The sequence below is a fragment of the Macrobrachium nipponense genome, chromosome 21 (genome assembly GCF_015104395.2).
Source record: "Macrobrachium nipponense isolate FS-2020 chromosome 21, ASM1510439v2, whole genome shotgun sequence".
Taxonomy (NCBI): Eukaryota; Metazoa; Arthropoda; class Malacostraca; order Decapoda; family Palaemonidae; genus Macrobrachium; species Macrobrachium nipponense.
In genome coordinates, this window is record NC_087212.1 from 28,527,210 (window position 1) to 28,655,962 (window position 128,753).

A 128,753-nucleotide genomic window follows, 5' to 3' on the forward strand; every position below is an offset into this window, starting at 1 on the left:
GTGGTAGAGTCTCCCTGAGGAGGACGTGCAATTGGAACTTCAAAAGTCCAAGCGAAGACGCGATGCGTTACTACCCTAATTCAATTCTCCTTGCATTTTTATAATTGACTAACATTTTTATCTGTCTATTAAACATTTTGGTAATTTATTTTTCCTTTTTAATAGGTGATTTCTTCTTTCTGCATTTCCCTTTACCTTCTGCTACGTCTTTCTAATGAACAGCATACTCTTTGGAAGCTTGAATTTCAAGTCGGTGGCTCCTGTGAGCTTAGTCCATATGAATATGGTTCGTTTCTGAATAATAATAATAATAATAATAATAATAATAATAATAATAATAATAATAATAATAATAATAATAATAATAATTACAGAATTGCATTCCAAGTAGTTACAATAACTAATGGCACATATCACAGCCTCAAAATGTTACACCACCAACTGAACCACACTGGCAAACGGCCTTCGAGCTCTGAGCCAAGGAAATAACTCCTACTTACGGATCCAGCGTCACATACGATGCTCCATGTAGTTGCATTTGAGGTTTTCAAGAGAATGCCGACTGGAAGGGCTCCTTTTTTACCTTCATTCGGCTCTGTCCAGGTGGGGTAGAAAGCTGGAAGGAACCAAGGTGATTTAAATATATTCTTAAGAGTATATTTAAAGGACCTTGGAAGGAACGAGAGCGGATCTTGAACACGAAAGAAAGCAGGCAGACCTTTTAAACGAAGAAGCATTAGTCGTTAGATTTCTTCCGCGTAAATGTGTGCTTAAAATCTGTGTTCTTTATGTCACGCCTTTGGAATAGTTTAAAATTATACTGATGCATGTGTATGGGTATACACACACACACACACACACACACACATATATATATATTATATATATATATATATATATATATATATATATATATATATATATACATATATATACTATATATATGTGTGTATGTATATGAAGTGTTTCGTGTATTGAGGCATATATATATATATATATATATACTAATAAATATATATATATATATATATATACATATATATAGTATATATATATAACAATCATAAATACATACATACACACACACACACACACACACACAATATTTATATATATATATAATATATAATATATTATATATATCTACATATATATACATGGTTGATGTTTGGACTTAAATAGCTAGCTACTGCAATATTTTTACGTAACTTTTCACTTGGTCATATCGTGTATTGTTTAGCTGTAACTTCTTATGAAAATTGAAAGTTTTTGATAACTGTTGCAGCTAGCTGAATGTCTCAGGATTACGTTGCATATGTGTGTTTCTGTGTACTGATATAACGATCCATCTGTTATGTAGTTTTGTCGTTCACAACATCCGTCCACACTAACCAAATACTTTAGGATACACTTCTTTGCACCCAGAAGCGCTCAGCAGTGAATTTCTTCATATCACCAATTAATGCCGGAATAATTCTCTCTCTCTCTCTCTCTCTCTCTCTCTCTCTCTCTCTCTCTCTCTCTCTCTCCAAAGATATGTGGTCTTTTTATTGGCTAAACATGATTTTTTTATTTATTGGCATATACATATATGTAAATAATTAAATATATTTATATATGTGTGTGTATATGTGTATGTATGTATGCTTGTATGTATTTATGCATGTCTGTGTGTGTGTGTTTGAGATGATATGATTTTAGATGTTTCTGAAAACTAAAAGCCCGATTCGACCAATAGCTATGTGACGCATTTCCTTCGAGTTACATCGGAAGAACTAAAAATTCCGGGTACTTCGTAGTCAGTGTTGTTAGATCCAAGTATTATTATTTTTTTTTTTTTAAGTTTGCGATTAAAGGAAGAACAAAAAGCAGCGCTCCTTCGGCCCTTAGCTGCAACCCCTTTCATTTTCCTTTTCCCTGTGCCTCCGTTCATATCTTTCTTCCATCTGACTTTCCACCCTCTCTAACAATAGTTCCGAGGCGCAGCTGAGAAGTTTTCCTCCCGTTACACCTTTCAATCTTTCTTACTGTCAATTTCCCTTTCGGCGCTGAATGACCTTATACGTCTCAGCGCTTGTGCCTTAGTCCTACATTCTATGTACTATTCTATTCTGACTTCAATTGGTATTTCGTTACTCTTTTTCAATTAGTCTTTGATCAGATGTAAATTCAGTGTCATCATTCACCATCTGCATCCTGTCAGAGATAGCTGGCATAAGCAGCAACAATGATTGAGTTAACTGTGCTGTTATGGGCAGATACTTCTTTAAACAGAACCTCCCTTTTGATGCGATTAGATTGGTTGAATCTTGAAAATATTCACCCTAAGAATAAGAATGTATATTGTATGTATGTATGTATGTATGTATGTATGTATGTATGTATGTATGTATGTATATATATATATATATATATATATATATATATATATATATATATATCTTATTCATTTTCGTTAATAAACATAAATTGCAATCCACTCTTACAGTTGAGCTTTTAGAAATTATGTGGTAGAAAAATACAATCAAATACACTACTATCAGTGCTTATAATCACGTAAACTATCGGTGCTTATAATCCCGTAAACTATCGGTGCTTATAACCAAGTAAACTATTGGAGCTTATAACCACGTAAACTATCGGTGCTTATAACCACGTAAACTATCGGTGCTTATAACCACGTAAACTATCGGTGCTTATAACCTCGTTAACTATCGGTGCTTATAACCACGTAAACTATCGGTGCTTATAACCTCGTTAACTATCGGTGCTTATAACCACGTAAACTATCGGTGCTTATAACCACGTAAACTATCGGTGCTTATAACCTCGTTAACTATCGGTGCTTATAACCACGTAAACTATCGGTGCTTATAACCTCGTTAACTATCGGTGCTTATAACCACGTAAACTATCGATGCTTATAACCACGTAAACTATCGGTGCTTATAACCTCGTTAACTATCGGAGCTTATAACCACGTAAACTATCGGTGCTTATAACCACGTAAACTATTGGTGCTTATAACCACGTAAACTATCGGTGCTTATAACCTCGTTAACTATCGGTGCTTATAACCACGTAAACTATCGGTGCTTATAACCACGTAAACTATTGGTGCTTATAACCTTGTTAACTATCGGAGCTTATAACCACGTAAACTATCGGTGCTTATAACCACGTAAACTATCGGTGCTTATAACCACGTAAACTATCGGTGCTTATAACCACGTAAACTATCGGAGCTTATAACCACGTAAACTATCGGTGCTTATAACCACGTTAACTATCGGAGCTTATAACCACGTAAACTATCGGTGCTTATAACCACGTAAACTATCGGTGCTTATAACCACGTAAACTATCGGTGCTTATAACCACGTAAACTATCGGTGCTTATAACCTCGTTAACTATCGGAGCTTATAACCACGTAAACTATCGGTGCTTATAACCACGTAAACTATCGGTGCTTATAACCACGTAAACTATCGGTGCTTATAACCATGTAAACTATCTGTGCTTATAACCACGTAAACTATCGGTGCTTATAACCTCGTTAACTATCGGAGCTTATAACCACGTAAACTATCGGTGCTTATAACCACGTAAACTATCGGTGCTTATAACCACGTAAACTATCGGTGCTTATAACCACATAAACTATCGGTGCTTATAATCACGTAAACTATCGGAGCTTATAACCATGTAAACTATCGGTGCTTATATAATCACGTAAACTATCGGCGCTTATAACCGCGTAAATTATCGGGGCTTATAACCATGTAAACTATCGGTGCTTATAACCACGTTAACTATCAGTGCTTATAACCACGTAAACTATCGGAGCTTATAACCATGTAAGCTATCGGAGCTTATAACCACGTGAATTATCGGTGCTTATAACCACGTTAACTATTGGTGCTTATAACCACGTTAACTATCGGTGCTTATAACCAAGTAAACTATCGGAGCTTATAACCACGTAAACTATCAGAGCTTATAACCAAGTAAACTATCGGAGCTTATAACCACGTAAACTATCGGAGCTTATAACCACGTAAACTATCAGAGCTTATAACCAAGTAAACTATCGGAGCTTATAACCACGTTAACTATCGAAGCTTATAACCACGTGAATTATCGGTGTTTATAACCACGTTAACTATCGGTGCTTATAACCACGTAAACTATCGGAGCTTATAACCAAGTAACCTATCGGTGATTATGACCCACTAAATTCATGGAAATGCAGTGTCTAAGGGCATAAAGATAAGCAAACATGAAGACAATCCCAAAACCTCTCTCTCTCTATCTCTCTCTCCAAGGACTTTCTGACCTGCAGAAGAAAGCACAGTGTAGGCCACACGTGGGACTGAGGAACAGTCTCCCTAAGGAAATCGTGCAATTTGGGCAATACATTACTACCCCAATATTATTATCCTTGCATTTTAATACATTTTTATCTATCTATTCGTCAATTTATTAATTTACTTTCGTTAATAAGAGGCATCTCTTCTTTCTGTATTTCCCTTTACCTCTTCTTATTACTTCCTATTGAACACTATATTCTTTGGAAGCTTGAATTTCAACTCAGTGACCCCTTTGGTGGCTTGTTCTATATGGATAGGTTTCATCTTCTGAAAAATAACGTTGTGTTGTTCACTCCATTGTTAGCAGTTTAGTTTGACAGAATTATTTATCTCATTATATTATATATATATATATATATATATATATATATATATATATATATATATCACCAGACGCCAGGTAATTTACCAAACTTGTCAGTCGTTATATACTATATATATATATATATATATATATATATATATATATATATATATATATATATATATAGAGAGAGAGAGAGAGAGAGAGAGATTATATAATCATGCAAACACAGGATCGCGTGTGGTAATCAAAGCGTCTACGTCAGCAAATGGGTTACATGTTTGTGTGATTTATCATCTTTAATGTATACCGTTTCCTTCAGCTCTTTCGTATACAAGGGCGTCATAATGAATCAAAGTATTGACTCGAAGTGAAACAGGTTTCCTCCCCCACACGTGTCGAGTACACGATCGTCAACAGGTGCCACTTGCCATCAACAGGATGATTGCTTCAATTAGAAGCGCCCTCTACCGCTCGGGGAGTCGCATTGGCTGAGTTAGATGGCGGAACCCACCCACTGATTTCTGGTTCCTGATTTCCGCAAATGCGTCTCCTTCCTGAAGTCAGGTGGTGGCTTCCCAATCCTGGTTTTGTTACGTGAGGTATCAGCTTCCTTTTCGTCCAGGAGTCGAACTTGGGCCCTCTCGCGAGTAGGCGATAATGTCACCGATCACTTTGAAGGTCTGTCCACACCAAGATGTAAGAGGATATCTTTTTACATCTTGTTCCACACTAGGAAACATTGTTTGGAAACAGTTTGCCAACAGCTTGGAAAGTGTTTATAAACAATGTTTCGTGTCCAGACCTCAGTTGCCAGGATGCCTGTTGATGCAGTCGCCTCTGTATTTTACTTGGCAGTTTTAACGAGCTCGGGGAGAGAGAGATAAGGGAAAGAAAAAGAGATGGGTAAAGAAGTTTTGAGGAAAAGGAGCGTGTCACACACACACACACACACGCATACATATGTACACATGTATAAGTACATGTGTTCTTATAAATATATACATATGCACATCTACATATGTAAATATGTCTATGTATATATGTACATGTATATGCGCATACCGGTTTTTATATGTATATGTACATATAAATATGTATAAGTGCCATAGTAAGTGTATATTATATTCATATATATGTATGTATTTATATATGCACATACATATATAAACATATACAAACATTATACATATGTATATATACATATACACACAGAAACACCAATGTTTTCCATTCTGGATTTGAAACAAATATACATTAAAAATTGTTTACAACAGTTTGTAAACTTGGTTTCCAAACAAAGTTTCCTAGTGTGGACAGGCTTTAAGAAGCACACAAACAAACACGCAAAATCATAATCATAATATACATATAATATGTATATATATGCACTTTTTTGTCACACTCAAGAAAATTATAATTCCTTTGTATATAAGTTATTCCCGAGATGTCGTGAATTGGATATTATATAACATTTGTGGCCTACAACTTGTGAGCATAAAAAGTGGCTATACGACATAAATCATAATCAGCGACCTGCTATCATATACATATATATATATATATATATATATATATATATATATATATATATACATATATATATATGATGGTATAAAAATGTTCTTTTACAACAGAATTCCATCTAATAAAAAGAGCCCATAAAAACGCCAAAATATAGAGAGAAAATACTATATTTCAGAGACTGTGTCTCCCACTTTTCTGTAACTTATCTCATTCATCTACCTGAAGAGAGAGACGGCAGTCTCTGAAATATAGTATTTTCTCTATATTTTGGTGTTTTTATGGGCTCCTTTTATTATATATATATTATATATAGTATATATATATATACTATATATATATATATATATATATGAGAAAAGGACTGAAAGGAAAGGAAAATCCGAAATAAGATCATCACTGATAAAACACTCGCGGTGACGTGGCCTGCATTGAATTTTGGCTTGCGTTCGTTGTTCCCAGTTGCCTCTCTCTCTCTTGTTTTTGCTTTGTTTGAAGTCGTTACTTCGCTTACAATTAGCACCAGTGTAGTGCTAAGTTTGAATTCTGGCAGCGATTATAGGCTAACACGCAAGAGGGGTATTTTTTCCTCCCCAAAACTGTAGTTGTTGTTCAGGACCAACATTATTTTTGGCGCCGGTGGCCAGAGCTTGGCGGGTAATGGAGATTACAACGGACAATTTTCATTGCTATTGATTTAGATTTGTAGGACATTTACACACACACACACACACACATACAGAGCGTGTGTTTTAAGAGGTCTATCTTCCTAGAAGATAAATTCAAGATCGTTGGCGCCTGATTGTGGTAATTTAAAATCAGCCAAAACTTGTCACACCTGTTCCCCCTTTCAATTACGTAAGCCATCTCGTCCTTATGTTGTCATCCAGTTTTCGCAAACGTTAAAGCACAAACGAATATCCAACAGAAGAAATCTGTAGCAGATAATAGACGACACAGTTTATTGTAAACGATGCTGTAATTGATTGGTCAAATGCATCATCTGGGTGTTGTTCATTGCTACTGAAAGCAGTTTAAATTCCTCTGAGAACAACGCGGGACTTGTGAATAAATAGCGTTTGCTCTAAATTCCTTGTAAATACCAGCCTCCGTCCGGGATTTTCCCTCGATAACACAAATACAAAGACAGCAAGCAGCATCGGGCTCGGATTTTAAGACACGTGGATGGCAACGCTTGGGGAAGAAAGACTTTAATTGAGAGAGAGAGAGAGAGAGAGAGAGACGGGGATGGGGGTTAGGGGGAAATACCTACTTCTTTTGTGAAGTGGTAAAGCATTCTTTGATTTGTGTACGTTATTCCAAGTGTGAACAAGATTTATATTCCATTCACTATTTTACTTGAGGTTCCTGGTGCTTAAGAGCTTAAGAACTTTGTCAGTACATCCGTCAGTGTTTTGCATCCTACAGTCTTTTGCTTATATCATTCTACGTACTTATTTATGCTTTTTAAATTATTCTATATGTAAAATTCATTTTAAGGGTAAATTTCAATTGTAGTTAAATGTTACCCTTCTTTCAATAAGGCATAGTACTCATTTCAGTGACTTCGCTCTCGTAACATCAACTTCGGAAATGATTCTCTGAAATCATTCCTGGTCTGCGATTATCATCTTAACCCCCTTTGCCCACCAGGGGAGGAAATTCCCTCTAAACACATGTGTTAGATCTAAGCTTGTTTACGCGTTGGCAACTGCCTTATCACGCGTAGTCCCTCAAAGGGCCAAGATGTACCAGACGAGTCGAGTCGAATCCTTCTTCAGAGATTATCGAAGTTAATAAACGCTGGCAGACGCTGCTGCCCCTTCATTCTCAGGTGGGGTCGTCGTGACGATCGTTAGTTTTGATTTGATTGCATCCTGAGGGATTCTCTCTCTCTCTCTCTCTCTCTCTCTCTCTCTCTCTCTCTCTCTCTCTCTCTCTCTCTCTCTCTCACACACACAATGCATTTTTGCTCATGTAAGTCCATCTACGATTTTAGCGTTCTTAGTATTTGCAAGTATATATATATATATATATATATATATATATATATATATATATATATATATATTGTGTGTGTCATAATTACAAATTCAGATAAAACCCATTATCGTTCTGTTAATTTGCGTACTTCTTTTCATCCTCATTTAGCCCAAAATTACACATGATATGGGCTGTGGCGTACAATTCTTTTACACCTTCATGCAACCCTTCGTCTTTGATATCAATTACCGTTGATTAATTTGATGATTTATCAATTTATCTTGAATAAGAGACAATACACAGAGCCTGTGTGGTCACAACATGGAAGGAGCGTCAAGTCACTGCACGAAACGGCAACCTGAATCAAATTCAACTTGGTGTCTAGATGGTAACAGGGAAGTATATATTATGCTTTGGATATCTGGAATTTTGGCTTCTTTTTCACAGGAAGAAGCCTCGGAGAGAAAGTACGATACGAAACTACGTTCATATATATATATATATAATAATTAATATTATATATATATATATATATATATATAGATATATATATATATATTATATAAAGAGATAAAGAGAGAGAGTCATGTTTGAGTTTATTTGTACAAATGACGTCTATGTGAAGCAATATATATATATATATATATATATATATATATATATATATATATATATATATATATATATTCGTGTGTGTAAAAGGGTGTTTGTGTTCGCATGTTGATGCACGCACGTAGATTTGTGTTAACATGAACCAGGAAAGATGTTATGCTGTATATACAGACTCTTAATGGAAAGGTCCTCGGTGGCCGAATGTAGACGAGCAAACATCTCCAGCGATCCTTTACTGCCTCGTTTCTTGAATGCACCGCTATGTTGTCGTGCTCTGTGAGGACTGCATTGCTTAATTTGCCTAAATTGGAAAGCATTGTAGTGGCCTTTGCCTGGAAGGGCTTCTTTTGGATTCGTTTGTTTGTTTGTATGATATTTTTACCAAGGTCTAAAGAATACTCTAAAGAATACGTATTCTAAAGAATATTTTTTAGACCTTGGTTTTTACGTTGCACGGAACCAGTGGTTATTCAGCAACGGGACCAACGGCTTTACGTGACTTCAGAACCACGTCGAGATCGAACTTCTATCACCAGAAATACACATCTCTCACTCCCCAATGAAATGCCCGAGCATCGAACTCGCGGCCACCGAGGTGGCAGGCCAAGACCATACCGACCACACCACTGAGGGGCTTTGGAGCCATGGTGAAGAAGCAAGTGTCGGGGTATAATGGTAGGTTGCAAGGGAAAATGTCTGTTGTCATTTACGAATGGGCATCCCGGCCCGGCATACTGTATGTGAAAAGAAAGCCCCTTATTTATATATGTATATATATATATATATATATATATATATATATATATATATATATATATATATATATGAAGTCAGTGGCATTATTTGCAGAGTATCTTTTTTAATCTAGGCTTTGGGTCAGTCTACTATACTTCTTCTTCTCTTCAGGCAAGCTGCACAGGAAAAAAAGAGATACAGACTGATTCAAAGTCTAGATAAAAGGATAGTCTCTGCAGATGATGCCTTTGACTTCATTAGGAATTGCATATGAGAGAAAATGTGCCCAAGTAGCAAATATATTTAAGTATGTATATATATACATAAATGTAGTTATAAATATACATAAACATTTATTTAATTTAATATATGTACATATATATATATATATATATTATATATAATATATATATATATATATATATATATATATATATGGATATGTATAAAATAAGCTGAACGTATGGAGAGGAAACGATATTTTCAATTACATTTCATCTGCACGTGTTTATATAGAGATTGAAACGGACATAGGGAAGATTTTTTCCTCTGAAACAGACAGGCCACAAGAAAACATCTCTGTCGCCCTCAATAAGAACAGTCAGTCTGATATGAAGAGACGCACAGAACCTAATTTGTTTTCATCCAAAACATCGGAGGAAAAAAATGGAAATAAAAGTTGTCGTCGAAATGTTTTCACGGCGGGAGATTTATGTCTTTGGCAGCGCTTGCGGAAGCCTCAGCTATCTTATTGTTTATTTTTATCTTCATTTTCTCACGGGAAGAGTCATCCGTTGCTTATTCGGTACATTAGTTAGTGTTTGCGTATTCGTCTTTTATTCGGTACCAGAATTTTATGAAGCAGCATATCTGTGGCTGATAAAACGTCTTTATTAAACGTATGATGTGACTACTACCAATACCACTACTTATTACTTTAATTTAGTCCGATGTCACCACAACTAATACTAGTACTTATTACTTCATTTAGTCCATAAGTTTCTTGAGGGGAGGTTAGTACTATTTAACACCACCAGCTGTAAGTGCGTGTTAATAATATAATTTAACAACATATAAACGAAAATAAAGGTGAAAGTAAAACTTCAAATTTTTTGGGCAAGTTTTGCCACCGCAAACCTTTTGCTGTTAACACTTATGCTATAAGAATATAGAAGTCTTGCTCTGAAGAAATTTCTAGGGGACTTTTGTACCATCGAACTTCATTTTTGTGGAAAGACAGTCGATAGCCAGAAATCTATATATTAATTCTGAACGTAACATTACGGATATTAAAGTTGGCTGCCCGGTAGCTTCAAATCTCGTGCATTTTGACTGATGATGTATCGCCCATTCCTTGGTCGCTTTGCGCACGAAAAGACCCTCTGTGAAAATACGTCAGTCCTGGGTCTCATTGTCTGTTACCACACCTGTTACCACTGCAGTCGGTACATCAAGATTGCAAGTGTGCAACACTTCAACGTTTTCTAGGGACGCTTGCAAACATTACGAACAAAAGCCTATCAGAATGCCCCTCCTACCATGGTGTTAATAAGTCAAAATTCTCATATCAGTATTACATAAAATTACATAGAACGGAGCTTCGGATATCTGTGGGACTGGCTAACCAATATCTATGAATTATAGGCCAGAATGTCGTCAACTTTAGTTAATAACACCTTTTTGCTAAACTTGCGAGTTAGGTTCATAATGCCTCGATTGAAATTCATTGTGAAATACATTTTGTTCAGAAGTGTAAAATTTTGTCAAGAAAATACCTTTCCCAACTTCTTGTGGTCAAACTGCATTACAACTAGATCAGATTGTGCCAATCTAATCCTGGAGCTTCAGAACCACCAAACTTCAAATATGTGGAAGACTTGTCACCTCAAGATTCATTTTTGGTATAGAAATTGGATTTCACGTGAAATTTGTTATTGGTCCAATTATTTATATATATTCCCAGGCAGTTACTGAAATGCCGCATTTGCTAGAGCAGAGTCCACCGACTCCAGTGTATCATCCACTTCTGAGCAGTAATGTACTTTGGATAATGTCAGTAATAATGACTTAGTCTTTCATTGTGCTGTCACACAAGTGCCTTGAAAATTTCGAGTCTGTAAGTTGCCATTGCATTGCAATAAGCTAATAACGAAAAATAATTTTTAGAGAAAATCCCGCCATCAATCATCCCTTAGAAATATCTGCGTGCAACTGTTATTTCAAGGTAATAACTTGAGAATCGTGGTTTTAGAGAATTCCATCAATCGCATGTTGGCAAATTAGTGTCTCCGTGTAGCCGTTTTAGAGTGATACCGTGAGCACGGTCTAGGTATATTCGCGAGAACTGACCACTATAGCATTATCACAGGTCCGAAGTCTCTCGTTTGTTTGGAAGAAGTGCAGCACTGCACCTGCAGACCTGTCCGTTTACATTTCTTGCTAGGATGCTAACTTGTAGGCTACCCAGACTCTCGTGCTGAAACTTTACCATTTAATCCGTCAAGACTTGACGGTAAATCCACATGGCCCGACTATCATTACTGTTATCAATTATAGCTATTACTATTATAGTAATGAAAGTATACTCATTCTGATCTTGAAGTTATGATGCCAGATTTATTTCCAGCCATTGGTTTATTCAATCATTCTTGCTTTCGTAGACAGAGGCTTGAGTCATCCTTCTGCTGGCAATATTTCCCGAGTAGTACCATTACTCACTTTGCGGACGAGAATTTTGTTGAAGGACGTAATTTGGTGGTAGTGTTTTTTTCTTCTTCTTTATTTTAAGCACATTCTCAGGAACACTAAATTAAGGGTAAGCAGCGTGAAGACGCAAGGAAATGCATAAGATTTATGAAAGCATTTTAACGGAGAATGTTAAATGTGTATATCCAATACAAGTATGAGATAAATAAAGACTGAGAGAGAGAGAGAGAGGCGAGAGAGAGAGAGAGATAGAGAGAGAGGAGAGAGAGGAGGGAGGAGAGGAGAGAGGAGGAGGAGGGGAGCAGGAGGGGGGGGGGAGAGGGGGAGAGGAGGAGGAGAGAGAGAGAGAGAGAGAGAGGAGAGAAATACCAAGCGAACTGAGAAGTATCAAAGCTTCGCCTCAGTCACTGGCAAGATTGCTGCTACTTTTGAGTCCACATATTATCTCGTTATTAAATGTCACTATGTTGATCTTAAGAGCCATTTCCGATGCAGTCAGTCGTTACGTTTGACAGGAAACGATTCGATCTTTGGGGATGACAAGGTCCAAAAAAAGTTTGTAAGATATATATATATATATTATATATATATATATATATATATATATATATATATATATATATATATATATATATATATAAACTAGATACCTGGCTTACGAAATGTATTGTTGACAACTTCGTAACTATGTAATTGACTGCTTGGTAGTTTCATTTCTGTTTGTAGTATTTATCTTTAAATTGTAATTCTAGGCTGTGGACCATTTGCTTCTTGACTGGGCTGTTTGGTTTTTCCATATTTTACATTTTTTTCGTTGTGATGTTTACCTTTGCTATTTCGAAGTTGTTTTTCATGCTTTTATATTGTACCCTGATGAGGGTACAATATAAAAGCTGCTTTCCATTTTTCCCTGCAGGCTTTTGATATACAATCTTTATGTGTTACTTGTGATCGTGTAAAAATTATATCTATATATATGTGTCTGTGTGCGTGTGTGTATGTGTGTCCACCAAATACCTTTTCTTATAAAAGGGGATCTCTTGAATAAATGAGGGCTGTTTAACCCTCCTGTCCTTAGCAAGCATTTTTGGGAAGTGGTTGCTAGTCCTGTAACTTTTTTTACCTTGGCGACTATCCACCTCTTATTTCTTGATATAGTATTTAGGTCAGCAGGGGCTCAATGGATTTTTCTATAAAAAAAAGAAAAAAAGTTCATGTGTTTGTGTGTGTGTGTGTGTGTGTGTGTGTGTGTAACATGCTCAAAATGTCATAGACTGAATACTCGTCTTGAGTGTACGTGGTACCACTCAGTCTACTAAACTGAATCGCTTATGTACATGCACATTTGACTGTTTCGCTGGTAATATATTTATCCAATTTGCTTTGCAAAAAATCGAATTCCTTTCTTTATACCAGTAAAAGGAAAATTTTGTGTGCGTGGAAAACAGCTTTAACCTCTTGTTTTCATCTCATAAAGTCTTGGCGAAATTTAAAGTTTCTTTCCCGTTATATCACGAATTGTTTTCGACAGTCGTGTTGTTTGGCCCCCAACATTCTTTAGGGGACGCGAGAATTATATAAAGAACCCAGGCTCGCTCTCTCTCTCTCTCTCTCTCTCTCTCTCTCTCTCTCTCTCTCTCTCTCTCTCTCTCTCTCTCTCTTTTCTTTTTCTTCTTTTTAGTTAAAAAATTTTGCGAACCGGATCGTTGCTTTTAGTCGGTTTCACTTCGGGTTGATGTTTACGTCTCGTAAGCTAGACTTATCCTCATCAGTTTGCTTAAAAATCGCTCTTTGGTCAATTTAATTTTTCTTATATAGAGCTGGGCTTTGAGAGGAGAGCCACTATTTAAAAAGACTTAGAATTAATGTAGGCTGGCCATTCGTCGTTAACATTGCTATCAATAATTCACAAACAGAAATTTATATCCCACTTTTTTCCTGTGGTCGTAAGAGCCACAGCAGTATAAACGTATTATTATTATTATTATTATTATTATTATTATTATTATTATTATTATTATTATTATTATTATTATTATTAAGAATACTCAAAGCAGCATAGTTACGTGTACGTACTACATATATTTAAAGATAAATCTATACAGAGAGCTGTTGGAAAGCTGTTCGATTCACCTGTTCAATCTGAGATTGAAAAGTGGAATCGAACAGTTTCTCGAACGCTTTCTGTACAGATTTATATTTAAATATATGCACATATACATAACTGTGGATTTGTTTCTCCATTATTATTATTCACAAGAGAGCAGCATACTACATCCAAGGGAACCTTTTAAGAGAATAGAGTGAGAGAATGTGAAAAGATAAAAACCAATTACAAAAGAAGAGATGTAGAACATTGATGATAATTGGCAATGAAGATAATAAAAATCGACAAATATATAAAAGATAATCAGAACGATTTAGACATAAAACAACCACACTTTCTAAAGAAAGCATGAAAATACGTCTAAATGAGGTATGATTCACTGGCGCTGAAGGTATGGCGTAATTGGGTTAATTAAATGAACGCGCCAATACCTAACGGATGAATAATAACCTCTCTCAGCCGGGAGATTCCTTCAATCTGCCAGTGTTATCGTTTTCCCTGAATGAAGGGTTTCTCCATCTTCTTCTTCTTCTTCTTCTTCTTCTTCTTCAAAGAAAGGTTCCGCGAAACAGGACGAAACACTCGAGGAATGTCGGTTTATAAATGGATAATGAGTCTCTTCTATAGGCACTTCTACTTGTTAACCGACAGCTTGATTTTATTGTGTGTCTCCCTTCATATTCTGTTAGCATTCTCGTTGCCTTCTTGCATTTTTTTTTCATCCAGGCAGCCCTCCATTATTCGCAGTATAAATGTCATTGCAAGTTCTAATTACAATTATTGTTTATTAACACTATATGTATGTATGAGAGAGAGAGAGAGAGAGAGAGAGAGAGAGAGAGAGAGAGAGAGAGAGAGATAGAAAACATACATTGCGCTTGAGTCTCACAGGGTTAATTGATTGTTCATTGTCTGTGCATCGTTCGAGCACAGATCAAACGCATTTTGCATAATCGGATGGTTTACACCTCGGACATTTTTCTTGAGTGGCACTGAAAGAAAATCACGAAAGCTGCAGCCGTTAAAATATATGCCTAATATATATATATATGTATATAATAGATATTCTAATTTAATTTATATATATATATATATAGGCTGGAGAGTAAAGGAATATGAAGGTGACCTAATATATATATATTGTGTGTGTGTGTGTTTGTGTGTGTACAGGTAATCTTCTTAGGCACGAAGATATGTAAATTCAATTGTATTCCACAAAGGAAAATGAAAAAAAAGTTTTCCTCGGAAATGCCCAACAGTTTCGTTCTCTAATGCACCTCTTCTTGGAGCGTTTATTAAGGAAAGACTTTTTTCATTTTCCCATGTGGAATACAATTAAAACATGTGTGTGTGTGTGTGTGTGTGTGTGTGTGTGTAAATCTCCGACTGTAGATTGTTAAGAGCTTGGTCGTTGTTAATTGTAATCCCGAGGTTCAAGACTGGATCATGTCGGGATTAAAACCGCGAAAACTCCATAATAGCTCACATAGGTATTCGCCCACTTATATGAGAAGGTAGCACGACACATTCTTGGATGAATATCACATATTTGTGAGGATGTTCAGTACGCACTCATAAACATAGGCCAAGCACTAATCTTCCGCCCTTATCAGGCCCTTGTTCCTTTATCTGTGAACACAGAAATTCCTTCGACAACTGACTCATCGGAGGCAATGGAGAATACTATTCATCATTGACGATTCATATCTACTTAGGTTTCTGTTTTGAATACGAATCCGTTGTGGGCGAAATATCACAAGACTATATAAATATCCTTTACAGGAGATTCATAAAATACCAGAAGGCTCTAGTGGATTTAGATAGAGCTGATAACAACCATTACTGTCACATTTGATGAACAAAGACTGTTTTTTTCAGTTTGCCCGTAGAAAACGGCAGAGTAAAAGTGAAAAGGGATTTACCGTCAAACGCACCGAGAAAGAGGAATGCACCACCTTCCAGCCTGTTCGCGCCTTAGTCACTGTTCCTAAACGAAGAAGACGAGCATCTTGCGCTTAGTATTGTCCGGGTGTTAGGTGGTGTTCGTGCCCATACCCAGCGCGTGCGGTCGAGTCTTCGTCCCACTCTACCCAATCGCATACTGAAACAGAAAGGGGACTAGAGGGAGTTCGGATCTAACACAGGCCAAGAGGGAAGGGTCGTAGTCACCGTGTGGGGCGCTTTCAAGGTCCGGGCACTTGTTAGGGGGCTGGCGGGACGGGGAGGGGGGGGAAGGCGCTTCTCTGATTCTTAGTGCCAAAATGATCCAATGGTGACCATTCCTCCGCCTTCTTGAATGCCCTGCTTTGCTTGCTCATCCCAGAAAGGAGGAAGGTCAGACTTATTTTTCTCATTATTATTCATAGTTTTATGTAATGTGGGTCTGATGCCATTAAAACTTCGGTGAATGTAACAATGCCTGCGTTGTCTTGTCTTCTTGGTTTGTTTACTTTTGTGGAAGTATCTGGAAAGATCTGGAGGTTTCGTATGTAAATATTTCGTCCGACCTGAAAATTGAACAGCGAAATGCTCTCAAAAGTCATAGGTGCATTCTGTAGACGGTCAATACTAAAGATAAAGTTGCAAGTATTTTCGTTAGTATTCAAAAGTATTTAGAGGTTACTGAACATTGTTTTGATAATAGTCTGTTACGATTTTATTGCGTTGTGAAATCATTTATACAATGTTTGCAGTTTGCATGTTACAAGAGAGAGAGAGAGAGAGAGAGGAATGCGCTTAGTTGAATGGGTGATTTATAAATGAGGTTAAAGGATGTTCATTCATACCTACCTTTATATAGTATATACAATTACGAACACACGCGCTCGCGCACATAATATATATATATATATATATATATATATATATATATATATATATATATATGTGTGTGTGTGTGTGTGTATGTGTGTGTATATATATATATATATATATATAATATATGTGTGTGTGTGTGTGTGTGTATATATATATATATATTTGTGTGTGTGTGTGTGTGTGTGTATGTATGTATGTATGTAGTATGTATGTATGTATGTATGTATGACATTCCCCTATTTCGTAGTACCCAGAGAAAAATCAACACAGTGGTAATTCACGCTAACATCCATACTTTAATTGCTGAACTTCGATTGACCCCTATGCAGAAAGCTTCCACAATTTAAGCCCTGCGCTTCTCTACTGAAACTGAACCCTGGTTTAACCAGGAACTTTGGCAGCCAGTCGCGGAGAACCCTTTCTGCCACACGCGAGCGAGTCACTGGTATCACCCGACTTCCCTGACCTAGGTCATCACCGGGCTTACTGTTGTTGGCACATTTCCATTCACATTCTGTATCATAAGCTGATCAAATCTTGACAATGGACTATTGTGTCCTGAGCATCTTGTGTATGACTTTACCTTTCCTCTGCTGACCTCTTCGAGTGATCAGGTGGACAGCAGGGTTCTCGTCCTCCCCCTTCCCAACAACCACCAGCCACTAATTGGCTATACATTCATTGCCTAATTCCTCTCAGTTGTCCTCCATTCAGTATACAAAACATGGCGCTGGCACTTAATCCCCGATGACCGACGGACTAAATACTGCCATGCTTAATGAAACAAAACCTAGATACGGTGCATTTATTCTGGCTAGCTCTTTCATGAAAGCATTAAAGATATTGTTACAAAACTTGGTTCTTGCACCAAACCCTGGTGACTAACAAAGTAAATATGGTCGAATCTACTGCTAAGAAATAATCATGTGAAAGTTAAAGCATACTACAAGACGCTGTCGGATGGAGTCTCAGACATAAATATAGTAAACCTTGTTGGTGAATGAGCCATCTGTCTGGCTTTGGAGAAGGGAGATATAATTATTCCTGAGAAACAATTTGAGTTCAGCAGAAAAGAAGACCGAGTTCGCGAAGCACTCACAGACTCCTTCTTCTCCCACATTGCATGCGGGCTAGGTGCGCAACGGGAGAAAATCACAAAGAAGTCCTTCAGTGCCTCATCACAGAATTCGCCTTGCTACTGTCTGCTTATACCAGAGGAATCCTTGAGCCCTTGATCTTCTTACACTGCCAGATATTGATGCTGATGGGAGAACCCACAGAAGGTCAACCTCACACGGAAGATTTGCCGCACCATCTAACTAGCATCGACGCTGCTTTTCCCAGCCTCTGTGAGTTAGTAACTACGTTCCAGAGACTGAGGACATATACCTGCAACTATTCAACACTAAGCCTCTGTGAGGTAGTAACTACGTTTCAGAGACTGAGTACATATACCGACAGCTACTCAACACTAAGCCTCTGTGAGTTAGTAACTACGTTCCAGAGACTGAGGACATATACCTTAAACTACTCAACACTAAACCTCTGTGAGTTAGTAACTACGTTTCAGAGACTGAGGACATATACCTTCAACTACTCAACACTAAGCCTCTGTGAGTTAGGAACTACGTTCCAGAGACTGATGGACAATAGCCTTGGAGACCTCCACTTCTGTGTATGCTACACTGATGACATATATTTCTCCTAAACTTAGAACACCAACAATACACAAAAGTAGTATCCATTTAAGACTACAGACTAGTCATGTGTCCCTACACACACACACATATCATCAGAACATCCTTCATTGAGTTACTGAGTCATCTTGTATTAGAAAACAGTGTAGAACCTCTACACTGCAATGTATCAGCTGTCGCAAAATACATGACCCCCACCACCATAAAAGTACTGTAAAAATTATCTAGAATATAAATTACTACACAGATTCCTGCTGAACATTACCCAGATGATGGCACCCCACTATGATGTCATCAGCAAACGCCAAGACATCACCTGCCCATCAGTACACCTTCAAAGCAACCGAGGGAGCCCTTGCCATTCCATGTTGCTGGCATATCTCAACCTCAAAGCCAGACTCAGCATCAACATATTGTGTCAGTCCATCCACAAAGACCTGAGGTTGCAGAATTTCTGAAAGTGAAATTGGGATAAGTTGGGTTGACAGACACTGATTACACATTGTGGCAAGAGAAATGCAGATTGAAAGAAAATATGCGTGGATTCGTTAAGTTGATGAAGCCTTAATGGTAATAATAAGAAAAAATTACATTATGACGAAACACCCATTTTCTATATAATTACATTCATCGGGTTGAGCCATTTAGCATCATTCACAGAAGAATGATGCTAAATATGAAATGCAGATGTTGAATATCCATGAGAAAAAATAGTTGATGCTATCGAGGTGACATGTTTCTGTATTTTATATGGCTTAAGGAGCTAAAGAATGAGAAAATATGGATATAACGTGGCAAAAAAAATGCTAGTCCGGATCCAAATGATTAGAAGTATGGAGAAAATGGAAGACAGTAGTTTAGTAAAAGTGTTGTACAATTCAGAAGTCCTAGGAAGGAAAAGTGGAGGAAGATGGAGGAAGTGCTGGTTACGTTGAAGACCTAATATCCAGAAAATGTACGAGTGCATACAAGATGGCTGTCGTGATGCAGTGTGTATTGGCTGGGTGTTAGGTCAATGCAAGACTTGCGATCCTTTTTTTAAATTATATGATTGAGTAGTTACAAGATGAACGTGGGACCAAATATGGTATTGCTCTTCTCTGAGGCCACCACTGTAATGTAAAATGCCTTATTACATGACGCGGATGTGGTATTCAAGGATTGTAATGGTAAGATTGATTGTAGTAGTAGAACTTAGTTGTAATAGTGAGTGTATTTGGTCTAGAATGGAAACAGATGAGCTTGAAATTGTTTTTGAAAGCGTGAGCTTATGCCTGGCTGGGTTTGAAGAATATTGAAGGATGTACGTCTTAGGCAGTTCAAATGCAAAAGTTGGTAATAAAGAAATACTTGGAATAAATGAGAATGGGAAGAGTCTTCTGGAAATATGTGTGGACAGAGGTCTAATTTTTAGAAAACTTGGTTTCATAAATATATTTGAGAAAGAGGAAATGTCGAGGAAAACAGTATGTGATATTATATGGTGTGAGTGCAGAATAGACTGGAGAACAAGTTTGTTAGGTTAGATGCCAAGGTGAGGAGAGAGGTGCCTGGAGGCATATCTGATCATTATTTGAATAAACCTAAAGTCAAGGTAAAGAGAAGTTCAAGTTGGAAAGAAAGTGGTTTGAAATTTGTCCTTTAAATGTAATTAAGACAAGTGAGATTGATGAGAAGAAAATTAAACGCGCATATATTGAGGAAAAGAATGAAAAAATAGCTCAAGACAAATAGGTGGAAAGAGTAAATGGAGAGCGTGTTTTTTTTATTTTTTATATAAGGGAGTAGGAGGATCATAGACCCCTATTTAAGGGGTCTATGGGGAGGATCAAAGAAGAACAAAAGGCGGTGGGATAAGGAACTGAAAGGTTAATAGAGAAACACTTGAGGTGCAATTACCTGGCAGGAGAGGTAAAGTTCGGGCGTACAGGAAGGCCAATAAAAGAATTTAAAAAAAAATACAAACAAAAATAAGTTCAGTAATGAAAATAGAGGGGGAATATGCCCAAGAACTTTAGGACAAATGAAGAGTTTGTCTATAGAAAGAAAATGAAGTGGGGAATACGGATGGGCAAATAGAACTGAAAATAAAGGATGCAATTGGAGAGATGCTGTCTAAATTGAGCGAAACCTTAGGTCTATGGCGGGAGTATTTTGAAGAGTTGTTGAATATGGAAGATGGGAGAGGCAGAACTCAGTGACGCAAGAGTAGGAGAGGTTAAGTAAGTCGGAGGACACAAATGTGGAAGTGATCCTCAGGAAAATTCTGCCGCCTCCTCACTGATCATTCATTTGAAGAAATTGGTGTGGAAAGTGCATCATTCCTAAATCGGTTGCCTAAAAAAAATTCACAATAATGGTTAAGTAACAAATTTGGAGGAAATGAAGTCTGATAAAATCGACGTTTGGGGATACAAAAAAAAAAAAAAACTATTTAACAAGCACTGCTATCACTCAAGACTTACTGGGAACCAAAAATCTCTGCCCTAATGGCGCCAACCCCTCCAAAAGGGAGGGAAAGAGCATGTATATATATATATATATATATATATATATATATATATATATATATATATATATATATATGTGTGTGTATATATAAATATATATATATATATATATATATATATATATATATATATATATATTTATATATATATATGACTGGTAAAATGTTCTGTTATAACAGAATTCCATCTAATAAAAGGAGCCCTTAAAAACACCAAAATACGGAGAAAAAATTCTAGATTTTAGAGACTACTGTCTCCCTCTTCAGGTAGATGAATGAGAAAAGTTACAGAAAAGGTGGTATTTATACCAAGAGGTCCATCCACAGGTAAGCCAATTTAGGTCACTCCCACTGATAATCTTCCTTTAATCTTCTTGAGAGTCGGTTGAATGAAAACCTGGTCGACGATATTTGAGTCCCATGCTCCCTTTGAGATATTCATTACCTGCCTCTCTTTGATCAGGGCCGATTCCATCATTTGACTCTTGTACCGGCAGTTGCTGCTATAAATTATACGTGACAAATTCCAGCTTATACTATGGTTATGTTAATTTATATGGTTGAAAATGGCTGAGTTCTGTTGTCCATACCTAATTGACCATTTGTGCTGTATTAATCTCTGGGGAAGTGATTTTCCTGTGAATCCGATGTAAGATTGGTCACAGTCCAGGCATGGGATTTCGTAAACGCCTGTGTCCTTGGGGGATGTCTTTTGTTGGACGTTAATCGGGGACTTGGCTAAGGTATTAGGGTAAGTAAATGCAAAAGGGTTAGATTTCCCGATGGTCTGGGTCACCGTCTTAATCCTGTCCAGGTTTGGAATTTTAATTTAAATTTTATTGTTGGGTGTGCCTCTGGTCTTGTAATATAATATTTCTCTCTCTGTATTTTGGTGTTTTTATGGGCTCCTTTTATTATATAGTATATCTATCTCTATATATAGATATATATATAGTTAATATAATAATTATAATATATTCAGATATATATCTATATATATAATTATATATTATATATATTATAGATATGTATACATACATAGATATATACATACACATATATACACGACTGACGAGCATGTGCATGCGTCTGTCTACGAACAGAGTCGCACACAATAGTCGCTGTTGCTGTACAAAGCTCGAGGCCATAAACACAAACAAAGCAATGACATTTGACGCGTCTTCCACGAGTTTCGCGACAAATGCTTTTGAACTATCTGTAGAGACGAAGTATTAGATTAAGAGCAAGTAGAAAATGACGTCTTTCGCGTCCACAAAAACCGAGCAAATGTTTTGGCCCTTGTCCGTCTTCATTCTGCTTCGGTATGGCGAGCAAAAGCATCGGGCATTTCAACAAGAGGTTTGGTGTAGTATTTCTTTTTCGAATAAATCAAGACATGACTTTCATTTCGAATCTTGCGCCTTGTTCCACATCATCTCCCAAGGTGAAAAAATTAAATTTTTTCGCTTAAAGCAAAGTCTCTTCAGCTAAATTATGTAGTACTATACTTGATGTGAAAAAGTAATTGTGTCCTTTGTTAATGTGAAAAAGTAAAAAAGTAATTCTGTCTTTTGTTGATGAGAAGATGTAATTCTGTCTTTTATTAATGTGAAAACGTAATTCTGTCTTTTGTTGATGTGGAAAAGTAGTGCTGTCATTTACGTAAGTGCTCATTTTCAGTTCATGTGAGGCACATTTTAGTTTGTATGGTGTTTTTACGTTGCATGGAACCAGTGGTTGGTTATTCAGCAACGAGACCAACGGTTTTATGTGACTTCCGAACCACGTCGAGAGTGAACTTCTATCACCAGAAATACACATCTCTGACGCCTCAATGGAATGCCAGAGATTCGAACTCGCTGCCATCGAGGTGGCAGGCCAAGAGCAAACCGATAACGCCAAAGAGACGCTGAACAGATTTTAGTCCCCCGCCGTTGAATGCGGTTCATCGTGTTACCTATGTCATGTTCAGACTAGTTCTCAAATGTGATTCGGTCCCATTTGACGCGCTGTGCTGGATAGCATTTAAAAATAGCCTCTTGCATTGTTGTCTGGTATTCAAACGATTTCTTTTGTATGCTGGTTAGTTTTTGAAACGATTTCTTTCATATGGTGTGTTGTTAGAAGCTTCAAAAGAACAGAATATGGCTAACACTGCGTCAATGCATTTTTTTGAAGTTAGGTTTCTCACTTCAATAAAAGTCTTATAAGAGTCTTCCTTTAAACGAGAATTCTTCGGGGATATTCTATACTCTCCTCCTCTGAAGGACAAGAGTGAATGATATTGTCAAGAGTAATATTGTTGATAAGATGTCGTTGTACTATTACACCTCACATTCATAGGAACATGAGAAATGTTGGGGTTTTTACCTATAAAACAAAATGTTAAGGTAAGCAGTAGACTGGACGTAACACTGAGGAGATTTCAGCAGGAAAAAAGATAAATTTATAGTGAGGCGCAGTGAAGTTGCACTCTATCGTTGTGATTTATTGTTTATTAGCTTGTTTTATAAGTTGGAACCCTGACCATAAGACGTATCACAAACTTATCTAAAAGTTAATTAATTTCTAATCAAAGATGTAGAATACAAATGGAGAGAGAGAGAGAGAGAGAGAGAGAGAGAGAGAGAGAGAGAGAGAGAGAGAGAGAGAGATTATTAAATCTCTCTCTAAAAAAAAAAAAAAAAAAAAAAAAACAGATTTTAACTCTACTTCAGTCCGAAGGAATCAGTGTTTTTATCGCAGTTCGCGTGTTTGAAGAGTGCTTTCATTTTGTGAATCATCGAATTTAAGTTGAGCCATTCCTTCATTAATTTTAGAACACATATTTAGTATATAGTATATATATACGTGTATGTATCATATGTGTATATTTAATTAAGGAGATTGTATGAAGAAAAGTAATCAAGACAAGTCGGTTTTGTCATGATGCATTTTTTTTATCATAGATGTCAAATTTTCTTATATACTATTTTTTGGAAGCTTTGAGTAACAGTTTGACAACTTGAAAAGATTCTGCCACTGGTGTTTTTAGCCCAACTCTAACGTTATTGTATGAGGCAACATATGTTGATCTTACCAGTCAATTCTGTACCAACTGAAAAATCTATGAAAAAAATTGAATTTTTAATAATTCTCATGAGTGCCAATCGTCTCATTGAGATCTTAACTTTAAATGTATCCACCCTCCAACAACAGAACTTCTTCCTTGGAAGATGCATAGAACTAGAACGTGTACTCATTCAGATGCGAAACAAAAGACCCACGCTATGTAATATAAGCAGATGGTTCCAGTTCTCTTACTTGGTGCTGGATTTGTTGCAATTCCTCTAGGCTTAGTTCTCCACCTAATATGGCTACTTTTTTTTCTTTTTTTCTTTTTTACAGCAGAGCTACCTGCAATCTTCTTTTCTTTTAACGTCATCAGCGATATGCCTTTGCATAAGTTTGTAACTTTGGTAGTTCTAGATTTGCCACAAAATCACTGAAAAGTGGTTGCCCAAAAGTTCCCTGACTTGGAGATTAACTCTCCTTGCATAAGTTGCATGAATGTTATAAATGTTAAACCATAATAGCTCCTGGATCATGTAAACATTAAAGGAAATTAAAACAGACAAGTCTGCAATAATTTTGAAAACTAAACTTGAAACCCGTTAATTGTGCCATTATGGTTAAAGAAAGTTCACTGTAACGAATGAATGGAATGAAGAATGGATAGTAACAAATTAAAGCAGACTAATGCCATAATTGGATCGTGGAAGTCATCAGTTCAGAGAGAAAGAAGAATGTGGCACGTGTTTAACTCACAGTTATTAAAATGAAAGTCTAATTAGACTGATTAAAATGGTCACCTCGCGGATACCCATATTTCAGTCGACGGCGAATAAGTAATTTTGGACGTAAATGCTTGATAAATTGATAACCTTTAACATTTTCAGTCTATCATTATCGACGTATAATCATAACAAGAATTTGGACTTGTTCTGTAAAAGTCAAGAATTTTAATTCGTCTGGTTCATGAAAAAAAGGCCCGATGAAAGGTGAAAAGTTTAAAATGACTTCCGTAGATTTAAGGGGAAAAAAATTTAACCAAAGCGTGGTGACCGCCGACCGGTAGCTAGGACTATAGGCTGCTCTCGTAACAATAGCACATACCAATGAACATACTGTGTATTTCGTGTGTGTTAATCTATCTCCTTTTATTGTACTCGTATATTTTATCTGTTGGAATGATCATATGCGTAATCTGAATTTTTTCAGATTTACTGGTTAATTGTCAGATAATGTTTATTTTATCTTTTCTACCAGTGAACGTTTCTTCTTCTGGTAATTGATAACGAGCAACTGTGGACTTTTCTGTAGCGAAACATTGAAAAATTATAGGTTTTGTAAATCACACATTCTGATAGTATATCTTTAAGTATGAAGGATATTTTAGTACCGATATTCGGAGGAGAATAGCAAAGTGCGTGCAAGTCAACCCGCCTTAGGTAAGATTTGAATCTGGTGCAATTTTAAGGCACTATCATAAATTATTACAAGTATTGTAAACTGTCGATGACATAATAAAAAACAACATTGCAATACGTTCTAGAGCACTTGCAGTACGTTTGTGCTTTAAATGTTCCAATAATTTGAACGGTTTGTAGCCTTGCGTAACGAACGAAACGGAGAACAAACCCTTTACGTAAATAATATGACGACACATTGGACAAACGTTCAACATTAAAAACCCAATGTCGGTTTTGGGTGAATGAATATGTTAAGTAAATGTTCGATACAGAAGTATGACGCGAATATCTACTAAAGTGCACCCTTTTTCTTTCTGAAGGTAATTATGAATGAGAACATTTTGTTATCCATGAATGACAACAATCTGTAAAGAATCGAACACGACTTGAAATGGAACTGTTTTCGGTTGTCAACGTAAGTTAGCCTCTGAACGCGGAGTTGATCCCATGTGCATACAAGATGGCGACGCAAGCCGCAGCAGCTCTCTTAGATGAGTTAATGGGAAGGTCGCGAAATGTCCTTCCCAACGAAAGAAATTCGAGGTTGCATTGGGACTCTATAGAGGTAATGTATATATTCTCGCTTTGCACAAATTTGTATTGTTAACGTATTACGAGACTCCGTTAGACCGCCAGATCTTCGTTCCTTCATGTTGCGCCGTGTTTGTTTGCCAAGTTTTTGTATTTTGGTTATGATGTATTAAATATTTGATTCATGGTGGGCCTTTTTGATGAAATACATAATAGTCTACATAGATTAGGTTACAGGCCGTGGGCCTACGGTAGGCAAACCTGGTAAAGGCATTGTTTGGCTAAACACTCGGCGCAATGGAAGCAAACCATTCAGGCTAGTTCGGCCTAGGTCTACTAGGTATACTACCTACTACTATTTTGTTGACTACCTACAATCAAGTAGGCTTCATCAAGTGATATTTTAGTGAATCTCGTGCTGTGTAGACTAGGGTTAACCCATACATTAAATTACTTTACACTTTGTTCATAGTCCGTTGGGTCAGAATAGGCTAGGCGAAGTTCAGGCTGCCTTGTAGGACTAGGCTAATCCCTGATGTGGCAGTAGGCCTATTTATAACTACCACCAATCCTAAGCCTATTCAGGTATCGGTACTTAGCCATTTCAAGCCTTTGGAATATATTTGGTTACTAGGGTAAACAACCGACTGGACTGGCCAACCCACTGACTACCGCATTTGTGGCCACCCTCCGAAAAATTACTTTAACACGTCCTGACACTAGAGATGGTCTTCAGTCATGAGGAGTTGGTGGTGAAAGGAACAGCTTGAGAAGAAGAAGAAGAACGATTTGTTTGCAAGCACATGGCTTGAGATAGGATAGTGTTTTAAGAGTGTTTAAGTGTTTCGAAAGTGGTTACAGGGTAGTAGGTAATTTCCAAAAATGGTTAAAGAAAGGATCACTAATAGGCATAAGGATGAGAATCCCAAGGAAGACATTACCTCTGGTTCGGAAGAAGAAACTCTGCCGGACGATTGTGCGATCTGCGAGAAGCAGGTAACAAAGAATCAGTATGGCATCGCTTGTGATTATTGTGACAGCTGGTTTCACAACGGCTGCGTAAAAGTAAGTAAGGAAGAATATAAATTAGTACAGAAAAATAAAAAGCCTCAACTGGTTTTGTGGAAGATGCAATGGAGCTTATAAGAATATGAAAACTGAGAACAGGAAGATGAAGACACTGAGGGATACTTTCGTGCTCAAGATGAGTGCCCTAGAGAGGAGTTATAATGAAACTCAGTGAGGAGCTAAAGGAAGTGAAAAGAGGCTTTAGACAATGAACAGAGAGTAACGAAGTGAGGATTTTAACCCAGTGATTAGAGAAGAGGTGAAGGAATTATGGGAGAAAGAAAAACGTAAAATAATCTTGTTATTTACAACATCAAGGAATGCTTAGAGGGAAATAATGAAACTAGGCTTAGAAATGACACAGAAACCATGTAGCAAGCTGTTCAAAGAGGAACTAGGGCTAAGGGACATTGAAATAGTAGAAGTAAGTAGATTAGGAAGAAATGATAGGATTGCAGGCACCCAATAATGTACTACAGGGAACCAGGATAGAGACAGAGAACCTAGGCCAAGACCTATTTTAGTTAAGATGAAGTGAAAGGGAGAAATGGGCAGTAATAGGGAAAGCCAAGATTCTCAAGGGGAAACAAGAGGTAGGAATACAACAGAATATTCATAGCACCAGACCTAACCTTCAGAGAAAGAGAACAGGATAAGATATTGAGACAGGAACTCAAAGACAAGAAAGAAAGGGGGGAACAGGGATGGTACATCAGAAAGGGTAAACTAATCAGAAATGAAAATTTTCAGAGTCTGGATGGGGCAATAGGAGAAATGTAATAAACGGAGATGAAAATAATACATTAACCAAGGAGCCAAAATCAAAAAAGTTGAAATACAGTTCAAAATATATATGATAAATATACAGTGTTTAACTAGACAAAAGATAGTAGAAATAGAAAGTTTTTTAGACAATGAAAATAAGATATTTTTGTTTAACTGAAACTCACCAGAAACTAGACAAGTTAGCATTAAGTAAAGGTATAAATAAAATAGAAAATATGAGGGAGATGAAAGACAAAAAAGGGGGAGGGTTAATGATGCTATATAGAGACAGTGATAGCACAGAGTTAAACAAGGTGGAGACTATTAGCAAAGACCTACTATATGCTAAATGCAAAATATACAATAATAATAATCCATATTTTATTGTTATACCTATCAGTAGGAAATACAGAGGAGGATAAAAATAGAGATAAAGCAATAAAACTAGAATGCGAAAACATAATGAAAAACATAAACGACCAAGAATCATTACTGATTTTAGGAGGATTTTCAATGGCCATATAGGTTTTCTTAGGCCACCAGAATACAGACAGAAACGGGGAAATAATATTAGAATGGATGAATGAACATAGGCTAATACTACTTATGCAGAAGACAGATGCACTGGGTATACACATGGAGAGAATGCAGATGAAAAGCGTAATAGATTTTGCTTTAGTCAATGAGAAGTTATACAAAAATTTTGAGGAGATGGTAATTGATGAAGACAAAAGGAAATTGATATCTCAGACCATAACCTAATTACCATTCACTTAACATTCAAAGGACAGAACAAGAATCTCAACAAGGGTAAATGGGGGGAAGTAAAATACTTCAAAACAGATGAAGACAACCTAAATGACTTTATAAAAAAATTAGAAGAGACTCCTAATAGATAAAGACATTGACAGAATCACAGATATGGACCTATCAATAAAAGAAGTAGCAGAAGACAAGCTAATGAGAACATACAGGAGAAAGATGCTAGTAGAGGAGAAAGTAGAAGAGCAACCCTGGTTCAGTGAAGAAATAAGAAAAGGTATCAAGGAAAGGAAGGAGAGCTGAATAGGAAGAAAAGGAATGAGAGAGATAATGTCGTAAAAGAAAGTCTAGAGAAGAAATATATGCAAAAGAAAAAAGAAGTGCAGATATTAATAAGAGAAAAGATAACAATATATGAAAAGAAAATAACAGAAGAAATAAAAAGAAACAAAAACAAAGAGCTCTGGGAAAATATTGGTAAGTTAAGAAACAAGCAAAAGCCAAAAAAGAAACTATACACTTATATAATGAACAGGGAAGCAAGCTAAATGAGGCTGAAACAAAGGAAGAATTAGTGAATTATTGAGAACCATTACAGCAAACACGAAAATAATATATGAAATCTGGAACGAAGAGAAAAGGATGGAATATGAAAATGAATTGGCAGCAGAAGATGATATCATAGAATTGGAGACTATAGAGTTCCCAGAAGTACTAGAGACACATGGACCTAGTGATGGAATGCAAAGGAAGATAATCCCAATGCAAGAGCCTGTGATAACCAAGGAAAAAGGTCATAGCTTGTCTAAGTAAGCTCAAAGCTAAAAAAGCTGCAGGCCCAGATGGAATCAAACCAGAGCTTTACAAAGCTTTAAATGAAGAGCAAAACATGTATAGAAGTACTAGTTAGGTGTTACAACAAAGAACTAGAAATCAAAGAAAAGCCTGAATCTTGGAAGAAATCTAGAACAAAAATGATAGAAAAGAAAAGGAAACCAAGGCCTAAGGATTTAAGGCCTATAGCTTACAAATATATCATACAAAGTATTCATGATGCTGATAAAAGACGAATAGAAGCACACCTCAGACTGAATGAACAAGATCCGAATGCCAAGCAGGATTTACAGGAGGGAGTAGGATAGAAGATAACATTCTACACTACAATATGGTGTAGAAGAGAGCTACAGGAATAGAAAACCATTAATAGTAATAGCTATCGATTACAGTAAAGCATTTGACTCGGTAAAACGAGAAGTCATGATTGAAGTTATGAAACAGTTCAAAATACATCCAAAAATCATAGAGGCAGTAGTTAACATATATGAAGGGGATAGCACAATAATAGACCTAGGGGAGGGAGTAGCAGGAAATGGGAATTACAAGTGGGATTAGGCAAGGTTGCACAGGCTCTACTTCACTTTTCAAACTAATGACATATTTAATATTAGAAGAAAAATGGAGGAGGAAGGGAACAGGATTTGAAAATGAACTAGTAAAGATAGGGACACTTTTCTTCGCCGACGATGGATTAGTTCTAGCAAGTAATATAGAAGACGCAAGAAATAAACATAAAGATTTTAATAGATATAGGGAACAAATGTGGGCTAGAAATAAATAGAAAGAAAAGCAGCATCATTATTTTTCAATATGAAAGATAACCAGAAGAGATAGAGAACATAAAGGTAAAGAGGGAGAAACATTACATATTTAGGAATAAAGATAAATGACTCTAGAAATCGTTTAAGCTAACAGAAAAAAGAAATGTTGAATAAAGCACAGAAGTTAGCCAACCTAACCTACTCCGTAATAGAAAAAGCTGCAACAAAGTTCTAATAGGGAAAACATTCTGGAAAAACATAGCTCTACCATCATCTTATACGGAACCAATGTGGTTAATCTAACAGACGCAGAAATAGAAAAATTACAAAGAATAGAGAATGGGGTATATAGGAAAATATTAGGGGCATGTAGAAGTACAGTAGTTAGCCACATTAAGGGGGTAGATAGGAGCTTCTTCAATGAAAAGTAGAATCATGAATGGGAAGATAAGCTATGTAAATAATACTTTAAACGGACGGAAAGAGATACTGAAGAAATTAATTACAGATATGCAAGAAAAGGAAAGAAAATGGTGGAAAACTGTGGAAAAGTACATGCATGAAGTTAAAATAAATTTAAGAAAATTAGAAGGAATGTCCAGAACAGAAATAAAGGACAAAGCCAGAATATGGGACACAGAGAGGTGGAAAGAAGAGTTGGAAAATAAAGTGACTGTGAACATATATAAAACGTGGAAAAGAGAAATAAAAGACGAAGAAATTTATGACAACTCTATGGTTCAGTCCTTCTCTTCAAAGCCAGAACCAACTCTCTTAATTTAAATATAGCAAAAAGGCACCAGAAGGAGAACACCTGTTGTCCTTTTTGCAATGATGCAGTAGAAGACATATTTTCATTTCCTTTTATATTGTGATACTATATAGAGGTTTAACGGGTTAAAGCAATAGGGCTACAACAACCCTATGAAGAGAAGGAAAGTGACGTAGTGGGAAAAATTTCTAGTTTTTTCAGGTAACACGAAATAAGAAAAGAAACCATATACTTGATGTGAAAAAGAGAGAAAAAAGGAAAGAGCTAAACAAATAAACAAACAAAAACAAAAAATACCCAAGACTAAGAGGCGCCGTTGCAAAGGCATTGCCTCGACCCATAACTACTACTACTACTACTACTACCTCTACTCTCCTTTCGAAGTTAGTATTTTCTCCAAAGTTAGAAATTAAGGCCATATTTTAAGATTAAACAGAGGGCAATGAAAAGTGTGACCAAACGCAGTGCACATGATACTTTCGAAATTTTTACTACAGCTAAAAATGTTTTGAAGATTGACGCCATCTCGATGTTTGCGGAGTTGCTTCTGTCAACAAATTTCCCACTTCCTGTGCTAAATCCGCACACCACTTGTACCCATAGACGCTGGGGCACTTTCATCACAACAATCGTAAATACCCACTTTCAACCACTACTTATCCAAGAGAACTATGGCATTCTTTGTGCTCTTCAATTGTTTATCAGTGTTGTCAATTGGTATGTGTTTACTCTCCAAACTGGGCATAAGACTTACACAAAAATTAGAATCATTATTGCATTACTATATCTAGAATTCATGGAAATGGTTTGTAAAGGCATCAGCGTTGGCAAAGATGACTGGGAACCCTAGCACGCATTAAAATTACATTTGATTCAGCCGTACAATTTTTAAAAATTAAAAACAAATTCTTTCATCCATACAATTATAGAATTTTTTTTAAGTCAAAATAGTAATATAGACAAATAAATTAAAAGTGCTAGCAAAAAAGTACAATTTTTGTCATAAACAATTCACTAACCCATTGTCTGCTCGACTCGCGGATTCTGGGTGCCAGACGTACAAAATTATTCCTGCTGTGCCCTTGCTGTAAACAAACTTGCGTATTTTAAGTTGAATTTGGAGTGAATAAAGAATGAAGTGTGTAAAATTAGTCAAATAAGCAGTGTGGTGTTTCAGCTGTGATGGCAGTAAGAATAAAACTTACCGATGACAGGGTAAAAATGCATTTCAGTTCAAAACATGATTGTGGGAATAAGACGTCTCATACTTTCATGGAATGCGGCCACTTCCAGAGAAAGTGCTAGAATTATGCCATTATTTCGTAATTTAGGAGAAAACTTCCTTTGAGAGGAGCATAGAGGTCTTGGTGTGCTGCCTGGATGGGCTACAACTCCTGATTGGTGCTCTGGCAGCAAATTCAAGTATCTTTCAGGAAGGTGGCCGCTATGTTGCTAGTCGGTCATTTACTTTATAGGATAGTATTTTCACTGGAAATAACTTGTCATTTCCCATATAGGAAACTAGATGTTGCTAGTAGCTAACACCAGGATTTTGAGTGAGAAAAATAGAAATTATGATTAAGCCTGTGGCTTGGGAGTTTTTAATGGTAGATCAAAGTACGTAATAGCTCCGCATTGTGGATTTCCTGGGAAATTGACTATGGCATTTTTATTGGTTGCTTATTAAGAATTTACTGTCATTTTTGTTGGTAGAGTGTATTTAACCCTGAGGGCCTAGTACAAAACACTGGTAAATAAATATTACCCCAATCCCTGATGGCTTTCTTATTTGTGGGACCGTTCCTGGCAGGCTGTGTGGAGTTGTTACGTAAAAATACCTTTATCATTGATAGCGCAATTGTACTGACTTGTTAAGCTAGGAATGGGAGTTTGGAGGGTCTGCCTTCCTAATTATTAATAGCCACAACCTGAAACTAGGGTGCTGATTATCTGTGGAATTGTTCCATCTCAAGGACAGTATGTAACTTTGCAGTGCTCTGCCCTTCAGCCTCTGTCACACATGATTTGCCCTTAACCTTTCACGTAACTTGATCTAAGTTGCTGTGCCCAAACTGTCCTGGAAGTGTGCCCCCAACTTGACTGTACCTTGTGCTATAAGTTGTAAAGAATCAAGTGTGGGGATGCTTGCTTTACCTCAGAACTGTACAAATATTCATCCACCTTCACTTCAGACTTCCTCTGGCTCTCCCACCAGGCACCTCCATCTTCATCACTCTCCTTCTACATATGTCTCAGCCTTAATCATCACATGGCCATATACTGTAATTTTCTTTCAAGGGCCATTTTCGATAGTGCTAAGACTTTTATAAGTTTTGTTCCCCATATTCCCTTGACCCTAATAATTTTTGTCACTAAGCATTTTCAACTCTTACCACATCCAATATCTGCTCTTGTGCTTTCTTTAGCAGGCATGTTTCTCCTCCATATATCAATGCTGGTCTCATTACTGTGTTTTACACTACTCATTTAACCTTTTTGTTGATTCTGTTGTGACAAGACACCTGACGTCTTCCATTAATGAACCAAGATACTTGAATTTTTTTATCTACTGATCTTTAATCGTCTGCCTTCCAGTACCTTCCTCCATTGCTCTACTTTTAACTCTACCCATCTGTTGGTGCTGATAACATCCATTTTTTAACTAGACCAATTCACCAACACCCAGGAAAAAGTCAGTGCTGTTAATTAATAAAAACCCAAGACCCTGTAGTAAAGGCTACATATCCCACAGTTGGTGCAGCAGTAGTGTAAAATCTGTCATTCTTTTTTCCCCATGTATATATGTAGCATTATTTCAGAGCAAGTTTTGATCAAGGTCTCTTAACCTGTTAAATTCCGTAATGAATGCAACAGTTGGGTGAAACCAATATACATACTATAAATTGAGGTATACAATTATAATAGTCATATTTTACTTAAGGATATTAATTCTACCACAACTTATGGTGAAGTATGGAAAGGAAAAGAGGGAGTAAACAGAGAGACCTGCAAACAATTGGACACAGACTGGACTGTGAAGCGGGATTTAACAGAGCAGGAAGAAGCTTAAGATTAGATGAAATAGTAAGTTAAGATGAAATAGAGAAGGATACCTTGACTGCAGGTAAATTTAAATGTCCCATTTGTAGATAGAGCAAAAATGTAAGATAGCTTCTTAGAGCTACAGTAAGGAAAGTGGAATTGTTTTTGGCACCAGTAAGGAAAGTGGAATTGTTTTTGGCACCAATAAGGAAAGTGGAATTGTTTTTGAAAAGGTACCACATATGTTAAGATTAATGACAAGGGTGCTGTTGAAAGATCATTTGAATTTAGAATTGTCAGAGAAATTCTAGTGTCTAGAGTATGGATAAAAGATTTGGGGATACAAAGTGAAGATTGTTTGGACACGGAAAATAAGAACTCTTAAGAATGTCTACACTAATGGATGTAGCAGGACGTTAAGTTGTTGGTAGGCCCAAGAAATCTTTGGGAAATGGATAAATCAAGTCCTAGACCTGATGGGAGTTCAGGTAGTAAGGGTGTAAGACAAAAGACTATAAAGAGAATTAATTTCACTAGTATCCCCATGAAGGAATAAGCTGACTTGAAAATATAAGCAAAGATATTTATGTATTAGCTTTATAATAAAAGTAATAAATCATTTATCCTACAGGGCAAAGCTTGTAACAAAATAAAAAATTGCATCATTAAATCTAAGGTAGTACATATATAATTTTAGAACCACATGCCACTGCAGAACCTGCTCTCAGATTTTAACAAAACTCCTTTTTTAACTCTACTATATGGATATCTGTAGGTAATTTTAAGTGGCACCAATTCATTTTGCATTTTCCTTATCCTCTGTAGGGGTAATGTCGTCGGTGCACTGTAGGCATTACGTACTTATGTTATTTGCAGCGTGCCTTCAGCCCTGACTGCAACCCCCTTTGTTCCTTTTACTGTACCTCCTTCATGTTTTCTTTCTTCCATCTTACTTTCCACCCTATCCTAACAGATTCATAGTGCAACCGGGGTTTTTTGTACATGAACTTTCCTGTCAGACATATACTTAGCTTACGTCTCTGACGTCACGACAGAATTCAAAACTCGCGGCTAACGCGACAGGTAGGTCAGGTGATCTACCTTACCCGCCGCTGGGAGGCGGGTGTAAGAACCATCATACCTTTCTTGCCAGATTTTTTCTGTCGTCGGTGTCGACCACACCTGTTGTCGGTACCTCTTGACAGTTGGATTCTTTTCTCGTTTTCGCCCTGGATTGTTTCTACGGACTTTTGGTGAAGTACCCGATCTTTTGGCCTGGCTTTCGCGATTTGTGGACAGTTATTGGACTTTTCTTTGGATTTTTCTTTGGATTTTTCTTGGATTCATGATGTCTGATGTTGATACTAAGAAAACTGCTATGTTTAGAGTTTGTTGTATGACTGAGTGTAAGGTGAGGCTACCGAAAGCTGCGGTAGACCCTCACACGGTATGTTTGAAGTGTAGAGGGAATGAATGCACCTTTAATAACCCTTGTAATGAATGTGAAAAGCTGAATGAGGATGAATAGAAGTCTTTGTCTTCCTACTTGAGGAAGCTTGAAAAGGATAAAGTTAGGAAAGCTTCTTCCAGGAGCAGTAGTAGATCTCGTATTAGCGAGTTGGATGTAAGTAATCCTATTTTAGAAGTAGCTCCTTTGTCAGTTTCAGCTCCTGCTCCCTGCACCGAAGCCGAAGATGCGCCTTCGGAAGTGGCCTCAATGAAAGCCACCATTCGCAGTATGGAGAGGAAATGAACACAAGCACCTAGAAGGTAAAGTTATTCCAATAGTGATTTGTGGCGTGAACCCAGTGCAGTGGAGGGTGCGTCTGATCGGCTCCCTAATGCTTCCAGGCCTAGACCTCTTCCAGACTCCCAGTCCCAGTGGAGGAGGAAAGTCGAAAGCCGCAGGAAGGTTAGGGAGCATCCCCAACGGTCAGGCGTCCCCTCGGTAGCTCCTGTTGATCGTTCCCAGGCTACCTTGGATCGCTCCAAGAGAGAAATTTTGCGCCAGTGCTTCTCGTCGTCGCCTTCGCCTTCTCCTAAAAGAGGATTGGAGCTCTTCGGAAGCCTCGCGCCCTTCGAAGAGAGCCTGGAACGCTCCCTGCGCCCGCCCTTCCAGCCCTGAAGTTTTTTCGGAAGAGCCTGAGGTGGAAGCGAAGAAGCGTAAGAGATCTCAGGAGTATTGTTCCCCGAGCGGAGATCGAGCCTCGTCTCCTGTTCACGAGTTTGTGAATTCTCCTGCAAGGGTGTTGGCTAACCTTCAGGCGCAGATTTCGGCTCTGGCTGGCTCTCTTTGCGTGTCTTCTCGTCGTAGGAAGGACGTCTCGCTTCCTGTAAAGAAGTCCAGGCTCCCCTCTCCTGACTCTCGCTATTCGACGGAAGAGGCGCGCTCACCTGTGCGTTCGGATTCTCGCAGGAGGCTTTCTGCCTCGGACAAGATCACATCTGCGTCTAAGCGACATTCGCCTGACAGACAAGTTTCTCCTTCGGACAAGGAGCAAACTGCGCGTAGGAGATCCTCACCCTACAGACGCTCTTCTCGAGACAGGATCGCTCCCCTTGACAGGCGCCAAGAGCCTAGTAGGCACTACTCACCTCGTAGCCGCTCCTCGTCTCGCCTCCACTCTCCGGTTGACAAGCGCCCTAAATCGGACAGGCGCCCTTCGCTGGACAGGCGTCAAGAGCTTGTTAGGCGCGTTTCGCCTGGCAGGCGCTCTTCTCCCGACTTTTACTCGCCTCGAGTCAGGCGCCGAGAGCCTAGCAGGCGCTTCTCCCCTGGTAGGCGCTCACCTAGTAGGCGCTCGTCGCCAGAGATTCTCTCGCCTCAGTTCAGGCGCCAAGAGCCTGGTAGCGCTTTTCGTATGGCAGGCGCCGTTCGCCTGGTAGCCGCTCTCCTTTGGATAGGCGCCAAGAGCCTGATAGAAGTTCTTCTTCAAACAGGCGCTCTGCACCTGACTGCCGCCTACTCCTATTAGGCTTCAAGGATCTGGGAAACGCACTCCTCCAGACAAGAAGGATGTTGCAAGTAGACACTTGCCTGAAGCATTGTCTCCAAGACGTATACGTCTAACTTCCTCTAGAGACTCCTTTAAGATAGTCGCGCCTCTAAGGATCAGGAGGGCTCTTCAGCTCAGGAGGAACAGGACCCCTCAGAAGAAGAAGGACCAAAAGACGCCTCAGTTTCCTCCTATAAGAAACTAACAGAGTTACTCCTGCAAGAGTTTGGAGATATCCTTTCTCCTGTGGCTCCCCCTTCTCCTCTTTCGTTATTCTCCACTTCGAAGACGTCGAAGGTTTCGTCTTGTTGTAAGGATGAACCTACTGTTTCCATGAAGAAGGCGCTGAGAGGTTTTGGGAATGGCTTCCTTTCATAAGGAAGAAGAGAAAGGGAAGACGGTTTTTTCTTTCCCTCCGTCTAAAACTGACCGGCAGATTGGGATTCTGGTACGAATCGGGAGAACCTTTAGGCCTCGCTCTCCCTTCGTCTGCGGACTCGGACTTCTCTTCATTAGTGGATGCTGCTCGTCGTTCCGCCCTCTTGTCCGCCAAGACTACTGGGGTAATGAACGAACTTGACCACTTACTGAAGGGAATGTTCCGAGTCCTGGAAGTTTTCAACTTCCTTGATTGGTCTTTAGGTGTTCTGGCTAATAAGACCAAGACCCCAGATGCTCTGTCTTCTGAAGATCTTAACTGTGTACTCACTTGCATGGATAAAGCAGTGAGAGACGGATCGAGTGAAGTCTCCTCACTGTTTGGAGCTGGAGTGCTTAAGAAACGGTCGGTCTACTGTTCGTTTCTCACGAAGGCAGTGTCTCATGCACAAAGGGCCTCGCTCTTGTATGCTCAACTCTCTCCTCTTCTGTTCCCCAAGAAAATTATCCAAGATGTCTCGAGTGCCCTTTCAGCTAAGGCTACTCAGGACATGTTAGCCCAGGCGGCCAGGAAACCTCGCTCTGTCTTCCAACCCAAGACCAAGAAAGAGACTCCTCTGAGACAGGAGCCCTTTCGAGGAGGACCCGCTGTCAGAAGTTCTGCAACCAGAGGGACTAGACCTTTTAAGAGAGGTAAAACCTTCTCTAAGTCAGTCAGAGGGAAGAAATAGCGGTCAAGGACTCCAGACATCAGTGGGTGCCAGACTACTGAAATTTGCCGACGTCTGGGCCCACAAAGGGCAGACAATTGGTCCCTATCGATTGTCAGCAAAGGATACCTCATTCCCTTCTCGTCAAGACCACCATTGACGACAACTCCGAGGGAGTTGGTAGCCAAGTACAAGGACCCCATCATGAATCAGCCCTTTCTCTAGCAGTAGATCTCATGCTAGAGAAGGAGGCTATAGAACTAGTGAAAGATCCCCGCTCTGCGGGCTTTTACAACAGACTTTTCCTAGTTCCGAAGAACTCAGGAGGATGGAGACCGGTGTTGGATGTAAGCGCCCTGAACGTCTTTGTGGAAAAGAGGAAGTTCGCCATGGAGACAACTTCCTCAGTGTTAGCGGCTCTTCGTCCAGGGGACTGGATGGTGTGTCTAGACCTTCAGGACGCTTACTTTCATGTGCCGATCCATCCTTCTTCACGGAAGTATCTAACGATTCATGATGGGAGGAAACATCTTCCAATTCAAGGCCTTGTGCTTCGGCCTATCAACTGCACCCCAAGTTTTCACGGGGTTAATGAAAAACGTGGCGCAGTGGCTACATTTGGAGGGAGTGAGGGTGTCGCTTTATCTCGACGACTGGCTAAATCAGAGCAGAGTCTCAAGAAAGATGTCTGGAGGACCTTCAAAAGACCCTTACATTGGCAAGTTTGCTGGGACTTCGGTGAACTTCCAGAAGTCTCAATTAATCCCAGTCAAGAGAGGATCTATCTGGGGATTCGGATAGCTTCTCTGGCTTTTCGGGCCTTTTCCGTCGCCAGAGAGGATAGCTCGTTGCTACGAGAAAATAACGACCTTCCTAGAGAAAGATGCATGCACAGCGAGGGAGTGGATGAGTCTGCTGGGACACTCTCCTCGCTGGAGCAATTCGTTTCTCTTAGGAAGGTTGCATCTCAGGCCTCTACAGTTCTTCCTATACCAGAACTGGAGGCGTCTCTCCCTAGATCTGGAGTTCTCCTTCAAGATCTCAAGGGAAATCAAGAGAGACCTTCGGTGGTGGAACAACCCACTTCGATTTGTGGAAGGAATGTCTCTCTACATGCCGAACCCCAGCCATGTGTTGTTTTCCGACGCATCGGAGGCAGGTTGGGGAGCGACACTCGGGACAAGAGAAGTGTCAGGCACCTGGAAGGGGGATCAGGTGTCCTGGCACATCAACAAGAAAGAGTTGATGGCAGTCTGGATGGCATTGAAAGCCTTCGAACCCCACGTCCGAAATGCAAGTAGTGCAGGTCAATTCGGACAACACAACAGCCTTGGCGTACATCAAAAAACAGGGGGGGACGCACTCCTTCTCCCTGTACGAAACAGCAAGGGATCTTCTGCTGTGGTCTCAAACAAGGAAGATCAGTCTTCTCACCAGATTCGTACAGGGAGAAAGGAACGTCAGGGCCGATCTCCTGAGCAGGAAGAATCAACTCCTGCCTTCCGAGTGGACCCTCCACTCAGAAGTATGCCAAGACCTGTGGAGAAGATGGGGCAGACCTCACATCGATCTCTTTGCAACAGCAAAGAACGCAAGAATCGAACTTTACTGCTCCCCGATCTCAGACCCAGGAGCAGTATCAGTGGATGCGTTTCTCCTAGATTGGACAGGGCTAGACGTCTACGCCTTTCCCCCCTTCAAAGTACTAGGACAAACCCTCAAGAAATTTGCTATCTCGGAGAGGACAAGAATGACGCTAGTAGCTCCGTTCTGGCCCGCCCAAGATTGGTTCACAGAGGTACTGGAATGGTTGGTGGACTTTCCAAGAGCACTTCCACAAAGACAAGATTTGCTCAAACAACCCCACTTCGACAGGTATCACAGAAACCTCCCCGCTCTCAATCTGACTGGCTTTCGACTGTCAAAAGTCTTGTCAGAGCGAAGGGGTTTTCGACAAAAGCTGCTAAGGCTATCGCCTCAGCTAGAAGACCTTCGACCCTTAAAGTCTACCAGTCGAAGTGGGACGTCTTTCGCCGTTGGTGCAGGAACCAGAAGTTTTCCTCTTCCAGTACCTCTGTGACTCAGATAGCAGATTTCCTAGTTTTCCTCAGAGAAAAATGCGGTTTGGCAGTATCTACTATCAAAGGATACCGAAGCATGCTGGCTGCGGTATTCAGACATAGGAATTTAGATCTTTCGAATAACAAAGATCTTCATGATCTATTAAGATCTTTTGAATCTTCCAAGAAAACCTCGAGCGAAGTTCCAAGTTGAATCTGGATGTGGTTCTTCGTTTCCTGAGGTCCGCTAGGTTTGAACCACCACATTTAGCCTCCTTCAAAGATCTCACGAGGAAAGCTCTCTTTCTCATGGCTTTAGCATCAGCCAAAAGGGTTAGTGAGATTCATGCCCTAGAAGGAAGGGTAGGTTTCAAAGGAGATTCCGTGGTTTGTTCCTTCCTTCCTTCGTTTTTGGCAAAAATGAGAACCCCTCAAATCCGTGGCCAAGGAACTTTGAGGTTCGTGGTTTATCTGCCATAGTAGGGGAAGAACCTGAAAGAACTCTTTGCCCTGTTAGGAGTTTAAAATACTACCTTCAGAAGAAGAAAACCCTTAAGGGCATTGAGGATAGACTATGGTGCTCTGTAAAGGACCCCAGCAGACCATTGTCGAAAAATGCGCTGTCTTTCTTCATTAGAAGTGTTGTGAAAGAAGCACATAAAGCTTGTAATGAGGAACCTTTCAAGATCCTAAAGTCAAGGCTCATGAAGTAAGAGCAATTGCCACTTCCTTGGCCTTTAAGAAGAATATGTCTCTTCAGAATCTGATGAAAACTACATTCTGGAGATGTAATTCAGTATTCGCCAACCACTACCTAAAAGACGTCAGTATTACGTATGACGAGTGCTTCGCGTTAGGCCCGTACGTATCGGCGGATTCGGTGCTGGGGCAGGGAGCTGGAACATATCCTTAGTAGTTTTTTCCCTTGTTTTTTTGGTAATTGAGTTCATATGGTTGTATGAAAAATGATGCAGGTAGGCATCTTTTTTCGTTTCGTAATGCTAATAACGTTAGTTTGGTTAGGTGATCGGATTTGGTTTGAAGCTCCCTGCGTTGGTAGTGGACAGGTTCTGTCATAGAAGAGGGCGAACCCCCATTGACATGATCCGACTTGGATTCTACTAAGTAAGCGGATATCAAGTCCCGTTAGTAGACCCAAAGAGTCTTTTCAGCTGTAGGTCACGCCCTCGCTGTAGCTCTTATGGCTATGCAGACTAATAGACAGTATCTATGAAGTCTTCAGCCTAAACAGGTAAGAACCAAGGTTATTTTTATCCTACAACAGGTGTTGTTTACCTTTTCTTTGTTATTTTCTGTCTTGTACCCTCCACCAAGGGTGTCAATCAGCTAAGTATATGTCTGACAGGAAAGTTCATGTACAAAAATGATATTGTTATTTTACAATAAAGTTTTGTACATACTTACCTGGCAGACATATACGATTGATGGCCCGCCCAGCCTCCCCTCAGGAGACAGGTATAAGAGAGAAAAAATCTGGCAAGAAAGGTATGATGGTTCTTACACCCGCCTCCCAGCGGCGGGTAAGGTAGATCACCTGACCTACCTGTCGCGTTAGCCGCGAGTTTTGAATTCTGTCGTGACGTCAGAGACGTAAGCTAAGTATATGTCTGCCAGGTAAGTATGTACAAAACTTTATTGTAAAATAACAATATCATTTTTTCCCCCCCATGTTACACCTTTCAAACCTTTTACTGTTAATTTCCATTTCAGCACTTGATGACCTCATCAGTCTCAGTGCTTGGCCTTTGGCCTAAATTCTATATTCAATTCAATTAATTTTCTTATTATTTAACTGTGTAACCACAATATTTTAGCATGGTATTTAGTTCTTTGTTTTATTCCAGGTCTGCCGTCATTTTTTGGTCAAGTTCTGTCCTCATGACTTATTTACCAACACAAAATCAGACCTTGGGCCATGTGAAAAGGTAGGTGGTGTTTTTGTCATCAGTATATTTGCAAGTAAAGATAGTTTTTTTGTATTCAATTTCCAAGTGAATGTGAATTTATAATTAGTAAGTTTTCTGCATGAAACTTCTCAGTGAATATGGGTTTATAATTAGGAGTGTAGTACTTTTAAAGAGGAACTTCTGGTAAATAGCCGTTAAATTTTGTCAAACATGTTATTGTTATAATACAATTAAGTTTGTTCATACTTACCTGGCAGATATATATATAGCTGTATTCTCTGAAGTCCGACAGAATTTCAAAATTCGCGGCACACGCAGTGGGCGGCCAGGTGGTAGTACCCATTCCCGCCGCTGGGAGGCGGATATCAGGAACCATTCCCATTTTCTATTCATATTTTATCAGTGCCACTGTCTCCTGAGGGGAGGTGGGTGGGCACTTTAATTATATATATCTGCCAGGTAAGTATGAACAAACTTAATTGTATTATAACAATAACATGTTTGACAAAATTTAACGGCTATTTACCAGAAGTTCCTCTTTAAAAGTACTACACTCCTAATTATAAACCCATATTCACTGAGAAGTTTCATGCAGAAAACTTACTAATTATAAATTCACATTCACTTGGAAATTGAATACAAAAAAACTATCTTTACTTGCAAATATACTGATGACAAAAACACCACCTACCTTTTCACATGGCCCAAGGTCTGATTTTGTGTTGGTAAATAAGTCATGAGGACAGAACTTGACCAAAAAATGACGGCAGACCTGGAATAAAACAAAGAACTAAATACCATGCTAAAATATTGTGGTTACACAGTTAAATAATAAGAAAATTAATTGAATTGAATATAGAATTTAGGCCAAAGGCCAAGCACTGAGACTGATGAGGTCATCAAGTGCTGAAATGGAAATTAACAGTAAAAGGTTTGAAAGGTGTAACATGAGGGGGAAAAAATGATATTGTTATTTTACAATAAAGTTTTGTACATACTTACCTGGCAGACATATACGATTGATGGCCCGCCCAGCCTCCCCTCAGGAGACAGGTATAAGAGAGAAAAAATCTGGCAAGAAAGGTATGATGGTTCTTACACCCGCCTCCCAGCGGCGGGTAAGGTAGATCACCTGACCTACCTGTCGCGTTAGCCGCGAGTTTTGAATTCTGTCGTGACGTCAGAGACGTAAGCTAAGTATATGTCTGCCAGGTAAGTATGTACAAAACTTTATTGTAAAATAACAATATCATTTTTTCCCCCCCATGTTACACCTTTCAAACCTTTTACTGTTAATTTCCATTTCAGCACTTGATGACCTCATCAGTCTCAGTGCTTGGCCTTTGGCCTAAATTCTATATTCAATTCAATTAATTTTCTTATTATTTAACTGTGTAACCACAATATTTTAGCATGGTATTTAGTTCTTTGTTTTATTCCAGGTCTGCCGTCATTTTTTGGTCAAGTTCTGTCCTCATGACTTATTTACCAACACAAAATCAGACCTTGGGCCATGTGAAAAGGTAGGTGGTGTTTTTGTCATCAGTATATTTGCAAGTAAAGATAGTTTTTTTGTATTCAATTTCCAAGTGAATGTGAATTTATAATTAGTAAGTTTTCTGCATGAAACTTCTCAGTGAATATGGGTTTATAATTAGGAGTGTAGTACTTTTAAAGAGGAACTTCTGGTAAATAGCCGTTAAATTTTGTCAAACATGTTATTGTTATAATACAATTAAGTTTGTTCATACTTACCTGGCAGATATATATAATTAAAGTGCCCACCCACCTCCCCTCAGGAGACAGTGGCACTGATAAAATATGAATAGAAAATGGGAATGGTTCCTGATATCCGCCTCCCAGCGGCGGGAATGGGTACTACCACCTGGCCGCCCACTGCGTGTGCCGCGAGTTTTGAAATTCTGTCGGACTTCGGAGAATACAGCTATATATATATCTGCCAGGTAAGTATGAACAAACTTAATTGTATTATAACAATAACATTTTGTTCATGAAACTTACCTGACAGATATATATATAGCTGAATCCCACCTTCGGATGGTGGGAAGAGACAGAAAAGGATTTTTAGGAAACTAAATTAAGTAGATGATATACATCTTGGTTCCTCACCTGTTAGCATAGCCGACTTCGTGATTACTGTCACCAAAGTCTGCTTCTGCGTTACTAGAGTTGCCAGCGAGGTAGAGACCTGTAATGCTGGTGCGCTCTAGATGATCTGTCAACGGGGGCGTGACCACAATGTGACTAGACCATATGACCATACTTCTGAGGGCAACGAAGCTAAAACCACCACCTGACCTAACCTATCAAAGTTAGTTCCATAACTTCTAGGCTAAATAAAAGGAACGCGCCTCAAGCGACCAACCCTTCAAAGTTAAAAGCACACCTATCCCTTTTCTATAGGATAGGATTCGTGTTGCTTCCTGCCCCCAATAATATATCTACAGATATGTATGGTCCTAGCGACTTACAGATCTCAAATGTCGTCTTCACATCCCGTCGGGAGTGTGAAGCGAACACAGAGTTGTTTCGCTAAAGCGTGGCACTCAGGATGTTACTGAGTGTCATGCTCTGTTGAAATGCTTCCGAGGCCGCGCCCTCACCTCTTGAGCATTCATGTGAAGAAAAAATCTCAAATCTTTATGCAAACATAATGAATGAGACTTCTTAAAAGAACTCCTTGACTATAATGCCAGGGTGTTCTTGGACATGAACCAGTCTGGTCTTTTTACGGAACACCACAGATTGTCCGTTGACCTCGACTTTCTATAGTTTTATCAAGATAAAACTTGAGAGACCCGACAGGGCACAGGACTCTCTAATGCCCTTGCCCAATAATTTGTGCCATACCCTTGGTCTCCAAGCCTTCGGGTCAAGGGTTAGACAGGTTTTCGTTCTTATCAAGAATGGAAGGCTTAGAGGACAGACCGCATTATGTCCTTTAAAGCCAAAACCTCTGATGATGGCTAAAACCTCACTAACCCTCTTTGCCGTGGCTAGAGTGGTTAGAATGTTAGCCTTTCTGGTCACGTGTATTAAGTTCGCAGAAAGGATAGGTTCGAAATGCTTTTGGCATCAGAAACTCGGACTACGTCTAAGTTCCATGCCGGAACCTTCGATCCACAGAATTTCAAGATCTCCACAGACCTCAAAGATCGTGAAGCTTTGTTGTTTGACAGAACCGAATCTCTGAGCCTAGAGGCCGTCCACAACATATTTGCATATTCTACAATAGTTAGGACTTCTAGCTTATCTCATACTTCAGACGGAAAGATAGAACCATAAAGAAATTCACAGAGGTCGAGGTGGAGGAACAGTCATTTTCCCTTCACTATCTCCAGAAACGGCCCCCTCCGATTGAACACTGAAAATAGGCAGCACTGCTTTGCCTTGGCCAAGAGACTGCCATTAATCTTGAAGATCTTATCGCTTCTCGATAGTCTGAACGCCTTCAGACTCAGAGAGGAGAGATATTAGATACTCCACTAAGTGACGATGTTAGATTACACCGATTCTCTCGGGAAGGGTCTTTGGACAATTCTCTCTGAATTACATGACCTCTGTGAATCCAACCTCTTAAAGGCCAACATGGTGGCGACTAATGCTAATCCTCTAGGATCATGAATATGGGAACAACTTAAGAGGAAGCTCCTTCGTCTTCAATATTACGAAAAACTTAACGAAAGGACGCCCTCAGTCTCTCCTCAACTTTCGACATACTTCTAAGTGAGGATTACTCAGACGTCAGTAGTTGTTGCCTTCGATCGAGAAGACCCGCACGGACGTGCACTAGCTTAACGAACCTCTTGAGGATCGTTACGTTCCGTGCCCAAGCCCATAACCAACTCTCTCTTCTTGAGCTTATGAGAGAGCTGAGAAATTATCCGAGATGATTTGGACTACTCGATCAAAACTCACCCTTCGAGGAACTGGAGAGCCGACCAAATTGGCTTCCAATTCTTTCAGACAATGTGCCAGGACATCTGTTCCTCTGTTCGGATGTCTGGCACCCTCTCGCTATCACCCAAGGTGATCCTCAAGCCGTTGAGAGAAAAATAGAATTATTACTAGATCTTTGATGTTATTCCAATTTCTCCGTGAGGAAAAACTGTAGAGGTCTGAATTGCTGTTTATTCAGGGAAAACAAGCTTCTCCAGCGAGGAATGGTCCCCAGCAAACTCATCCATTCCCTCACTCAGCCTGCTTCCTTCCCTAAATAAGGCTGCGCTTTGCATAAGCAGGAGAGCATTATTATAGTGCTATGCCGCGGTAGACTCGTACAGAATTCTGTTACCGTGCGGTAAAACCGCACCGAACAGGTATAAGAGATATCTTGTTGAAATTTTCTAAGTAAACGGAAGGCATGTTCATTCATGATTACTAGAAATTTCCTCAACCCGAGGCTAAAATCCATGATTGTAGGGCAGAGAGACGGCTTAGTCAGCCATTCCCGCAGGGGAGAGAGACGTAACCAACCGCGCATGTCACAGAGCTAGCCGGTACTGCGTAGATCACAGTAACAGCAGCCTTGTTCATTCATCGTCTCGCACTATCTGCCTGAGTTGCCAGCTACTCCCTTTACGAAGGAATAGGTATGATATTATCGAGCAAAAGGAAACTCTCAAGCAGGCATATTTAAACGAAACAGAATTCGCTAAATACAGAAGCTGAGTTGGTGTTGTCGTAACAAAACTTGAAGAGTTGTTCTTACTACGAAAACTCTTGGAAGGTTGAAGGGAGTGTCAATTAAATACATTAGAACAACAGTTCTTTCGGCTTCTATCCGCAGAGGTAAATACGATATGCGTATATGACTTGACCCATGCGTTAGCAAAATGACGCAAAGATAAACTACGTAAGTATTGTAGTAATTTGAACATCGAATTTTCTACTAAATCTTTCCTCGACGAGGAAGAGAGAAAGAAAGGAAAACGACTGTCCAAGTTCTAATGAATGAGACTTTTTAAAAGAACTCCTTGACTCTTTGCCAAGAGAAGGGAGTAATATTCGAATAGAGATCATCAAGTGAGAACCGAGGATCGAAAAGGACCGTTCAATGTTCTTATGATATTGGACATAAGACTTCCTGGATCTAGTCTACAAGTCTTTTTCTTACTCCTCGGATGAGCCTCTGAAAATGAATAAGAGCTCTTCCGAAATTTGTTAATGAGTTTATCCGCTTAAACGATAAAAACGTTAAAATCTGTCAATGAGAACTACCCCATTTATGAGGGGTCCCCACTTAAATGACAAAACTTTTAGTATCTTGACAATGGGGAAAACGTCCTTACCTGACAAAACAATTGGCAGTTTGCTAATAGGGGAAAACCCTTTAACATGACCGAAAGTCACCCAGGAATCCGAGTATATAATCTTCCCGATTCTCAGAGAAATCGATGAAGAGGCAAGAGGGATCGAAGAAAAAATTCGGGTATGTCTCTCCGCTAACTCCGAATCCTTTTTTAAAAATTTCTGTAAAGGAATGTCCTGTGGAGAGTCCTGAAAAAACCTCTTGACGAGCGTTTAGAAAGCGTCAAGCGTCCTAAGAAACGTCCTGAACAGCAAATAAGACGCCGTCTACAAGTCTTTTCTCTCGCAAAGCGTCCTGCCGAGCTTCCACCGAAGCGTCCTGGCGAATGTCCACAAAAGCGTCCTGCTGAGCGTCCTCAAAAGTGTCCTGCTTAGCGTCCTGGAAAGCGTCCTGCTGAGCGTCCTCAAAAAACGTCCTGCTTAGCTGCAAGCGTGTCTGAGCAGAGAACACCAAGTCTTCTGAACGACATTTCAGAGAGGATCTTGTTGAGCGCCCTGATGCATGCAAGGCCCGCCAAGAGGCGTCCTGGCGAGCGACCTTGCCAACATCTCAATGTTATGACGAACCGCGTTTCTCATAAGCTCAAGAAGAGAGAGTTGGTTATGGGCTTGGGCACGGAACGTAACGATCCTCAAGAGGTTAGTTAAACTAGTGCACGTCCGTGCGGGTCTTCTCGATCGAAGGCAACAACTACTGACGTCTGAGTAATCCTCACTTCGAATATTTTCAAGGGACGTCCTCATGCGAGTCTCCATGGAGAGCCGCACGCTGCTCCTGAAGTGTGTGAACACTAAAGGAAGACGTACGTCTTTCGTCTTCAAGACGGGCCTTAAAGACCTTCATACCTTCTTACAAAGACAGTGGCCGCCTGTGCGACAACTTGCGTCTTAGTAATGCAAAAGAACATCTCCAGAAACGCACTCGGCAAAGGAACGCTGAGCGTCCGAAAGACACTCTCGCAAGGTGCTTGCCGAGCGTCCTGGAGAAGGTTTCTACTAATAGTACGTCGAGCACCTTCAAAAGCTTCTTCACGTCTAAATTGCCCTTCTTATGCCGAACCAGAGACATAAGTTGTTTGACTGTGCAAAGCAGCTTGCCGGACGTCAAACTTATCAGCTTGCTTTTTCGAAGTAAAGTGAACGTTACATAACGTATACGGAGCGCCATGAGGAGAGGAGACGAATACTGAGTTGCTCCTCCAAAAGGTGGAATCAAGAATGTCCTTGATTACCATATTCTTTTGGAATGCTAGCTAGGTTGAAACAGCTCTAACTTCATGAGCGTTCACTCGCAGGAGGCTCAAATCACTCTTCTGGCAAGATGAATGAGCCTCCTTAATATGTCCCTTAGGAAAAGAGGCAGTGCATTCTTCGAAAAGGGTAAATGTGGTCTCTTCCTGAGCACCATAAATTACCCGAAGGACCTCTTGCTTCCTTCGTTTATGTAAATAAAATTTGAGAGCCCTGACAGGGCACAGGACTCTTTCATCCTCTCGTGACGAGAGAGAGGACGTGAAGCGTCCTCTTCTCTAAAGCTTCTTAACCCTCTTAAGCCGAAGCCCTAAAAATCAAAACCTCTCCTGTATGCTGGCGCCGGTTTGGAGTGAGCGCGGAATCGGAAAAAATAATTTTTTCAAAAAATCACAGCGCGCTTAGTTTTGAAGATTAAGAGTTCATTTTTGGCTCATTTTTTTGTCATTGCTTGAAGTTTAGTATGCAATCATCAGAAATGAAAAATAATATTATCATATGTAAATAATGCGATATATGGTAGCGAAAAAAAAAAATTCATAGATAATTGTATTCAAATCACGCTGTGCAAAAAACGGTCAAAGCTAACGAATTAATTTTTTTTTCGTTGTATTTTACACTAAATTGCAATCCTTTTGATATATAATACATAGTAAAACAATAAAAGCAACACCGGAAAAATATTATCACAAAATGATGTACGAATTCGTAACGCGCGGACGTAAAAAAATATTATTTTCAAAAATTCACTGTAATTCTAAATATTGTTCTAGAGACTTCCAATTTTTTTCAAAACTAAGAAAAATGATTGAATATTACGGTACTGTAAGAGTTTTAGATTAGAATTGCAGATTTCGACCATTTCGGACGAGTTAAATTTGACCGAATGTCGAAATTTTTATATATATATATTTTTTTATATGCACATTTCGGAGATGGAAAAAGCTACAACCTTCAATTATTTTTTATGGTATTCTTCATGAATTTGCGCACATTTTGATATATGAAACTCTATAAAAAGGCTAATATGAAAAGGGGCAAATATTAGGATAATGCGATGTACGTATTTCGGAGACTTGCGGCCGCGAATCGGCGCGCGGAGTGAAGGTAAATATATTTTTCAAAAATTCACCATAAATCACAATATTGTTTTAGAGACTTCAAATTTGTTTCAAAATGAAGAAAAATGACGGAATATTACTAGGCCGTAAGAGTTTTAGCTTACAATTGCGTTTTTCAACTATTTCGGTAGAGTCAAATTTGACCGAACGTGGTTTTTTTTCTATTTTTCGTGAATTATATGCAAATATTTCGAAAAAAGAGAAAAGCTACAACCTTCAATCATTTTTAGTTGTATTCTACATGAAATTGCGCACATTTTCATATATAAAACTTTATGTAACAGCTAATTTTAAATGGTGCAAACATTTCGACAATCGCACAAAAAAATTCTGATTTTTTCGGAAGTTACCGCGCGAACGTAAGGAAAATGTTTTTTTTTTTTTTTTTTTCATAAATTCACCATAAATCGAAATATTGTGCTAGAGACTTCCAAGTCGTTGCAAAATGAAGGTAAATGATTGAATATTACTAGAATATAAGAGTTTTAGCTTACAATTGCATTTTTCGACCATTTCGGTAGAGTCAAAGTTGACCGAAAGTTGAAATTTTTGCACAACGTTATTTATATGAAAATATTTCGAAACTGATAAAAGCTACAACCATGGGTTGATTTTTGTTGTATTGTGCATAAAATTGCGCACATTTCCATATATAAAACTTTATGTAACGGCAAATTTAAAAGGGTGCAAACATTAGGACAATCGCACGAAAAAATTTATCGGAAGTTATCGCACGAACGTGAGGAAAAAGTTTTTTCATAAATTAACCATAAATCGAAATATTGTGCTAGAGAAGTCCAATTTGTTTCAAAATGAAGGCAAATGATTGAATATTATTATAATACGTATAAGAATTTTAGCTTACAATTGCGTTTCTCGACCATTTCTGTAGAGTCAAAGTTGACCGAAGGTTGAAATTTTTGCACTTATCGTTATTTATATGAAAATATTTCAAAACTGATAAAAGCTACAATCATGAGTATTTTTCTGTTTTATTTTACATGAAATTGCGCACATTTTCATATATAATACTTCATGTAAAGGATAATTTAAAATGGTGCAAAAATTATGTCAAAGTGACGAAATAATTTCCGAGATGTGTCACTGATACTTTTTAGTGCGATAAGAAAGAAATTCGCGCTTGCGCGCCTGCGTAGCGATTGTAAACAAAACAACGCCTTGATCCGTGAACTCCCAGCATCCCCCAAGGCGCGTGATACAAAAGTTTTCGGCTGGTAGGCCTATAAGTATTTTTCCGCGAATTTTTAAAATAACTTTTTTGAGCCGACGTATGATACGTCCAATCGGCATACGGAAGACATTTTGACACGACGTTTAATACGTCCAATCGGCGTAAGAGGGATAAGGGGGCGCGAGTCCTTCCGAGAGCTCCAACCCCTGTGTGGGGAGGACGCCTCGGAGGACGAGAAGCAATCCTTCAAGATTCGTGCACGTGCTCGATCTTCGGCAGCCTGGGAAGCGACAACAGGACCTGCCGAAAGGAAGCCAGATCAGCGTGAAAAACCCTTAACCCTCCTTCGGCTTTTGACATGCCCTCTCCCTGGTTTCCTGGGAGTCCGACAGAGGTCTAGGCCTAGAGGCGTTATGGGGCCGATCTGACGTTCCCTCCTGACGAGAGTAGGAGGACGTGAAGGCGTCCTCTTCTCTAAAGCTTCTTAGAGGGGCGCGAGTCCTTCCGAGAGCTCCAACCCTTGCGCGGGAGAAGACGCCTCGGAGGACGAGAAGCAATCCTTCAAGATTCGTGCACGTGCACGATCTTTAGCAGCCTGGGAAGCGTCAACAGGTCCTGCCGAAGGGACGCCAGATCGGTGGGGAGCCCCCGTAACCCTCTTGCGGCTTTCGACATGCCCTCTCCCTGAGTCCTGGGAGTCCGACAGAGGTCCAGGCCTAGAGGCATTATGGGGCCGATCTGACGCCCCCTCCACAACACAAGGGGCACTACACTTCACAACACTGATAGGAGAGCGAGCACTTTAGTCTAAGATTACTTGATGTAATCCTCTAGCAGACACTTCTTCTAGGCCCGTAAGCCATACCACAGGGTTAGGCAAAATAAATTCTACAGGAGGTTAGAAGGTTCATTATTTCTAACTTCTGTTTACTGTGGAGGAAAACTCCTGATTCTAACACGCTCTAAAATGCGTACATGAATCCTACTTCTTCCGTAATCAGTCACACATTACACTAATTACATTGATCTTTATGCAAAGAAAACATGTAAACGTCAAATATACTAAGCGAGTGTCTACCGAAAGTTCCGGTAGCCTCACCTTACCCCATGCAGACAACAAAGCCTGAAACTAGGCTAACTAGCTTCAGACATCATATGCAATGAAAAAATTTAACTTATGATAGCGTATGCCTAGCCACAAATCCAAGTCAATAATCGAAAGAATAATTAGGATACTTAAGCGGCTAATGAAGTTTCAAAATCCTAGGCGGAGGTCTGTAAACAGTTGTTTACCGACCGGCGACAGAAAAAATATGAATAGAAAATGGGAATGGTTCCTGATATCCGCCTCCCAGCGGCGGGAATGGGTACTACCACCTGGCCGCCCACTGCGTGTGCCGCGAATTTTGAAATTCTGTCGGACTTCAGAGAATACAGCGATATATATATCTGTCAGGTAAGTTTCATGAACAAAAGAACTTTTTAATAAGCTTAAAAAAAAAGGAGCCATTGCTCGAATCTGTACGTAATCCCTTTTTTTTTTTGTACAATTTAATTTCAAATTAGCGCCGAGGTACTTCAATGGAGAGCGCCATTTATCCAGGATTCAACTATGTTGCCATCTGGCGGATCACTACCGATGACGTAGTGTTGCAGTCACTTCACAATAACAAGCGCAGAAGCACGCGTATTTATTGTATTTGTCCTCGGTATTTTCCTCGTGTTTTAGGTCAATTGTCATTCAAATAGCGTCAATTATGCCAACTTGTATGGCATTTTATTGTGCCAATATTTCTGGCAACTGTCCAAAAGGCATATCATTCCACAGGATTCCATCAAATAGAGAGAAATAAAGTCGCTGGCTGATGGCTTTTTGAAGGGAGGATAACATCATCAAAACCTTTCAACCTACGATGCGAACTGTTGTCTGTTCAGATCATTACTTGCCAACAGATTTAAAAGATGACAGACATTAGGAGCAGGTTATTAGGTATGGCTATGAAATTTATATAAGTTTTGGGAACTTAATTTCCCTCTAAACTGACCACGGTACTGATGAAAGGAGGGTGGCTATCTACCGCTATCTATACTTTGGTGCCTCCATTTCCATGCATTTGTTGGTTCCAGCATTGGTGACTTCATTTTATTCTATAAATATCTAAACTATCGAACTTGGGTACTAGATAATACTTGCAAAAATTAGGTGGGGTTATAATATATACACTTGCCAATCTTACCTTTCTTTATCCAGTGCTTTGATGAAAAGGTTTTGCTGAAGAAGTTTTTCATTGACACTGAATCCCTTAGTAGGAGATAATGGGAAAGGTTGCAGGTTAGGTGAAAATCCTGTGATAAGTGTACAAGGTAGAAAAGGAATGTAAAGAATTAAAATGTACATATAGTACTATACAGTGGGGCATTGCTTAGTCGCAGATCAGCAGTCACGGAATCAGTCATTCATGGTGTTTTTCTTGGACCACTTCTCCTTCTCATGCTATATCGCTGGTATGAATCGCAGCATAGCGGGACAAACGTGTTGCACATGCGATGTTTATCGGTAGGCTTAGTCTCGGCCGCGGTCCGATAATCACCAACATAATGAAAAGACTCGTATGATATAGACTGACAATAAAACCATTCTCTCCTTATATATTATTGGCATATCTTCATAATAAATAGCCCCTATTCAAGGTATATGTAGTGTGATAACCATTAACATACATGAACAGATTCACATTATGATATTAGCGGACAATAAAGGTAATAAAACCATTCTCACCTTATATGTTATAGACATATCGCTGAATTAAGTTCCATTTGGCAACTAAATACAGTGATACTATTGGTAAAACGAAATCAGTTGATTATTTTAAGAATGTAAACTAAACCAGAATGCAAATGGTAGATTGCTATGTTCATATCATAATACTATAATGTGGTAATAATACATGCAATATGATTAGACAGTAAAACAACAGTTTTATTAAAATTATCTTTATTCTCAATACACAACTATTATTCAACTTTTGCTAATGGAAATCTGTCAATGTTACAACCTAATCAGGCAACAGTCTCTCTCTCGAGAAACAGCTGATTGCTGACGTCATCTGCCCTAACTATCGAGCATTTACCGAGTTGTGTTTAAGTTGTCACTGCTGATGTTCAATGGTGACTTCCAAAAGTAAAAATAAAATATATTTTTACACATTCTTCATGTAATGGAGATCTGAAGAAAGAATCCCAGTAAATAGAAGCTGCAGAGTATGGCTGAGTCTGAATAAAATGAATAATGGAGCACATGATGTCTCTTCGGATGGACTAATAAATCTTTGGGACATCGTAATTCTCTCTCTCTCTCTCTCTCTCTCTCTCTCTCTCTCTCTCTCTCTCTCTCTCTCTCTCTCTCTCTCTCTCTCTCTCTCTCTCTCTCTCTAAAAACCATCTTTTACCTTATATAATATCGTCATATCTTCATAATATAAAGGCTATTCATGGAGTAATTTCATATCGGTGAAATCATCTTTTATCATGCAAGGCCAACCAGTCTCTCTCTCTCTCTCTCTCTCTCTCTCTCTCTCTCTCTCTCTCTCTCTCTCTCTCTCTCTCTCTCTCTCTCTCTCAACCATTTTTTATCTTCATAATAAGGCTACTCATGGAGTAATTTCATGTCGGTGAAATCAACTTTTATCATGCGAGGCCTACCAGCTGACAAAATGTACGTACGTATATGAAAATCAAATTATGTTAGCATTCACAGCCAGATTATCTTTTGAAATTTTAATAGTACTAGTCATGGTAGTAGTAATTTGGAATATACGTAAAATTCATTATAGATACAAAATATCGTTGTTATTCTGGTAGTAATTAATATTTTAGAATGATCATATGTACAATGCATTGTTAGGGGTTTGTGGCAGCGATGAAACAAACAAAATAATAATTTTCCTTTTAGGCTACATGTTTAGGAAAAACATGACATGCAACTTCGTTTATTTTGATATTTTTAATGATACAATAACTATCATTTGTACTACTACCACCATCTTCACAACTAATGTACGGTTGCTGAGTCCAGTGTTACTAATGTTGCATTTTTAATGCTAGCTTTCATTTTCTTGAGGTAATTAGCAAGAAAATTTTCAATCTAGCATCTGGCAGGAAAACTTGCATTTGTTTTGAAATACATTTAGCATATGTATTTTGTCATCAAAGCTTTGTAATGTTAAGTGGAATATTTCTTTTATTCTACTATGTTTGATATATCATGTAAGAAAAAAGAACCAAATCTTGCAAAACCATTTTCAGGAATTGAACAGAATATGTTTCGAAAATTATTAGGAATCATGTAACGTAATGTACTAGTACACTGCGTATGTTAGAAAAGTGTTTGAATCGAAAAAGAGAGCAGTCGGTTGAAATTGGCTGGGTGGCATTGTTGTGTATGATGTGAATTTTTTTAGCACTTTATGGAGCAAAATCTAGCAAGAAATTGCCATTCCCATTTGGCAACACTGGCCTAACCAAGTTTTGTTTATGTTGTTATTGAAGTTGTGTTCGCCGCGTTCTTTAAATTGTACCCCTATAAAAGAGTTAATTATTTTGCATCCAAAAGCCCTGATTCTTTTACTCTTATGGGAGAGAAGCCTAAACGTCAGATGAAGGTTATTACGTGAAATATATTTACATGTTGTGAAGAAGGGAAGAGATGTTTTGCTGCATGCTGCTGGAAGCATTATCTTTATTATTCATCCGATTGCACTGCAAAATAGTCACCTTCTATATCAACATAGATCGTTGATTACCCATATGATTTACATAGTTTTGATATTTCTCTTACCTCTCTCCATCTCTTTCCTTATGAAAGGAAAGAGGCCCACGAGTACGTAATAGCACATGCGTATGTAGGTTTCTAGCTGTAATCCATAGGCTAGTAGGCTACATATGTACAGTAGTATGTATACTACATATATTTTAAAGTGAAACTGTCTTGAATTTAGTTTAAGACATATTTGGTGTGTGAACTAAAGTAGGCAGTTATAAACATTGGGTGGGTTAACTATTAAAGTAGGCAGTTTTAAGCAATTTTTGAAAGGGAGGTACCAGGATAACAAGGGTATTTACTTATCACGGTGGGTTCTGGGCCCTATCCCCGCGATTATCGAGGTCCTACTCTAATGTAAAATTGGTAAAAAAACTCTTCGGTGGAAAGAGGATGATATGCAAATACATGGTGCACAACAAAAATTTAATAATTTTTCCCCTCTTCCACAAAGTTTAAAATTACTATTTACAACCCCTTGTAGGGCCTCTTTTACTAGGCAATCATAAATTTAAGAAGTTATACATGTTTTTTCTAATAAATGCATTTATTCTATTTTGTAAAATTATAATTATAGCTCGTACAATATCGAATCATAATTAAAATTAGGGACAAATTCTGAACAAAGATGCAATAACTTTTTTTTATATATATGGTTTTTCTAATATTTCTTTCCACTTTTCTTTGCAAAATTACATTTATACTAACATGCTATCATAAAAGATAAGAACTAATAAACACCAGCAAGCTCTTGGTATATTTATGAGCAAATTTACAAAAAGATGTTGTGTAAAGAGGCACATTCTACCTTGAAGTCAGGATTCCTACAGCCCTGAACTGCTGAGTCTCATATTAGCCAGTCTAAAAGTTGCCATTAGTGAATTTATGAGCTATAGAAGTAATGGCACCTCTCTCTTGCCTGATTTCCCCAAATTGATGGCTAGTAATAGTTACTCACAATGAGTGAATCATCCACTCAAAACCTGTTATTGCCACTCATTTTAGCATATCTGTCCATTAAGAATTATTTGAAAATACATACAGTACGATAGTTTAAATGAAAATAGCACTTTAATTAAGGTTGATGAATTAAAGTTTCTTATTTTGTGTGTGTGTTGTAATGAATTTATACATTTTTTTTTTTTTTCTTCCTTTTATACTAGGTACATGATGAAGACCTCAAGAGGGAATTTGAAGCTGCCAATTCTTACCGCAGAACTGCCTTTGAAGATGAGTTTATACGATATGCTGAATCTATGTTGACGGAAGTAGACAAAAGAATAAAAAAAGGAAAGCAGCGTTTATCTCTCTCTGTTAAAGATGCCTTGGTTAGTATCTAGAAATGTCACTTGAGAGTAAACTAGTAAAAACTGCTATGTTGAGGATATAATTTGATTTATTTGCCTTTTTTTATATATATATTTTTGATTCACATATGTTCGATTGACTTTCAGGCTAGCAGTACTACAGGTGATGGGCGAGTTGATGAACAGTTGGAGCTTCTCTCTGAAAGAATAACAGGTCTAGTCAGTGAAGCAGAACGCTTGGGGAGTGAAGGCAATATAGAAGAAGCGCAAGGGCTTCTCAAACTGTGTGATCAGCTCAGAGAGGAGCGCGATTCCCTTCGACGTAGCAATGAAAATTCTGTTTGGCATCAGGTAATAATGGTTTTCTTGTATGTTATACTACATTACTGATATGTAATTTGCAAATGACATTTTTATACATTCAACTTCCCTGCCAGATATATACTTAGCTATAGACTCCGTCGTCTCCGACAGAATTTCAAATTTCGCGGCACACGCTACCGGTAGGTCAGGTGATCTACCGCCCTGCCCTGGGTGGCAGGACTAGGAACCATTCCCGTTTTCTAATCAGAATTCTTCTGTCGCCCGGGCCATCAACATTGTTGTTGGTTCCTCTCGATTGGTTTTTCTTTTTTCACCGGCAATTGATCTTCTTGACCAACTTTTGGTGACGTATCTGGATTGTTGGATTGGCATACGCTTTTGTGGACTTTTGTGGACTTGATTTTGGATTTTTCTTTAAAAATGTCTGACTCTGGAATGGTTGTGAGACGTTGTGTGAATGTAGGCTGTAAGGTGAGGTTGCCGAAAGCTTTGGTAGACCCTCACACTGTATGCAAGGGTTGCAGGGAGTATGAATGTTCTTTTACTAATACTTGCAAGGAATGTGAGAATTTGAGTGAGAACGAATGGAAGAATCTAACTAATTATTTGAAAAAGTTAGAGAGAGAAAGAGTGAGGAAGGCTTCTTATAGAAGTTTAAGTAGTTCGAGATCTGAACTAATTCCTAGCTTGGGATCTTCCCCAAGGGTAAGTATTGCTACTTCTCCTTCCATTGCAGCCCCTTCTCCTATTGCAGAACCTGTAGATTCAGCGAAAGAACTTGCGGATCTAAAAGCAGCCTTCAAGTTGATGGAAAACAAAATGGCTGCCATACAAGGGAAGGCTAGTGAATTTTCAGTGGACAGTGATATGAGTGTCCCCAGTGTAGTGGAGGGGGCATCTGGTCGGCTCAGCAACGCTCCTAGGTCTAGACCTCTTCCAAGCTCACATGCCCAGAGGAGAAGGAATGTCGAAAACCGAAAGGAGGTTGTGGAGAATCCCCACCGATCAGGTGTCCCTTCGGCGGTTTCTGTGACACCCCAGACTGCCAAGGATCGCTATTGTAAAAGCGTCCTGTGTGAGTGTTTTTCGTCGTCGGGATCTTCATCTCCGAGACGTGATTGGAGGGATTCAGATCGATCTCGACCACTCAAGAGGAGTTGGAAGGCTCCGACGATTGATTCGAGCCCAGAAAACTTCCCTGAGGAGTCTCCTTCGGGAGTGAAGAAGGCAAGAAGAGCCATTCTTTCAACCAGAGTGAGAAGGAGGCAGGAGGTGGAGGCTATGGACTCCTCCCCTCCTCCTTCCCCTCCTCCCAAAGAGGATAAAGAGGAGGTTACGAAGAGGTTCATGATGGGTATGCAAGAGCAGATTTCGTCTTTTGTAGGAGTTCTGTCAAAGGAGCCTCCTAGAAGGAAAGACTCTTCCCTTCCGATCAAAAGATCCTCCAGACGTATGGAGGTATCTGCCGCCAGGATCAATCCTCCTACTCGAGGTGAGGTTTCCTGTACGAACCTGGATGAACCTATCAGACGTCTGGCACCGGCCAGGAGTGAGGAGTCACCCAGGAGGCAGGAGCCAAGAGCCAAGAGCCAGGAGTGAGGAGTCAACCAGGAGGCAGGAGGCAAGAGCCAGGAGTGTGGAGTCATCCAGGCAGGAGGCAGGAGCAGGAGGCAGGAGGCAGGAGCAGGAGGCGGAGGCAGGACCGGAGGCAGGAGCCAGGAGCCAGGAGGCGGAGCCAGGAGGCAGGATCGGAGACTCGTTCCTGGAATTTATGACTCTTCTCCAAATAGGAGCTCCTCTCCTTCAGATCGTAGGAGGTCTTGGACTCTCCCTCCAAACGTGAGCTTTCTCCTTCGTCTGATCGAGGTTTAGACGATTTGCCTGATGACGAACCTCCTGCAAATGAGGGACTCGAGTTATAAGGTCTTAGCCTCATTACTGCTACAAGAGTTTGGAGACTCTCTTAGTCCGGCGGCTCCTCCTTCTCCTCGTTCTCTCTTTTCGAGCTCAGCTACGGCAAAATCTTCGGCCTTTCTGAAAATGAAGCCTGCAATATCTATGAAGAAGGCACTCCATTCTTTAGATTCTTGGATGGACAAGAAGAAAGAGTTGGGAAAGACGGTATTCTTCATGCCTCCTTCCAAACTACATGGAAAGAGAGGTATTTGGTATGGGACAGGAGAGACTATGGGTCTTTCTCTGCCTGCCTCGGCAGATGCGGACTTTTCCAATTTAGTGGAGGCCTCTAGACGTCACTCCTTAGGATCGGTCAGATCGACGTGGAGCACTTCGGAGTTGAACCACTTTCTAAAGGGACTTTTTGTCACTTTAGAGGTGTTCAACTTTCTGGATTGGTCACCCGGAGTTCTGGCCAACAAATCTAAAGATCCGGAGTTTCTTAAAAACCCAGAGATTCTCCATAGCGTCCTGTCTTGCATGGACAAGGCAGTACAGGACGGTTCGGGAGAAGTGGCTTCCCTTTTTGGTGCTGGTCTCCTGAAGAAGAGATCAGTATATGGATCCCTATTATCAAAAGGGGTTTCTCCGAGCCAGAGGACTGCTTTATTGTTCGCCCCTCTGTCGGATCATCTGTTTCCTTCTCAGTTAGTGAAGGATATATCTCGCTCGCTAACTGAGAAGGCGACACAGGACCTACTAACACAAACGTCCAAGAAAGGACGCCCTGTAGTATCGGCGATTAAGAAGGACTCTCGTCCTCCTCAGCAGCCCTTTCGTGGAGGTGCAGCGGCTCGTCCCCCTGCCAGAAAGAAGAGCTCTGACAAGAGAGGAAGGTCTTCCTTTAGGCCTTTCAAGAAAACCAAATGACTTGTTGCTCCTTCAAGCACCAGTGGGCGCCAGACTCCTGAACTTTGCAGGAGTATGGGCAAAAAGGGGAGCCGACCCTTGGTCAGTGTCGGTCCTAAAGAAAGGAGATGCAATCCCCTTCGAGGACAGCCCTCCCCTAACATCTACGCCTCGGGAACTGTCAGCGAGGTACAGAGAACCTGTAATGAGAAAGACTCTCCTTCAAATGGTAGAACAAATGTGGGAAAAGGAGGCCATCGAACTTGTGCAGGATCCACACTCCCCGGGATTTTACAATCGCCTTTTTCTAGTACCAAAGGCATCGGGGGGGTGGAGACCAGTTCTGGACGTAAGCGCTCTGAATCGCTTTGTGCAGAAAAAGAAGTTTCGCATGGAAACGTCCGCTTCAGTAATGTCGGCTCTTCGTCCAGGAGATTGGATGGTCTGGACTTGCAAGATGCGTATTTCCACGTTCCCATTCACCATTTGTCAAAGAAATATCTTCGGTTTGTAATAGGAGACAAGATTTTTCAATTCAGGGCTCTGTGCTTCGGTCTGTCTACAGCTCCGCAAGTATTCACCAACCTGATGGCGAATGTGGCAAGATGGCTTCACCTAGAGGGAATAAACATCTCCCTCTACTTGGACGACTGGCTGATCAGGGCCAAGTCGGAGATTCAGTGCGTGGAGGACTTATCAGTAACAAGGAACATGATAGAATCGCTGGGATTACTCGTGAACCTCGAAGTCGCAGCTGATCCCCAGCCAGAGCTTGGTCTATCTGGGGATTCAGATGGATTCTCGGGGTTTTCGAGTATTTCCTTCGCGAGAAAGAATCACTCGAGGTTTGTCGAAAATCTCGAGTTTCTTAGAGAGAAAGAACAGTTCAGCAAGGGATTATCTGAGCCTTTTAGGGACCCTGTCCTCACTAGAAAAGTTCTTCTCTCTGGGGAGGCTTCACCTTCGCCCTCTTCAGTTTTTCCTGAAAGGGGTGTGGAGTTGGAAGACGGGACAACTCTCGGACATCTTCCCGGTTCCACAAGAGGTAAAAGATCATTTGAAGTGGTGGATCCTTCCTCTTCAAAAGAACGAAGGCGTATCGCTTGCCCTGCAGAACCCAGACCAAGTGTTATATTCCGACGCTTCGGAGTCGGGATGGGGAGCGACGCTAGGAGCAAGGGAGGTGTCAGGCACCTGGACAAAGGAACAGGTGTCCTGGCACATCAATTGCAAGGAACTAGTGGCCATACACCTAGCCTTAAAGTTCTTCGAAGAGATAGTCAGAGGCGGGGTGATACAGATAAACTCGGACAACACCACGGCTCTGGCTTACATACGCAAGCAAGGAGGCACGCACTCTTTCTCCCTCTTTCAGTTAACAAGACACCTGTTAACCTGGACAGAAGAAAGAGGCATAACTCTCCTCACAAGATTTGTTCAAGGGATAAAGAATGTGAGAGCGGACAGACTGAGCAGGAGGAATCGGGTCCTTCCCACAGAATGGACTCTACACGAAGAAGTGTGTCGAAGTCTTTGGTCCCTGTGGGGGAGACCTCACATAGACCTGTTTGCGACGTTCCTCTCCAAAAGAATAGAGATCTTTTGCTCTCTAGTGGAAGATCCGAGAGCCTTCGCAATAGACGCGTTTCTCCTGGATTGGTCGGGTGTGGACGCATACGCCTTTCCCCCGTTCAAGATCCTGGGGGAAGTGCTCAGGAAGTTCGTAGCGTCAAAGAACACGAAGTTGACACTAATAGCCCCATTTTGGCCAGCCCAGGAATGGTTCACGGAGGTACTGGAGTGGATAGTGGACTTCCCCAGATCTCTTCCAAAAAGACCAGATCTACTCAGACAACCCCACTTCGAGAGGTTTCATCACAACCTCCCAGGTCTCGCTCTGACTGCCTTTCGACTATCGAAAGATTTGTCAGAGCGAGGGGGGCTTTTCTCGCAAGGCTGCGGGCTCTATCGCTAGAGCCCGCAGAGCTTCGACGAGAAGAGTATACCAATCGAAGTGGGAAGTCTTTAGGAGGTGGTGTAAGAGTCAGAAGCTGTCCTCCTCCAGTACCTCTATAGTGAATATTGCCGATTTCCTCCTCTTTCTGAGAGAGGAATCACACCTTTCTGTCTCAACAATAAAGGGATACAGAAGCATGCTGTCTTCAGTATTTAGAAATCGAGGGCTAGATATTGCAGACAACAAAGATCTACACGATCTAATTAGATCCTTTGAAACTTCAAAAGCAGCAACTCCTAGAACACCTAGTTGGAATCTAGACGTGGTCCTGAAATTCCTTTCATCGGGTAAATTCGAGCCTTTACATCTGGCTTCCTTCCGCGACGTCACTAGGAAATGCTTATTCCTGTTGTCTCTCGCTACAGCTAAGAGGACGAGCGAATTGCACACTCTAGATTCCACAGTGGGGTTCAAAGGAGATGCTGCCATCTGTTCGTTCCAGACAATGTTTCTGGCGAAGAACGAAAACCCGTCAAAACCTTGGCCCAGAAGCTTTGAAGTAAAAGGTCTATCTAACCTCATAGGCAGAGAGATAGAGAGGTCTCTCTGTCCAGTGAGAGCTCTTAAATTTTATTTAGAGAGGAAGAGACAGATGGGAGCTTGTCAACAAGGTCTTTGGTGTGCGGTGAAGAACCCCAAAAGACTCATGTCCAAGAACGCCTTAGCTTTCTTTGTGAGAAGCGTAATTACGGACGCTCACAAGAACTGCTCGGAGGAATCCTTCGGTCTTCTAAAGGTCAAGACCCATGAGGTGAGAGCAGTAGCAACATCCTTGGCGTTCCAAAAGAATATGTCTCTTAAAAATATCATTGAGACTACGTATTGGAGGTGCAATTCAGTGTTTGCATCTCATTATCTGAAGGATGTGAGAGTGACCTATGAGAAGTGCTTCTCTCTAGGTCCATTTGTATCAGCAGATACAGTGCTGGGTCTTGGAGCAAAGACTGATCCTTAAATATTGTGTTTTTATCGTACATAACCCACTTGTCAGATATGTGCTTGGTTTTCTATTAGCAAGCTCACTGATGTCGCACGGGAGCATAGTGTCATTGCTGGTAGGGGATCAAGGGTATGTATGGCTAGTAGGGGAGTACTAAAATTTTTTTTTGTATATTTTGTAAAAATGAATGTGTAATTATGTTTCGAGTTTTTGGTTGTTTGTAAGGAGTTCGGGGATAACTCCTTGCAATCTTAGAACTAACATGGATGTTAGGATCAGGTGATCGGGATCGGTGTTGTGCTCCTTGAACAAGGTGTATTGTCATGTTAGTGGAATAGCACCCAATGACAAAGGCCTTTAGGCTCTGCCGAGTAAGTGGATAAGACCCCATTGGCAGACCCACAAGAACTCTTAGCCATAGATCAATATCTCGCTGAGGCTCTTGAGGCTAAGCAGACTCCAAGGCAGTAGCCGCGAAGTCTTCAGCCTAATAAGGTAGGAACCAAGGTTTATTAATACCTACAACATATGTTGTTTACCTGTCTATTTCAGTAGTTAGCTGTCTCTTACCCACCACCAATGGGTGCTAATCAGCTAAGTATATATCTGGCAGGGAAGTTGAATGTATAAAAATGATATTGTCATGTTACAATAAAGTTTTATAACATACTTACCTGACAGATATATACGATTAATGGCCCACCCAGCCTCCCCGCAGGAGACAGGTGGAAGAGAAGAATTCTGATTAGAAAACGGGAATGGTTCCTAGTCCTGCCACCCAGGGCAGGGCGGTAGATCACCTGACCTACCGGTAGCGTGTGCCGCGAAATTTGAAATTCTGTCGGAGACGACGGAGTCTATAGCTAAGTATATATCTGTCAGGTAAGTATGTATAAAACTTTATTGTAACATGACAATATCATATTAGTACTCATATATAAATTTGATAATTTACACAACAATAGTATAGACTGCTTATTACTCAAGTCCAATCCTTATCAAAACTTTGTGAAAAACTGATGCACAAAAGGTTAGGAAGAAAGAATGAAAGTTTACACAGTTGCTACAGAAGACATGGTTATGGCAAATTAACTGGAAATTGGATATAAATTTAAGGATTTGCTTTACTTTTGAGGGTTAGTGACTGTTAAAAACCCTTTTTTTTTTATCAGAGCTTACAAAACCTAGTGATTTATGAAGAGAGAGAAGTACATTTGTACCTTGTTTATCAAACTTTTCTCGTGTCAAACATTTCATTTTTCTAACAAAATTTCGTCGAAATTTTGTATTTGTCGAATAAATGCTCATACATATTTCAAACTAACTGATTATCTTGTTTATACTTGTATTTGACGGCCTACTGTGTCCTACAAGAAAAACTATTAACATGTTTTTTCATTCATCATTGGGGTGATGCACAGTTAACTTGAGTGTATAAACATGTTTTTTCATTCTTCATTGGGGTGATGCACAGTTAACTGGAGATAGAGGGAGGGAGCGTTCATATTTTTGAGGAATAATGAATGAATGATTTTAAGTTATCATGCATCGTGACAATGTTGAGGAGAAAAGAAGAGACTAAAATTGATACTCTAATATGTACAGATAAGCAATACCATCACAAAAAAATTAAATGTCATTGTTCATATACGAAACAAACCTTTGGTCTTAACACAGGATTTACTAGTGCTAAGCTGGAAACCGGAGACTATTGGCATCTATACTGTCACGGGGCATGTATTACCCAGAATGCCCTCTGCGTCCGGTGACCCACCAGTTCTCTTTCTACCGCCTTTAAGATAGGATGTGTTTACTATCTGTTTAAAACCGGTTTTAGTTTGCCCGTTTTGATACATTTCACTTTCCTTTTTCTTATTAATTCTCTTTCTCTGAGTGTGCTCAGTGTGGTTGTGAGCTGTAAGAGTGTGTAAGTTGTAAGGTGGAGATTTTTGCGTCACCATCGGGATCATCTTCCGTTTCGAAGACAAGACAAAGAAATCCCCTGGAGTCAGTGGCTTTCCATGTTCAAGATTCCAAACTTTGGTGTCGACGGATCCTCATCCAACGTGTAGTAGGTGCAGAGAAAATGTATGTACAATTACTAATCCTTGTTCTGTTTGTTGCGGTTGGTTGGTGGAACAGTGGAGGAAGTTTTATGAGAAAGGCCAGTACAAAAGAAAGGAGTCGACGCCATCTTTGGATGATCAAGCATTGCCGGCTTCTTTTGTATCTGCAATGCACCAGACTGCTCCATATGTTTCTCCACCTGCCTTTGATTTTTCACATACCCCTTCAGTTTCTCCTAGCGGCTTGTTATCGGAGGCTCCAGGAGGGGCTTTGGGTAATTTTATGCATAATATTTACGCTCCGTTGTTCCCAGCAGGGAGGGGGGAAGCATTGCCATCTTTGTTCCAGGTGCCGGCTCCCGACTCGAACAGGATGGAAGGTATGTGGGCAGTGCTAGGCCTACCAGGCATACCAACCTTGAAAGGTTTGCAGTTGCATTATATAGCGTCACGATTCCAGCGGAGTCCGGGAGCGCTGAATGTTCCTCATCCCCCTGGCGTGCACTTTATGGGAAATAATGCCGCGGCTACGCCAACAACTTCAATGTTTACAGTGATGCAGAACTTTGGAGGTAGTTTTGCTGCAAAGGCAGGGATGCCAGCAGCAGCCGGCCAGTCTCTCCCTACAAGATTGGCGACGTCACAACAGACATCACGCAACGACTTGTCAGACGCGATGACGTCACAGCCTACTTCTTCTCGGTCTACTTCGCTGCCTCCGGACCCAAATACACTTTCTGACTCGGTAGTACACACTGTAATGAAGAAATTACAGGATCTAGAGAAGAAAATCAATAAGAAAGACAAAAAGTATAGGCGTGATTCGTCATAGTCTTCCTCTAGCTCGGCGTCATCGCTAAGTTCGATGACGTCATGGCGTGTACCAGGCAAGCGTTGGAGGATACGGGATTTCATGACTGATCCTCGGGCTAAGAGAAGAGTGAATTCTTCATCTTTGGGCCAGGACTGTCACATCCCAGTCAGCAAGAAAGGCAAGAAGTCAGTGGCTGGTAAGCTCAAAGCTAGCGGATGAAGCTGTTTACTAGAGTCTGAACGAGCGATCGAGTCGACAGTCGCTGGGCTAGCGGCTGATGCGGAGTTGCCAGTAGAGACTACAAAGAGTCAGAAAAGACTACAATGTCGTAGGCGAAATCGACGTGGGGGCGAAAAGTGCAGCAAAGGATAGAGAACAGATACCAGTTTCGCCTGTAAGACCGTTTAAAATACAGAGAAAAGATGAAAAGGCTTCTATTAAAAGAATGAAGAATAGCGAGTTAGCAACCTCGTCTGATACGTTGGTGGAAGGCGTTGTCCGCCTAGATGAAGGCTCAAGGCTGAATTCTCCGACAGTCATTGGAGACAATATCAATCGTCATGGAGAGGAAGTGAGCTCGGTTTCGAGAGAGCCTTCATCTTGGAGGTATAGGCGAGATTCTCGCTTTAGATCCGCAAGCAGAGAAGGAGTGAGGCGTTCTCGTTCTCCTGCCGACTGTTCGGGATCGAGCCTTCAGCGGTCATCAGAGATCAAAGAGGCCGCGGCCTTAGGGGCAGACGGCCACAAAGCACCTGAACATTTGTCAGGATAGGAGTGAGATAGCGTCTCCTGTGGCTGAGCACAGTACTCTAGAACCGGAGGAAGGAGAAAACCAAAGAGTTTCTGGCTTCGTATGCAGAGGTGATTGATTTAATTCATCAATTCAATAACCTTTCGGGGAGAACTGAAACGCCTGCCAGTATGCTTCCTCCGGGGATTGACATGGCGTTTGGAGTGAAAAAGGATACCAAAGTGTCATATGAATTGCCTTGTTCAAGTTATGCGAAGTCCAGTTTTACAGCACGTAAACGCATGGATTGCGGGAAGGGATAATTCCTTAAGAGCAAATAGATCGTTCAAGTTTATCCCTCCTCCAATGATGAAACATAGGAAATATACGACACCGACGGATCCTTTGCTACCTAGACAAATTAACCCAAATGTGGTAAGGTTAAGGCCTGGATTAACTTTAGATCAAGTGAAATTGGAATGCCCTTCGATGACTTACCATGAGGCTGCTACGTTAGAAGCAACAGCTTCTTCTGTCTTTCAGACTGCTGCTTGGCTGTTTCTTTGGTCAACAGCAGTGGCGAAGATTGCATCCTCAGAAGTGATGAGAAAAGTAGTGTATGAATCAGTGTTCATTAGATTATTACAATCAGGTGCCAAAGCAATTGCGTACTTGACAAATTCAAGTGCCAATGTTTCGGCAAATATCCTGTTAATGAAGAGGGATGCAGCTTTGGCTAGGCTAAGCTGCACTGTTGATTTGGATTCCCTGCTAGCAATGAGGAATGGGAATATCTTAGTCGCAATTGCTGTTGCCAGAAGCCATACTAGAAGAGGCTATAGATAGAAGGATGGACACTAACGATAGTTTGGTACAGCAGGCAGTTGGAAAAACATCTAACAGTCAAGCTAACTCTATGGAGGAAAGGTAGCAGCAAATACCTCGATAGAAGCCAGTGAGGCATAACATCCCTAATAGAGCAACAAGACCCTCTTCCCCAAAGAAGTTAGCTCATCAGCCCTTTCACAATAGAAATAACAGAGGAAGGGGGATTAAGGGAAGAGGGAGAGGCTCAAGACGATAGGATGGGCACCTCTCATCACTCGGCCACACCAGTCGGGGGTTGCCTGGCAAATCACTGGAAGGTGTGGCAGGAACTGGGAGCAGAGCAGTGGGTGGTGGATGTTCTCAGGGTAGGGTATTAGATTCCATTCGAAATATCCTCACCCCTGACAGAACAGCCATTGCTTCACCTCGCTTATGCTCAAGAACCTCAAAAGGCTTTTATTCTGCAAGAGGAAGTGAAGAAGATGATGGAAAAGTGGGCTGTGGAACAAGTATTCATTCCGTCAAAGGGGTTTTACAGCAGGATTTTTCTTGTACCCAAAGCCAACTGGGACTGGAGGACAGTAATAGACCTGTCAACATTGAATCTGTTTATAAGAAAAACCAGATTCAAAATGGAAACTCCAAAGACGGTTCTACAAGCAGTCAGGATCAAGGACTTTATGCTGACAATAGACTTGAAGGACGCATACTTTCAGATCCCAGTCCATCAGTCTTCCAGGAAATTTCTCCGCTTCAGTCTTGCAGAGAAAGTTTTAGAGTTCAAAGTTCTGTGCTTCGGATTGACAAAGTCTCCTCAAGTTTTTACAAGTGTTCACTCTCATGTCGACATGGGTCATGCTCAGGTGATCAGGCTAATAAGATATCTAGACGGTTGGATGGTAATAGCAAAGTCCAGAGAGAAATAACTCGGAGACAGGGCGACCCTTCTACAGTTTTGTCACACCTAAAACTGTAGAAGTCGCAGTTGGATCTAAGTCAATGGCAGGTGTATCTGGGAATGGTTATAGACACAATAAAAGCCAAAATATTCCCGACAGACCAGAGATTAGAGAAATGCAAACAAGTGGTGAATGCCTTTCTGGAAAAACAAAGACAGCCAGCAAAACAGTGGCAGGTAGTACTGGGAGTTCTAACTTCCTTGGAGAAGCTAGTACCACAAGGGAGGCTACACCTTCGAACTCTACAATGGAGGATGAAGGAGTTTTGGTCACCAATAGTAGATCACCCATACGAGCAGATTCCCTTGTCAAGTGAGGAAAGACTTGCTGTGGTGGGTGAAGGACAACAATCTGACAGTGGGTGTTCCCCTTCCGTAACCCTCTCCGGATCTCTTGCTGTTCTCGGATGCGTCACTAGAAGGTTGGGGAGCCCATATGGAGGAGCTTATGGTTTCAGCAAAATGGAGTGGCGAGGACAGAGAACTCCATATAAACGTGCTGGAGTTAAAAGCAGCGTTTCTAGCACTACAAGAATTCAGGGAGAGGGTGAAGGGGCAATCAGTGGTATTGATGTCTGACAACACCACAGTAGTAGCTTACATAAACAAACAAGGAGGTCTAGTGTCTCGACAGTTACATGTAATGACAGTTCAACTTCATCAGTGGGCTGTAGAGAACCTAGTTGAGATCAGAGCAAGATATATTCCGGGGAAAAGAAACCTAGTGGCCGACAAGTTGAGCCGTAGGGATCAGATCCTGGGTATGGAGTGGTCCTTGCACCAACAGGTAGTGGACAGGATGCTCATGTTGTGGGAAAGGCCGATCATAGACCTATTCGCAACCAGGTACAACAAAAAGTTGGAAGTGTATTGTTCGGTAGTCCCAGACGTAGAGGCAGTAGCAGAAGATGCGCTACAACACCCATGGGACAATCTGGACGTTTACGCATTTCCTCCATTTTGTCTAATCCGTCAGGTTCTGAACAGGGTGATGCGGTCTCAGAACCTCGGAATGACTGGTAGCTCCTTTATGGCCAAAGGCAGAATGGTGTTTCCGGACCTCTTGGAACTCCAAATAGACGTACCGAGAGTGTTACCCCCATGGAACAACCTACTATGTCAGCTGCACGTGGAGAGGTACCATCGGTTGGTGAAGTCCCTATCACTTCACGAGTGAAGACTGTCAAGTATCTCCTGCGAGTGAGAGGGTTTTCGCAAAAAGCAGCAGCGCAGATGGCAGGAAATATCAGAAAGTCATTGGCAGCAGTATACCAAGGAAAATGGTCAGCATACTGTGATTGGTGTCATAGAGGGAACTTGTCTCCACTCGGTACCACTATTCAGCAATTAGCAGACTTTCTGATATATCTCAGGACAGAAAGGCATATGTCTGTATCTGCAGTGAAGGGGTACAGGGCTGCTCTAGCCTCGGTCTTATGCATGGAAGGTGTGGACATTTCATCTTCATGGGAGTTGGCCATGTTGATGAAGAGCTTTGAGCAGTCATGTTCGCCAAAGGAACTAAAAGCCCCAGATTGGGATTTGACCATGGTACTGAGTAGTCTGACAAAACCCCCCTACAAACCACTAAGGTAGTCCACAGATAGGAGCCTGACCCTGAAGACAGTCTTCTTATTGGCCCTAACTTCAACCAAAAGGGTGAGGGAACTACATGGCCTGTCATATATCGTAAAGCACCACACCAGTGGGGGGTTGCCTGGCAAATCATTGGAGGGTGTGGCAGGAAGTTGGAGCGGAGCAGTGGGTGGAAGTGTATTGTTCAGTAGTCCCGGACACAGAGGCAGTAGCAGAAGATGCGCTACAACACCCATGGGATAATCTGGACGTGTATGTATTTCCTCCATTTTGCTTAATCTGTCAGGTTCTGAACAAGGTGATGCGGTCTCAGTACCTCAAGATGACTGGTAGCCCCATTGTGGCCGAAGGCAGAATGTTTTTTGGACCTGATGGATCTCTTAATAGATGGGCCGAGAGAGTTCCCTCCCTGGAACAACCTACTATGTCAACCACATGTGGAGAGGTACCACCAGTCGGTACAGTCCATATCACTTCACGGGTGGAGACTGTCAAGTATCTCCTTCGAGCGAGAGGCTTTGCAGCAACACAGATGGCAGGAAATATCAGAAGGTCATCGGCTGTCTACCAAAGAAAATGGTCCGCGTATTGTGATTGGTATTATAGAGGGAACTTGTCTCCACTCAGAACCACTTTTCAGCAGTTAGCAAATTCTCTGATATATTACAGAACAGAAAGACATATGTCTGTATCTGCTGTAAAGGGATACAGGGCTGCTCTAGCTTTGGTTCTGCGGATGGAAGGCGTGGACATTTCTTCTTCATGGGAAATGGCTATGTTAATAAAGAGTTTGGAGCAGTCGTGTTCCCCGAAGGAACTAAAAGCCCCAGATTGGGATTTGACCATGGTACTGACCAGCCTTACAAAACCCCCATACAAGCCATTGGGACAGTCCACAGATAGCCTCAACCAAAAGGGTGGGGGAGCTGCATGGTTTGTCATATGTGGTGAAGCATTCGAGAGGTTGGAAGTCTATGGCTTTCGACTTTGTCCCAGAATTCGTTGCCAAAACTCAAAACCCATCAGTATTGGATGGCAGATTCGACTCCTTTTCCATACTTTCTCTGGGAGACTTTGAGGACAATGATCCTGAAGAAATGCTGCTATGCCCTGTCAGAGTACTAAAAGTGTACTTAGGAAGAACACGGCATCTCAGGCTGGGATGCCAAAGGCTTTTTGTGAGTTAAGGACTGAACAAGAAGGAAGTGTTGCGGAACACAATATCGTTTTGGTTGAGAGAAACTATCAGGAATGCATACATGACAGGGGACAGAGGGTCAAATAGCCTGGGGAGAGCTAGAACTCATGACATCAGGGGCTTGAGCGCTTCTTTGGCATTCAAGAAAAATGTGTGTGGAGAGAATTTTGAAAGCTGGCAGGCATTTGGCGACGCCAAACGACTTTCACTTTCTTTATTTAAAAGATGTTGCCCATAGATCCTTGGACAGTGGTGGTGGCTGCCCAGCAAGTGGTATAGTTCATCCAGTACCCCTGGCGGGTCAGTTAGTGTCTAGTCTAAGATGAAGGTATGAAAGTAGAATGAATGAGATGACTGGTCTTCGTTCTGTACTACTTTTCTATTCTAAATCCTCCTTTACCTACGGGCTGTAAGAGGGAGAGTACCATCATGAGCTGGAATGTACTAGATGCAGGTGAGGGGGACAGCCATACTGTAAAGATAATCTAGAGCATAAGATACTTTTCTGTAGCAACACACTCCTCTCAATAATAGGAAGTGAGTGGGGTGATAATAGATCCAGGTACAGGGACAAGACTGGTTTATGAGAAAGGATAGCTCTCCACCTTCCATAGTGCAATAAGCCATGGCATTGTATGAAACACCCAGAGAGGGAAACCAATAGATTCTCACATATCTTTGGTTCAAAGGTTAATAGTCCATTGTCTTAGAACACATCTATTTGGAAATGGGTGAAGGTGGCAAACTCCCAGTCAGTTATAGAGAACTTACCTCCCACCAATAAGTAAATCTATCCTAATGTTAGGACCGAAGGTGTGTGTCAGATATGAACATGTACAATTTTAACCAATTTGTATTTTTCATAAATAATAAACCTGAGGTCATAACAGATAGGCCCACCTCGAACCACCCCTCTAACAGTCTAAACAGAGTTGGAAGAGTAACTGATAAGTCACGGGACACCAAGGGGATTCTGGGAACTACAATACCCTGACCTGCTACAGATGCCAATATTGAGTCCCTGGATCTCACAAGTTTTTTTTTTATTAATTCTAATGGTTTCCAGCTTGCGCAAGTATTATCCTAATGTTAAGCTAAGATTTTGAGAAAATGGCAAAAAAGAAAAAAAAATGCTTATTTTTATATAAGTAACTTGCCAGGTTCACATATTAGCAGAAAATTTGCCTATTCACACTATTGTTCTATGAGAAATATCCAGAAATATCCACAAATTCCTTTTTTTTTTTTATGCACTTTTTGTGATAAAACCATTTTAAAAAGCCAGGTATAAGAATTTTCAGTGGGTTTTTCTTGAGTTTTACCAAACAACACAGGCAGTTTTAAGCATTTTTATAGGGGTATCAACTATTTACGGGGGGACGGGTGGTCTGCTACCTATCCACCGCGAATATGGGGGGGGAACACTGTAATTACATAGCCATAGTTTCTACTTTTGAAAGCAGCTTTGAATTTAAAATTTGCAGTATTGCTCTATAGTTTTTTGGCGTAGGTAAGAGCCCGCCCTATCCAGGGAAGAATAAGTACACTGAAGCTAATGGGCTTTGTTCATTTCTTCCGTTGAACAAATGTGGTTGTTTAGGTAGCTTTGTTTACTGTTAGGCAGGATAGTTCACCAAAATGAAAAAAGGTTTTAATATGAATTTTTATGATGCCAAAAATTTTGTAAAATTTATTTTTGCATGCTGATGTCTGGTCACCTTTGATCCACTGTATGAATTGTGATATTGCTTATGTATCCTGTGAAGGGAAGACAAAATTAATATTGTCTCGTATAGTATTTACAATGAAAAGGCTGCCAAAGTTTCATGTTTTTTTTGCTGGACCGGGCCTCATAAAATCTTGAAAAGTGATTGGTGCTGTAATTATGTAATATCAATTTTTATTATATGGATATTCTCAAATCTTTAGGCTGCTGAAATGGCAGCTTCACAGGAAAAGCAGATGGAAGTGTGTGAAGTTTGTGGTGCATTTCTGATTGTTGGAGATGCTCAGCAAAGAATCGACGACCACCTAACAGGCAAGCAACATGTTGGTTTTGCTAAATTGCGCCAAGCAATCCAGGAGATTAGAGATGTGAGTAACATAAGCATATCAAAAATTATTAAAGTTTCCGATAAGTAAAGTCCTCTCTCTCTCTCCTCTCTCTCGTCTCACTATCTCTCTCTCTCTCTCTCTTCGGAACTCTTTTTCGTCTCTTCTCCCATCTCTCTCTCTCTCTCATCCTCATCTCTTCTCAATCTCTCCTCTCTCTCTCTTGCAGTAGGGGATGTTGGTTTTGCTAAATTGCGCCAAGCAATCCAGGAGATTAGAGATGTGAGTAACATAAGCATATCAAAAATTATTAACGTTTTCCGGGAAAAATTAGTTAAAATTCTCTCTCTCTCTCTCTCTCTTCTCTCTCCCGCGCCTCTCCTCTCTCTCTCTCTCTCTGCAGTAGTGGGATGTTGGTTTTGCTAAATTGCGCCAAGCAATCCAGGAGATTAGAGATGTGAGTAACATAAGCATATCAAAAATTATTAAAGTTTCCGATAAGTAAAGTCTCTCTCTCTCTCTCTCTCTCTCTCTCTCTCTCTCTCTCTCTCCTCTCTCCCCTTCTCTCTCTCTCTCTCTCTAATCTCTGAAGTAGTGGGAGTTTTAGTTTTCTCCCAATGTTTAGTTTTCTCCCATTAACCATAATTTCAATGATAGTTTGCTCAGTTTTTATGAAGTTTTTATGAAACAAGATTTGGGAGAAGCTGCAAGGCAAGGCTAGTCTTGATATTAATGTTTTGTTAAATCTTGGCTTTAAAGTTTGGTTTTATTGAATATTGTATTCAATTTTCTGGTTACAGTACTTAGATCCCACTTTGGTTTTAAGTGAAATAGAAATTTGCCAGATGGAAATTGTTGGTGTAATGGTATGTAAAGAATGTTCTTTACCTTTCCAGAATCGGGAGAAAGCGAGATCAGAACGCGAAGCTATAAGAGAAAAGGATAGAGAAAGTAGACATAGAGCGCTTGTTGAGGAAGAGAAACGCAGGGAGAGGGAGAAAGAAGACAGAAGGAAAGATGATGAGAGGAGGAGGAGAGGGTAAGTTCATCCTTCATAAGAAATTCCTCTGAGATTCATTTAAGTGGTGATAAGAAATTCCTCAAAGAGGTACATTTAAGTGGTGATATGTTAGACTAGACGAGGCATTTCGTGAAATATCAAGTGTTTTAAGTTCTTTAACCCTTAAACACCGAAGCGGTAAAATAAAAATTGTCTCCCGTGTGCCGGAGGTGTTTCGGAGTGAGCGCGGAAGCAGAAAAAAAATATATTTTTTTTAAATCACATCGCGCTTAGTTTTCAAGATTAAGAGTTCAATTTTGGCTCCTTTTTTGTCATTGGCTGAAGTTTAGTATGCAACCATCAGAAATGAAAAAAATTATCATCATATATAAATAATGCGATATATGATAGCGCAAAAACGAAATTTCATATATAGTTGTATTCAAATCGCGCTGTGCGCAAAACGGTTAAAGGTAACAAGTTACTTTTTTTTCGTTGTAATGTACACTTAATTGCAATCATTTTGGTATAAAACACATTGTAAAACGATAAAAGCAACACAGAAAATAGTATCACAAAATAATGCATGAATTCGTAACGCGCGGACGTAAACAAATATTTTTTTCAAATTCACCATAAATCTAAATATTGTCCTAGAGACTTCCAATTTCTTTCAAAATGAAGACAAATGATTGAATATTACTATACTGTAAGAGTATTAGCTTACAATTGCAGTTTTCGACCATATCTGACGAGTTAAAGTTGACCGAATGTAGAATTTTTTTTTTAATTTTTTTTTTATATGCAATTATTTCGGAAATTAGAAAAGCTACAACCTTCAAATATTTTTCGTTCTATTCTACATAAAATTGCGCACATTTTCATATATAAAACTACGAAATGCCTAATATGAAACGGAGCAAATATTCCGAGAATGGGACGTACGCATTTCGGAGATTTGTGGCGGAGAATCCGCGTGCGGAGGGAAGGAAAGTTTTTTTTTAAATTCACCATAAATCTAAATATTGTGCTAAAGACTTCAAATTTGTTTCAAGATGAAGATAAATGACTGAATATTACTAGACTGTAAGATTTTTAGCTTACAATTGCGTTTTTCGACCATTTCGGTTGAGTCAAAGTTGACTGAACGTGGTTTTTTTTCTATTTATCGTGATTTATATGCAAATATTTCAAAAATGAGAAAAGCTACAACCTTCAATTATTTTTTGTTGTATTCTACATGAAATTGCGCACATTTTCATACATAAAACTTTATGTAACGGCTAATTTAAAATGGTGCAAACATTACCACAATCGCACATATGATTTTTTCGGAAGAGTTACTGCGCGGACGTAAAGAAAATGTTATTTTTTTCATAAATTCACCATAAATCAAAATATTGTGCTAGAGACTTCCAATTTGTTGCACAATGAAGGTAAATGATTGAATATTACTAGAATATAAGCGTTTTAGCTTAAAATTGCGTTTTTCGACCATTTCGGTAGAGTCAAAGTTGACCGAAGGTTGAAAATTTGTCACATCATTTTTTATGAAAATATTTCAAAATTTATAAAAGCTACAACCATGGGTTGTTTTTTAGTTGTATTGTGCATGAAATTGCGCACATTTCCATATAAAAAACTTTATGTAACGGCTAATTTTAAAATGGTGCAAACATTACCACAATCTTTTGTATGATTTTTTTCGGAAGAGTTACTGCACGGATGTAAGGAAAGTTTTTTCATAAATTCACCATAAATCGAAATATTGTGCTAGAGACTTCCAATTAGTTGCAAAATGAAGGGAAATGATTGAATATTACTAAAATATATGAGTTTTAGCTTACAATTGCGTTTTTCGACCATTTCGGTAGAGTCAAAGTTGACCAAAGGTTGAAATTTTGGCACTTATCGTTATTTATATGAAAATATCTCAAAACTGATAAAAGCTACAATCATGAGTATTTTTTTGTTGTATTCTAAATAAAAATGCACACATTTTCATATATAATACTCCATGTAACGGCTAATTTAAAATGGTACAAAAATTATGTCAGTGACGAAATAATTTTTGAGATGTGTCACAGATACTTTTTAGTGCGGCAAGAAAGAAATTCGCGCCTGCGTAACGATTGTAAACAAAACAACACCTTGATCCGTGAACTCCCAGCATCCCCCAAGGCGCGTGATTCAAGAGTTTTCGGCTGGTAGGCCTAAAAGTATTTTTCCACGAATTTAAAAAAAAAAACTTGTATGTCGACGTAAAATACGTCCAGTCGGCACCCGAGAGAGAAAAAATGTAGACGTAAAATACGTCCAGTCGGCGTTTAAGGGTTAATTTATTGGTTGAAGAGTTGATTTAAATCCTCACACTAAAGCTCCAGTTTAATTTTTTTGAGGTAACTTAATTTTTTTTGTTATAATTGTTATGATAATGGATTCATGAAAATATTAAATTCAGTTTATTGTGGAATTTTTTCTGTTTTACCTAGTTATTCACAGGATAAACACTAAATAGATTTGTTCACTCATTGTAACCCATGAATAGCCAAGCGATCCAGTCCGTATATGTGCTGCATACACTGTAAAGAAACTTCTAACTCCAAAAAATCTTTGTTCTGACGCCATATACTTACCTCGAACTACTTTCAATAGGAGAACTTGGGATTGTCAATCCCGGTACCGACCAGAAAAATCCGGTTATCCTCCCTCACGCCAGGGGGTCAGCAGCCATGAGACCCAAGGTAGTGGTCGCCAGTGCTTTCCTGGTCACTGACCTGTTAACACGATTCAGCGCTTGTCCCGTGTATGGACGCGATCCTTCGTTGTTTCCCTTGCCCTTCAAGTCTTGGTGTATCCCTCCCTAGTGTGTTTGTGTGCCCTTTGCTCGATGGAGTCCGTTCCTCCTCAACGACGTTGTCCAGGCCCGTCGGAGGCAAAGTCTTGTGGGGCCATCCTTTCCACTCTTTGTGCTCCAAGTGTCGGGGCAGGCCTTGCTCGCCAGATGCCACGTGAGGAATGGGTTTATTGGCCTCCCCTACAGTCGGTTAAGGTGGCCTCCAAGAGAATCGAAGAAGGACAAAGTCTCCTTCAAGCAGTCTCTTTCAGCGGAACCCTTGTCTGCGAGGCTGTCACAGTCACCATCTTCCCTCCCGAAGTCGCTTCCTGCTCCTGCCCCTAGGTGTGTTCGTTGCTGGGTCTGCCCATTGAAGAGCCTGAGGATCAGTTCTTTTCTACTCCTGTACAGGTGATTGTTCCCCTGTGATGACTATTCCTGAAGGCTGTTGGGACTGCTGCTTTCTCCGTGGCTCGCCCCCAGCTGAGGTGCGGGCCATGTGAGAGGCGCGGGTACTCCGCTTGGGCCGCCTGGTGCAGCTCCCTCCACTGTTACGCTATCTCACAACACACACACACACACTGTACCCGACCCGGGCTCAGGGCCGGTAGAGCCGTCCCCCATTCCAGCTGGTTTTCCTCTATGCCCCCCCCCCTCCCCCCCATGTCCCCGGAGGGATACAACGTCCCTCAGAGGCAATGGGAGCCGACGGGTTCCTCATTGTGCCAGACCCAGTCCTGGACTGGCACCACGTTCAGATCACCACTGAAATGCAGCATTAGCGCCGGCTCCTATCCCAACCAAGGCTACTGCCGCGTTTTCCTCTTCTGACAAGGCCCCCGTTCGTGTCCCCGGATGTATACAGCGCCCCTCAGAAGCAGCTGGAGCTGACGGGTTCCATAGAGTGCTAGACCGGTCTTGGACTGGCACCCCTCGCACCCCGTTCTGATCCCCTCTGAGAGAGGAGGAATTTCTGTGTTGGACCGCTTCCCCAAGGTGAGGCGCAGGGCCAGGCCCTCACTGTTTCCTCCCCAGGCTGGGCCCAGCAAGAAGAGTAAGAAGGCCTCTTCCTCCAGGGGGTTCTCTTCTTCAGGCTCCTCTCCCTCGGATGAAGACTCGTAGGAGGGGTGCTGCATGGGGTCGAGCGGGTTCAGCCCCCTCCTCCCCATGCCGTGCTCCGCTCTCCCCATCATAGCCTAGACTGGAGGGCCACACCGTCACGGACGCCCCCCCTCCCTGGTCAGACAGTCTGCGCCACACTAACTTGTGCTCGTGGTTCCCATGACGGTCCCACGAAAGTGTGCGCCGCTCCCCTGCCGACCTTTTCCCCGCACGCTCCGCGGAGGAACCCGAGCCGTTCGCCCCCCCTCCTTTCAGGCTTGTAGACCAGGCCCTAGCCAGTGGGACTCCCATGACGGCTCCACTGGTACGGCCTGTGACTCCACTTCAAGGGAAGCTCCTGGAGTGAGCTGTCCACCCTTCCCGGAGCACACCCCACCTCCCATGGTGGTGCCTGCTCGGCCCTTGAAGAGAAGCAAGGACGAGTCACTTGTCCAGAACGGCCTTCAACGCCTTGAAAGGGCAAGGCACGACCAATGAGGGCTTACAGACAGGTCCTAGCGTAGCCCTCTTTTGGAGAAGGAACCATCTAGTAGACCCTATCCCTCCCTCTGACACCTCAAGATCCTCCTCGGTAGATTTCCTAATGGGGGCCCCCAAAGGAAGCCAAGCCTTCTTGGGACCTTCCCCCAACGAGGAGCAAGGCTCGGGCCCTTGCCCACGTGGACCAGGTAACATCAGGGTCTAAGAATACCCTGCGGCCCCATGGCTCCCTCAAGCTCCTCCCAGTAGCTAAGGTCAAGCAGAGGAGGTTCTACACCCCAGAGGGCTTCTCCTTCTACCCCTAAGTCCTTGGAGGATAACATCTCCCCCCTTGCCCGGCCTTTTTAGGGAAGACTCTTGGCGGGTTCGGTCTCCATTTCAGCAGCAGGGGACTATGTGATGGAGACCATGTGATGGGCAGCGGTCCAGGCAGCCGCCTGGCTCAACCTACTGGCTGGTGCGGTGGCCAGATTTACCGCCAACCAACTTGAAGGACGAGGCCGAGTTGGCCCAACTCAAGGAGCTGGTCCTGTTCTAGAGGACTTCCAGACAGGGGAGCTAACCTCCTGAGGACGTTGTGGAGGAGGCCCTGGAGCATTGACAATAGCCAGCCAAGACTCCTTCATTTACAGGACCTCCTCCTTCAGGCACCCATCACAGCATAGGGCGCCGGATGCTCCCCAGCCTAGGCAACAGCAGAGGGTACGGGACGCAGAGGGCGTCCGCCAACCGCGAACCAGTCTCCTGAGGTTGGGAAGGACAAGGGACTCTGCCCTCCCCCCAGGGCTCCCTGGTCTTCGTCCTCCCGAATATTCTGAACCCCAATAAAAATGCTTAAAACTTCCTATTTTGTTAGTTAAAACTCCTGGAAAACCCTCTAAAAAAATTGTATACCTGGTTTTTATTATAGTTTTACCACAAAAATAGTTTTGATCACAAAAAGTGCATTTTATGATGAAATTGATAAAAAATAACAGGAATTTGTGGATATTTCTCAAAGAAAAATACTGCTAATAGGCAAATTTTCCACGAATAATGCGGGGAAATGTTCCAGAGAGAAATCCACGAATGCATGAGTCCGCGAATACGGGGGTTCCATTGCATAGCTGATACAAAAGAAGCTAAAGACACTTGGACATGCAAAGATGGCGGTGTCTCCTTTCTTTTGTACTGACCTTTTTCATAAAACTTCTTTCATTGTTCCCCTGACCAACCACGACAAATTGAGCAAGGATTAGTACTTACATTCTCACTGCACCTACTACACGTTGGGTGAGGATCCATAGACACCAACATTACGAATCCCGAACAGGAAAACCATTCACTCCAGGTATTTCCTTTGTTTCTTGTGAGATCCCAAAGAAAATTCCATTGGGTAAGCAAAATTCTCCATGATCTCGCAACTTACTCAAACCTATCAGATCACACACACACTGAGAGCACCCAGAGAAAGGTAACAAAGAAAGATACCAAAAAATGGGCCAACTAAACCGGCTTTAGAGAGATAGAGAGTAATAACGTCCTCACTTAAAGGCAGTAGGAAGATAGAGAGTAATAACGTCCTCACTTAAAGGCAGTAGGAAAGTAACTGATAGGTCATGGGATGCCCAGTTACAGATGCTAATAGTCCCCTGAATCTGCCACTGTTCATAGCTCTTCTTCCAGAGACATACAATTACTATAATTTCAAGCTGAAACTAACAGGGCACTTAAGGTTTTTTCATTGCTGAATTGAGATTAGATTGGTGCATAGAGAATTTTGGAGATTTTCTGGGGTGAAATGAATGTATGATTCCAGGACTCATTGAATTACTTTTTAATTTTGATTTCACCATGGTTACAGTGATGAGAGAGATCGTGAACGTCGGGAACGAGGCAGTAGAGATCGGGATCGTGACAGGAGAGAGAGGAATGATAGACATGACAAACGGGCTAGAACAAGGTCAAGAAGCAGGTCCAGGTCTCACCGTGGTTCTCACGATAGCAGAAGTACAATTTCTTTAGATAGAGATAGAAGAGAGAGGGAACGTGACCGAGACAGGTATGGAGTTGTAGGTGTTGGTTAGTTTTTTCTTTTTTTTAAGTCAAATTGTGCAAAAAACTGAAAGAATTTAAGTATAAGTAATATATGAGAAAGTATTTAGTAACATTGATGAAACTCGCCTGTATTTTCTTTGCATGTAATTTTTCTTGCAATTTTCAGCCACAGACGTGACAGAGAAAGAGATTATGGTCGCAGAAGGGAGTGGTAGTTTAAGAGTGAGTATTTGTGCTTTTATTATGGGATTCAGAAACTAATGCATGCATTGAAAGCCAAGTTAAAGATGTAGAATCTGCCAGTTTTTGTCTCATTAATGGATGATTTTCAATTGAATTTTTTCTTGGCTTATTCCAAATCGGGAGGCATAAATAGTGTTATTGTGATTATCTAGAATATCCTATATTGATCCTTGTGTTTAAGGAATGTATGTTAAAAATTATTAGTTGTTTGAAATTGAGGGTGGTCCCTTTTGTGGTAAGTTATATTGAAAACTGAATGTATTTTTGTGACTACCCAAGTTTGTATACAAAATCATGAAGGTTACCAAATCATTTAAGATCATTATGAAGAGTAGAATGAGGAGCGACCTTAATAATCCCAAATAACAGAGTTTGGAGAGCATGTACAATGGAACATTTCTTAGAAATTGTATTGTGAATCTGTATGTGGCCGGCACAGTTAAAGGGTATTTCATGATGAACAGGTTTGTTGGGTTGGGTAGTACCTGATTTGCACCTCAATATCTTGAGTCATCTTGGCTCTTCAAGCCTCAGGATCCGAGGATAGGCGTATCATGGCAGTGTTAAGGAATGGTACCATGATATAGTTCCTTAGTCAACAGAAGGTGGACTAGTGTCCTTTCATTTCGTCAGTTGATAATGCAGGTGCACAGGTTTGCAGTAGCACACACAGCACAGCAGTTGACCAGATTCATTCCAGGGAAGGTGGATGTTTGACAAACAAGTCCAGTCACTAGGGTCGGAGTCAGCAACAATGTGGTCCTGACACCAGCATCCTGAAGGATTGTTCAATCTAGGAGGACAGTCTGGTTAATCCTTATATGTTGACACACCAAAGCTGTTACTAAGCTCTATATTTCCAATGACCATGCCACATTGAAAACATCGCTGCTTGTCTGGTCAGCAAAGTTTAGCAACAATTAGTCTGGTCAATAGATTTTAAAATTTTGCTGTTTGTTCTTACACGTATAACAACCCTCGGTCTTTACATGGGGAGACTTATTCCTTGGTGGGAGGATTCTGAGGATATCTCTAAACTGACTGGTAGTTGCCTCACCTGGGGCTCTTTCTTGGTCATGTAGGAGAAAAGGAAGGGTCTCTTGATCTTGGCTACAAGAGTACCATCAACAGCCTCACGCTTCCATCAATCGTGATGACGTCATAGCCAAAACCGCTATCAAAATGGGGGGTAGTCATGACATCACAGTCTACTGCTGCCAACCTCTCGTCTTCGGTGGCATCATTATATTACGCTTTCATTTCGGGAACACATTTATGGAGTAATTTGAATATTCTCGTAGGATAAGCGGCAATGCCATTGTGTGCTCCAGTTAAATTTTGAATAAGAAAGCTTAAGCAGTAGTTTATCTCTGTCAACTTTGGACTGTTTCGGTCAACTTTGGACTGTTGCCGTTTAGGTTGACAATAGTCCAGTGATAGTCTAGGTTGTGATAACCATGTCGGCCGTAGAGCTGTGACGGGCGTAGATCCATGACGCCCATGAGAGCCATGAAGGTCCTTGGAAGCATGACGACCGACCATCAGAGCTGTAATAGACATGAGTACTATGAAGCCCATGAGGAAATGACGGTCATAAGAATAAGACAATTGTAAATAATATGATGGTCGTAGGAGGCAACTGTGTAAACAGTGACGGGCGTACGAATTGTTCGAAAGGGCACAGTGTTGCCAATTTAGACTAACTTGATACATACGCTGATGCCTTTTCAAACTATTTCCATGAATTCTAGATGTCATAGTAATGCAAAAATGATAAAATTGCTCTCATATTTGTATATAGAATTGCAAATAGATATGCTAAATTCATATATTTCCATGGTTTTTTGTAAGTTTATCCTAAGTTTGAAAGGTAAACACAAACCAGTTGGCAACTGCTGGTTGAATCATGAGAAAGTGAACACCATATTTTTACAATGCACCTAATGCTGGACGGCCGTAAGGTCCACGAAGTGGTTATTGAGATGTCACCCTCTCATTTACGTGCAAAGAGAAGTGAAGGTGTATCAGCCACATTCACCACTGTCTACCAATGGCACCCATCACAATAAGTCTATGGATTCCTTTTAGTAATTGAATACAGCCTGCATGTTGAGAATTAACAGACTTTGGGTTGACCCCAGAAAACTTCAAACCTTTACAGGTAAGAATTCCCTTGTTTTATATACTTGTTGGTATAATCTAGTTTGTTCCTTTAAGAATATTGACCAAACACTTCAACTCTTATACAAGTAGTTAAAGTTAATCAAAAGCTTGGCTCCTTTTCAGTAAAGTACTGTAGAACCATTTTTCTTAATGTAACCGCATGAAAACTTCAAGTAGAAAGGAGGAGGTGGAACTTCTTTCTTTCACCACTTAAGGTAGACAAGATTAAGTAGTGCACTTGTAACCTAAGATGCTATAGCCAAGCTAATTGAGTCATACCTTTTAGCCTAACAAGTGGTTAAATTCGTAGCCTATCCCTGCCAGTCTGAGTCTACCGCTACTTTCTTAGTTAATCTTGAGTAGTAGTTCTTAGCTTAGACTGTCCGAACTAACTGGTTTGGGCATACATGTGCCAGCATAGCCTAGCTAATGGTTGCGGTTTTGGCTTTCGAACCTGCATTTACTATCTTAGATTAGTCTGAGTGGCACAGTTCTTAGTTAGCTTAGCCTTACTCATGGGTTAGATGGTTCCAGCATACATGTCAACTTAGCCTAACAATGGGTTGATGACTTAGCATGGCCTGGCTACTTGAACATGCCTTTACTATCTTAGCTTGGTCGAAGTAGTAAGGTTTATAACCTTACTACTTCGACCAAGCTAAGATAGTAAAGGCATGTTCAAGTAGCCAGGCCATGCTAAGTCATAGACTAGTGCCTAGGCTACCCACTTGGATCACTTTTACCACCTCCGCCTAGCAGGTTGTGGTTGTAGCCTAGCATGTATAGTGCGAACTTTCTTGGACGACTTTACACTAACCCAAGTCATTTAGATTCTAGATTAAGCTAGTCTGTACTAGCCTAGACTAGTTAGAGTACTTCTCTGATGGACTTAGCCTAGCCTAACTGATGGATGAGTTAGCCTACCTTAATTGGTGGAAGAGTTAACCTAGCCTAACCTAACCAAGCCAGTGTGAACCTGGTCTTGCCAACTTAAAATAAGTTAATCACGTCTTAACAGACTATATGTCATGGTAGACTATATGTCATGATAATTGCTTTTTAGCAAAGAATTACAAGTTAAAGGAAAGAAAAACGCATCTTAGAGAAGTTCTGCAGCACGGAGGCTTTCGTGCGTGTTGGAGGCGCCTGTTCTCATGATAGTTCTAGAATCGGCAGGAGTGTTGTGGAACTTACAGGCGATTTCTGATGCAATACTTTGTTGAGATTCTTTTAAGAGGTTCCGGTAATCTCAGGAGCCTGTGACGTTCGCTGGTAAGCCACGCCCCCAGGTTGCCGTATAAATACGACTGACGAAGTAGGAGGGAGCAGATCATCAGTAAGAGTCACGGATCAGAATATCGGTGAGAGATCAGCAGCAGAGATCATCAGAGAGAGAGATAAGAGAAGAAGGATCAGAGAGGAAAAGTTGCTCGAGAGTTTGATCGAAATCTGGTCAAGTCATCCTGTCAAGGAGAACAACCGAGGTATTTTCGACGTTGAGCAAGCCTTGAGAGAAGAAACTTTCTACAAGAGTTTTCGAGGAGTTCCTGCCCTTCAAGTATCAAGAATAGACATTGTTTTCTGCAATACAGAGTCAAGAGGACGTCTACAACTACAGTTCTCCTCCTCCTCTTCTTTTTGTGTGTGCGTGTGTTGGATGGGTGTCCATGCAGGTGTTCCAGATAACTGAGTAACCTGTATATAATCTGCCTCTTTTTGGATTAATATATGCAACTGATAATTAATAGACCCGCTGGTTATCTTCAGTTTTATTGCCCCCAACGATATGGGTTCATCCAAACTTGTCTTCAAATCAATGACTTTACTTCCTTTAATTTGAAAGCCCAGAAGTCTGGCAGTTGAACATCACACTTGTTCAACAGATCGGAGGCATAGGTTCCCTTCCTTTTCTCCTACATGACCAGGAAAGAGCCCCAGGTGAGGCAACTACCTGTCAGTTTAGAGATATCCTCAGAATCCTCCCACCAAGGAATAGGTCTCCCCATGTAAAGACCGAGGGTTGTTATATGTGTAGGAACAAACGGCAAATTTTTAAAGTATTTGTAATTTTCCTAACACAAACCTGAGGTCTTTACACATACAAACTTAAGTTCTTTACAGAAATGACCCACCTCTAGCCACCCGGCATTCTGCTTCCTGGGGCAAAAGGTAAAGTGAATGTGTACTATCTGGATGGGAAGGATTCCTCCCCTTCCATCAGTAGCCAACAGCCAGTCCACTTGCGCTGAAAGTAAATCCCCAATGTAAAAATCTCAGGTTTGTATGTTGGGAAAAATACAAATTAACACAAATATTTGTAATCTTATTTATTAATGAACACCCGAGGTGTACTTGGAGACGAGATCACTAATTTAGCTCTTAGTGATGCCAAATGATGTTCATACAGTTTTTATAAGAGTAAAGTATATTTCTGAGCTTCATCAGTGCAGCACCTTCCTTGAAAGGGGGAGGAAGTGTTTCATTGAAGGTGGTGTGGGAGGCGGGCGACGGGTGACGCCTAACAGAACAATAAGTTTTATATCCGAGACAACTAGTTATTATGTGAGAGTTCAGATTTGGACAAAGTGCTCTGCATGCAGTCTTTAACCTAAAGGAAATATATATCAGCTGTAAATTAGTTATGTACTATTGTAGGAAGGAAGATGGGCAAATATGTATAATAAAAAGTGAGAGTAATAAATACAGTTATAAATACAGTTGAACCCCTTACAACCGGCATTCTATGGTCCGGTGGCTTAATTTTGAATTGACTGCCATTAGTTCGTTACAGCGCTACGTATTGTTTACAACTTCAAGACAGCAAAAATTTTGCTATATCTCCTTTGTTTTTATGACAATAGTTGTTAGTAATGAAAATATGTGAAGAAAAATATGTTTTTGATATTAACTTTAAAGCAGTGGTTCTTAACCCCTGGGTCGCGACCCAAAGTTGTGTCGCCAAGCCATTTTATTGGGTCGCTAAGGGTTTGCAGAAAATTATTATCATATTACTTATAAAGACAATTTGTATATTTGTAGGGTTGGGTAGCCATGGTTGATTTGTTCAAAATTTTGGGTCGCTGCCAAAAAAGGTTAAGAACCACTCCTTTAAAGGGATAAATATATATTGTAAATTATTCCACGTGAGAAGGCTCTACCAAGTCAAAACTTTTAATCAAGACAATGAGATATTTGGCAGTGCACTAATTCCTTACTGTATGTGTGCTTGAGAGATGTATGTGATATAGTAATGTCTTTCATGTAACTGTATTTACAAATTTCGATATACCACCCATGAGTTCATACGATGCTAGAGGTAAGAAGTGCAAGCATAAATATTTGTCTGCTAGAAAATGTTTATTTCATTAGCGAACTCAATAGATGGTGGTGTGCTATGTTTACGTTTTGATGGCGACATTTCAATGAACTGTGATCGCCGAAATTCATTATTTTTTTCATCATGCTGTCCTCTACAGTCGAAATAAATAAATGATGAGGAAACTAATAGCATTATTATGAAGATACGAAATTTAGGATATTAAAGTCACCAAAAATAATGTGCAGATTTTGAGAAGTTTAGTACTGTAGTTGACTTACAATTAGGCTAACTCGGGAATGTAGGCTAATGGTGTTAAATACAGTAAACTGTTTTAAAGAAAATTATTAAAGAAAATTATACGGTATAAAGTTATAAAATGATGAAATTAAAATTACGAGTAATGAAATGATGAAAACTAGTGCCAGTGTCAGAACGTAGCAAAGTACATAGTAGGATAAGTCGGAACTAGGCTATTTGTATGTGGAATTGCCTTGCAAGACTGTTTACCTAGAGGCTTCAATTTTTAGGAATGTATTCTGGGATTTTCTGTGGTCTGGCAGTGGCCTGGTCCCAAGGTTTCTGAATTTAAGGGGGACTGTATTGTTTTTCAAGCATGTATGCTATTCCTTTGCCCTTAAATTTTAATGATTTATCTTCGATACCTTTGAGCTTTGTTCTACCATTTTGTTTTTTATTTCAAGGATGTAGAACCCATTTGGTGGCTGACAACGTAAATGGCTCAAGGGAGGAGATAGAGTGGGACGATCTAGAGGCATTGATGAGATGATTGAAATGGGGGCATGAAGTCTTAAGCAGTGAGTGATCTCCATTTGAGGTAAGTGGCTTAGCATTTTGTAATTTTTCTCCCCTACAGGGTCTTCGACAGGTGAGTGGCTATGATGGTTTTGTTTACCTTCCATCAACTGGTATTTGTGGTCCCTGCTAACAGAGAATTAAACAATTATTATACTTTGGCCTGATTGACCAGTTCTTTCCTATGATTCAGGTCATTTGCAAGTAGATTGGTACAACTGATGTTTACTTGTTCTCATGTTTTTTCAGCGGAGAGGGAATAAGGTTTCCGTTCATTGAAAAAAATAAGTGCACATATTTTATGATAAATACATCTCCCTACAGTCATTTGTGTTTTTATACACGTACCTTAAATCTAGGGTACAGAATTTTGAAATACCTGACTTTATTCAACTTCTTTATTTGCGATTATTTAACTCTTGTTGAATTAGGAGCCTCCTTTAATTTGTTTTCACTTCTGTTGAAGTCTGTTGAAGGTAACAATTTTTTCTGTTGTGGAATATACTGTAAAGTTTTCATTGTTCATAGACTGGTATGAATGTACTCATTTCATGTATGATGGTCAAGCAACATGGACAAAGGTCTTTTTCATTAGTTATTTTTTTTTTATTGTTGTTAAATACGTACTGTATTGAGGTTTTGCCAGCCGATCTTGACCAGTGTGTCACAGCAGTCGAGCATTGCATGGAGAATGGCATTGCTTTCAAGAGAAACAAAATTTTCTGAATAGGAGCATTTTGTTGAGGTTCCCTTTTGATTATCATTTACTTGTGTTAATTTGTAGTTTTAATAACTACTACATGCAGATGTTGGAATTATGGTTATTGATCTTTTATTATTGTAAATAAAAGGTGCTCAGATTCCAGAAATTATAGTAACAGTTTATCTCAGAATGAAAGTGATGACAATAATGTAACTTGTTATTTTGCAAGTAAGCAACCAGAAAATTTAGAAAAGTAATTGAGTTCTGAAATTATGAATCTTTTATTTAATCTAGTGTAAGATTTTTTTTCCAAAGGAATTATGTAATTTTTATATTTAATAGTTCAACTTTAGTTAGTGGTTTTGAAGATTTACACATTAAGTAAAACTAATGGGAAATATGTCTAATATTCATTAATATAATAGCATGTAGTAAAATATTTTGGTTATGGTACTATTTTTTAATTAGTACTATCAGTACTCTGAATAAGATAACCAGGTATTTGAGCTATGAAATTGTTTGATCTCTGTTTGATGAGGTTACAGACTATGGAAATGAAGAGAGCTCATTAGGACAAGTGGGAAGTTGTATAGTATTCAATTGAAGTCATTTGGTTGATAATGGAACTGCCAGTAAATTTTACTTTCATTTGGTTATTATGACAGGAGATTGGCAGAAGTTGGGCAAATGAGGGAAAAAACTTCTTATATTAAGATGTTTTGGGCAAATACAAGAGAAACACGAGCTGACCGATTCGGTTTTTAGTTTGTGATGGGAAAATGTAACTTTGGAGAAAGACATCAGTTGGGAGAAGCAGGACTGGAATTCTTTCATATGAAGAAATGAAATAAGGCAAAGAAAGTGTTTGAGGCCTTACAGAAGTTGATGTTCAAGAGTGAAGAAGCTGAAATAGATTAGTTTTATTGTGACGAGAATTAGTTTTTTTTTTTTTTTTTTTTTTTTTTTTTTTTTTTTTTTTTTTTTTTTTTTTTTCTCCCAATGATTGCAATGAGAATGACAGAGCATTCAAGAAAAGGATTGGTCTTTTACCAGTTTGGCGCAATCGAGCTTTCTCTCCGGTGTTGGCCTTGGCCACAACCCATAAAACTCTTGGCCACAGCCCATGAAACTCTGCCACAGTTGGGCGGTGGCCTATGTTATCAGCACCTATAGTACTAGAAGGAAGCTTATGGCTAACTTTAACCGTAAATGAAAATAAAAACTACTGTGGCTAGAGGGCTGCAAGTTCTTATGTTTTATGATTGTAGGGTGGATGATCAGTGTACTAATTTGCAGCCAGATGGATGGACAGACAAAGTTACTGCAATATGGGTGGCTTTTTATTATTATTATTATTATTATTATTATTATTATTATTTATATTACAGAATACTATAAATAGATAGTGGGTACCAATTAAAAATGCATATGAATGGCAGTAGGAGTATGCTGTATGACAGGATGTATAAGAGGCAGAATACTAAAAATAGATAGTGGGCACTTGAAATGTATATGAATGACAACAGGAGTATGCTGTGACAGGATTTATAAGAGGCAGTAGTAGTAGTGGTGTAATATTAGGAAAGAGAGACTTAAGCTGGAATGTAATTGTATGCAGAGCAGTTGAAGACAAGGTCCTTGAACCTCTGGCAGAGGAACAGCAAGGGAAGGGGGTACTAAAGACAGGTGGCAAAGGCAAAAGTTGGACTTGTATGGAATAGAATCAGAATCTCAATACAGTAGAGGAAAATGGAAGTATCCAGTATAAAAAAAGTGCTCAAAGGCAAAAAAGAAGTGGCAGCAGTAAAACAAAAAAGCTGAAAGAGGAGGGAGTTGAAGTTGAAAAGAATGGGATAATGATTGAGGTAGTGTTGAGAATCCTTGAAATGAAGAAAATCGACATGAACTAGATGATGTTGGCATGACAAAGAAACTAATAGACTATTTAACTGCTGTAAAAGGAAGACCATAAGAAAAAGCAGTTTAGAATAAGGGAGTTTTCTATGATGTTACATATATGAGAAAATGGATAAAAGAGCAGAGACCAGAAGATTGGATAAAAGGAGTGCAATAATGATACACGAAGGAAAGCGGAGTGCGCACTGCAATGAATTATACAGGAGTATGATTGTTTAAACATGCTATGAAAATGTTTTGGAAGGTGCTGGAGAAAATTTGGTAAAATGCATAGTTGACGCTGTTAGAGAGCTGAACAAAAGCGGTCTTTATGAGGTTGCAACTACTGGAAAAGTTCCATACAGAAGCCAAGAGATTATAATATATTTGTAAATTGTTGGATCCATGTCACTGAATGCAGAAGGCAAATGAGTGCATTGTAATGTAAGAAACATACCAGAAAATATTTCAAGTAGTTTATGTTGCTCCACCATAACAAGCTAAAAAGCAAAGACAGTGACAAGTAATTTAGAAGAATGGTATAATGGTAGCAGGCACAAAGGAGGGTAGAAATGAAGGCTCCTGGGAGCTTCTAGATGCAGGTGGTATAGTGTTATTAACTGCAGAATATAAGAAAGAGGCTGTAGAAATATTTAAAAGGTGGAAGAATAGAATGGAGTAAGAGAGGTTGAAAACCCCCAAACAAAACTTAATGTGATTAATGAAAGAAAGTAGAGGAAGAGGTATTACAAGGAAAATTGTCATTCATGCTCTACTCTACTCTTTACAGAAAAGGCAACAGATTGTCACAGGATATCCTCAGGATTACAGAACATTCAGTAAGTTTTATGTCCAATAAGTATTATAAGACCAAAATATAGAAGGGATGGAAATGTGCTGCCTTATGGGAGACTAGAAGGCCTTTAGACAAGTTGGAACATTTCCATTATTTTGGAGATGCATTATACTCTAAGGCATCTGAATAAAATGAAAAATAAATAATAGTAGCCAGACTGGCAGACCAAACATCCTGTTAGTATGGAGTAAAGAATTAACCATGGTTACAGGAGACCCATACTGCCCCACAGGGGAACAAAGCAACTGAGAAAGAACTGATGAATTAAAAAAAATTGTAGATTATATAGATTCTTGTCCAGAGTACAGTGAAAAAAAAAAGGATGTGGCAGTGAAATGTGATATTAGCGGCTGGGAATTAAACAGAGATCATAAAGAGAGATGGTTTGGGCATGAAATTGAAAGGAATGATGGACAGTTAATCAGAAAAGCAGTGACATGGAGTTAGACTAGTCTAGTAGGAAGGCCCACGAAGTCATAGAAAGGGTCCCATGGATGAAGACTTGAATCTGCTGGATGTTCATGCAGAAAGTGCATTTAACCTCCGGAAAGGAAAAACTTACTCAATTAATTGAATTGTATAATGGATGGTGCATTCACTATTGTAAAGATTGTCAGGAATTTTATGAGGCTAGCTGCAATTGCTTAATAACTTGCAAATATACAACAAAATGGTATACTTAAACTTGCACACATTATTTTTAATAGTTTGTAGATTTTATTGCAGTGTCTTACCGAACAATTATACAGCTGTAGGTTCCCTACGAATGGTAGACAATAGATTCAAAACTTCCACGGTGGCGCCACCATCGCTGATGTAGGTGACGTCATCTCCCTCCACTCAAGGGTACAACTGCCCAGGTAACATCAGTTCGTTCTCTGCCGGCTTCTGGTGAACATCGGTGGTTGGTGCAGACATTTCATTATTTGTTGGGAATTATTATCTTGCCAATATCGGTGATGTATTAAACTGTGTGTTTGTGGGATTGAAGCTTGTTAGCTGAATTTCTTTTCTGCTATTTTGTGGCTTTACCATCATGTCGGACTCAGGTCGTTCAGGAGTTAGGTTTGGCGCCGGGGGGGGGACAAAACTAGGTTAGTTAAATCAATATATGATTTGTATTAAGTGTAGGGGTTGTGAGTGCTCTAGAGAGTCTTACTTGTGATGAATGCAAGGATTGGAGTGAACAACAGTGGAAAGTTTTTGTTTCTCACTCAGGGAAGGTAATTAAGGATAGGAAGAGGAAGGTTTGAAAATTTTGCCTAGCCTAAGCCCTTTTATCTACACAAATGAATAATCTACCCACCTGCACGCATTCTCCAACTCTTGTATACTCCAGAAATCACCTGAGAACAACAGCACAAGACTTATGACCCAAAAACTCCTACCAGACAGAGCTCTCTCTCCTACCAACCATACACCACCAGCACGTGCCTTCTACTACACCGTGTTATTGTTCACATCCCGCCGCCGCCGTCATCTTGTCTTTGACGTCACAGCCTATGACGTCACAACACAACTTAAATACATCAACAGACACCTAGAATCAACCATATGCTGTCCATATATAGGACACCCACCATATTTCAACAATGCATAAAATACCAATAACAATTATACAATATATAATCAGAAGGTGGCTGTCAGAGCTGAAAGTAAGACTAGTTTAGCTGCTTCTGCTGCTTCTATTGAAGCACCTGCTCCTATTCCTTCTTCTCCTCTTATTATGTCTCCGATCTTGAGTCCTCCTACTCCTGAACCTGAAACTCCCTTGCCAACTTCCCGTGGAGTTTCTCCTGACACCATTGCCAGCCTCGAGTCTAAATTTGAAAAGAAATTTGATATGTTACCTAATACTGTTATGCAGTTAGGTTTATCTATAAAGTCTTTCTTGGAAAAGACTTCTAGTGAAGTGAAAAGTGTCATTGCAGTGCAATCTTAGCGGGTGGCTGTTTGTCCCGATAGTTCTCCTAGACGAAGGTCCCTGTCCCACTCCCCCGCCTTGGAGAGAAGACTGTTGGGGTTTGCCTACAGACAGTCGATCTTGTGGTGTGACAGCAGGATTTGACTAAACACCATTGGAAAGGTGTGTCGTTCGGTAATCCGTTATCGACAGAGTCGAGGGATTCATCGCCGGTTAGACATCATAAGTGGCGTGATTCTTCAGCCTCACGTCCGTTGAAGAGACGTTCAACTGAAGTGGTGTTCTCTACACCCCCTGTAAAGAAAAACGGAGAAGTAGACAACCCTCGCCTGTTGTGTAGCGTAGCTACATGGACTTTGCCTCTGATTCTCACGATAGCGACAGCCGCCTTCGACTCGATTGTGGAACGACTGATTCAGAGTCCATCGAGATCTTTGACTCGTCAAGCTGTCGAAAGTTTACCTTCGACTTAGCTTGCGACAGGTAATTCGACTGGCACGAGACCTCCGGTGATGATTGTGTCGAAGTCCACAACTCGGATTCTACGACTTCAACTCAAGAAGACGAGAATGTAGTTCCTCTATGTTGACAATTGCAGTAGCTGATGAACTGGATGAAAGAAAGCAAACAATGTCCAAAGAACAATTCTGTCGCCTATATCTTCGGATGACGAAGAGGACTTGGAAGCGGACTCTATTCATCTCTCGTGCTATCTAAACTTCTACAATACCTTCTGGACATGTACCCGGACTACTTCATAGCAGCTGCTTCCAGGTTGCCTGGTTCCATCTTCCTGATGAGAAGGAAGAATTTCGATCCTCTTCTCCCGAAGCTCGTACTTTCTAAGGCTGCTAAACGATCGCTTCGTGATATAGATTATAGAAGACTGGTTGGAGTTCAAGAGAGAGCTCGGGAAAGCAACTTTCGCCTATCCTCCATCGAAACTTATTAAGAGGTGGTATAGGTTCTACGTAACCGGAGAAGCCCCTTCATGGGAGTTTCTGCCTCCTCCCAGGGGACTTCTCTGGCCTGGTAGATGCAAATAGTAGGTCCTTGTTTGCAGCAGCAAAAATTTTCTGTCACCCGAATTAGACCATTTGGTAAAGAATATTTTCAAGAATTTGGAGATTGAGCTTCTTGGACTGGACGATCAGAGCCCTCACTACAAAAATAGAGGATTGTCCAACTCTCCAGGAGGACCTGGCATCGGACTGGCTTGGGGGTTTTGTCGTGTGCTGACAAATCAGTTCGGGAAGGTTGCGATGAGCTGGCCTCTCTTTTTGCATTTGGAACTCTCAAGAAAATGCAGCTCTGGTGGTGTTTTGTTTCGAGAGGAGTTGCTTCACCTCAGAAGTCTGCCCTTTTGTTTTCTCCTCTCGAAAGAATGATTTGTTCCCCGAAGAAACAGTGGCCGAAACGCTTTCCACATTGGAAAATAAGTCTACTAATGACTTGCTCACTCAGTCTTCTAAGCGAGTTAAACCCTCGACTGTGACTCCTACCACCTCGGAATCACCCTTGCAGAAGAAACCCTTTCGAGGGGGCAGGTATAGACTGTTCGTCAGGCCTCGATCGAACTTACAACACCCGACCAAGTCCTCGACCAATCCCGACACCAAATCATCCAAGTGATCCTTCAATCTTTCATGCTCCAGTAGGGGGCAGACTGAGCCTCTTCAGGGAGGAATGAATTTGCAGAAGGGAAGAGCCCTGGCTGATCCTAGTTCTCCGGTTCGGTTACTACATTCCTCTCAAAGACACTATCCAATGTTCCTGTTGCATTGCCCGCCTACTCTCCAGGCTTGGAGAAATTTGTAGCCTGAGAAATAGACACTTGCAGAAGGCGGTCATAGAGGAGATAAGCAACAGACCATCCCTGGGGTTTTACAACGGTCTGTTTGTAGTCCCTAATTCATTGGGGCGGGAGGCCCATACTGGATGTAAGTGCACTGAACTTGTTCGTTCAGAAGCCCAAATTCAATATGGAAACTACTCATTCGGTGTTGGAATCCCTTCGCCAAGGGGATGGGATGGTATCCCTGGATATGCAGGACGCATGCTTCCACATCTTAATTCACTAGGACTCAGGAAATACCTTTGGTTTGTGTTCATGGGCAAGACCTACCAGTTTCGAGCTCTTTGCTTCGGCCTCTCGACAGCACCACAAGTATTTGTGAGTGCTGACTCCGCTGGGGAAGTGGCTACACCTCCTGAGCATCAGTGTCACTCTACCTAGATGACTGGCTTCTCCGCTCCTCTTCGGAAAGTCAGTGTATGAAGGATCTCGAGACGACTTTTTATTAACTCACTCGTTAGATCTTCTTATAAACAAGGAGAAATCCCGGCTAATTCCAGCTCAGAGCATTCTCTATTTAGGGATGACTCTGAACTCTTGAGTTTTTCGGGCTTTCTTTCACCAAATAGTCAAGTCATGTCTGGAAGTAAACCAGGACTTCTTGGACCACAAATCCTTCTTCCGTTAAAGAGGTGTCTACTCAAACAACCGCACTTCGCAAGATTCCACCAAGGATTATCCGCTCTGGCGCTGACAGGATTCAGACTCAGAAGTCTCGTCAGAGCATAAGGTTTTTCGAAACTAGCTGCAGAAGCTATCGCGAACTGCAGAAGAGATTCTTCTAACAAACTATACCAGTTTAAATGGGGTGTTTTGAAAATGGTGTAAAAAACTTAGTCTCTTCTTCTGAAACTTCTGTGAATGAAATAGCAAATTTCCTTCTATTCTTAAGGGACGTTAAACGCCTTCGAGACTTCCAATTCGTCAAAGGACTCAATAGCATGGGTCCTCCCTTTGAGCTGCTGCTTTCTTCATCTATGAGGAGTCTCACCAAGAAGACATTATTTTTAGTTGCATTATCATCAGCTAGACGAGTTAGCGAGCTACACACGATGGACAAAAAAGTGGGATTTTCTCAAGGCGACGCAGTTTGCTCCGTGAAGCTTGATTTCCTTGCAAAAAACGAGAACTCTTTTAATCCTTGGCCACTTAACTTCGTTCTCAAGAACATGACAGACTTGATATGCCAGGAAGAAGAAAGGCTCTTATGCCCCATGCAGGCATTAAGATATTACCTCCGCAGAACGGAGAAAATTAGAGGTCAGTTTTCTGAGATAATTAATTTTCAAAGCACACACTCAAGCTAACGACGCAGTGTTTCCTTTACCGAGAGTGAAAGCGCAATAAGTTCGAGCGGTAGCGACTTCCCTCGTTTTTCTACACAACTTGTTGTTATCCGTCATCCTACAAAGTACCTTTTGGAGGTCTAAATCTGTGTTCGCTACGTATTAGTTGAAAGAAATCGAGACAGTGTTTGAAGATTGTAAGTCTCTCTGTCCACTTTCGGTAGCTGGCATGGTGTTGGGAGAAATGACATAGAGGGTTGCTCCCTCTGTTAGTATATGTTTCGCCTTGTATCAAGGTTGACGAGTTAAAGGGAAGTCTGGGGGTACAATGTACCTGGAGTACCTACCAGTCATTTTAGTTTAAGTTTTGGTGGGTAAAGGTTTTTATTTCGGTGTAGGTGACAGTTGTGTTTTCATGTTGGTTATTTCTGGTCTTTGCCCTTGCAGCCCAGGGCAAGGGCAATATTGTGGTGTATCTTCGTTGAGTCAGCAGTGAACACCATGACTACGAGGATCTTCCTCTTCATGTAGAGTTACCCATTGGTCATACTCAAAGCCTTCTACTACGTAAGATGAATACCGACCAGAGGCAGTATTCTCCTGCAGTACCTCTTACAAGGTAAGGTACTAGTCACTAACAGTGCTTTTGGGTCTTTTTTTTTCAAGAATATGTAATTTTGAATTAAGCTTACATCCACAGCCCCCCATCCTTGCAATGGGTAATCAACTGTATAATTGTTCGGTAAGACACTGCAATAAAAATGGAATTTTCATTATAAAATAAAATTTTATTGCATACTTACCGAACAATTATTAATTAAAGCCCTCCCTCCTCCCCACAAGTGGATGGCTGGGCAGAACGAATTATGTTACCTGGGCAGTTGTACCTGTAGGTCCGTCACCTACATCAGCGATGGCGGCGCCACCACGGAAGTTTTGAATCTATTGTCTGCCATTCGTAGAGAACCTACAGCTGTATAATTGTTCGATAAGTATGAATAAAATTTTATTTTATAATGAAAGTTCCATTTTTGTGCATCCACAAGTATTATGTAACCATGGAGTTAAACCATTCAACTTTGGATGTAATTTAAAGAATGACATTACTTTAATAGTTCCCCTTTGTAAATTAGCCTTTTCTTTATTATTTGTATTTAGTCAAAATATGCTCATTTTTTTTTTACATCAAAAGATGCAACACAATTTTATACATTGAGTTAACACTTGTCACTGAAAAGAACTGAGTTAACACTTGTCACTGAAAAGAACATCTTATGATCTTTCAGACAAAGCTCATTTGTAATTTTGAGTAGTGGTGTATTTTTATAAGTACATAGTTGAAAAAGCAGGAATTTTTTTATATATATTGCATTTTAGGATTTAGTTTGTTTTACCCAAATTTCCTTCAATGGTTTTCATAAAGCACTGATTGAAAAGGATTTTTACTACAACACATAATTGTAAACAGTTGATACTTAATAGAATTTTGCTTGATTTCACTTGTGTATTCACATATATCATCTTGAGTTCAGCACACTAACAGTTGAATTAATTAGATATTTTGATAGCTACTTCAGCACACACTACTGTGAGTATAGTATTGTTTCTTTGGTTCTTTTGAGAAAATTATTAACAGTTTTGTCAAACTGCTAATTAACATGTTAACTCATAGGGCTGGCCTCATAAGAAAAAGATAAACTCCAGTACAAATACTTCCTGATTTTATGAAGGTGGATAGTTCTTTGCTGAATTTATTACTGTACTTTGGAAACATTCACACGTACTTCTTGCTTTTGCAACAGTATTGACAGTTTGAGAAGAATTCACTAGATTTGAGAGACTAAAGGAAAAGCTAATGATTTGTGCACAATTGTGATTTGATAGTTTTACTTCCAGCATGCGTCTTGCTTATTCCAAGGTCATTATGTTACTCTTTGCTATCTCATAACAAATAGTGTAATTTTCACATAAAAAGTACATGTCATTTTTGAAAGAGTTTCTTAGTAATTCTAAATATTAATTTTTGCCATGAGAAAGTGATACTTTGTATAAGAAAATGGATCATCCTATTAATCTCTTGATATCTTATGACTCGGAGAAATTTATGATAAATTTTTACTCTATATTCAGTTTCACTGCCATGCATTGTTTATGTTCTTGATGACAAGAATGGGGAAAGTTATGATAGAATTTTATGCTATATGCTGATGTAAGTTCCACTACCAGCCATTGTATGAAGTTCATAACTTTTAAGAAATGACTTATATTAACTATCTACATACCGGGTGCTGCTAATTTTTAGCATAGGACTATTGGTGTTAATAGGTTCTTAAGTAGGCTGTTTGTGTCTTTTGCCTAATAGTTTTCAATAGGTATAAAGTGAAAAGTTTGATGAATGTTGGCTGTTACTTGTAACACGAATATTCAGAGATCTATCTCTGCCAGATATCGATGATGACGACCTCAATATTCCATAGTAGTTCAGTAGACCGCCAAGTCAAAATAATGGGCTGTGTAGGGCTCGCCAAAAGGTTTTGTCCTCAAACGAAATTTGAAAATGGAAAGAGGTAAAGTTGAAGGTTGACAGTTAAGTCGGAAACAACCTAAGAATAAAATACAATGTTAAAGGAAGGCCCGGGAGGAATATTCTTTAAAAAAGAAAAAAAATTCCCATGGTATATGCTGTCAGTGGAAGAATGCAAGTAATTTTTCCTAGTGGGAAATATATCAATCATGCAAACAACTTACACATGTAAGTAAAAGCTTTTATAGTCAGAAAAGCATGCACTGTTTTAAGTACTTTTCTTTAAAATAGGTATTAAATGGCTGTAGGTAATGAAAGAAATTTTACAAGCCACTTTTACAGAAGGCATGTACACCAATGGGTTGTAGCCTTCAGGTTGTAAAAAATATATAATAGATTTTAAAGAAGATGTAATAACTATAATGAGGATTTTTCTATTCAGAATGTACTGGACAGTAAGTAGAGTGGTGAGCATGTTGATTAATGTCAAAGGGGAATAATAATTTTAGGTTAGTTAAGCCTCCAGGAACTCTAGGGCTTAAGCTGAGAAGAAGAAAGATGATGTGTATATAGCCCAGAAATGTGATGAGAGGCTCAATGGTTACCTCTCTATTTCAAAGTTGGTATGAGAAAATACTCTGGTTTAAGCATGGTGCATAGTCATTAGTTGTTTTTATTCTCGGGATTCAAGTGTTGCGTAATTGTTCTCAAATTTAAGGATAGTTTCTCTGAAGTTTAATTTACCTGTATATATACATTTTTTTTATACATCCAGTGTCATTAGTAGTATAAAATACACCACGTAATTAGAAAATTTAATTTATATATATATATTATATATATATATATATATATATATATTAAATGTTTATATATTAGGTTTGACTTGCGAGTCCATGGAGCTTAGGATGGTATAAATGTCTATAATTCTGTGGATACATTTTTCCATCCATCCTGTTGATTTGATTTTCATGGAATTGTGGAACTGTATACAGTATTATTAGATTTGAGGTGGCACATAATGTACTTGCATTGCATGCTACAAATGCTTGACATATGTTGATAGTATCTGATTTGTGGTTTACATGTTTTAACTGTTATCCCAGTAATTTATTACTCTGGCCTTTAGTTTACTGATCTGTGGAGGTTTATTCTAATAGCGGGAATAAGTGGCGTTTAATGTTTGATATCAGAGGTTGCTTTGTAGGTGTTGCATTGCTCATAAAATAGCCTGAATTACAAGGCTCACATGGAAATTTTGTTGTGGAAGTATTCAATGTCTTATTGATATTGTTCATTGTGGTTATAGCTTTTGTCATTGATCTGATGTTAGGTGGAAATGTAAGCTGCAAATGCTGAACTCTATGCAAAGCAGTAGTTTAACATTTTTCCTTTTAGAGATATGGATATCATAATATAAATTTATTGGAATGGCACTGATGTGATCAAAAACACAATTTATCATTTTATACCACAAAATGAGACTGCATAAAACACTTGAACATGGCTAAAGAATTTTTGTTCATACACGAAACAAACCTTCGGTCTTAACATTAGGATTTACTAGCGCCAAGCTGGAAACCGGTAGAATTAAAATTACACTTGTGAGATCCAGGGACTAATGGCATCTATACCAGGTCACGGGGCATGTATACCCAGAATGCCCACGGCTACCTGTGACCCATCAGTTATTTTCCTACCGCCTTTAAGATAAGACGTGTTACTGTCTATCTCATTTAAAGCCGGTTTTTCAGTTTGCCCGTTCTTTATCCATTTCATTTTTTTTTATTTTTCATTCCTTTTCTTTCTCCAAGTGTGATCAGTGTGTGGTAAGAGTGGATACGTGGTATGATGGAGAATTTTGCCTCAACATCGGGATCGTCTACCGCTTCGAAGAGGAGACAAAGGAAATGCCCAGGAGTCAGTGGCTTCCCTTGTTCTAGGTTCCTAACTTCGGTGTCGACGGATCCTCATCCAACGTGTAGTAGGTGCAGGGAAAACGTATGTACGGTTACTAATCCGTGTTCTGTTTGTCGCGGTTGGTCGGTGGAACAGTGGAAGAAGTTCTATGGGAAAAGCCAATACAAAAGAAAGGGGGTGACGCCATCTTTGGATGACCAAACCTTACCGGCTTCTTTTGTATCGGTAATAAACCAGGCTGCTCCATATGTTTCTCCACCTGCTTTTGAATTGTCTCATACCCCTTCGGTTTCTCCTAGCGGTTCTGTATCGGAAACGTCAGGAGGGGCCTTGGGTAATTTTATGAATAATTTGCACTCTCCTTTGTTCCCAGCAAGTAGAGGGGGAGATCCGCCATCTTTGTTCCAGGCTCCTGCTACTCAAGCGCATAGGTTAGATGGTACGTGGTCAGCGCTAGGCCTACCAGGCGTACCAACCTTGGATGGTCTGCTTGCGCATTATATGACGTCACGGTTCCAGCAGGGTCCAGCAGCGCTGAATGTTCCTCATCCCCCGGGCTTGCAATTTATGGGAATTAATGCCGCGGCTTCACCATCCCACTCAGTATTTACAGCGATGCAGAACGTGGGAGGTAGTTTGGCAGCAAACGTGCGGTTGCCAGCAGAAACCTCTCAGTCTCTCCCTACGAGAGGGATGACGTCACAACATACGTCACACTCTGAGATGGCAGGCGTGATGACGTCACAGACCGATTCTCGGCCTTTTTCGATGCACCCAGACGCTAATACGCTTCTGACCCGTCAATGCAAACTGTAATGCAGAAATTACAGGATATAGAGGAGAGAATGAATAAGAGAGACAAAAAGAAAAAGTGTGATTCGCCTTCTTCGTCTTCTTCCTCTAGTTCGGCGTCATCGCTAAGTCCGATAACGTCACGGCGAGCGCCAGTCAAGCGTTGGAGGAGGATTCGGGAGTTCCTAGCGGATCCTCGGGCCAAGAGGAGAAGAATCAATTCTTCCTCTTCTTCGGACCACGACTATCATTTCCAAGTCAGCAAGAAGGTCGGAAAATCAGTGGCTGTTAAGCACAAGGTTGGCAGACGAAGCCGTTTCGCAAGAGTCTGAACAAGCGAGAGAGGGTGACGGCCGGCGAGCTAGCGGCCCGAGGCGGAGTTGCCAGTTCGGATCGCAAAAACTGCGATACCTCTGGTAAAATCGACGTTGGCGGCGAAAGGGTGCAGCAGAGGATGGAATGCACGGTCGCCCAGTTTCGCCCGTAAGGCCGTTCAAAAATACGTACGAAGGACGATAAGGCTCCTATTAAAAGTACGAAAAATAGAGAGTTTGGCAACCTCGGCGGATACGTTCCGTGGAAGGCAGTGTCCGTCTGGATAGAAGGCCGAGGCCGGGCTCGCCGACGCTCGAAAACGATGCCAATGCTAATAGAGACGAACTTACCTCTGTCTTAAGGGAGCCTTCATCTTGGAGATCTAGACGAGATTCTCGCTCTAGATCCGTGAGCAGAGAAAGAGTGAGACGTTCTCGTTCCCCTGCTGACTATCTGGGATCGAGCCAACAGCGGCCAGCAAAGATCAAAGAGACCGCGGCCGTAGGGGCAGGCGGCCGTGGAATTCCGGGCCGTCTGTCAGAAGATAGAGGCGAGACAACATCTCTCGTGACGGAGAGTGGTACACTAGAGCCGGAGGAAGGAGAAAACAAGAGTTTCTGGCCTCGTATGCAGAGGTTATTGATTTGATTCGTCAATTCAATAGCCTTTCGGAGAAGACAGAAACACCGGCCAGTATGCTTCCTCCTGGAATTGACATGGCGTTTGGACTAAAGAGGGATACCAAGGTGTCGTATGAATTGCCTTGTTCGAGTCCAAGGTCCTTTAAATATACTGGGAGAGGTCGGCTCATCAGCGAGCGAAAATACGTTCCCTCTGCGCATGACGTCACGCTACGAACAGTCTCCCCTGACAGCACTGACTCTGACAGATATACGTAGTAACACGATGCAAGGATACCTTTCCAAAAAAATACTTCTTAATGTATAAATATTTTTATTTTGTTTTACTTAAAGTACAGATGTTCCTTATGAAAGACCATACTTCAAAGTTTCATAATAATCTGATGCTTCTTAACAAAAAGTCATAGGGAATAGAGGTACCTTTCAAGGGAACACAAATACTGTAATGTATTGATCGTCACTTATCCCTAACCAAGGAGGTATGGATTAACGTAGAGAAAGTTGTCCTTGGTACTAAATCCTATACGAGTTAAGGATTAACATAGAGAAAGTTGTTTTGGTACAATGAACTCTCATTTCAATTCTAACAGATTAACAGAACAAAGATGACAGTTTAATGGTGAAGGAATTGATATATGCATGAGTTTGTTTCTCACCGAGCCAGGTGTGGACACCCTGAGGGGAAAAAATAAGTTGTTGTTTTCATGGGTTTTCTTACTGTAGTCCTGCAAGTCGTCCTCTGTTTCTTTTTACTCGTCGATAATGTTATTAGGTGCCGCATTCTAAACACTGATATTTTGGCAAAAAATTCCACAACCTCGTCAGCAACACAGCGAACAGCAGATTTTCATTCAGCAGCCATTGTTTTTATGCATTCCGTTCCTGGTCTAAGATATAGCCATGAATGCTGTAAAAATTTCTTTACAAATTTTCAGTTTAGAAAAAAAGTCGTCTGATGGTGCATAATGTTTTCCTTCACTTATATAATGGACCCATGTCTCTTGACGTCTTGCTGTTAACAATGTACCCTATATTTGGATATTTAAAGGAAAACTTTTTCACTACATATCCACCGATATATTTTAAGGACTCTTCCTCGATAACAGATCCCGTGGTGTCTCCTGATTTCTGACATTTAGCAAATTCTGTTTCCTCAGAGAACATTTCGTCATTCTTAAGATCCACGTCAAATTCCAGGTCTGTAAAAATGATGTTTATCATACATATTTCTAAGGCCAGTTCCCTGTCATGGAAAGATTTATCATGTCCGTTTCCATCACGTCCAGATGATACCATTTCATGGGATAACGGGTCAAGCTTCAATATCCCAACCTAGAAAAAAGTTTTTCAATCTATATTTAAAATTAACTGCATTGGGATGATCATGAGAACCCCTTATCTGCCTGATGCATCCAAAAAACTTTCAAGACAGTCTTGAATTAATCTCCGTGTCATAAAAAAGAAATGTCATGACTGTTTTAGCATGTTATGTAGCCCATCATGAGTGACAAGAGAAATATTACAACTTTTAGAATTTGTAAAGGCAATTCAATTTTGGGTTTTTTACCCTCATTCCCAGCATAGCATCGACCATTTTTTGTAAAGCACTTTTATCCCAAATGCATTGCGGGCTTTTATGTCACCGAACATCATAGAGGAATTCATGACATCGAACCATTCATTCACTGTAGCTATAAAATCGGCAGTTTCCTTCCAATTGTTGCTCTCTAGTAAGGCCCTTTCTCCTAAAAAATACAATGCCTTAGTACATGACTTTGTAAGTAGCTGTACAGCATACTTTACACGCTGTCTTTGTAAGCCACTTACATTGATATGTGTTTCATTAATTTTATATGCTAAGGCATACTCTGATACGGTTTTCATTAGCATTTCACGGACACAGGCATCAGATACACTGTTTCCATTTTCCATAAGAAATCCGTGGTCCAGAAAATGATTGCCAATTAACTTTACCAAATGGGAGCATCAGCAAATAAGAAGACATTCCTGTCAGCACATGGGTTTTTAAAAGTGACTTTCTCAGGGTAAAGGGGATCAATCCCGAATTCTTTCCAAACCCGCAAATTATTAGGTCCAAGATCATGGACAATTGCCTCAACGGCCAAAGCGAGCTTTTTCAACATTATAAATATATCAGTCATCATATTGGTAGTATATGAGTTGCTTCCAGCTTCCCATCAAACCTCTTAACCACTTGAACTTTATCATGAGGTTCATACAAAACGTCCATCCCTTTGTCATAACTCCACTTACTACCAATATTCATTTCATCAACTGAAATAACGGCAAGTTTTTGTATTTCCGTCATTGTTTTTTATTTTGCCTTCATCAGTGACAGAACCAAATGAAAAATAACCGGCTCACATTTCAGATTTTGCGCTCGTTTGTTCTTTGTACTTTTTGATGGCAGAGGAAATCCTCTTTTAGTTCGCAAGTATGAATAGCTTTTGGTGCTCATGTTTCTGAGAGTGAAAGCTGACGATATGTCTTCATCGCGCCATTGACTGACAAGCTTATTAGTTATGAGAACATTATCTGTGTTGTACTTAGCACAGGTTGAAATAACTTGTTTATTTATGTTAATGTGAACTTAGGTTCTGTCATTTCCATTTCCAAATTAACCAGTTTCAGTTCTTGATCGGTCTTTTCCAAATGCTCTATTTTTTTCTTTAGCTCTTCCACTTCCTCTACTTGTTAATTGTATTTTGTTCAGAACTCTCTTCAGGCTGTGCAATAATTTCTTGAACAGAGACTTCTGGAGAAGAGCACGCTTCCAGTAAACATCGTCTGCGCATTTGCAAGCATGCATCCATTTCTTCTTCGTTTTTTCTTCTTTTGGGAAACTAAAATATCGAATACCCTAATTAATGGTCATTTTGCTATTACTATGACATCCAAATACAGCAAAAATGGAAGGCATGGCTGCTGGAAGTTAATAAACGTGACAGAGACCAAGTAAGACTACCTCTAGTCAGGTCAAACCTCGGCCACCGTCTCCGAAACTTAACGTCACGAAAGCTCCGCCCACATGCGCGTAGCTCACTGATGAGCCGACCTCTCCGAGTATATTTAAAGGACCTTGGTTCGAGTCATGCGGAATCGGTCTTGCAACACGTAAACGCAAAGATTGCAGGGAGGGATAATTCCTTAAGATCTAATAGATCATTTAAATTTATTCCCCCTCCAATGATAAAGCAAAGGAAATATTATACGACACCGAAGGTCCCTTTGCTGTCTAGACAAATGAACCCTAATGTTGTAAGGTTAAGGCCTGGATTAACCTTGGATCAGGTTAAAATGGAGTGCCCTTCAATGACGTACCAAGAGGCTGCTACGTTAGAAGCAACAGCTTCTTCTGTCTTTCAGGCTGCGTCCTGGTTAGACCTTTGGTCAACAGCAGTGGCGCAAAATTGCATCCTCGGAAGCAACAAGGAAAGTAGTGGATGAACCATTGTTCATTAGATTACTACAGTCAGGGTCCAAGGCGATTGCGTACCTGACAAACGTAAGTGCCAATGTTTGGGCAAATATCCTGCTATGAGGGAGAGATGCAGCATTGGCTAGACTAAGCCGCAATGTGGATTTGGATTCCCTGTTAGCAATGAGGAATGGGGATATCTTGGAATCGCAACTACTGTTGCCAGAGGTCATACTGGAAGAGGCGATAGATAGAAGAAGGATGGACACTAACGATAGGTTGGTGCAACAGGCAGTTAGGAAAACCTCTAACAGTCAAACTACTCCTTTGGAGGGAAGACAACAGCAGATGCCTCGAAAGAAGACAGTGAGACATAGCATCCCTAATAGAGTCACAAGACCCTCTTCCCCAAAGAGGATAACTCATCGGCCCTTTCACAATAGAAACAACAGAGGAAGGGTCAATAGGGGAAGAGGGAGAGGCTCAAGAAGATAGGATGGGCGCCTCCCATCACTCGGCCACACCAGTGGGGGTTGCCTGGCAAATCACTGGAAGGTGTGGCAGGAACTAGGGGCAGAGCAGTGGGTGGTGGATGTTCTCAGGATCGGGTATTTGATTCCGTTCGAGGTAACCCCGCCCCTGACAGATCAACCATTACCCCACGTCACTTATGCCCACAAATCTCAGAAGGCCACTATTCTGCAGGACGAAGTGAAGAAGATGATGGAAAAAGGAGCTGTGCAACAAGTATGCAGTCCGACAAAAGGCTTCTACAGCAGGATTTTCCTGGTACCCAAAGCCAACGGGGAGTGGAGGACAGTAATAGACCTGTCAACGCTGAATCTGTTTATAAGGAAAACCAGTTTCAAGATGGAAACTCCGAAAACGGTTCTACAAGCAGTCAGAATCGGAGACTTTATGCTGACAGTCGATCTAAAGGACGCATACTTTCAGATACCAGTCCATCAGTCTTCAAGGAAATTTCTCCGCTTCAGTCTTGCAGGGAAAGCTTTCGAGTTCAAGGTCCTGTGCTTCGGATTGGCAACATCTCCTCAAGTTTTTTACAAGAGTGTTCACCCTCGTGTCGGCGTGGTCGCATGCTCAGGGGATCAGGCTAATAAGATATCTGGACGATTGGCTGGTGATAGCAAAGTCCAGGGAGAAATTACTCAGGGACAGGGCGGCCCTCCTGCAGCTTTGTCACAGCCTAGGTATTGTGGTGAATCAGCAGAAGTCGCAGCTGGATCCAAGTCAACGTTTGGAATATCTGGGAATGGTGATAGACACAACACAAGCCTAAAGTATTCCCGACAGACCAAAGAGTAGAGAAATGCAAACAAGTGGTGAATGCCTTTCTGGGAAAGCAGACACAGCCAGCAAGACAGTGGCAGGTGGTGCTGGGAATCCTAACCTCCCTGGAGAAGCTAGTACCACAAGGAAGGCTACACCTTCGGTCCCTACAATGGAGGATGAAGGAGTTTTGGTCACCAACAGTAGATCACCCGTACGAGCAAATTCCCTTGTCGGCAGAAGTGAGGAAAGACTTGCTGTGGTGGGTGGACGACGACAATCTGACAGTGGGTGTCCCCCTTCAACAATCCTCCCCAGACCTCTTGCTGTTCTCGGATGCGTCACTAGAAGGCTGGGGAGCCCATATGGAGGAGTTGATGGTGTCAGCAAAATGGAGTTGCAAGGACAGAGAACTTCATATAAACGTGCTGGAGTTGAAAGCAGCTTTCCTGGCTCTACAAGAATTCAGGGAGAGAGTAAAGGGACACTCAGTGGTATTGATGTCAGACAACACCACAGTAGTAGCTTATATAAACAAGCAAGGAGGCCTAGTTTCTCGGCAGTTACATGTGATGACAGTTCAACTTCACCAGTGGGCTATAGAGAACCTGGTAGACATCAAGGCCAGGTATATTCCGGGAAAAAGAAACATAGTGGCCGACAAGTTGAGCCGCAGGGATCAGATTCTGGGAACGGAGTGGTCCCTACACCAACAGGTAGTGGACAGGATGCTCATGTTGTGGGAAGGACCGATCATAGACCTATTCGCAACCAGGTACAACAAAAAGTTGGAAGTGTATTGTTCAGTAGTCCCGGACGCAGAGGCAGTAGCAGAAGATGCGCTACAACACCCCTGGGACAATCTGGACGTGTACGCATTTCCTCCATTTTGTCTAATCCGTCAGGTTCTGAACAGGGTAATGCGGTCTCAGAACCTAAAGATGACCCTGGTAGCCCCGTTATGGCCGAAAGCAGAGTGGTTTCCAGACCTACTGGAACTCCTAGTAGATGTGCCAAGAGAGTTACCTCCATGGAGCAACCTTCTGTGTCAGCCTCACGTGGAGAGGTACCACCAGTCGGTGAAGTCCCTATCGCTTCACGGGTGGAGACTGTCAAGTATCTCCTCCGAGAGCGAGGGTTTTCGCAGAAAGCAGCAACTCAGATGGCAGGTAATATCAGAAAATCATCTGCGACAGTATACCAAGGAAAGTGGTCAGCATACTGTGATTGGTGTCGTAGAGGGAACGTGTCTCCACTCGGTACCACTATTCAGCAGTTAGCAGACTTTCTGATATATCTCAGAACAGAAAAACATATGTCTGTATCTGCAGTGAAGGGGTACAGGGCTGCGCTAGCCTCAGTCTTACGAATGAAAGGAGTGGACATATCGTCTTCATGAGTTGGCCATGCTGATGAGGAGCTTTGAACAGTCATGCCCACCAAAGGAGCTAAAAGCCCCAGATTGGGATCTGACCAAGGTACTGAGTAGTCTGACAAAACCCCCCTACGAACCACTAAGGCAGTCCACGGATAGGAGCCTGACCCTGAAGACAGTCTTCTTATTGGCCCTGGCTTCAACCAAAAGGGTGGGGGAGCTACATGGCCTCTCATATCTCATAAAGCACTCGAGAGGTTGGAGATCAATGGTGTGTGAGTTTGTCCCAGAATTCGTGGCAAAGACCCAAAATCCAACAATAGTAGACGGCAGATTCGACTCCTTTACCATACCTTCCTTGGCAGACTTTGTAGACAACGACAAAGCTGAAATGCTCCTGTGCCCCGTCAGGGCACTAAGGGAGTACTTAAAGAGAACAAGGCACCTCAGGCCGGGGTGCCAGAGGTTGTTCGTAAGTACAGGACGGAACAAGAAGGAAGTGTCCAAAAATACAATATCATTTTGGCTAAGGGAGACGATCAGAGATGCTTATACTGCAGAAGACAGAGGGTCAGATAGCCAGGTGGGAGCTAGAGCTCATGACATCAGGGTGTGAGTGCTTCCCTGGCATTTAAGAAGAACATGTCTGTGGATAAAATTCTGAAAGCTGGCGTGTGGAAGCGTCAAACAACTTTCACCTCATTTTATTTGAAAGATGTTGCCCATAGATCCTTGGACACCTTTTCCTTGGGTCCAGTGGTGGCGGCCCAACAAGTGATATAGTTCATCCAGTGCCCCTGGCGGGTCAGTTTGCGTCTAGTCTAAGATGAAGGTATGAAAGTAGAATGAATGGGATGACTGGTCTTTTTTCCTTACTACTTTCTTCCTACTCCTTTAACTACGGGCAATATGAAGGAGAGTACCGTCATGTGCTGGAACGGACTAGATGCAGGTGAGATGGTCAGCCATACTGTGAAGCTATCTTAGCTGATGATATACTTTTCAGTAGCAACACACCCCTCTGGATAATAAGGAAAAGAGGGGTGAAGGTGGATCCAGTCGCAAGGGACAAGAGTAAACAGTAGAATGGTATCTACACCCAGTGGGAGGAAACCAATAGATCCGCTTATATCTTTGGTCCTAGGTTCATTGTCCATTCTCTTAGAATTTCCCTATATATTCGGAAATGGATAAGGTGGCAAACTCCCAGTCAGTTGTAGAGACTTACCTCCCTCCAATAGTAAGTCTATCCTAATGTTAAGACCGAAGGTTTGTTTCGTGTATGAAAAATACAAATTAGTTACAAATTTGGTATGTTTCATTGTGATTTTTCTTAAAATTTTGTTAATTGTCGTTAGGTAGTTGAGTCTGGTATATTTTCCTCTTGTGAGTCAAGGTGCAGGAGATGAACTTATACAGTGCAACTGTCAGAGAGGCTTATATGCAGTACTTACAATAGGCCTTTTAAAGCTAGATGTGTGTCCTTGATCTATAAGAAAAAATAAAATAGGAGTTTCTACCTGTATTCAAGTAGATTGTCGTATTTTGTCAACTGCTTTTGTCTTTGCATGTAAATTAAGATGTTTAACTGTTGAAAAAAGATGTCAACGTTTTTAATATATCATGGCTGCGGTTTTCAACTGAAATATGTAAAGTAACAAAATACATAGTGCCTAAGTTTATCCATTGGAACATAAGTCCTACCGTATTTGAATGCATGTTTGAAGACTACTTTTTGGGAGAAAAAAAAAAAGACCATTGTCATATCAGTGGTGAAATATGATTTTGGGGATTAACACAAAATATCAGTAGGTTCTTATTGTAACTGCTTTCTTATTTTTGCTTTTTATTTGCAGAAATGTAGTCCTCTATTGTGCTATAGTGTGTTTCAGTTGATTAGATATTTTTCATTGAATTAAAGTTAAGTTTGATTAGTGTACTACTGTGGTGTAGTGATATTTTCGCATAGATGGATGATTGGTACCGTTTGCTCGGTTGTTTTGCATAGGCACAGTGTCTTAAAATGTTTTGTTGCAAGGTACTACGTAATTGGAAATTGTGTATTTTCTTGTTAGTTTATTTGAAAGTAAATTATTTTTCTTTACAGCAGTTATAGTGAATATTACCTTTAATTTAATGATAAGATTTCTCTTAAGTTATGGACGAATGAATATATTGTATTATGTCGTAAGGGAATTGTGATGGGTGATATATACCTATCTTAGAAGTCACAGGGGCTTGTGTGTGGAGATTAAGGAAAGTTTGCCCCCTGTACCCCCCCATGGATATTTTTGAAATTGGAGTATATGAAGCACCTTCATGTTGTGCAGGACAGCTCTTGAAAGGTATGGGTCATCACTCTTAAAGTCATGTTGTCATAAGCATAAATAGTACTATAAAACATCTCTTCCTATCTTAAAGTCGTTTCTTGTCTCATTAAGTTCTCTAAAAAATTTCTAGTGTGACTGGCAGTCATGTTGTATGATGGACAGAGACAATGGACTAGCCCATCAGCTTTGCATTATGCCATTTTGCAATTTAAATGAACTTATTTCTTTGAAAAGTGCCACCTGCAGAACAAGCAAAACCTTGTCAATTCATGACATTTTGAAAACTCGTTTTGCTATTTTAAGTAAAGAATGGAAAGTACCATTGCATAACATTTTGCTCAAGTTTCAGATTTAACAGTAAGGGTTGTATTGATCACACATTACAAAGCACTGCATATAGCTGCTAAGAGTTTTCAGAATTTGATCATACTTTGGATGTATCCATCCTATCAAAAAGTTTTGGGATGTATTGATCTGTATTGTTTTAAGCTTTTGTATTTATTTCATATTTGTTGTCCTGATCCAATAATTCAGGTTTTCTTGACCACACCTGTCTTACCAGTCGAGCCTATTGTCGTTGGTGTAGCCGAACAAGGCTTTCTGTACCACTTAATTTGTCTATAAGAGGTAAGTGGGTGTTTTATAGTGACAGTGAAAACGTGCCTAACCGCAATCTTTTAAATTTTTCTCTTTTTTTCTATATACATTGTAGAAAATATGGAATGAAATTTATTGCTTGTTGGGCCCTACCATATTGGTATCATGATGTTAATACAGTATTTGTTTTACACATAGTTATAATGGTGATTAAGAATATAGGTTATAGCTGCTTAGTATAAAAGTAGTTAACAAACTGTTAAGGTTGAGGGTGTTTATTTAAACACACCACTATTGTAAACATATCACAGTACATTTACACATATAAGCATTTAGTTACTTCACAAAATGTATACACAAATAAGCACTTAGCTACTTCGCCAAAATGTTTTTGCCATACCCATTAATATTTTCCCCCTCATAGTGAATACATAGACCAGCATTAGTGTTAAGATTTCATAGGCATCTGATGTTGCTTACTTATACTGTAAGGAATGAGAAGGATATAAGTAGAGCTAAGAGTTCTGTGTCTTGTCTTACAGTATGTTTAATGATGTTAGGTTTAAGTGAAAAGTAAAGTGAGATTATTATTGTCAATTATTCCTTGGGCTTTTGCAGAGGCATTTTCTGTGACCAACGAGGTACTGTGCAGCATGAAGAGTGACCTGTCCTTGTGCTTCTTCCTACCTCTGATGTTGCTGTTGGAGCTGCGATGTGTAAATTCGAGAAGAACTTTCCTAAGGTCAGAGTGATTGCGCCACTGCCACCGCTTTGTGCTAGCCAGGTGACCCCCTCAATTTCAATCTCCCTTCTAAGCTTCCTCCCTCGGTCTCTTCCCAGCCCTAAACCGTTATGAAGTCCCCAAATGGGTGTTTTTAGGTTTCACGAACTTTTGTAGTTGGTAAATGAGTTTGAATTTATTTTCTTATTAGGGATAGAGTATTGATTACTAAAACATGTAATGTTTATTGTATCAGGTTTATTTAATTTTTTTAAGATAATTTTTATTTTCATAAACTCAGACTTGCATCGTGTATCATTGGAATGTAATACTAGGGTGACAAAACAAAACAAAAATTTCTTTTGTTCATCTTAGTGTAGGAGTGATATCAACTTCTTCAAAACAGAATTGTGAGGCTGTTAAAGGAGTTCGTTGGTTGTCCGGTCACATTCCAACTCTTATCTCTTCACTCTAGTAAGGTGAGATGTTATGAATTGTGTAATAAATGTACAAATTTATTGCAAGTAATTTTATTATCCTGGTACACATGATTTTCTGTATCATACCATTGTTTTGCCTAGTGTTGCTGTGATGAATAGGTAGCAGCAATCAGTACATTTTTTAAGATTTTCAATATCATACAGGGAGCTGAATGGCCTTTTTGACTCCTGGACTGACCTGTATTGCCAAAATTTCATACAGTGTTGTGGTACAAAATCAACTAAGGAATTTCATCTCAATACCAGGTGCTATTATTGGCAACCTAGAATGTTTGGACTAGGTCCATGTGAAGGGTTGCCATATTTTTTGGTGAACATATATTTAACAGTGCATTTCCAAGTGAAATTTGCATATTAAGGTATATACTTGATGGTGCTTTTAACATGTTTCCAATGTTCCTTGTTGTTTGAATCCATTCGTAATAAGATAGGTGCTATATGTGGAAGTCTGAGAACTTAGAGAAGGAAAAGTATTCTTGCATTGATGACTTAACTGTTAATGGTTTCTCTTGTATAGATGATGAGTGTGCAATTTTTTAGCATATATTTTTCCGAGTTTATTCAGTGTTGAAGCTTTCAGACTAGTAAATGATGAAAATAAATATAACCATATGAAACTTTTGAGTTCTTTACTGCGATCATATGTTGCTTTATTATTGACATAGTCATTTTGCTGCATTGAAGGGTAAGCACATCACTTATGAAAGTGTAAATTGATACGTACATGTAATTTAAGGAAGCATAAGTTCAATGAAAAATGTGACGTGAATAAATCCTCTCGGGCCCGTACCCAGAGTTTTTTTTTTGGGGGGGGCGGTCATTTTTCCCCAAACTGGACCTTTTATTCTATAAATGTCATTGCATATGTAGGTACCTATATAAAAAATAAATACTTGAAAATACGGACTAACAGAAATTTTGGGGGGGGGGCCTCTAACTAGATTAGAGCTAAAATTGAGTTAAACATGCAAATAATTGACCTGAGAGTATTATCGTAGAAGCAGATATGTCTGGAGACTGAAGAGGCTGAAAAACTTTGTTGAGTCAGAGTATATGAAAACAGTAAAGCAGTCTTGACTAATATAGTAATTAAAATATTAAAAGTGCTTTCCATTGTGTGAAAAACTTGACGTATGTCAGCTTTGCCTCTGCTTGCTACCATGTATACACAAAATTGTCAATGAAAATGCACACATGGAACAAAGACATTTATTTGTTTGTAAGTCTGGGCCAAAGTTGTCATTGGGCTATCTTTCAAAAGACAGGCCTTCATCATCCTCCTTGTCCCTGTACCCTAAACATGCTGCATTATCTTCCTTGCTGGCAGACTTCATCAGCTCTTCCAAATTGTGGTCTGTTGGGCAGTCAAAGTGGTGATCATTGAGGGCGCCGACTTCATCTCCACCAAGGATCCTCACAAATAGCTTTCTCCATCCTCTTCCTTCTCAATGTACAGGACAGTACTCTCATTCATGCTATAAATGGTGGCTACTGTAGTGTAACTTCCCTTCCTTCAACTTTTCCCGAATTGCTACCTTCTTGAGCATCATGACCTTCCTCTGGCACTTAGGCTCTTTGCCAGAAGCCTTGGAAGGAGCAGAGCATTTACAAGGCAATACAGAACAGCCGAACAGTAGAGGCATATGTACACAGGAAATTGTGAAGCTTGGCAGAGATGCTGGGTCATTTGCATGTCGTGTACAGCATAGGGTACTGTGCATAACTTAATATTGTGCGCATTGTATATACTACATTTTATTAATCTTTTGTTGAGTTGTAAGATTTTGAAATGAGATTAAAGTGGTTTAGGATGATAACGGCATATCTAAAATACGTGGGTATGATGTAGAATGACCGAACAACCTCCAAATGAAATGTTAGTTTTGTTTATGTCTCCAGAAATTGTAACTTAGTCATCCTACAGTATTTTAATTTTACTGTATTTTGTGACTGAATACATTTTTATGATAAAAATTTACTTATTAAATATATATATATATATATTTGTTCATATACGGAGCAAACCTTCGGTCTTAACATTAGGATTTACTAGCGCCAAGCTGGAAACCGGTAGAATTAAAATTACACTTGTGAAATCCAGGGACTATTGGCATCTATACCAGGTCACGGGGCATGTATACCCAGAATGCCCATGGCTACCTGTGACCCACCAGTTATTTTCCTACCACCTTTAAGATGAGACGTGTTACTGTCTATCTGATTTAAAGCCGGTTTTTCAGTTTGCCCGTTCTTTATCCATTTCATTTTTCATTTCTTATTACCTTTTCTTTCTCCGAGTGTGCTCAGTGTGAGGAAAGAGTGTATAAGTGGTATGATGGAGAATTTTGCCTCAACATCGGGATCGTCTACCGTTTCAAAGAGGAAACAAAGGAAATGCCCAGGAGTCAGTGGCTTTCCATGTTCTAGGTTCCTAACTTCGGTGTCGACGGATCCTCATCCAACTTGTAGTAGGTGCAGGGAAAACGTATGTACGATTACTAATCCATGTTCTGTTTGTCGCGGTTGGTGGTGGAACAGTGGAAAAAGTTCTATGGGAAAAGTCAATACAAAAGGAAGGTGGTGACGCCATCTTTGGATGACCAAACCTTACCGGCTTCTTTTGTATCGGCAATAAACCAGGCTGCTCCATATGTTTCTCCACCTGCTTTTGATTTGTCTCATACCCCTTCGGTTTCTCCTAGCGGTTCAGTATCGGAAACGTCAGGAGGGCCCTTGGGTTATTTTATGAATAATATGCAATCTCCTTTGTTCCCAGCAAGTAGAGGGGGAGATCCACCATCTTTGTTCCAGACTCCTGCTCGTCAAGCGCATAGGTTAGATGGTACGTGGTCAGCGCTAGGCCTACCAGGCGTACCAACCTTGGATGGTCTGCTTGCGCATTATATGACGTCACGGTTCCAGCAGGGTCCAGCAGCGCTGAATGTTCCTCATCCCCCGGGCTTGCAATTTATGGGAGTTAATGCCGCGGCTTCGCCATCAAACTCAGTGTTTACAGCGATGCAGAACGTGGGAGGTAGTTTGGCAGCAAACGTGCGGTTGCCAGCAGAAACCTCTCAGTCTCTCCCTACGAGAGGGATGACGTCACAACATAAGTCACACACCGATATGGCAGGCGTGATGACGTCACAGACTGCTTCTCTGCCTATTTCGCTGCACCCAGACGCTAATACGCCTTCTGACCCGTCAATACAAACTGTAATGCAGAAATTACAGGATATAGAGGAGAGAATGAATAAGAGAGACAAAAGAAAAAGTGTGATTCGCCTTCTTCGTCTTCTTCCTCTAGTTCGGCGTCATCGCTAAGTCCGATAACGTCACGGCGAGCGCCAGTCAAGCGTTGGAGGAGGATTCGGGAGTTCCTGGCGGATCCTCGGGCTAAGAGGAGAAGAATCAATTCTTCCTCATCTTCGGACCAAGACTGCCATATCCAAGTCAGCAGGAAGGTCGGGAAGTCAGTGGCTACTAAGCACAAGGTAAGCAGACCAAGCCGTTCGCAAGAATCCGAACAAGCGAGAGAGGCGACGGACTAGCGGCCGATGCGGAGTTGCCAGTTCGGATCGCAAAAACTACGATACCGCTGGTAAAATCGACATTGGCGGCGAAAGGTGCAGCAGAGGATAGAATGCAGGTCCCAGTTTCGCCCGTAAGGCCGTTCAAAATACGTACGAAGGACGATAAGGCTCCTATTAAAAGTACGAAAAATAGGGAGTTGGCAACCTCGGCGGATACGTTCGTGGAAGGCAGTGTCCATCTGGATGAAAGGTCGAGGCCGAGCTCTCCGACACACTTTAACGATGCCAAAACTAATAGAGACGAAGTTATATCTGTCTTAAGGGAGCCTTCATCTTGGAGATCTAGACGAGATTCTCGCTCTAGATCCGTGAGCAGAGAAAGAGTGAGGCGTTCTCGTTCCCCTGCTGATTATCTGGGATCGAGCCAACAGCGGCCAGCAAAGATCAAAGAGACCGCGGCCGTAGGGGCAGGCGGCCGTGGAATTCCGGGCCGTCTGTCAGAAGATAGGGGCGAGACAACATCCCTTGTGATGGAGAATGATACACTAGAGCCGGAGGAAGGAGAAAACCAAGAGTTTCTGGCCTCGTATGCAGAGGCGATTGATTTGATTCGTCAATTCAATAACCTTTCGGAGAAGACAGAAACACCGGCCAGTATGCTTCCACCTGGAATTGACATGGCATTTGGATTAAAAAGGGATACCAAGGTGTCGTATGAATTGCCTTGTTCGAGTCATGTGGAGTCGGTCTTGCAACACGTAAACGCAAAGATTGCAGGGAGGGATAATTCCTTAAGATCTAATAGATCATTTAAATTTATTCCCCCTCCAATGATAAAGCAAAGGAAATATTATACGACACCGAAGGTCCCTTTGCTGTCTAGACAAATGAACCCTAATGTTGTAAGATTAAGGCCTGGATTAACCTTAGATAAGGTTAAAATGGAGTGCCCTTCGATGACGTACCAAGAGGCTGCTACGTTAGAAGCAACAGCTTCTTCTGTCTTTCAGGCTGCTTCTTGGTTAGACCTTTGGTCAACAGCAGTGGTGAAGATTGCATCCTCAGAAGCAACAAGAAAAGTAGTGGATGAACCATTGTTCATTAGATTTCTACAGTCAGGTTCCAAGGCGATTGCGTACCTGACAAACGTAAGTGCCAATGTTAGGGCAAATATCCTGCTAATGAGGAGAGATGCAGCGTTGGCTAGACTAAGCCGCAATGTGGATTTGGATTCCCTGTTAGCAATGAGGAATGGGGATATCTTGGAATCGCAACTGCTGTTGCCAGAGGTCATACTGGAAGAGGCGATAGATAGAAGAAGGATGGACACAAACGATAGGTTCTTGCAACAGGCAGTTAGGAAAACTTCTAACAGTCAAACTACTCCTTTGGAGGGAAGACAACAGCAAATGTCTCGGAAGAAGACAGTGAGACATAACATCCCTAATAGAGTCACAAGACCCTCTTCCCCAAAGAGGCTAACTCATTGGTCCTTTCACAATAGAAACAACAGAGGAAGGGGCAATAGGGGAAGAGGGAGAGGCTCAAGAAGATAGGATGGGCGCCTCCCATCACTCGGCCACACCAGTGGGGGGTTGCCTGGCAAATCACTGGAAGGTGTGGCAGGAACTAGGGGCAGAGCAGTGGGTGGTGGATGTTCTCAGGATTGGGTATTTGATCCCGTTCGAAGTAACCCCGCCCCTGACAGATCAGCTATTACCCCACGTCGCTTATGCCCACAAATCTCAGAAGGCCACTATTCTTCAGGACGAAGTGAAGAAGATGATGGAAAAAGGAGCTGTGCAACAAGTATGCAGTCCGTCAAAAGGCTTCTACAGCAGGATTTTCCTGGTACCCAAAGCCAACGGGGAGTGGAGGACAGTAATAGACCTGTCAACGCTGAATCTGTTTATAAGGAAAACCAGTTTCAAGATGGAAACTCCAAAAACGGTTCTACAAGCAGTCAGGATCGGAGACTTTATGCTGACAGTCGATCTAAAGGACGCATACTTTCAGATACCAGTCCATCAGTCTTCAAGGAAATTTCTCCGCTTCAGTCTTGCAGGGAAAGCTTTTGAATTCAAGGTCCTGTGCTTCGGATTGACAACGTCTCCTCAAGTTTTTACAAGTGTGTTCACCCTCGTGTCGACGTGGGCGCATGCTCAGGGGATCAGGTTAATAAGATATCTGGACGATTGGCTTGTGATAGCAAAGTCCAGGGAGAAATTACTCAGGGACAGGGCGACCCTCCTGCAGCTTTGTCACAGCCTAGGTATTGTGGTAAATCAGGAAAAGTCGCAGTTGGATCCAAGTCAACGTTTGGAATATCTGGGAATGGTTATAGACACAACAGAAGCCAAAGTATTCCCGACAGACCAAAGAGTAGAGAAATGCAAAACAAGTGGTGAATGCCTTTCTGGGAAAGCAGACACAGCCAGCAAGACAGTGGCAGGTGGTGCTGGGAATCCTAACCTCCCTGGAGAAGCTAGTACCACAAGGAAGGCTACACCTTCGGTCCCTACAATGGAGGATGAAGGAGTTTTGGTCACCAATAGTAGATCACCCGTACGAGCAAATTCCCTTGTCGGCAGAAGTGAGGAAAGACTTGCTGTGGTGGATGAACGACGACAATCTGACAGTGGGTGTCCCCCTTCAACAATCCTCTCCAGACCTCTTGCTGTTCTCGGATGCGTCACTAGAAGGCTGGGGAGCCCATATGGAGGATTTGATGGTGTCAGCAAAATGGAGTTGCAAGGACAGAGAACTCCATATAAATGTGCTGGAGTTAAAAGCAGCGTTTCTAGCTCTACAGGAATTCAGGGAGAGAGTAGAGGGACACTCAGTGGTATTGATGTCAGACACCACCACAGTAATAGCTTATATAAACAAGCAAGGAGGCCTAGTTTCTCGGCAGTTACATGTGATGACAGTTCAACTTCACCAGTGGGCTATAGAGAACCTGGTAGACATCAAGGCCAGGTATATTCCGGGAAAAAGAAACATAGTGGCCGACAAGTTGAGCCGCAGGGATCAGATTCTGGGAACGGAGTGGTCCCTGCACCAACAGGTAGTGGACAGGATGCTCATGTTGTGGGAAGGACCGATCATAGACCTATTCGCAACCAGGTACAACAAAAAGTTGGAAGTGTATTGTTCAGTAGTCCCAGACGCAGAGGCAGTAGCAGAAGATGCGCTACAACACCCCTGGGACAATCTGGACGTGTACGCATTTCCTCCATTTTGTCTAATCCGTCAGGTTCTGAACAGGGTAATGCGGTCTCAGAACCTCAAGATGACCCTGGTAGCCCCGTTATGGCCGAAAGCAGAGGGGTTTCCAGACCTACTGGAACTCCTAGTAGATGTGCTGAGAGTGTTACCCCCATGGAGCAACCTACTGTGTCAGCCGCACATGGAGAGGTACCACCAGTCGGTGAAGTCCCTATCGCTTCACGGGTGGAGACTGTCAAGTATCTCCTCCGACCGAGAGGGTTTTTCCCGCAGAAAGCAGCAACTTCAGATGGCAGGAAATATCAGAAAATCATCTGCGACAGTATACCAAGGAAAGTGGTCAGCATACTGTGATTGGTGTCGTAGAGGGAACTTGTCTCCACTCAGTACCACTATTCAGCAGTTAGCAGACTTTCTGATATATCTCAGAACAGAAAAGCATATGTCTGTATCTGCAGTAAAGGGGTACAGGGCGGCTCTAGCCTCAGTCTTACGAATGAAAGGAGTGGACATATCGTCTTCATGGGAGTTGGCCATGCTGATGAGGAGCTTTGAACAGTCGTGCCCACCAAAGGAGCTAAAAGCCCCAGATTGGGATCTGACCAGGGTACTGAGTAGTCTGACAAAACCCCCCTACGAACCACTAAGGCAGTCCACGGATAGGAGCCTGACCCTGAAGACAGTCTTCTTATTGGCCCTGGCTTCAACCAAAAGGGTGGGGGAGCTACATGGCCTGTCATATCTCAAAAAGCACTTGAGAGGTTTGAGATCAATGGTATTTGAGTTTGTCCTAGAATTCGTGGCCAAGACCCAAAATCCAACAATAGTAGACTGCAGATTCTACTCCTTTACCATACCTTCCTTGGCAGACTTTGTAGACGATGACAAAGATGAGATGCTCCTGTGCCCCGTCAGGGCACTAAGGGAGTACTTAAAGAGAACAAGGCACCTCAGGCCGGGGTGCCGGAGGTTGTTCGTAAGTACAGGACGGAACAAGAAGGAAGTGTCCAGGAATACAATATCGTTTTGGCTAAGGGAGACGATCAGAGATGCTTATATGGCAGAAGACAGAGGGTCAGATAGCCAGGTGGGAGCTAGAGCTCATGACATCAGGGGCTTGAGTGCTTCTCTGGCATTTAAGAAGAACATGTCTGTGGATAGAATTCTGAAAGCTGGTGTGTGGAAACGCCAAACAACTTTCACCTCATTTTATTTGAAAGACGTTGCCCATAGATCCTTGGACACTTTTTCCTTGGGTCCAGTGGTGGCGGCCCAACAAGTGATATAGCTCATCCAGTGCCCCGGGCGGGTCAGTTTGCGTCTAGTCTAAGATGAAGGTATGAAAGTAGAATGAATGGGATGACTGGTCTTTTTTCTTTACTACTTTCTTTCTACTCCCTTTAACTACGGGCAATATGAAGGAGAGTACCGTCATGTGCTGGAACGGACTAGATGCAGGTGAGGTGGTCAGCCATACTGTGAAGCTATCTTAGGTTATGGCATACTTTTCAGTAGCAACACACCCCTCTGGATAATAGGGAAAAGAGGGGTGAAGGTGGATCCAGTTGTAAGGGACAAGAGTAAACAATAGAATGGTATCTACACCCAGTGGGGGAAAACCAAGGTTCATTGTCCATTCTCTTAGAATTTCCCTATATATTCGGAAATGGATAAGGTGGCAAACTCCCAGTCAGTTGTAGAGACTTACCTCCCTCCAATAGTAAGTCTATCCTAATGTTAAGACCGAAGGTTTGTTTCGTGTATGAACAAATACCAAATTTGTAACTAATTTGTATTTTTCATAACTAACAAACCTGAGGTCTTAACATTAGGATTTACTAGCGCCAAGCTGTAAACCGGTAGAATTAAAATTACACTTGTGAGATCCAGGGACTATTGGCATCTATACCAGGTCACAGGGCATGTATACCCAGAATGCCCACGGCTACCTGTGACCCACCAGTTATATTCCTAACCCAGTTTAGACTGCTAGAGGGGTGGTTCGAGGTGGGCCTTTACCTGTTAAGACCTCAGGTTTGTTAGTTATGAAAAATACAAATTAGTTACAAATTTGGTATTTTTGGAAGGTGATGCATTGGCTTTGTATGTGGAAATGAAAGATGACCAAAGTGATAGTGATAAGTTTGAAAAATAATTAAAAGAAACCTTTTCAGATGGAGCTTTTGTACCATTTGGGGAAATTAACTAATTCAAGATGGATGGATAACTGGTAGGTGTTTTTGCAAATGAATTAAGAAGGCTGGCAGGGTTAGCTTGGTTTCCCGGGGATGGGTTGGAGCACAGTAAGGTTATTTGATGTTGTGCTTTGTCAAGTCATTGCCACAACTACCAGCAATAGTGAATGCAATAAGTTAAATTATTAATTAAGCAAGAATATTTACTTCTAATACGTTCAGTGATGTTGCCGCTGTTAGTACATTTAGGCCCAAGACTTGATAGTACACTGGTTCCATGCAAAGTTAAAACACCATACAAACAAACAAAGGACGAGAGTAAAGCAGAGTTGGGGGGACAAATGAGTTCAGTTTTGGTGAATCCTGAGGTCAGCATTATGGGTGGATGCCCACAGCATGGTGAATCCAAAGGTCAGTGTTAGGAGTGGATGCCCACATATGCTGCGTTATTGTAAGGGCCTGAAACCATTTGTGCTACTGGTCTATTAAGGTGGGTCATATTTCAACTCAATGGGATTTGGGAAACGAGGAAAGGGGCTCTGGTGCGCCAAAAGTTAACCCCTTATAGTTGTAAGGGCACCTAATTCAAGGTTATCATTTGTGAAATAGGGGTGAATGGTTATTCTGTGGTGGGCCTGTTGGACACAGGTTTTTCTACAACAGTTCTTTGTTCACAGTTAATAAAGTTAGTGGAGGAAGGGTCATGACTGCCTTTGATGGAGGAGAGATCTTGTGTAAAGCTGAAATGTGTGTAAAATCGAATATTGATGATGTTGCAGTAGTTGTAACTGCTGTAGTGGCTGAGAAACTAATTAACTATTGATGCAATTTTGGTCAGAAATGTAGTCAGTGGGTTTGGCCCTGTAGTGGGGTAGTACCGTCAGCGAACCTCGTGCGCTGTACATCAGGCATTACGTAAGATTCTTTGCAGTGTGCCATCTGCCCCTAGCTGCAACCACTTTTGCTCCTTTTACTGTGCCTCCTTTCATATTCTTTCTTCATCTTACTTTCCACCCTCTCTTAACAACTGAGTCGTAGTGCAACAGAGAGGTTTTCCTCATGTTACACCTTTCAAACCTTTTAGTGTCTAATTTCCATTTCACCACAGAATGACTTCATAGTTCCCTGTTCTTGGCCTTTGGCCTCAATTCTATATTCATCTCAACTCAACTCAACGGATTTGGAGGTGTTAACAGTGGCTAGGGGCAAAGTTAAGTTTGGTAAGGCAAGGTGTTCATTGATAAGTGATAACTCGAACTGTGGTACTATGGCTAACACCTGTGGGAATTCCAGTGTACGTAATTACAATTGGAGATAAAGATTTTGTGCCAAGATTTGATGGCAGTCAGTGGACAGTAGAGTGGTCCATGAGAGAGGGAAATAAAGTGGACACAAAATTAGTTAAGGTAATGGATGGGATTAACAGAAGAGAAGGGAGTTTTTAAAGGAAGTAGATAGCTGGATTGAAGAGGGTGCACCCTTCGGTTGGTCGTACATTCCTCGGAGGATCCTTTATTACATTTTCTCTAGTGAATTAAACTCATTTTCCGTGATGTTACTCCATGTTTCTATGTTGACAAATAATGGTATCACTTCTGTTTCGTAGATGTTTCCTCACATCTAGTGCCATATTTCCTACTTATCATTCATTCCCATATATTTTAATTTCTCTAAGTAGGTACTCAGCCTTTTGATTTCTCGTGTTGATATAATACCTGCTTCCTTTGAATCATTTAGTGTGTACCGTGCTCGTAGGTATTTGTATTCTTTTACTCTACTAATTAAGCCATTTTTAACCTCTTCATATGTGGACATTTTTTTTCTTTGCGCTTACTCTGCTTGATATTAAATGTAAATTTCTTAAACTGCTCTAGGCTGCGGCAGTTGCCACTTCTATTCCTTCTTTCCTGCTAGTGGGGAACATTGTCATTGACAAATGTTACGGACCATTTCTATTTTTCTTATGACTTGCTTTTTCTGCCTATTTCATTCACTTGATCTGTCACTCTGCTGCATAGTATTGGGCCATATATTGTACCTTGTCTCGCATTTTCCATTATTTGTGTTTCTCCCGCAGGACTTTGTATTACTACCTGCTGCCTTTATTAATCTTTGTGTTCAGGGTTAGCAGGGGGTCAACAGTTAATGTGGATCTACCTTCTAGCCACTATATTGGAAGCAGGTTATTTTCTGGTTTATCTTTTCCTTAATTATTTCCATTATCACTTTTTTTTTCAAAACCCCTGCTTATTTTGCTAGTAATGAATACCCCTCTCTTGTTCAAGTCGTTCAACATTGAAAAGCATGTGCATGTCTACTCAGCTTGTTTTTCGTGCATTTGCAAAAAATGATCCTACACTTTATGGATACAACTTCACTGTTCCTGTGTGTGTGTTTTAAGTTTATATAATTTTCAATTTCTCCTTTTGACAGCGCCTCAGCGGCCTAGTTGGGTTCGATTCTCGGCCATTCCGTTGAGGCGTAAGAGATGTGTATTTCTGGTGATAGAAGTTCACTCTCGACGTGGTTCGGAAGTCACGTAAAGCCGTTGGTCCCGTTGCTGAATAACCACTGGTTCCATGCAACGTAAAAGCACCATACAAACAAACAAACAAACAGATCTACAAATTAATTTGTTGTTAACTGTTTGGTTGGAAACTATCTACTTTTTCTACTACTAAACAACTTTTTTCTCTCTCTCTCCTTCGTTTTCGGCCGCCTTATGTCTAACGATCGAAATTCTTCAACTGCCTCTTTAACTACCACTTAAGCTTTCACTAACTTCTTTGCTGCTTTCTCTAAAACTAGATATTTTCGTTTTTTCCTTTATCGTTCTCTGCCATTAACGATCGGTACTTTTTTTGCTTTCCTTAAATGAAAAATGGTATTTCAACTCCATAGGCTTGAGTTTTTTTTCCCGTTTTTCTCCGACGATAATGGTTTCCATTTTCCTTATTGGCTATTCTGACTTGCCAGTACTCGCCACCATCGTTCTTTTTCGCTTACTGAAGGTGCCTTAGGGCTCAAAGGGGTTTGTAACCTCGCCTGTTAACCTTTCATTTCACTGATTCATGCATGTCATTTCTCTGGCATATTCATATAATCACAATAAAGGAGCATTTCATATCCTTAAAATCTCACCTTTTCACCTGCAAAAATATTCAAGTAACCTACGGGCTGCTCTATGTGAAAAGCTTGCTTGTATAAAGGCAGCTTACAAAGGTAAAGGTGATACAGGCCAATATCGAACCTATCGTACTTATCAAAACTTATAAAAATGGTAGGTCACGAACAAAATTGTGGAAACACTTGAAGCGACTCGACATTATACCTGATGATCGGTAAGCTTACAGAAAAGAAAAAAAAAAAACTACATTGTCGCAATTACAAATATGATGAAAATTGTGTCGAGCATAAAATGTGGTATCCTGATTATGATCGACCTAAGTGCAGCAGTTGATTATTCATTATCTGCTGCCGTATGACCTGAGAGCAGTAGGTATTGAAGATTATGTACTCAAATGGTACAAAGCTACTATGAAAACAAGTAGGTTACAGTGGATATATCAAATATGAAATCTGAAAAGAAAACCCTAACTAGAAGAGTGTCCAAGGCAGCGTCCTAGGTCCACTGTTGTTTTAGCATTTAAGCAATTAAATTATCTAGAATTCCAAACGCGCAAGATTAAGGGCCGTCCACACGGTCGAGCATTGTTTGACGAACTCTTTGATGTGATGTCAGAAACTGATAAGGCCCTGACTTTTCCCGCTTCGGACGTCACATCGACAAAAGTTCGTCGGACAAAGCTAGACCGTGTGGACCCCCCAGATGCTGAAGCCTTGCCGGGGATGGGGGGCTTAGGGTTCAGCAGCTGGGCCCTGATGCCTGGTGGGAACTACTTTCTTGCTGGGCCTTGGTGCCCAGCTGTTGATCCAACTAAATAAGTCAGCCCTTTTCCTTTTTCTAAAACTTTTCATCCTTCTGCTTCCTCCCTCTATAAGGCACGGATTTTATGTTGATGACTTGGATTGGTTTTGGACATGATTTGGACTTTCTCAATGGATTTGGTGGAGGGTGAGGATGGTTTTGGCATGCCACCTCACCCGTAGAAAAACTCGAGTACCTAACGTGGTCGAGCGAGGGGAAAGTTTATATGTCAAACCCTGCTCTTAGTGCTGGGTCTGATCTCGACGGACATCATGACGCCTTAAGCACTGAGGGTGGGGTGTATATCTGGGTGGTACCCCTAGGGCAGCCTGTATGGGATAACACTGTCCTCTAAATGTGGGCTCCATGGTGGGTGGGGATACCTGGATGAATCATCAATTGTACGTCTTATGGAGACACCAAAACCTTCTGTTGACGACTTGGGCAAGGATAAGGACAAGGAAAATTTTGGTAATTCCTCTATTGTGACTTTGGAGCCTTTTTCAAATGAGCTCCTTGTTACAAACATTTTGTATGTAAAACCAGTCCCTTTAGACTGGAATTATGATACCTTATTTAATGAATTTTGCAAATTTGGAAACGTAAAAGAATTACGGAATAGACTTGGGAAAAATTATGGTTGTTTTGAATTTTGGATATTTTTCAACAACGAATCGGAAGCTCACAGAGCCTACAGAGAGTTTAGGTCAAGACTCTGAGTGTTGGACTTGTGAGAGGCGGAAGAGGTCCCTAGGCATCTTGAGATATATAGACCACCAACTGAAACTAAGATTCAAGTAAAATAAGTAAAACCTCCAGATCACCAGACCCAGCTAAGTGGTTGATTATTACAACACATGGTGAGAGAGGCAACCTCTTCAAGGTGAAAAGGTTGGTAAGCCAGAGAAGATCGGCAATGTTGGGAGCCAGAAGTAACTCGCTTTGGGCGTAATAGTTTTTTAGTTCATGCCAAGACCAATGTTCAATCAGTAATGCTCCTAAATTTAAAGCTTAATCCTGAAGGTTTGATAAAAGAGGTAAAACCTCACTATAATTTTAGTTATGCAAAGGGTGTCATCTTCAATGAAGATTTACATGAAATGGACGAAGAGGAAATTTTGGAGATGTGTCCAGACGTGGTTTGGAAGGTTTTCAAGGTGCCCCGCTCGTCTATGATTATTTTAACATTTGTAAGTCCTTTTTTGCCATCTGAAATTGTTCTTGACAATGAAATTATGAAAGTTCGTCCTTATAGACCGAGAGTGCTCCAGTGCTTTAAATGTTTTGGCTTTGGACACTCCTCAAATGTTTGCACCAGAAATAAACTTTGTTTGGAATTCGATTTGTGTGGCAAGCCTGAGCATGAGGAATGTTCTGAACCGGTAATTTGTGTGAACTGTAAGGGTGACCATCGAGCCCGAGATAAGAAATGCAGTGAATTTAAAAAAAGAACAAGAGGCATTACTTAAATCTATCGCTGAACACATCAGTGTGGGACAGGCCAAGAAGCTGTTGGGAAAGAAAACTTATTCAGATGCCTTGAAGGCACAACAGCCGGATATTGCTACTTCTGGTGCCCCTTCAGGTGGTGCTCCCCCGGGGGTCCCCTAATGGGGTTTCCCATGCCCTCTCTGGTGGGGCTCCCCGTGCCCCCCCTGTTGGGGCTCCCCATGCCCCCCTTGGTGGGGTTTCCCACGCCCCCTCTGGTGGGGCTCCCCACCCACCCCCCTAGCCCCCCTAGTGGGGCTTCTCATGGCCCCTCTGGCGGGGCTCCTCATGTTGTAGAGACACTGGTCAAGCCAGGGGACCCTGTTGTTTCAAGGTTCAAGCCAGGGTCTCAATTTGTTGACGACTTTTCTCTGTCAGGGACATTGCCTGACATTGAGCCCTCACCTGATCTTGACATTACAGTGGCACCGTGGAGATGACGGTGAGGAGATAGAGGCCCTCTTTATTCGTCAGAAGAGGGCCCTTTCTCCCTCTTCGCCTCATTCACGGTCACTCAGCAATCGTAGAAAGAACAAAAGTAAAACTGAAAGGGCAAGTGAAAGCCCATCTTCTAAAAGATACTGTAACACCTAGATCTAGGTCAAATAGTACTGGTAAAACTGATAAGATCTCTATCACCAGGACACAGATTCCTAAATTAGTAGGGAATTTTAAAGATCCCTTCCTCTAAATAATGGCTCTCATGCAATGGAACATCCGTGGATTTATACCAAATAGAGAGCAAGTTCGGGTTCTGTTTAGGGAACATGATTTATCTGCGATGTGTCTACAAGAGACAAAGTTGGGAGAGCACACACCCAATGTGGGTTTTAATTATTCCTTTCACAGGTCTCCACCCCTGATAGGTGTACGTGCTCACGGAGGCACAGGCATCATAGTCCGCAAGTCTGTTAATCACAGGGTTGTTCAATTGAACACTGTGTTGCAGGCTTGTGCAGTCCAAATTTTTAACTGTAAATGGATCACAATTTGTTCTCTCTACCTTGATCCATCATTAGAAAGTAGATTGCAGGATGCGCAGGGTAATCCCCGTCAGCTAGAATTAAACGATCTTCAGACACTGATAGACCAGCTTCCTAAACCCTTCATTCTGATGGGGGATTTTAATGCCAAGCACACCCTCTGGGGAGAGCCAAACTGCGACCGGTGGGGTTTAATAATAGAACAGCTGCTTGACTTAAATGACATCACTTTAATGAATGATGGTTCCCCTACAAGACATGATTTTTTTCATAATACTGATTCAGCCATTGACCTCACTATCTGTTCTTCGTCTTTGAGGTTAGATTATCAGTGGGTAGTAGACCAGAATGATCATGGCAGTGATCATTGGCCCATTCACTTAAAGTATATGAAGAATATTCCATCTCCATGTTTACCAAAATGGAAAGTAGGGGAGGCTGACTGGGGATTATTCAAAAAATCTACTGAAGTTTGATAAAGAGATAACTGATTTTCAGAGCCCAACATCTGCTTATGAGTATTTAATCAATATATTGCTGTGTGGTGCCATGCTGTCTATTCCTCGAACTTCTGGTAAACCTCATC

The 128,753-nt window shown here is 40.7% G+C and overlaps 1 protein-coding gene across 2 annotated transcripts; it reads left to right on the top strand.

The window, feature by feature from the left end:
* The first annotated feature begins 26,292 nt into the window (after positions 1-26,292).
* LOC135197870 (luc7-like protein 3) lies at positions 26,293-112,830 on the top strand. Of its 2 annotated transcripts, XM_064225065.1 has the most exons (11): positions 26,293-26,441; positions 42,424-42,504; positions 47,004-47,006; positions 57,364-57,528; positions 57,655-57,858; positions 73,713-73,877; positions 74,732-74,874; positions 81,117-81,314; positions 81,477-81,532; positions 87,737-87,870; positions 112,210-112,830. In XM_064225065.1, exons 1-9 carry the CDS (start codon positions 26,337-26,339, stop codon positions 81,523-81,525), a joined length of 1,113 nt encoding a protein of 370 aa, XP_064081135.1. In that variant the 5' UTR covers positions 26,293-26,336; the 3' UTR covers positions 81,526-81,532; positions 87,737-87,870; positions 112,210-112,830. The 2 variants fall into 2 exon arrangements, with proteins under 2 accessions (XP_064081135.1, XP_064081134.1); XM_064225064.1 differs by lacking the exons at positions 26,293-26,441; positions 42,424-42,504; positions 47,004-47,006; ... (5 more) ...; positions 81,477-81,532; positions 87,737-87,870 and adding an exon at positions 104,719-111,621.
* The last annotated feature ends 15,923 nt before the right edge of the window (positions 112,831-128,753 follow it).

Bases quoted from the DNA above. Each gene is read 5' to 3' on its own strand.
- LOC135197870 (XM_064225064.1), top strand. From the start codon at position 107,330: ATGCAAACAAGTGGTGAATGCCTTTCTGGGAAAGCAGACACAGCCAGC.